At 40.2% G+C, this 119814-nt stretch overlaps 5 protein-coding genes across 9 annotated transcripts; 3 read left to right on the top strand and 2 right to left on the bottom strand.

Moving 5' to 3' along the window:
* Window positions 1-43170: 43170 nt before the first annotated feature.
* On the bottom strand, window positions 43171-52580 carry CLEC12B (C-type lectin domain family 12 member B; the record flags this gene model as incomplete). Of its 2 annotated transcripts, none has more annotated exons than XM_080660299.1 (6): window positions 43171-43321; window positions 46820-46935; window positions 47135-47289; window positions 47802-48020; window positions 50212-50301; window positions 52490-52580. In XM_080660299.1, 6 exons carry the CDS (start codon window positions 52578-52580, stop codon window positions 43171-43173), a joined length of 822 nt encoding a protein of 273 aa, XP_080516425.1. The 2 variants fall into 2 exon arrangements, with proteins under 2 accessions (XP_080516425.1, XP_080516426.1); XM_080660300.1 differs by having other exon boundaries at window positions 43171-43234.
* A 6175-nt stretch (window positions 52581-58755) lies between these two features.
* Window positions 58756-66988, top strand: CLEC1B (C-type lectin domain family 1 member B). 2 transcript variants are annotated; one of them, XM_080663104.1, is made up of 6 exons: window positions 58756-58925; window positions 59542-59640; window positions 60881-61003; window positions 61140-61291; window positions 64226-64332; window positions 65832-66988. In XM_080663104.1, exons 1-6 carry the CDS (start codon window positions 58862-58864, stop codon window positions 65974-65976), a joined length of 690 nt encoding a protein of 229 aa, XP_080519230.1. In that variant the 5' UTR covers window positions 58756-58861; the 3' UTR covers window positions 65977-66988. The 2 variants fall into 2 exon arrangements, with proteins under 2 accessions (XP_080519230.1, XP_080519231.1); XM_080663105.1 differs by lacking the exon at window positions 59542-59640 and having other exon boundaries at window positions 58847-58925.
* A 3595-nt stretch (window positions 66989-70583) lies between these two features.
* CLEC9A (C-type lectin domain containing 9A) lies at window positions 70584-86752 on the top strand (the record flags this gene model as incomplete). Its single annotated transcript, XM_080661163.1, is given in 9 exon segments — window positions 70584-70593; window positions 70596-70634; window positions 70637-70701; window positions 70704-70836; window positions 72714-72794; window positions 79489-79635; window positions 84462-84601; window positions 85809-85930; window positions 86620-86752. Coding segments are annotated over 9 exon segments (870 nt in total).
* Window positions 86753-91969: 5217 nt separating this feature from the next.
* On the bottom strand, window positions 91970-113486 carry CLEC1A (C-type lectin domain family 1 member A). 2 transcript variants are annotated; one of them, XM_080661809.1, is made up of 6 exons: window positions 113179-113486; window positions 100654-100752; window positions 98870-99046; window positions 96938-97089; window positions 94864-94982; window positions 91970-94109 (listed from the first exon to the last, which is right to left on the bottom strand). In XM_080661809.1, the coding sequence occupies exons 1-6, from the start codon at window positions 113291-113293 to the stop codon at window positions 93959-93961; spliced, it is 813 nt and encodes a 270-aa protein (XP_080517935.1). In that variant the 5' UTR covers window positions 113294-113486; the 3' UTR covers window positions 91970-93958. The 2 variants fall into 2 exon arrangements, with proteins under 2 accessions (XP_080517935.1, XP_080517936.1); XM_080661810.1 differs by having other exon boundaries at window positions 92210-94109; window positions 94864-94930.
* A 3461-nt stretch (window positions 113487-116947) lies between these two features.
* LOC308244821 (chromobox protein homolog 3-like) lies at window positions 116948-117983 on the top strand (the record flags this gene model as incomplete). Of its 2 annotated transcripts, none has more annotated exons than XM_080661104.1 (2): window positions 116948-117121; window positions 117606-117983. In XM_080661104.1, 2 exons carry the CDS (start codon window positions 116948-116950, stop codon window positions 117981-117983), a joined length of 552 nt encoding a protein of 183 aa, XP_080517230.1. The 2 variants fall into 2 exon arrangements, with proteins under 2 accessions (XP_080517230.1, XP_080517231.1); XM_080661105.1 differs by having other exon boundaries at window positions 116948-117139; window positions 117679-117810.
* Window positions 117984-119814: the final 1831 nt, after the last annotated feature.

The following is a 119814-nucleotide window of genomic DNA, read 5'->3' as shown; positions in this document are numbered from 1 at the left end:
ACAGCAGTGAGTACAAAGGCATCTGGAGGAAATAGAGGATAATATTACAATAATTGCTAACATTTCTCGAATGCCCATTCTTGCTGATTTTTATCTCATTTAATCTTCATAAAGCTTAAATTTGAAAAATGAAAGATTTTATTAATTTGAAGGACTGCCAGGTAAACTAATATCAGTCTATCAAGAAAAGCCATATTATGTTGTAATGATACACAAAATAGATAAATTACGAAGCTTTCTGAATCTTCTGGAAGATCTTAGAGGCATGATCCCTGTCTTTCTAATTTTTTTCCTTCAATTCCGAGGTTGGGGTTTAAATTATGGTTATATCTATTCAATAACCTGAAATCCATAATACATAGGCTCAGCAATATATTATAATACCTTCTAATCTCAAAAGTGTGGTTTGCATTTTTATAAACTAAATACTGAATTACACTGTTTTTTATTTTGAAATCTCTGCTTCAAATGGATCTTTTTGTTTTGTATTTAAACTTATTTGGGCATTTCCTTTAATAAGGAACTAGTACTCCATTGAGTAACTTAAGTCATTTTTATCTCAATTAATTTTAATATTAAAATTATGAAAGGTTGGTGTTCTACATGTATGTAGCTATTATTCTATTTTTTCCATTAAATTGTTAAATAACTATTGTGATATTAATATAATTTATTGGAAGGCTTTGTGTTAAAATCTAATTAACCTCTTGCTGTGAATTATAGATTACCACGAACTCTTCTCCAGCAACAGAACAACTTGTGACAGGCAACAAAACATAATAGAACAGCTGGAGAGAAATAAAATATTATACATGGATATGTATAAAAAAATCTCAAGTGAGCACTTTGCTTTCAAAAATATGTTTCAAAATACATTAAAATTGTGGAAAAACTTTACCTCAAAATACGATGAAGATGTAAAGAAGAAGGACAATGGTGAGTGAAATCATTTATCTGTTTCATAGTCTCATCAATAGCCTTTTCACTGGGTTCAACATCTTTAAATATTTTTGAAATTAAAAAAGATTATGGAAATTTTATAACTATAAATTCTTCTATAAAAAAGCACTTTCTGTCTTTCTTCACTTTGTTTCTTTAAATGCTGTTTAACTATTACTTTTATCAAACTAATTTCTATCTATCTATCTATCTATCTACCTATCTATCATCATCTATCTCTCTTGGGTTAGATTCAGTTTTCTTGAATCCCTTCTTTCTTCTTTTTCCTTTTTTTACACTCCCATTTATTTATGCTTCCATTTTAATGGACTTTAGCTGGATATATAGGAAATAAATGTTCTGCATATTTGCATGTCTGAGAAGGTCCTCATATGGCTTGATATGAATTTGAAGGTTAAAAGGAGTTTCTTCAAGAATATTGAAAATGTTGCTTCATTGTCTCTAGCAAGCAATGTTGTTAATACAAAGTCTGTTCCCAGTGTGATTTTCATTTTATAAAAATGACCTGAGTTTAGCTTTTAAAATGTTTTCTTCATTTTGGGGAGCTGAAGTTTTAAGATATTCTGGGTATGAGTGTTTTCTAATCATTTATTGGTGTGTACTCGGTGGGCCTTCTCAGTATGAAAGCTTATGTCTTTCAAATGTAGGGAAAATATGTGCTATTACTAGTAAGTTATTTTTTCCACCTCATTTCCTCTATTCTTTTCATTACTTCTTTGCTTCAAATATTAAGATTTTCAGATTGTCTTCTCATTTTTTGTTTTGCATTTTCTGTATTATTTTTTTACTATGGGAGATTGTCTAAACTTTTTTTTTCAATCTTTCTATTGATTATTATTTTGACAATCATATTTTTAACCTGATAAAACCTTGTGTGATTCTTGAGAATTGTTTTGTAGCATTCTGTTCTTACTTTTAAAGTCATGTAAGTATATTAATCAGAGGAGTATTTTAAAATATGATTCTTGTCTTTCCTAAAAAAAATTTTTTTGGGAAGTAGACAGGTTTTTTGCTTTTTTCTTTTCCTTTTTTTTTTTTTTTCTCATGGTAATTCTCTCTCATGTTCTGGTGCTCTAGTATACCTTTTAATTCTTGCTTCTCTCTTCATATGTAAGAAAGAAAGGGATCCTGGTTTGTGTTGACTATACTGCTATTAAAAGAAGGTAGGTTTTCTGTTAGATCTCTCTGGAGATGAAAAATCTATCTGGATATTTTAAGGGTGGAAGACCAGGGTGGAATGTATGAACAGACAGCTTTTCTTTTCAAATGAAACTGGATATAAAGTGTGGCACCAACAGTCATAGCAGAAACATAGGCTTTGCTAGATAGCGTATTCAATTTCTTCATAGAGGAACCATGCACTTTCCTCCGCTAAAAGCCCTTTACCGTCTCACTGATTTATCTCCTTTTCATTCTTCAGTCTTTCCTTTCTTACCTTCTTTTATTAAAAAAAAAATTGCACACCACTTGGGTGAAGACCCTAAGAATATAAAGTTTTCTGTATAACAGTTTAATAATTCTTTGCCTTGAGTAACTAATGATATGATAGAAAAAAACAGATGAGTAAAGAGATAATTACAATCCAGTGTAATAAGTGGACATAAACATAAATATATAATGCAAGAAATAATATAGTTGGAGGGAATAGTCCAGACTGGGTGGGGGTACAATATTCAATGCTGGAAGGGAAGGCGTATTGAAATAAAAGTGATGAGCAATATAGCATGACACTTTCAGGAGAAGTTCAAGGTATTCAAAATAAGATTAATAAGAAATAAAACTGGAATGTCATTTGAGTTCCTGTAGATAATGGAGAGGGTTTGGATTGTAACCTGGAAACAATGGGAAAACATTGTATAATTTAAATTAAAGTCTTATAGAAACATTAGAGGCCCAGTGCACAAATTTGTGCACAGGTGGGGTCCAGCTGGCCTAGCCCCATTCAGGGTGGATCGGGGCCGGGTCTGTTGGGAGAAGACAATGGGAGGTTGGCCAGCCCACCCCGATCAGGTGATAGGCTGGCTGGCCCCGTCCCCTATTGGAGGGGGCATGGGGAGAGGCTGTGGGTGGTTGGCCAGCCAGCCCCACTCTTGACTGGTGTGTGGGGGGGCCGATCAGGGGCAGAGCTGGCTGGGGGAGGTGCTGCAGGCTGATTGGGGTGGTAGGGGCTGATCTGAGGGGGGCCAGCTTTGGGGAGGGACTGTGGGCGGTGGGCCAGCCAGCCCCACCCCTGAATGCAGTCGGGGGGTGGGTAGGAGGCCAGCAGCCTGGGGGAGGGGCTATGGGTGGTTGGCTGGCTGGCTCTGCCCCTGATTGGAGTGGGGGCTGGTCAGGGGTGGAGCTAGCTGGGGGGAAGGGGCCGTGGGCAGATCGGGGTAGTGAGGGCTGATCTGGGCTAGGACTGGGTGGGGGGAGGGGCTGCAGGAGGTTGGCCAGCTGGCCCTGCTCCTATTGGGGTGATGGGGGCAATCAGGGATGGAGCCAGCCAGGGGGAGGGATTGCGGGCCGAATGGGGTAAGGGGAGCCCACCAGGGATGGGGCCAGCTGGGGTGAGGGACTGCAGGAGGTTGGCCGGCTAGCCCTGCCCCCCTATTGGAGTAGGGGGGTGATCAGGGGCAGGGCCAGCTGGGGAGGGGTTTCAGGCCGATTGGGATGGGCGGGCTGATCAGGGGCAGGGCTGGCTGGGGGGAAGGACCACAGGAGGTTGCAGCTGGCTCCACCCCCCAATTAGGCCAGTTCACTGGCCGCAGTGGGCGTCATAGAGACCGGTTGTTCCAGTCATTACGGCATTCTGGTCATTGGCTTTTTATATATATACCAGGTAGATCACTGAAAACAGTGAAGTGATGAGGTTTCTGTAGAATAGAGATGAATTAGGGTCCTATTGCAGCAATTCAAACATATTGAAGTTTTATCTGAGTGTTTTTAATAATCCCTTCATCATTTTTTCCCTATGTATCTATGATTCCTTACATTGTTTCAGATTCAAATCCCATTTCATTTCAGACACATTCTCTTCCTTCTCTCATATTTTAAGCAATCATCTCATTCAATATATAACCTTTGTAACCTTTCAATATATACTAGTAGTGCAGATGTTTGGAATTCCGATATGTATGCTTATTGATTGTATATCTGTGTGTGCCAGCCTCAAAGACTTTCTTATTTGATTTTCAGACCTCAGATTTTGCTCATGTTCAGAGTCATGCATATGGCACGGAGATAGTGGGAAGAATTTCTCCTCCCTGATATGTGACATTGAGAAAAATGGCAATAGAACTCAGGTCTGTGTTTGATTTATGGTATGTCCACAGAAATTTCCTGGTATTGCTAAGGTACAGGTAAGAAGGATTTGAGTGACAATATTAATCCTCGGCTGTTCCTGATAAATGGTCTTTATGCCCTTTCTGTGTGCCCCTTCCCTCTGAGTGGAGTCATTGGAGAATTCCTATACCACAAGGTCAAATAGCAAGGACATACAATTGTTAGAATTACCAATCCATGAAACATATCACAACAGGTAAGGTATCTCTAATTCTTTGGTATTTCTTGTTCCCTGTGATTATTGGTTCTAATAGAACTAGAGAGTAATGACTTAGTTTCAGTTGTGAGGCATATTTTAATGGACTATTGATACAACTTAAATCATGGGATTCTCTTTCTCCTTTGAGCTGTTGTACACTGATGAAAATCTATAGTCTTGAATAACCCATTTGGTATAATCATATAAATCATTTATCTTATTTTCACATGTTACAACCCTACTTAGTGTTATTATAGTTAAAATACAGATAAATCGATAAAGTTACTGCAACACCCATGATTATTTTGCTGTTATTGTTTTTATTAATATTTGAGTGTTGATAAAATGCCAAATTCCTAACTATGGAATGTTAAAACCCTTACTATCCCAGCACACTCACTTGTTTAATTTGCTGTAATATATAGCATGCTCCAACCCAACAGATCTTGTTATCAACATGAACTTGAATTTAGTTCATGTCTCTGTGTGATTTTTGCTCTTTATGATTTTACTAGAGGCCTGGCACACAAAATTCATGCACAGGTATGGTCCCTAGGCCTGGCCTGTGATCAGGGCCATCTTCCCCAGCTTCTCACAGCCAGCCCCACCCTCCGCCACCACCCACCCCCGGTTCCCTGTTCACCTTTGGGTGATTGGAGCTTGACGGAAAGGGTTGGGCCCAAGAGGTCGGTCATTCCTGCCCACTTGCTGGACACACCCCTGCTGTGGGCTGCCCTCTGTGTGTGGGGTGACTAGTGCAATGGGAGCCTTGGACTGATGCCACCTGCATCCTCCGCTAGTGCGCCTCATAGTGACTGGTCAAGCAGTCATCTGGTCATTACACCATTAGGGTCAATTTGTATATTACCCTTTTATTATATAGGATAGAGGCTCAATGCATGGGTGGGAGCCTGCCCTGATGGGGGACCCAGATCAGAGTGGGGGTCCCCCCTGAGGGGTGGGGATAGCCAGGGTGAGGGGCCATGGTGGGTTTGCAGGCTGGCCACACCCCTGATCAGGATGGGGTTCACCTGTAGAGAGTGGGGCCAGCCAGGGTGAGGGACCGTGGGTGGTTTGCAGGCTGGCCATGCCCCCAATTGGAGTGGGGGTCCCCACTGGGGGACAGGGCTAGCTGGGCGAGAGGCCACGGGAGGTTTGCAGGCTGGCCCTGCCTCCAATCAGGGAGGGCATCCCCACTGGGGCACTGGGCTGGCCAGGGCGAGGGACCACAAGTGGTTTGCTGGCTGGTCCCACCCCACGGGGGGGCGGGGCCAACCGAGGCAAGGGGCTGCATTGGTTCTGGTCTCTGGTCGTTCTCGTCATTCTGCCGTTTTGGTTGCTGGGCTTTTATTATATAGGACAGGATTACCTGAACTAGAGGCCTGGTGCATGAAATTTGTGCACAGGTGGGGTCCCTAGGCCTGGCCGGCAATCAGGGCCAATTGGAGCCAGGCCGATCAGGGCCAGGCTGGAGAGGAGGCAATGGTTATGGGGCTGGGCGTGGAAGGAATGGATGCCAGCCGTCGCCGCCACCGTTGTTGGCACCCTGCCACCACATGGTTCCCCACCTCCACCCCTCCTCCTTCCCTCACCACCACACCACCACCGCAGTGGGCAGGAGATGGGCTGATTGGGGCCTGCCAGCTGGGAGGAGGGACAGGGCACAGGAGATTGGCCATCGGCCCCAAGGAGGAAGCCGGCCCTTGGACCCCCTGGGAAAGAGGCTGTGTCCACTGCCACCGCCCCAGTTCCCCGTCCCAGCCCAGGGCCTGCCGGCTGAGGGGGGAGGGACCACGGAAGGTTGGCTGGCCAGGGGAGGTTGGCAGTGGGAGTGCACTGACCACCATGGGGCAGCTCCTGCATTGAACATCTGCTCCTTGGTGGTCAGTGCATGTCATAGCAACCGGTCGTTCTGGTTGTTCAGTTGCTTAGGCTTTTATATATAGACTAGAGACAAATTCATGCATGGCAGGCGGTCCTCTCAGCCTAGCCTGCACCCTCTCCAATCCGGGACCTCTCGGGGGATGTCCAGCTGCCGGTTTAGGAACCAGCAGTTGGACATCCTCACAATATGGGACTGCTGGCTTCTAACTGCTCACCTGCTTGCCTGCCTGATCGCCCCTAAATGCCCCCCCTTGCCGGCCTGATCACCCCTAACTGCACCTGCCACTGGCTTTGTCACCCCACACTGCCCACCCCGCTGGCCTAGTCACCCCCAACTGCCCCCCTCTGCCGGCCTGGTTGCCCCTAACAGCCCCCCCACTGGCCTGTTAATTCCTTACTGCCCCCCTCTGCCATCCTGGTTGCCCCTCACTGCCCCCCCCCCACTGGCCTGGTTGCCCAAACTGACCCCCCCACCAGCCTGGTTTCCCCCAACTGCCTCCCCCCCCCCTACTGGCCTGGTTGCCCCACGCAGCCTGCTGTTTAGTTGTTTGGTCATCCCTCACTAACCCACCTGCAGGCCTGGTCGCCCCACACAGCCTGCTGTTCGGTCTTCCATCTGGTCGTTTAGGTCGTGATGGCCCCTGGCTTTTTATATATTAGGATAGATAGATAATTATTTTTGTTGTTGTTGTTAATCCTTACCCAAGGATATTTTTTCCATTGATATATTTTAAAAGAGAGTGGAAGGAACAGAGAGGAAGGGAGAGAGGGAGACAGAGTGAAAGAGAGAGAGAGAGAAAGAGAAATGTTGATGTGAGAGAGAAACATCAATTGGTTACCTCCTGCATGTACCCTGACCAGGCCTGGGATTCTAACCTTCAACCCAGTTACATGCCCTTGACAGCAATCAAACCAGAGACCCTTTGGTGCATGGCTGACATTCTAACCACTTAGCAACATTGGCCAGGGCATTGACTGAATCATTATTTTGTCCCTTTTGAACTTGATTAATCCAACTCTATTTTCAAATTTTAACTCTGTTGCTTCCTTGGAAATTTACTTCCATTACAGGAGGCTCAATTAGTGGCTTTCTCGTTTATATTCCCACATCACTATATTTTTAGTCAATAGCTATAAATGTGTCTGTTTTGTTAGACTTTTAGCTTCATAAAGATAAAAAAATGTCATTCATTTTGTATATCCATTTGTGATACTGAGAACACTTTAAGCCTGGTTGAAGTACAAGGTTTCTTCAATAGCTTGATTTTAAAAAAAACTGTGCTCTTTTTTTCTATAGGATTGTACTTAGAATATCAAAGGGGAGACATTTCATTGTTTTAACATATTCTTTTTGATAATTTACTTTATTAAAAAGAGAAACATCTCAATCAGAGAAAAATTAATAAACTGTTAAGAAATTAAGAAAAATTAAGAGATAAAATTGTTTTTAGACTAAAATTAATTAGATATGAGGTATGAAGGAAAAGGAGCAGGCTATGATAATTTTAAATTTTTTATCTTCTTTTTTGTTTGTTTTGTTAATCCTTACCTGAGTGTATTTTTTCATTGATTTTTTAGAAGGGTAAAAGGAAGAAAGGGAAGGAGAGAAGGAAGGAGAGAGAGAGAAACATCCATGTGAGAGAAATGCATTAATTGATTGCCTCCTGCACATGCCCACACCTGGGCGGGGATCAACCTGCAACCCAGATATCTGCCTTTGACTGGGAATCTAACCCACAACCCTTCAGAGCATAGGCTGACACTCTAACCACTGGACAATACTGTCTAGGGCTTAAGTTTTTTGTCTTGAATTTATACATATGAAAACAATGATCCAGTGTATGTGTGGCATTTTTATGTTTTGAACTGATATTGAGTGTAAACTTTAATATGTCAAATTTATGTGAGAATCACATGAATAAAATATAATTTTGCTTGGAAGCGAATGGGGATGACTGTAATGGAGATTTTTTAAAAAATTATCCACTCATAATTTTACTAAACATTAATTACTTACCAAACATTTACCAATGATTACCATGTTCTTTTCATTGGGAATGCCAGAGGAATAAAGTACTGATCCCCATTATCAAGGGGTATTTGAGCCTGGTAAGGAAGATTTTGTTTAATTAAAAAATCAATAGGCTGGTGACAGCATCCAAAATGAATTGAGAAAAGGGGAAGCCACAGGATAGAATCCTATATGTCCGTACCACATGTGGGGCAGGAAAATAGGAAAACCAGCACAAGCATTTAAGAACAGATGATTTAAAAAATAGGGAGAAAAAAGAAGGCATGATCCAATGGGAGCTGATGATTAAAGAAAGGGGGGGCAGTTTAAAGAATAATGTAATCAACAATGGAAATACCTCAAAAAAGGCTAAAAAATGCACAAATGATGACAAATACTAGTATTACATGCCTATAATGAGCCACAAAGACTGAAAAAGACCTTTCTATCTAATGTTTTATTTAACCTTAAAACAGTTTAATATGTATCATTATCCCTAAATTTCAGATCAGGAAACTAAAGTTCATAGAGAATAAGTAGATTTCTTAAGGTCACATGAGTAATAAGCACCAGAATGCAGGCTCAGATCCTAGTCTACCTATTTTCCTTCCTATAAATATGTGTATATATATATATATATTTGATTTCAGAAAAGAAGGGAGAGGGAGAGGGAGATTGAAACATTGATGATGAGAGAAAATCATTGATCTGTTATCTCCTACATGCCCCCTGCTGGTGATCAAGCCTGCAACCCCAGTATGTGCCCTGACTGGGAATCAAACCTTGACCTCCTGGTTTATAGGGCAACTCTTAACCACTGAGCCACACAGGCTTCTAGTCTTCCTATTTTCAAAGCCTAAGACATATCTAAAAAATAAAGTGTTAACAATTAATAGATGTCTCTGGCAAGAGTATTATAAATGAAGTCATGCGGGTTAATTATTGGTAACATTTTATTATTTTTCAAATATTTCTTGTGCCTACTAAGGTTGGCAACATATACTAAATTCTGGGGATGTAATAATAACAAGCCCTTCTTTCATACATCGTACAGAAGCTTTGATCTAAGGTGAATCGAAACAATAAATTGAGAATAATGCAAATGGTTATTTTACTGCAATTATGATATTTCATATATAAAAAATGAGAAGTACAGTGCTCAAGGAGAATGTTAGAGATAGCTTAAAATCTGAATGAGGAAGAAGCAGTAAAATAAAGTTTAAGCTCCAGATTTTCTCTTTAGAATCTTTGAGGGTAATGGAAGACGTTACCTTTTATATCACTAAAGAAAATTCATGACATCAGGAGAGTTTTAAAGACATTATTACTTACTTCAGGATAGGGTCAAATGGAGAGGGAAAAATTAAAAGAGTTGGAGAGAGGGAGGTAGTAAGTTGAAAAAGAGTAGAAAGGCTAGTCTTGAGTGAATGGGAATCCATTCCACAGTGGATGCAGAAAACAAAATTAGAACCTCTACAGATGCAGATATGGTGGTGTTTAGGGAACTAGGACTTAGCTCATCTGATACCTTCTGTTTTTGCTTATCGCATGCTGAAGGTTAAGAGAGTGATGGCGTTAAGTAGGAAACCTGAGAATAAAGACGGTTTTAACGTTTCACTGAGGGAAAGGGGACAAGGAACCAAGAGGAAGTAAAATGATTGTTGAGCGGAATTTGGATGACATGAGTCTGGTTCTGTTGTACTTGAATTAGCTCCCAGTGGGACAAAGGAGCAGTAACTGATGTTTTTGTTTGTTTGTTTGTTTGTTTTTTTGTATATAGCTGTTCATTAGGTGTCTTCCATCACCTGTCTCCTGGATGCATCTGAATTGTACATTACCCAAGAAAAATAAGAAGACAGAATATGTTTCAAAATTTTGCATTTTACCTGTGAGTTAGACCCTTCTATTTTGTCAATAATAAAGGAATGTCTGGTATGCTAATTTTGGATATATTTATCTGACAGTCATCCTCCATATATGATCAAAGATGAAAAAGAGAAGGCAAGAAATTATGGGAGCATTTGTCTATACCCGAAGCAATTATTTTTTTTTTTAGCAAAATACCTATTCTATATAAAACGAGACCCTTGGAATTAAGAGCACAGAAGGTAGAAATTCAGAAGTTTTGCTATACTTCCTAGCCCTTCCTATCGCACTAGGAAGTGGAAAGTATAAATACAAAAGCAAATCACGGTCCAAGGTATTACCCTGTGCAATACACAATAATGTGTCCCTTTGTAGCCAAGAAAATTCTGCTGTGTTTCTACTTTGCATATTGTTTAAATAAATAATGTAAGTTTACATACTTTATTAAAGGAAGATTATGCAAGTATTTTTAAGAGACTTACAGTGAGGGCAGCTTTATGATTTATTGCCCAAACCAGAACACTTTTCAGAGTGAAAGGAGGCACTGTAGATAGTTACATCAAGACATTGGGCATAAAATCGGACGTGTCCTGAACAAGCCAAGATTACCCATGACCTCTTGGATGAAATTGGGAACAGAAGGCCAAGAGGTAACTTGAGGGTTTTAGAGAGTTGAGGGCTCTTGTGAATTCTCACAGTGGTATAAGGAATCACCCTAGCTATTGTCACTTTTTTTCTCTTTTAACTTAAATAATCTAACAAGAAAATTAAAAAATAAGTTATGGATGTAACAGATTGGATTCATTAAGTAATTGTCCCTTTTTTAAGATAAAGGACACATACAATCCATTTTTATTCACTCATTTATTTACAGGTTTGGCACCCTTATAAATGTTGCAAGTGCTGAAACAGTGAAGTAGGTAATATTCAATGGAAATGAAATAATTGGAAAATCTGATGACTCCAGTAGTTAATATTTGTGGAAACAAAGTAGATATGCCACATTTTTTATCCTAGGTAAATGCAAACTTATAGCTTATTGTAACACCACAGGATATAAAAAGCATTATATCAGCTGAAGCCATGCACAAACAATCTCAGAATCAAAGGGAAAATTTTGATTGTTTTGTCTCAAAAGATTAAAAACTATATTTCTGTTGATGATATATATGTGTATATATATATATACATGTATATGGGAATAAAAATAGTGAAATTAATATTACTTATTACATTATCGTTTAAAATATTAGAAACATTAAGAATTAAAGTGGTTTATTTCATTTTTAAGAATTGCATGAATAGTGGTACAACTTCTTCTGACTAAACAGGTTGAACATCTTTTCCACACCTTAGCAAACTGTTATACTTCTTTCTAAGTTGGGACCAGCTTTTAACATTTTATCCTTTGTGCTTTCAAAGATATGAAATATTTTCTACATTTCCTTTCACGTGATGTTTTGGCTGGTATCATTTATCACAACTACTTTTCTTACTTATGCTAATAAATTTCTTTAATAAGTTTCTCTGAAATAATAGCAGTGTCAACATTTCTATGGTCAGCTATTCCTCTGTAACTGTTATTTAGATGATTATTTGGAGTATCATTTGTACAGTGTGGTGAAAGTTCCTGTCATACTTTTTTTGCTGTTACTTCCTATCAGGATGCTTGAATATTTTCAGTGGTATGCTTCATATCATTTTTTAACAAAATCTCAACTAAAGAAGTGACATGACTGTAATATCAACAGCCTGTCCAAATGCCTACCAAAGGTAAAAGATTTTAAAAGTTCAAATAATGCTTTGGTTCATTGACTGGATTAATGAAGTTGTGTTTAGTAAAATCATATTATCAGCTCTAGCCAGTTTGGTTCCGTGGGTAGATTGTCAGCCTGTGGACCAAAGGGTCCTGGGTTCAATTCCAGTCAAGGGCATGTACCTTGGTTACAGGCTCCTCCCGGGCCTGGCCCTGGTTGGAATGCATGCAGGAGGCAACCAATCCATGTGTTTCTTTCACATGGATGTTTCTCTCTGTCTTTCTCTCTCTCTCTTCCACTCTCTATAAAAGATCAATGGAAGAATATCCTCAGGTGAGGATGAACATAAATAAATAAATAAATAAATAAATAAATAAATAAATAAATAAATAAGCCACCACTCAAGGCCCTAAGAGAATGAGTGACACTTTTGTTTTGTCCTGTGAAGACAGCAAAATTAGACTCCAGAGATTGATATTGTCTTTGCAAGAAATTTATTTAACACAGGTCAAAGCATATAGGATCATCTCTCTTAATAAGCCAAATAAAGAAATAACATACTCCAAACCAATGTCAGATCAATCTCTCTATTGTTCTAGGCAAGGGGAGATGAAAGGAATAAAGTATAAATTGTGATATGAGATGTGCTTTTTTATTCGAGGTGGAGGCACACTGGATAGAGTAGAGCTGACTTCCAGCTGCCAACACAAAGTAAAAGTCTCCTGTTGCTGGAGCACATTGCCAGGGAACAAAGATGCCTTTGTTAGCAGGTAGGCTGAGCTAGGGTTATCACTCAGGAGACCTTTGCTTGGTGGGAGACCTCTGCTTGGTTTAAACACCACTACAGACCAAGGAGTTGCCTTGGCCACAGTAGGAGCAAATGTCTAAAGGGTCTTCGGAGAGTTTTTAGGTTAGCAAAGAGTCACCGCACTCAAATAGTCCTCACAAACTTTCAGTCTTTATAGTCTAAATGCCCCCTTGTTGGCAACCAGACCCCACCCCTTTCCAGATGTACAAAAGTCACCTTATTAAGTAAACTCAGCCAGGAAGTCCTGATTGAAAGGGGCTTGTGATAAATAACAAGACACTCATTTCACCTGTGGGTCTCAAGTTCTAGTGTTTTTTTGTTTCTCATAATTGGGTGTCATGTTGTTAGGTACACATTCATTAAAATTGTTATATCTTCTTAGAGAATTGACCACTTTATCATCATGTAATACTCCTCTTTACCCCTGAATAATTTTTCTTGTTCTAAGTCTGCTTTGTCTGAAATTAATATAGCTACTCCAGGTTTCACTTGATAGGTGTTAGAATGATGCATCTCTCTCCACTCTTTACATTTAACTTGTGTCTTCACAATTTAAAGTGGTTTCTTTTGGCAACATATAGTTGAATCTTTTTAAAAATGCACTCTGAAAAGCTCTGGCTTTTAATTAGAGTACTTGGACCATTCACATTTAAAGTGTTTGTTGATGTAGTTGGATTAATATCTGCCATATTGTATCTTTTTTCTACTCTTTAACCTAGTTGTTTTTTCCCCTCTCTTTTTTTTTCCTGTCATCTCTGGTTCTATTTGAGCATTTTATATAATTTTATTTTATCTCCTTTCTTAGAATATCTATTATACCTCCTTTTAACATTTTGTAGTGCTTGCTCTAGAGCTTGCAATGTGTGTATATATAGGGCTCTGGGCATCTATTCTGACTCTAAAAAAGCTAGCTTTTCTGCCTTCTGAAAACCATTGTTATTCACCACCAAAATCTCTAAAAAACTAAATACTCACTAAACATTTCCTTTAGCTTCTTGTTTTAATTGAAATCCACTTCTCCTTTTAGGTTCCCCACAGATATCTCAAGTGTTGGTGGCTTTGTTTATCACATTCTTTGTACTAGTGAACCCGAAAGTTCTCTTTCTTCTGTTTTCAATTTCCAGATCATCTTTCCTCGCCACATCTCTAAAAATTTCTAACGCTGACTCTCTTGACATCAGACTGCTACAGCCACTACACAACACTGACTGTTTCAGTCATCTTCCAACTCGTGGTCACTTCCCTGATTCCTTGAAAATTTCAGCTCACTGTTAATCTCTCTAGCACTAACACTCTCCTAATATTTAGTGCATTGTGTACATAGACTATCCTTCCAGCATTCTAGACAATTATTACTTGACCTCCAGTAATCTTGTATTTTTTCTCACTTATTCTACTAACCCCTTTGGTCATAATCTAAAATTTATTATTGTCAATATATGGAACCCCTCCATAATCTTAATTTGAAGCGACCCATACCCTAAATTCAGCCTCCGACATTTCCAAATCATTTCCTCCATTATTCTGACTCCATGATATGTTTGCTTCACCAGATCATATTATCCAAAGGCCCTTTACCCTTTTGTCACTTGCCTAGCTCATATTCTTACTCTCCTCATTACTCACTTAAATTAGTAAAAAGTTTATAATCATCCCCTTAAATATACTCTCAACTCTCTTGCTTCTATTTTACTTCCTTATACTGGAAAAATACCAACAAGAGATACACTGAATCTTAGGCTAGCTTACACCTACACCTATTTAGTTGATAGTGACTAGACAAATCCATAACTTCTAACCTCAAATAGGTCTTAACTCTGCTAAAATCTATATTTAATCTCACTAGTTTATTTACTCATCAGCTTGCCTATCTAATTATTTCATATAGTTTCCCTTCAAAATTTAAATACTTATTCCTTATTCTCACTAGCACTAATAACCTTACTTCTTATATCACTAAAAAAAACACAGAAAAAAATAACTCCACTAATTCCATAACTATCATAGCTATGAAAGTATGTGCATCATTGTCCACATATTCTGCCCTCATTTATGTTACTATGGATAGGATATTCATGATCCTAACAAACATTTCCACTTTTTCACTATATTCTAACCCCACCCTGCTTTACCTACTCAAGGTATCATTATAACAGTTTTCTTTTCTTTCTCCTATATCATCAAATTTTCCTCTCTACTAAATCATAATTTGAATCATAATTCCCCATACATAAAAACATGTGTTAGTACTTCTTTAGCTATTACATAATTTCTTTTCTGCCTTTTATAGGAAAATTCTAGAGTTGGAAATATATGTTGCCTTTAATTCTCTCCCTGTCCTCTCCTGAGCTTACATTAACCAAGCGTTCTGTCACAACACTAAGATTTTTTTTCAACATCTCTGACAACAACATAAATGAGGTTAACACTGGAATGAAGGAGATCTATTAAGAGGCTGTTGGGCTGTGTAAAAAAATATGCAGTAAATTCAGTGACTCAAATAAAACTCTAATTTATGGTGCCTATGAGTGAATGATACAGAACTTCCAAAGTTACTATCAGGAAAGACAAATATGACCTAGTAAACTTCTTGCTTAGAAATCTCTTTTGTCTCTCAATTACTTAAAGAATTTAGCCCAATCTGTTTGCTATAGCAAAAAAAGTGCCTTCACTTTGTTTCAACTATTCTATTCTATTCTATTCTATTCTATTCTATTCTATTCTATTCTATTCTATTCTATCCTGTTCTACTCTATTCTTTTCATCACATCTAATTCCTTTTTCTATTATGTTCTGGAAATAATCTTTTCACCATTCCTGTCATTTTTGTTTTTATTTGCAGACTGGCCCATCATTGTACAATGTGCATCCCTCTCTTCTAAATCCGATATACTCCCATTTTATTAGAGTTGGTAGGAGAAGAAATCCAAATTAGAGTCAACTTTATATTTAAACTAGCGGCCCGATGCACAAATGAAGATTCGTGCAAGAATGGGTCTTCGCTCCCCTGGCTGCCAGCACTGCCTTCGCTCTGCCAGAGAAGCCTTTCAGCTCTGGCCTGGAGCGGCCTTTCTGTCTTCCCACACTTCCCAGAGGCCAGGAGTGGCTGGGTTGGTGTGGAGTGCCTGCATTGTCACCATGGTGATGACGCAAGTGACCCACCCCGTCCCCAGCCACTAATGCCTGTGTATGCAAATTAACCCTCCATCTTTGTTGGGTTAATTTGCATAATCACTCCTGATTGGCTGGTGGGCGTCATGAAGGTACAGTCAATTAGCATATAAAGACAAGAAACATCTGAGAGATGAATTTGTGTTAGAAACTCTATTGAGTTCAATTTTTACCACATGAATGTAAACATTTAAGATTAAAGCAAAAATAGAGAGAATGACCAGAGAGAGAGAGGGAGTGAGGGAGAGAAAGAGAGAGGAGAAAAATCTGGAAATATACATTTTGAGTCATCAATGTGTATGTTTATTAAATATTTAATAAAATGTGTTAAGCAGCAATTTTGTGGAAGCCACTTTGAATACAAAGCTAAATAAGTTATAGCCTCCCTTTAAAATATGTTAGAATTATTATAGAATAATAGGTGCTGGTTGAAATAATAAGAGTGAAGGATTAGGAAAGAAATGGCCAAGAACATAGAGCATACAAGTTATGAAAGGGGAGTAGATAAGGTGTATATATTAGTCAGGGTTCTGCAAAGAAACAGAAACAATAGGATATATTTAGATAAGAGATTAACTATGGGAATTGGCTGAGATTTGCCACAATCTGCCATGTGAAAATTGGAGGTCCAGGAAGCCAGTGGTGTAATACAGTCCAAATCTGAAAACCAGAGAAATCAATAGTGTAAGTCCTAGTCAGAGGACAAAGGCCTGAGAACAAGGGTACAGGCCACTGGTTATCAATCACAGATTCTGAAGGCCCAAGAATCAGTAGCTCTGATGTACAAGGGCAGAAGATGGATTTCCAAGCTCAAGAAGAGAGAAAATGTATCATTCCTCTCTGTCTTTGGTCTATTTGGGGCCTCAATGGATTGGATAATGCCTGCCCCATTGTTGAAGGTGTATTTTCTTTCCTCAGTCTACTGATTCAAGTACTAATTTTCTTTTCTTCTGGAAATACTCTCACAGATATATCCAGAAATATTTTTTTTAAATCCTCAACTGAGAATACATTTTTATTGATTTTAGAGAGAGAGGAAGGGAGAAAGAGAGAAAGAAAGAGGAACATTGATCAGTTGCCTTCTGTACGCACCCTGACCGGGGATGGAACCCCCAGACTAAGTATGTGTCTTGACCGGGAATCGAACCCACAACCTTTTGGTGTATGGGATGTGGCTCCAAATAACTGGTCCACACTGGCCAGGGCCAGAAATAATTTTTCACTAGCTATCTGGTCATTCCTTAGTCCAGGCAAGTTGACACATAAGATTAACCATCACAATCAATCTAATACTGAATAAGTGTTAGGTCTAGAAAGTTGCATTGTCCAAGGGAATGATATAAGTGAAAGTAGAGGAAGAAAAAAAAACTTAGATGATAAGTTAATGCTTTTTTATCATAGCAGTAGATAAAATGACACTGAATAACATATTCTGGGAGTTATAATGTGAAGTACACAAGGAATTATCTATTTTCTTATCACAATATGAAAACTTTTCATTATAAGAGAAGCTTATTAATGGGTAATTTTATTTATTATTTGCACTTTCTCACCTTTAAATTTCTTCTCAATAACACTCTAGAGAACTTTAGTGAGTTAAGATCACTGTTGATCATAAAATTGCTAGCTATAGAGGCCGTTTTCAGTTCTAGAACATTTCACATGATAGATAACTAATGCCTTTGAAATTCTTTCATTCTTAACCCCACTCATGGTGGTCCTCTTGTTTCTTTGACTACTTTTCTACCTCTACGAACTCTCTCTCTCTCCACTGTCTTTTCTTAAAGTTCTATTTTAGATCTTCTTCTCTTTACACATGCCATTTTCTTCAAATGCATAAATATTAACACTTACCCAAATGTAAATAAAGCTCACATTACTATTGCAAATAGTCCTCTCAATCTCCAGAGCAAACTTTTTATCTTCCCAATTGGGCAAGTTTCTTTTTTTCTGATTAATCCAAAACAATAAACAACATCAAACTCAATTAAAACTTCTAATTTTTCAGTGAAGAAATATGGGAAACATTTCCTATTATAATTTTACCCCCTCTCTTAACAAAGCCAAATAATTTCCAATATAGAAACTTTATTCTTCTATATGTCACATTCTCCACTTTAGCTCACTCTATGTTCTAATCACCTCTCACCACTGATGATGCAGTTTTCCAATGTCTCCTCCATCTTTTTTAAAAAAATATTTTTATTGATTTCAGAGAAGAAGGGAGAGGGAGAGAGAGATAGAAGCATCAGTGATGAGAGAGATTTATTGATCAGCTGCCTCCTGCACGACCCCAACCAGGGACCCCAAAACCTGGACATGTGCCCTGACTGAGAATCCAACCATGACCTCCTGGTTCATAGGTTGACACCCAACCACTGAACCACATCAGCCAGGCTATCTCCTCCATCTTAATGTCCACTTATTAGGTTAATCATATTTCTTTTAAAAATCAGAAAATGTCCAATCCCTAATTCATGTATTTCATTGATATAGCCAGATTCTTAGCACATTTTTATAAGGTCTTTAATTATGCACCATGACATTAATATATATAACTTATGCCCAATTATATGTTATGCAAATGTACATGATCTAAACACATGATCTTTTTACTCTTAATCTATTTATGCTATTTAAATAGTAAACCAGTTTAAGATAACCCGCACCTCTGTAACTTTTTTCAGTTATTCCCTACTTTCCATTCCATTTACAACTCTAGTGTAAAATAATTTTGATGTCTTCCATTCCTTTTCCTCTTCTCCCAGAACATTGTGTGTCTATCTGCTATATAAAGCTCTTAATTATATATGGAGAAATATCTCCAATGTTATTTATTGTGAACCACATTGCTTCAGAAAATAACTATAATGCTTACTTTCCCCAAATCCACAATACATACACACACACACACACACACACACGTATGTATATATATACACATATATATACACGTATATATATACACATATATATACACGTATGTATATATATACACATATACCTTGCATCAAAACCTTTGCCTATGTTTCTCCTTGCAACTTTAATATTATATTTTACATTTGTCAGATTAATTCCTAACCATTATTCCACATCTAGTGCAGGTTATTTCATGTTAGTAGAACATATCAAAATCATGTAACCAATTAAAATCAACTTCAGTCAAATTATTAATTGGCCAATAGTTGAGAGAAGATACAAAGTGGTGATCTTTTGAAATAGTAGCAGCAGAAAGAAAAAAAAAGAACCACACAACTTTACTATACTTCATTCTTAATTCCTAAATAAACAAGCTTTTTTATACTTTAATTTACCTATCATCCAACCATTTCAGGCAAGCTTTTTATTGATTGTGAACAAGCATCTGAACATAACTTTGAAGGCTACTATTGAATTCTTAGGAATGGGAAATGTAGAGCATGGGTTTCCGCTCAGCCCAGAAGTATGTCTGCTATAAGCTTGCCTCACTCAGACCTAGTAGAGTCCTTTGGAATGACTTCTGGTTTCTCAAGAAATGATGTTTTGAAGATGGAGGAAACACACTTGCTCAAGTGTTGTAATCTTTTGTGAGATTAGCACAGAGGATGTCTTTGATGACTCAATCTTTTTTTTTTTTTACACCAAATATCTTCCAAGGGAATTTCCCCATTTAGACTATGCATGCAATTTAGAATAACTGGAGAGGAAAATAAGAGAATACTTAGATTAAATTGAAGAGGAACATGCATACAAAATTTTCCCCCAAAAAATGTGCATTGCTTTCCAATATAGTAAGTGGAAAAATTAATTTTCTTTTGGGCATTAAAAATACAAATTTTCATGTAGGAGATTGCAAAAAGTTAGTTCCCCTTTCTTTTTTTTAATGGCTTAGAAAATTGTGCACTTAAGTTTTCTATTGAACATCTTATTGTCAATAGGTCAAATATTTTACAATGGATATGCTTTACAGAAAAAAATGCAGTTTTTTTTCTAAAAACTATATCTGTCATCTTCATTTCTTCCTTTATGACTATAGCAATTCACAACTTTTACTCTAAAATTCTTAAATTGCATTCTCTGCTTTAGACCTTTCAGTTATATGTTGGGGTTTTGGGGCTTCACATGGACATAAATCTAAAGATTCTATTACATTCATGACTGCTCAATTGGAGCTTGGAAGAATTTCTCAGCACAAGTCTTTTTCTAAGGAATTGAGTGATAACAGATTTTTTTAAATGATGCCAAGTTTTAATGAAGTAACAGAATAAAAATGATCTGAGAGAACATAGAAAAAAATATATTTTCCATTGTTAATTTTGATTTTCAAGCCTTGTCTTTTGTCCTTAAATCAAGAGATCCTTCCTACTTTCATAAGGCATAGAATAATAATTAAAAAAAAGGTAGACGAAAACATGTGAAGAATTACTGATGAGAAAGAAGACTACAAGGCCAATCTGAAGTTTAAACCAGAACTAAAGATGGAAGCATAAAAATATTGTTTTTAAACTTTGCTAAGAACCTGCCAAGATAAGAAATAAGACCTGAAAAACTTCTGTAGTACAATAGTGAATTCAATGAACAAGAGTTTTCACTCTCTGTATTGACCATATGTTTTCCCAGTTTATCATGTATTATGTTCGATAGTGTTCTTTGAAATAAAATGCTTAATGTTGCAGCTTTTCTCAAAGTATTACTACTTTTATTTTTACATTTAGATTTGAGTCTGAAGTTTAGCTTCATGTATAATGTGAAACCAGGATCTACCTCTAATTTTACACCTTTATAACTGGAGTTCTACCATGTTGTACCTTTGAGACAATACACCAAAGGATGGAGAAGAAAATGATGCTAAAACCACTTGACATTAAAAACAAATTATCAGATATTTCCTTTTTGTCTGACATGTACCTTGTGATTTGCATAGATTATCATTCTAAGTCTCACAATTAAAAAGAAATGGAACTTTACAATTTAGGTTTGATGTCTAAGGTTGTATTTAACACATTATGAAGCCAAGACATTATCATAATTCAATTATTCTTGTACTCAAAGCTCTGTCTTTTTTCCATTATATAAGTCCATTACTATGGGACTTATATAATGGGAATAAATGGAGGACCGTGACTATATATCATGCCCTGACTCCATTTATTTAATAGAAGTAGGTATGGTTATAACATTTTTAAAAGTGTTAAGAAAATATTTGATTAGAAAGTTCTAGGACTCATTCAGTTGAGTCAGTAAATTAATTAGTCAGTAAATTAATTTATCCCCTGGCTTTTTATTAATTGGTTACAATTGTCTTTATTTAGTGGGAAGATGAGAATTATGACAATAGTGGTTAACATAAGATTAAAGAGCATCAATAGTTTCCAGGTTGGCAAACCCATATTGTTCGTATGGAAAATAATACAATAATTAACAAATAATAATACAAGAATAAACAGTGTTTCAGGTACTCACAACTGTAAACCTACTTTTGCCTCACCCTGTATTTTCTCTTTCTGTTATATATTTACTCTTGAAGGCCTTGTCTTTGAGCATGGCTTTAAATAGGAAATACATACAATACTCAATTTTTTTTATTTCTAGCTAGGAATAAATGGACCTGAGTAACACACAAATGAGAAATATGTTGTCTCCAAAATCCAAAGAGGCCCACTAGTCATTATACCTGGTTTTGGTTTTATGAGAGCCCATATACAATAAATAATCTTCAATTTCTTAATATGCCCTACAGCAATGCACCCCTAGAAATTTCACTGAGAAAAAAATGTCCCTAATTGTACAATTTATTTTCCCCCCTCTGACACACAAATGTGTTACCAATAAATTGAGAGTGGTTGCTATTCTTACTCATTAGGTCCAATTTTCATAAAGTCATCAATGTAATGCACCAGTGTGATATATGGGGAAGGAAAAAATAATGACATGGGCTTTGAAATTCCTGAAGGAAAACAGAGAAGGTCTATTATTGGCCTTGACAGCTGAAAATAACTGCTTCTGATTGGTTTTATTTGCCAGATTGATAGCTTAATACCAGGTATCAGGAAAGATATTAATTTGCTCAAGCAATGCAACTAAGCTGTTAGAGCAACTTCAGTTAACTTACAATAAGCTATTTTCATTCTCCAGGACACATCTTGTCTTCTTCACAAACCAAATAAGCAAGATAAATGAAGATTGGATGGGAATCACCACCCCTGTATTTCTCAAATGATGGCAGATAGCACTTAACTCTAAATGCCCTCTATTCTTAGGGAGTTCATAGGGTTTGAGTGGGACCAAATCCATGACTCATTATAAGGAAAAAAGTATGACATTGTGATGACAGTGTACCTCATCCTGAGAACCAAGAAATGCAAGGTGGAGGTTTGTACCATCATGGTAGGCACTTCCCTTCCCCTCAACCCAGCAGGTTCAGCCAGAGATCTCTGTCCCTCAGTAAAAAGAAGCTCTAGTGGATCTGCTATCCCCACCTGAATGTGCAAGACAGATCAGAAAAATAGCTTCTACTTGGACTTTCCCACCATAGTTGCACTCACTGCACAGATTAAGGAACCTATGTGGGTTGAGTATATCTTTTCCAATTGTGCATTTCAGGTAAGAAAAATAGCAGGATTGGTTTGGAGATCAACTGGACCCACTGTGAGAGTAATCAGAGCTAAAACTCTAGTGAACATTTGGCCTCCATAAGCACCTACTCTGACTGGTCAGCCACAGTGATATTTTTGGTGTCCTGGAATTAGTGTCAGTTTAAAGACGGTAGTCTCAATACAATCAGCTAAGACCTTTCTTGCATCTGCCTTGTATGAATGGGTAACTTCTCACTTTACCCAAAGTTTCTTCCCTAACCTCAAATAAGGACCTTGGAAATTACCGCTCCCACCCAGACAAAAACAAAAATGCGACATAGATTGCTGAGCAGTTAACTGTCGTTTCATGTGGTACTATAGATAGCATGTAGTACCAAATTGGGGTGGGGGGGTTGACAGGGGAGGCCCTGGTTCATCTGCAGGCAACAACAGACTGGAGGATGAAGGAGCAAAGTGAGACATCTGTCTCCTGAAGGAGATGAGTGGAGCTTTAGAAGTTGTTCTATATAAAGTGGTTCTATATTATTCACTGGGGACCTGTTTTTTATGGGAGAGGACTTCTGGGAGCTTTGGCAGTGGACAGTGAGCTAACAATATAACATTTTATTTTCTATATCTTTTAAAAAAAAGAATGAACTGTTGAAAAAAAAATGACCCTAGACCTCCAACAGCAGAAAAACTTTAAACAAATAGTGAGGGGCCCCATGGCTCAACATGGACCAAGAGGAAAGCTGAAGCCCTACAATGAGCAGCTCTGTGACAAATGGATACCCATGTGACAGAGGTCATGATGAACATGGGGTTTGAATGAACTCAGAGCCACAAGTCACTAAGGGGCAAGAGTTATGATGGTTTGATAACCTTGTACCTTATTCTAAGTACCAAGAAACCCAAGATGGAGTTCTATACCATCATGGTAAGGTCCTTCCCTTTCCCTCAACCCAACAGCTATTGTCCTTCCCCAACCAAGGAGGTTCAGCTAGAGGTCTCCACACCTCAATAAACACAAGCTGTACTGAATTTGCTGTTCCCACCTGGATTCTGTTAGTTGCCTAGTATATCTACTCCAATTGTGCATTCCAGATAAGGAAAGGCACAGGATAATTTGGAGACCTACTGGACCAGCTTTGAGAGGGACCAGAGATCAAACTCTATTGATTACCCACCTCCCTAAGCCCCTATTCTTGACTAGTCAGCCACAGTGATGTTTTGGGTCTCTTGGCATTAGTGTCCATTCAGAGCCAGTAGTCCCCATGGAATCAGCTGAGGCCAAAGATGCCCTAGACTTATATGCATAGATAACTTCTCACTTTACCCCATGTTATTTCCCTCATCCTCAATAAGTGATGCCATTGTAATTAGCTATTTATTAATAAAAGGAAAGGAGCAAAGGGAAGGCCAGACATTGTAAGCATGGTCATTTGACTGCTTAACCAAGAAGCTACAATTTCACACTTTATGGGGAACTACTGGCTCATTCCCAGAAAAAACATACATAGACGGGGTCCAACAAAGAGGAGATAGATGCATATACAGTGAGTTGTGGTGACAAGGGAAGGTGCTGGTCAATCAAACCTGGGGAACCATGGATTGGCTAGAATAGGCTGAGCCATTACAGTTCTGTGAAAATTTGGGAATACATAATCCCCTAAACAAAGGAGTTCTTTCTCTTGACTCTCTTGTTGTGATTGGCTCTTGACTATCTTGCATTCGTCCAAATGGTCCATGACCACACAGACCTCACTCCTAATGGACTGATGACCTGTAGTAGGAAACAAACCGAGCTACTCTGATGCTGGGCTGGAGGGTGCAGACATAGAATGGACTCTGGCTCTGATTTTAGCTTTGCTGAAGCCCCAGATACTCTTCTGCTATGACTGGACTAAAGGCAATGGGATATTGGAAACTCAGGGATGTAATTCTGCAGAAATAAAAATCACTCATTCTCTTGTGCAAGTCTTGGGAAAATTCTTTTTCTTGAAATATCACAAGAATTCCAATTCCATAAGCAACAGCTGGGGACTAGTACCTCTCACCACCTATTAACCTAAGGACCTTGGGAACTATCACTCTTATCAACACAAAACCAAAAATAGGTTGTTGGGCAGGTCCTTGCCTCATCTCATTTGCTACTTTCGATAGCATGCGGGGAGTTCAGCACTGCCAGGGTGGCCCAGGTTTATCTGCCTGCAATAACTGTACTAGAGGTTGGAGGAACAAGGGGAGACTCTGTCTCCCAGTTTAAAATAAGAATTCATTACTTTGTTGAAAAAATGTGCATCCTTTCCATTTTAAAATTGTGGCTGATACACATAAAAGATGCATACAAAATACATATGCCTAAGAATCACCCTGATATTATAAAATTATTCAAGGTATTACCACTGAAAACACGTTGTTCCTCATTATGGAGCATGTGAACAGAGAGGACATGCAGATAATTTATAGGACCACTGCATTGCCTGCAGTGAGGCCTGAGGCAAATTCCAGCAGCTGATATTCACTGTGCTGGACTGCCAGCAGAAGGGCTCTGTCCACAGGGACCTGAAGCCAGCGAATGTGCCCTGTCATGAGGCAGTGAATATAGACATGACAGACTTTGGCCTCAGCAATGAGTTTACCAGCTATAAGCTGAGCACTTTCTGTGACAGCCCCTCTTATTTCATTCCAGAATTCTTCCTTGGGTCAAATCAACGCCCTGGAGTAGATGTGTGGAGCTTGGAAATGGTTCTATGTAAGATGTTCACTGGAGACCTGTCTTTTATGGGAGAGGACCTTTGGGAGCTTCTGCAGTGAACACTGTGCTAACAATATGATATCCAGTTTTTATACCTTTCCAATGAGAGTAGCTGTTAAAAATATTGATGACCATTGACCCCCCAACAGCAGAGAAACTTTAAGAAAGTATGAGGGACATATGGCTATACATTGGGCAAGAGGAAGAACTGAAGACTTATAGTGAATGGCTTTGGGACAACCTGGACTCTCCACATGACAGAGGTCATTATGAACATATGGTGTGAATAAGATCAGTCACTAAAAGGCAAACGTTATAACAACATTATGGTCATGTACATGATCCTAAGTACCAAGAAACCCAAGGTAGAGGTTTGTGCCATCATGGTAATGCCCCTCCCTTCCCCTCAACCCAACAGCTATAGTCTTTCCCCAGTTTGTGTGGTGGGGCTAGAGGTCTCTACCCCTTAATAAAAAGAAACTGTAGTGGGACTGCTATTACCACCTGGATCTGTAAGACAGATCAGCAAAGTAGCTTCCACTTGAACTTTCCCACTATTACAGACTCTATGTGGGGATTCTGCCACATAGTTTATCTATTCAGATTGTGCCTCCCAGAAAAGAATAATAGCAGGATGGGTCTGGAGACCCACTGGACCCACTGTGAGAGGGATCTGAGCTAAAACTCTATTGGTCATCTGACCTCCATAAGGCCCTGCTCTTACTGGCTGGCCATAGCGACCTTTTGGGTTTCCTGGAATTAGTGTCAGTTCAGAGCCAGCAGTCCCCCAAAAGTCAGCTGAGATCCCTTATGAATGGATAACATCTCATTTTACCCAATGGTTCTCCCCTTACCCTTAAATAAGGACCTTGGAAATTCAGACATAAACAAAAATGGGTCACAGGTTGTTGAGCAGTAACCTGCCTCTTTTCTCATTTGCTATTCTCCATAGCATGGGGGCTGTTGGGCACTACCAGGGGAGGCTCTGGTTCATCTGCCTGTAACAATAAGGCTTGATGTTGGAGGGGAAAAAATGAGGGGTCTGTCCCTGTATTTAAAATAATAAACCATTACTTTGTTGAACAAATGTGCATCCTTTCCATTTTAAAATTGTGGCTGATACACACAAGATGCATAGGAAATATATATGCCTACCTATAAATCACCCTGATATTACAAAGTTATTCAAGGTGATCGCCACCAAAAAAACAGTGTTCCTCATTATGGAGCATGTGAATGGAGGGGACCTATAATTGACAGGACCACTGCTGCATTACCTGGAGTGAGGCCTGAGGCAAATTCCAGCAGCTGGTATTCACTGTGCCGGACTGCCAGCAGCAGGGCTGTGTCCACAGGCACCTGAAGCCAGTGAATGTGCTGTCATGAGGCAGTGAATATACACATGACAGACTTTGGCCTCAGCAATGAGCTTATCAGATAAAAGCTGAGCGAGTGCTGTGGCAGCCCCTCTGATTGCACCCCCTAACTCTTCCCGGGTCCAAAACTCTGACCGCCCAGGAGTAGATGTGTGGTGCGTGGAAGTGGTTCTAGATAAGATGTTCAATGTGAACATCCAACAGCAGAGAAACTTTAAAGAAATCATGAGGGACCCATGGATAAACATGGGTCAAGAAGAGAAACTGAGACCGTATAGTGAGCGGCTCTGTGACAACATGGACCCCTGTGTGACAGAGGTCATGATGAACCTGGGATTTAAGTGGAACCAGATCCGCAACTCATGAAGAGGCAAGAGTATTGATAGCATGATGGCCATGTACCTTATCCTAAGGACCAAGAAACCCAAGGTGGAGGTCTGTACCATCACGGTAATGCCCTTCCCCTCAACCCAATAGCTATAGTCCTTGCCCAACCAGGGAGTGTCAGCTAAAGGTCTCTGACCCTCAGTAGAAGGAAGCTGTAGTGGGCCTGCTATCCCCATCTGGATCTGCAATACAGATCAACAAAATAGCTTCTACTTGGACTCTCCCACCATAAAAGTAGTCATTGCATATATCAGAGAACCTTTGTGGGTTCCAGAAAAGAATAATAACGTGATGGCTTTGGAGATCCACTGGACCCACTGTGAGAGGGATCTGAGCTAAAGTTCTATGGGTCATCTGATCTCCATAAGCCCCTACTCTTACTGGCTGGCCACAGTGACCATTTAGGACTCCTGGAATTAGTGTCAGTTCAGAGCCAGTAGACCCCAAAGAGTCAGCTGAGGTCTCTGTTCCAACTTTACCCAATGGTTCTTTCCTCACCCTCAAATAAGGACCTTGGAAATGATCACTCCCATCCAGACATAACAATGGGACATAGGTTGTTGGGCAGTTACTTGTCTCTTGTCTCATTTGCTACTGCCCATAGCCTGGGGGATGTTGGGCACTGCCAGGGGAGGTCCTGGTTCATCTGTCTGCAACAACAAGGCTGGAAATTGTAGGAACAAAGTGAGGTCTCTGTATCCCTTTAAAAAGAATTAATTTGTTGAACAAATGTGCATCCTTTCCATTTTAAAATTGTGGCTGATACACATAAGATACATAGAAAATATACATGCCTACCTATAAATCACCCTGATATTACAAAGTTATTCAAGGTGATCGCCACCAAAAAAAAGTGTTCCTCATTATGGAGCATGTGAATGGAGGGGACATATAATTGACAGGACCACTGCTGCATTACCTGGAGTGAGGCCTGAGGCAAATTCCAGCAGCTGGTATTCACTGTGCTGGACTGCCGGCAGCAGGGCTGTGTCCACAGGGACCTGAAGCCAGTGAATGTGCCCTGTCATGAGGCAGTGAATATACACAAGACAGACTTTGGCCTCAGCAATGAGCTTATCAGATAAAAGCTGAGCGAGTGCTGTGGCAGCCCCTCTGATTGCACCCCTTAACTCTTCCCGGGTCCAAAACTCTGACCGCCCAGGAGTAGATTGTGGTGCTTGGAAGTGGATCTAGATAAGATGTTCACTGGGAATTTGTCTTTTGGAGGGAGGACCTCTGGGTGCTTAGGTAGTGGACCCTGTGCTAACAACATGACATCCTAATGTTTATATCTGGCAAATGCGATTAACTGCTGAAAACACTGATATCCAACAGCAGAAAAACGTTAAGGGACCCATGGCTAAACATGGGCTGAGAGGAAGAACTCAAGCCATATAGTGAGCAGCTCTGTGACAACATGAACCCCCATGTAACAGAAGTCATGATGAACATGGGATTTGAATGGAACCAGATGCTCAATTCATTAAGAAACAAGAGTTAGGACAGCATGGTGGCCACGTACCTAGTCCTAAGTACCAAGAAACCCAAAATGAAGCTCTGTACCATCATGGCAAGGCCCTTCCCTTCCCCTCACATCAACGTTCATAGTTTTTAATCCAATCACGGTGGTTCAGCCAGAGTTCTCTGCCACCTTTCCCCCTCAATAAAAGGAAGCTGTAGTAAGTCAGCTAGTCACACTTGAATCTGCACGACAGATTATCAACCTGAGCACCAGGAGTCAGTGCAGAAGGCTGCCACTCTTCCAACCAGTTCAGAGTTTAAGACAGCCACCCTAGGCCAGCTCCCCTGCATGGGTCTAGGGCTCCTCAGAGGGAACCAAGTGCCCCCAGGTTATTTCCTACAAGGAAATCTCCTTCTACGCTGGGTAGCCTAATGGTGTGACTTCAGCTTTTCACCCTGGTCACAGCCAGGTTTAGGCAGACAGGGAGCAGGGAAGGGGTGTTACTGGGAGGTTCTTAAACTTTATGTTTAAAAAGTTCGGCTTTGGGCCATCCAACAAGAAGCAGCATGGAAAAAAACAGGGTAGAGCCCATGTAAACTCTGGACTGCCAAGGCAGGACCACAAAGACTCTGGGAGGTCAAGTTGGCCTCCCTTTGTTTTAGATGCTGAACTTCAAGATGCTGAGCTCCAGGGATGCTGGCCCCAGTCATGAGGTGCGAGAGACTGGTCAGAGCCTGGACCCAGTCAGGGTTGGAAAGGTACAAGGAGTGCACACTGTGTGTGCACAGACCCCGGGCGAGAGGACTTGATTCAGGGGATGATGGAGGTATGCAAACTGCCACAATGTTCTTAGAATGGGATTAAAATCAAGAGGGTATCTGGCATCTTCATGGCCTTCAGAAGCTTTATATCCAAATACCTGGTGAGTTTGGAGGATGGCCTGGAGCCTGTGGACAATAAGAGGAGAGGCCACTTTCACGGCAGGTCTGTCACTCGGCCCCAACCTGGGTGAAACTTCAGAGACTGGATTACTTTTCCTGGGGCCCTTCTTACCTCCCATGCTCTTCCTTTCTTCCATGTTTGTGGGAGCGGGGGATAGTTCTTACTAAAGTACTTGGCTTTTCCAAATCTTGCAATAATCTTGATGCTTCAGAAAGCTGTATGGGATGCTCTGTTTTGCATCCTCCTGGCACAGAATTGGGCCCGTGCAGCCTCCGGTTTGAGAAGCACATAGTGATGTAGTACTTGGACTTAATCACAACAACTAAATGGGAGGAAAAAAGAGAATTATCATGGTAATTCCTAACAGCAAGAAATGTGGGAAAAGGCTGTGAGCCACACTACGGGGCAGAAATGCAAAATTGTTCCCTTCCTAACACTCACATTACCAAATATTTGCAGAAGGACCGTGAAGAAATTTTGGTCCTCTGTCCTGTGTTAATTATGACCAAAAGGTCCAAATAAGATAACACAATCCTATGACCCAGCCTATTTGGGGAGTCAGAGAAGTGGCAGGGTGTGGGTCCCCCAAGCGGCTGAGCAGTCACCTACCTACCTGTGCAGCTGAGTTTCCCACTATAACACAGGAGCCAGGCCTTTCCCTTTCCCCATCAGGAAGGAGCCCTGAAGCATGGGTTTGACCACAGGAAATAGAGAGGAGGCTTGGGGTCAGGAGGAAGCTGGACTGTTACTTACATATAGGACAGAGGTGGGAAGTACGGCTGGGGAGTAGGAAGTTGGACCAGCACCCCTTGCTTCTAGGACCAGCCCCACTGGTGCATTTTGCTCTGTGTCTCCATAGTTGAACACCCCCCACCCCCAGCTCAGAGCCTGGAAAGCAGTCAGCTCCGATGACTGAATGCTCTGCTAAAGAGACTTTCTCCTTCTGTGAGCTCTGACCTTGACCAACTGGGCTCGTGGCTGCACCTCATCACCCTTATTAATCCCAGCTCGGTTCCACGAGAGGGGCTTTGAGTTGTGTTCTAAAGAGCAGTGGATTCATGAGCAGGAGTGACATGATCAACTTCCACCGGACAAGACACCTCTGGCTGCATGTGCACAACGGGCTGGGGTGAGAGAGAGCCTCAGAATCAGGAATATGGAATCCCACCATGATTTGACAGAAAAATCTAATGAAAGGTACCTACCAGCCCATGATTTTCAGCTAGTTCCTGAATTATGAACTACTTAATGCAATTTGTCTGATGCACAATCTTTCATAAAACATGAACCCACGGTAGGGAATGGTCAGTTGGAGGAAGGAAACATTAAAAGAGGGATGGCGGATATGTCCAAGTGTCTCCCAATCGCCTTGTCCACTTCTTTCTCTGAGCAGCCAAACACCTGACTTACGCAGTGGGTTACATGGTCACTTAAGACTACAAAGTTCTGCCCTGACCAGTGTTGCTAAGTGGTTAGAGCGTCGGCCCATGAACCAAAGAGTTGCGGGTTCGATTCCTGGTCAAAGGCATGTACTTGGGTTGCAGATTTGATCCCCAGCCCTGGTCAGGGCGCATATGGGAGGCAACCACATGGATCTCTCTCTCTCTTTCTCTCATTCTCCTTCCCTCCTTTCCTTCCACTCTCTTTAAAAAGAAAAAAAAATCAATGGAAAAATATCTTTGGGTGAGGATTAACAACAACAAAATGACTACAGAGTTCCCAGCCTCCTTTGCAGCTAGGCTGAGTGTGTGACCAAGCTCTCCCTGCAGGGCTGCAGGGTGGGAAAGGAAGCCATTTGCACAACGTCTAGATATTTCCTAGAAGAGAGAAGTGGACCCTTCTCTCTGCTTCTTCTTTTGTCCCGTTGCTGGAAGGTATGCTTTGAGGCTGAAGCTTTGTCCTGGCCTTTGTGGATGAGGGAAAGTCCTCTAGGATGATAAGACTTGCGAGAGAGATAAGACTGAGCAGAAGAGAGTTGCAACCTTCTATTTTCCACTCTCGTGTGGATGAACCTCATCCTAACCAGGACAGCAGTTCTGGGGGGCCAGGCTTCTCAAAGAGCCAAAGGGAACAGCTAAGCGCAGCTCTGTCTCCTCTCCTCTCCGGACTCTTCTCTGGGAACCTAACCTGGGAAGGCCAATGCTGCCGACTAAACCCGTCCGGAGAGAATCTCTTCCAGAGGCATCGCCTTGTTCATTCCTCCCACAGCAGTGTATCACCCACTGTCTTCCAAAGATGCAGCTTGCTGTGAAATGTGCTGTGCTGACTCTTTTCATGCCAATACCTGCAGACTCCAATGCAATAACTCAGGGAACAGGCTATCTCGTGCCTGGTATAACTTAATTATTGCTACAAATTTCCTGCTAAACTGACAAGTTTTAAAAGCTTAATTTCAAAAAACCAACCAAATCCCACTTGCCCTATGAAGGCAGAGGCTGGGACTTAGTCAAGCCTTGGCCTGAGCTCTCTGTTTAGAGAGACAGATATTTTGGAATTGTCTGGTGTCTGGTCTTATCCACGTAATTCCCTATAGTCTCTCCACCCTTATGGTAGCTGAGATTTTATGGAGAAAAAGAATCCTAATATACACGGAGTGGCCAGATTATGATCTCTGGACACAATAATCTGTTTACCTTACCTCATCTGCTCCTTCCTGCAGAAACAACAGTAAAGGCTCCTTCCCACAATTCCTTCGGCTCCCTCTGCCTCCTGACTGACGCTGTGCTTCCCTGCGCAGCCCTGTGTGGCACGGCTTGCTCACTTCTGGAACTGTGGGTAATAAGCTATCTTTTCAGTGGCAGTTACCTCCTGACCTAATATATATATTAGAGGCCTGGTGCATGAATTCGTGCGTGGGTGGGGTCCGGCCAGCCTGGACAGGGCGAGGGGACATGGGCGGTTGGCTGGCCTGCCTGCTGGTCGAACTCCTGGTCAAGGGGACAATTTACATATTAGCCTTTTATTATATATGCGTTCAGAGATCATAATAATCTGGCCACTCAATGTATATTAAATTAGGATATTGTCAAAAAGTATAGAGTGCATTTGTTCTTAATTTGTTTACTCTAAGTGTCTACAAAATGTCTTGTATGGCTGGTTTAAAATAGAATGCATTGACGGATTGGTGTGGCTAAGTGGTTGAGCGTGCACCTATGAACCAGGAGGTCACAGTTCAATTCCTGGTCAGGGCACATGCCCAGGTTGTGGGCTCAGTCCCCAGTAAATGTAGGGTGTGCAGGAGGCAGCTGACTAATTATTCTCCCTCATCATTGATGTTTCTATCTGTCTCTCCCTCTTCCTTCCTCTCTGAAATCAATAAAAATATTTAAAAAATAGAACGCATTAATAGAATATATGAGGTTAATTGAGGTCAACAGATCAGGAGGTAACTGCCACTGAAAAGATAGCTTATTACCCACAGTTCCAGAAGTGAAAGCCAGCCGTGCCACACAGGGCTGCACAGGGAAGCAGAGTAGGTCGGGAGGCAGAGGGAGCCGAAGGAACTGTGGGAAGGAGCCTTTACTGTTGTTTCTGCGGGAAGGAGCAGATGAGGGAGGGTAAACAGGCTCAGGATTTGGCTGGTTTGAATTGATTTCATGGGGTCTGTAGCATGGGGGCTGTCCCCAAGTTGTCTGGTACTTGTCCTTGGGTGGTTAGGGCACAGGGGTAGTGTCAGGAGTATGACAGTCCAAAGAGGAGGTGGTTGGGGGATGGATTCCGCACTGGTTGTTTGTATTTGAAAAGTGGGCCCCTAGAAAGAGGACTCACTGGGGGAAGGAGGAAGGGAGCCAACAAGAGAGGCAGGAGGCCCAGTGGAGGTGACTTAGAATAAGGTATGTCCAGCAGATAGGTGCAGGGTAAAGTCATCTACCCTGAGAAGCTAGAAACACGGTTCATACAAGGGCTCAGCTCAAGTGTCATCCATCCCCTTAGAGGAGCCTTCCCTGCCTACGCAATGTGCTGTGACAGTCTCCCCATCTGGGACCCACTTCCCTCCCTTCATGGCATTCAGGGACCTGCCCCCTGCTCAGCACCCAGCTGCAGCTTCCCCAGCCGGAGTAAAAGTCCGCACAGGGTCCAGCTGGCCCTGCATGATCTGAGCCCCCAACCTCTCACTTCTCCTTCCCCTCTGCCCCCTCTTGGCTCACCCTGGCACCCACCCCGGTGGCCAGATTTCCCTGAGCTCTGCTTTTCTCCGCAGCACTTATCCCTTCTAACAGGCTGTGCTCACTGTCTCCCCTTCACAATGGCAGCTCCACAGGAGCAGCAGGGTTTGTTTGTTTTTCTCATTCTCTTCTGTGCCTACAACCTAAGTGAGTGCCCAGCGTTTAATCGGGCCTCTGTGAATAGTGAGTGGACAACTTATCGCTACCTGAAACGGTCTTGTCTGTGGCCTGCAGTGTTTACTCACCCAGCACCCATTCACTGAAGCCCTACTGCATGCTGGGCCCGCGCCTGACACTGGGACACAGCAGTGGATGAAGAAGGCAGAGGTCTCTATTCTCATGCAGCAGACTGCCTAGCGGAGGAGACAGAGAAAAAAATACGTAAAATACATGCAAACTCGGGCAGGAATATGTACTAAGCAGAAAAATAAAGTCAGGAAGAACATCTGAGGAAATTCCTGAAAGTATTTAGGGAATAAGCAATGTAGAGGGCCTAGTGTTCTGGTCGGTCTGAGAATAACAAGAGCAAAGGCCCTCAGGTTGTGGAGTCTTAGACATTAGTGTGAATTCTTAGTTTTGTCTCAAGTCTGTATTTTGCTTTCATTTGTAATCCTTAGTTTTGTTTTTCTAGCTAATCTACCTGAGCCTGGGTCTTCAATGTATTAATTCAGCAAATTCTATCCCAGTAATTTAATATGAAAAGGGGTGAATTTGGGTCAAGTCAGCACATATTTATTGAGTGTTGGGCACTGCAGGCTGTGAAATGAACATCACAGTCCGTCCACCCTGACAACCCTAGTTAATGAATGTCTAGATGTACTCAAGCCTTTTCCATTGTACCCCTACCCCATCTTGTCTAGGATCTAGCTCAGAACCTGACCCTTTGTCACACATTTTTGCCCCTTATGTCTAACTCCTCATTCCGGGGGATTTGTTCCTGACCCTCCTGTCCAGTGCTCCTTCCCCTACCACGGCACACTCAACCCTCTGTTCTTATCTCACCTGATTGTAATCTCCTGGGCATGTGGGCTGCTGTAAACTAGTTTCCCAGCAGAGCTGGGTCTGTGACCCCTGTCCCCCACCCACCCCTTCACCCTTGAAAGCAAGTCATGAGCTATGGTGCTCCGGCTGGCTGGCTGGTATGTCCATATTTGACCTGTGGACACCCCTAGGGCAGGCCTCTGCCTCTTTTCCTCTGTGCACTGTGAGCCTGCACACAGTAGGCTTTTAGGCCCTCAGAAACCTCACCACCTGGGGATGCCCACCCAAGGCCAGAAGCCTCTAGCCATCAAAGGCCCTGTAGATTCATGTTGGCCCACGCACTGCTTCCGGAACCCTGGGATTTCTACAGCCTCTTCATCTGAAGTGTGAGGTCCTGGCTGCCAGATCTCACCTCAAACACGCCTTCAGGTGCTGAGCTGTTGATTTTTTTGTCAGGTCACTCTCTTGCAGCAGCCATGGGAGGCCACAGTACAGGGAGAGGAGTGCATCAGCTGAGCTTTAAGGGAGACATGGAAAGGCCAGTGATGAATACATCCCATTCCAAACTGAGTGAGGTCCTCTGCATATTCTGGAAAAGACCTCTAGTGTGCAAGAGGGAAGTAGGGTCTCCTAAGGTCCAAAGGAAGGAGATGTCCCCAGGCATAGTGGGATGGTGTGGGGGGTGGCTACTGGCCTACCCTGCAGCAGCTCCAGATTCCAGCCTGTGAGTGGGGAATTGCCCAGGTGGTCACATGAGCATGATTCTGTCACTGCCAAACAAAGCATGAGAAAGGGATGCTGAGTGTTGGGGAGCTAGGAGGGTACACATTGCTTCTGTGAGTATCCTAATGGCCAATGGCATTTGCCAAGTCTCAGGGGCCCACAGTACCCTGGGAGTGGGGCTGGGTGGCTTAGCTCTTATCACACGGACAGCCACACCATGTGGCTTCCCAGAGTGCAAGCAGCAGACTCTGGGTTTGCAGTCAGGCTCCACACTTCCTCACTATGGTCCAGTCACTTCCCTTTTCTGAGCCCCCATTTTGCCCTCTAAAATGAAGACATCAGTTGCTACCTTATCAGGGTTAATACCATGAGGATTAATTTGGGTAACATGAGTGGCCTGGCCTATAGCTGGTCCTCAAACAGATATTGTTTGAATTCATTTGGATCTCTATGAACTAGAGAGCCTTGCGATATTATCTGGAAATTATCCCTTGAAGATAGCCTAAATCCATAGCATTGCAGTTCCAAGGTATTCTATTTACCAAGCTAGAAGGAACAGTCAGAATTTTTTTGATAGCCAGTGACAGAAATCTCACAGTGGCTTAAACAAACCATCAAAGCAGGAGGAAATAGTTTATGTAACCAAGAAGTCTAAAGGTAGATAGCTTTAGGCAAAGCTGTACCTGGATGCCTGGAAACCTCAGCAGGAATCATCTCTCCCGACCTCTTGTCTTTGCCTACTCCCCTCTCTGCTGCTGTCATTCTCACTGGGGCTTTCCTTTTCTGAAAGCAAGATGGCCACCAACAGCCACCAGGATATGATCTCCTATCCCCTCAGCACTCCAACGGAAATAGAGCTTCTCTTCCCCCAGGATTCCAACACTAACTGCTGCCCTGTGGGAGCTGATTGGTCACATGCTCAGCCCTGAGCCAATCACTGTGGTCAGGGATATGGACCATGTTGATTGGCCTGCTCCAGGTCATGTAACCACCCTCTGCGAGGAAATTTGTAAAAGAAAACCTGAGTTGGAAGGAATTTCCAACATCACGATCACCCACAGACAGTAACTTTTCTCAGAAACAAATTCTGTCTAGAGTAAAAGAAAGTTGGGGAACTGAAAATGATGGTCTTTTCATTTGGTAACTATTACAATAAAAATAATGTTTTCTACAATTTTTGTGTTAATGAATCTAAAAGATGAAATGGCCGACCCTCCCATTGCTTACCTCACTTCTGACCCTAACATCACAGAGGGCACAGAAAGCTCAAAAATAGTCCTTATGGTTTGCCCTGTTGTTTCTTGCTCTTTTTACTCCAATGAACTGATGTTTGGTTGCAGGCACCAGCTTACTTTATATCTGTAAGAAAAAAAGGTGGCCTTTCTGTTTACACCAAGATCGATTTCTTAAAAACCTTGAAGGTACCCCTAGCCAGTTTAGCTCAGTGGCTAAAGCATCAGCCTGTGAACTGAAGGGTCCCAGGTTCGATTCCAGTCAAGGCACATGCCCAGATTGCAGGCTCAATCCCAAGTGGCAGGTGGGCAGGAGGAAACCTATCGATAATTCTCATCATTGATTCTTCTGTCTCTCTCTCCTTCTCCCTTCCTCTCTGAAATCAATAAAAACATACTATCTAATAAAAGAGTAATATGCAAATTAACCATCACTCCACTACACCCACTAGCCACGCCCACCAGCCAATCAGGAGTAAGTATGCAAATTCACCCAACCAAGATGGCTGCAGTCATGGAGAGAGCAGGAGGGAGGCTTGGGTTTCCCCAGCGATGGAGGAAGCCAAGCTTTCTGCACACCCTGGCCAGCCCACTCCAGGCTACAAAGTTTCAATTATAGAAGGTAAATAAAATCCCAACAAAAATGGCGGCAGCCACGGAGCTGGAGAGAGCAGGAGGCTAGGGTTGCCCCTGGTGATGGAGGAAGCCAAGCTTCTGAAGCCCTGGCCTGCCTTGGCCTCCACTTCAAAGTTTCAATTATTGAAGATAAATAAATCCAACAGAAATGGCTGCCGCCACGGAGCAAGCAGAAGGCTTGGATCCGCTCCAGGCTACAAAGTTTCAATTATAGAAGATAAATAAATCCCAGATACCAGGGCCTCTGCTTGGGTCGCCAGGGGGCATGGCTGGCCTGCAAACCATCACAGGCCCCTCGCCCAGGCCACCCCATGCACCAAGGGAACCCCACCATGATCCGGGACACCTTCAGGGCAAACCAGCTGGCCCCCACCCATGCACCAGGCCTCTATCCTATCTAATAAAAGAGTAATATGCAAATTGACCACCACTCCAACACACAAGATGGCTGCCCCCATGTGGTCAAAGATCCTGCCCCCATGTGGACACAAGATGGCCACCACAAGATGGCCAGCAGGGGAGGGCAGTTGGGAGGGACCAGGCCTGCAAGGGAGGGCAGTTAGGGGTGACCAAGCCGGCAGGGGAGAGCAGCTGGTGGTCAGTGAGCTCCTGACCAGCCGGGCGGCAGCCACTCACTCCCTCAGTAGTCCTGCAGGTCCAATCTCTGGAGAACGGGCCAGGCACCGACGGACTGGTGCCACCGGCATGATCCCGACAGCACCACTGGCCTCCTGGAAGTTGGCCTCGGGCACTGTGACCACTTCCCCTCCCTAAAAACTCCACAAGGAAGAAATGGTATAAAAGTGGCTGCCAGGTAGCTCCCCACAACTGGCGCGAAAGTCCCAGGATGGATCCGGATCCTGGGCCGGCAAGGGCATCCCACTGCCAGCCTGGATGGCCGATGGCATCCCACCCTCCCACCCCCTTGGGACAAGCGCCAGATGCAGGACTCATGGCTGGTGAGCACCGCTGAGGCGCATGAGCCTCTCCCTATTAGGGCTGACTGGGTGCAAGCCTTGGCAGGTGCGGTGCAATGGGGTGGGATGAGCGGAAACAGCAGGCAGGAGCAGTGGGCAGCATTGGACTGCCGGTTTCAGCCGATCCCCACAGGCCATGCTGAGGGACCCCACCAGTGCAGAAATTCGTGCACCAGGCCTCGTGTGTGTGTGTGTGTGTGTGTGTGTGTGTGTGTGTCTCCTATCTAATAAAGAGGGAATATGCTAATTAACCCTCACGCAGTCGCAAAGATGGTAGCGCCCACAGCCAATAAGGAGGGAATATGCTAATTGACTGCCCTGCCCTCAAGGATGGCGGAGCCCACAACCACAAAATGGTGGGGCCCAGTCCCCTCAGCCCCGTCTGGACAGCAGGTGCGCGGCAAGGCCAGGCCCACACCACGCACCTGCCTCTGGAGTCCCACAATCCCCTCAGCCCCCCAGCCACCCAGGACCAGCCCGAGGCACATGCAAGCCTCAGATGTCAGCTGCCCAGCTGCCCAGGGCTGGCCCGAGGTGCAGGCAAGCCTCGGATCTTGCCCGAGGCTCAGGTAACCAGGGCCGGCCTAGGCTTGCGCTGCAGGCAGTGGCAGCAGCAAAGGTGTGATGGGGGCATCGCCTTCCCCTGATCACAGAGTCACCCCCTGCCCCTGAGGGCTCCCAGACTGTGAGAAGGGGCAGGCCGGCTGAGGGACCCCCCTCCAGTGCATGAAATTCGTGCATGGGGGTGTGTGTCCCTCAGCCCAGCCTGCACCCTCTCCAATCTGGGACCCATCAAGGGATGTCCGACTGCCCGTTTAGGCCCAATCCCAGGATTGGTCCTAAACGGGCAGTCGGACATCTCTCTCACAATCCAGGACTGCTGGCTCCCAACTGCTCACCTGCCTGCCTTCCTGATTGCCTCTAACTGCTTCTGCCTGCCAGCCTGATCACCCCCTAACCACTCCCTTGCCAGCCTGATTGCCCCTAACTGCCCTCCCCTGCAGGCCTGGTCCCCCCCAACTGCTCTCCCCTGCAGACCTGGGTCCCCCCGCCGTAACTGCCCTCCCCTGCTGGCCATCTTGGGGCGGTCATCTTGTGTCCATATGGGGGCAGCCATATTTGACCACATGGGGGCAGCCATCTTGTGTGTTGGAGTGACGGTCAATTTGCATTTTACTCTTTTATTAGATAGGAGATATATATATATATATATATATATATATATATATATAAAGGGGGGGGGGGCCGGAAAAGAGAGAAACCTACATCTGCCTGACTTCAAAAATCTATTGTCTTAAGCACAAAGTGATACAACTCCCCAATAAAGACTAGGATGCATCTGTATCTTGGAAGCTATGGCACAGTTTGAGAAAAACTCAGGGGAGGTGCACTTTATCGTATTTATGTTATTATATATCTTGAAGAAGAGTGAAACACCCATGCTATTACCTGAAGTTAGGCTTATTTAGCAAGACTAACATAGCTAAGAAATGAAGAGTTACATTTGCTTCAGGACCACCTCATTAATTTTGGCCATCTGTTCAAAATCTGACTCTCACTTTCAGACCTCAGCTTCTGAATGAATTCTCAACATACTAAGTTAAAAATTTCCTCTTCCTGTCTTGCTTTGCTACCATCATACCTACCCTGATGGAAACAATGTTAATCATATGTTTGTTACATTTTTCTCTATACATAGTCAAACATATACAAGAGTAATTACACATAAATCAGTCAGTATATAGCCTTGACTATATAGTCAACCTTAGCTTCAAATAATAGTCACTATGTTCCCTGCTCCAACCCCATAGAATCCCCACCAATGGAACTAGCTCACCTGGTTGTTTTTTGTTTTTTTACATATAATGGAGGGTTGGCTATTTTGCCAACATGTTACCCCTGCATTGAACCAACATAAAGGTCAGTGGAATGACCTCATTGAAGTGGTTTTCAACCTTATCAACACATCAGAATCACATAGGAAGCTCTAAATTTTTTCAATACCTTGTCACACCTCTGATCAATCAAATCAGAATCATAAGAGGTGGGATAATCTCAGGCAACAGTGCTTCTTCAAAGCTCCTCATATAGTTTCAGTGTGCAGACACACTGAGAACTACTACAAAACCAGACAGATCAAATTGCATATGGCCAGTCTGTTCTGACCATCCAATCCTTCCCCTCATTAAGAAGTTGTTGATCAAAGTTACAACACTGAAATAGCTGCGATTGGTAGTTACTTCTGTCCCAGTTTTGACCTGCCCTGACCTTCACAAACCAAACTAATTTTGCTAACATTGCAAAAAGGGCCATTCCTGTGAGGTGATGGATGCAGCAACTAAACTTATTGTGGAAATCATCTCACAATATATGCGTATATCAAATTATGATGCTATACATCTCAAACTTATACAGTGTTATATGTCAATTATCTCAATAAACCTGTGGCGGGGGGTGGGGGGGGGTAAATATATAAAATAAAATAAAAAATAGAAAAGAGAGAGAGTGGAAAGAAAGAGCCATCCAATTTAAGGTTGGATCCAGCACCTTTGCCTCTGCGTATTTGCTCAGGAAGTTCAGGTCATTTATCCAAACATTGCACAGGCTAAGTTAATAAGAATCACCTGTGGAGTTTGTGAAATTCACAGGATTTTTAGTCCTGCTCCCCTCCTCCCCTCCTCCCCTAAGTCATTCTGAATCTGTAGATCGTAGGAGTGAACTTTTCAGAGACTATTTGTATAAATATGATGTGAATGCTGGTTTGGAAACCACATAACTACTCAATGATGGAAGAAAAGTTATCCCAAATAAATACAAACACTACCAAGGGAACCGGAAATTTGATTGTGTGTGTGTGTGTGTGTGTGTGTGTGTGTGTGTGTGTGTGTGTGTGTAATATCTTCCAAGAATATATTATCTTCCAGGTATTTTGTGTAGGGGGGAGAGAGAGAGAGAGAGAGAGAGAGAGAGAGAGAGAGAGAAATTGAAATTCCTGGGATATATCATGTTTCATAAGCCAAGTTATCAGTAAGCAATAGGGATAAATTATTATTGTGACATAAGCGGTTCCCCAACAAGAGCTTTGGATTTACCCATTCCCTGTAGAGGGGCTTCCAGGGATAGGATGACAATGGCAGGGCAGCAGAAGAAGTCTATGAGCAATAAGGTCTGATCAAATTCCAGAGCCACTCTAAGGTCAGAAACATAAATGTTCTTTTCTATTGAATGTGAACGTCAGAGTGCACATGAGATAAGAATTAAAAGATACAAGAAATCTGGGGGGCTGGGGAGAGAGGTGGGGAGGGAAGGACCTGTAACTTCTTTTTTATTATTATTGTCTGAAGTTTTACATATGTCTTCTTTTTCCCCAATTGACACCCCCCCCCCAGCCATTTGTAACTTCTTTATAGGAACAAAAATAACCAACACAGGTATTTTAATTATTCACAGCAGATATTTCAATGGTTAGAAGTTGAGGAATAAAAGAAGAAATTATGTTTACTGTGGGAAGCAAGAAAAACCCAAATGTGTGGGAGTCAAGGGCACAGTCTTAGCTTTGAAAATAAAATTATCTTTGTAAGAATGACATTGACAGTAGCTACTAAAGAGTAATGAAACAAAGTTGTTTTTCAATCCATGTACATGTAACTTGTATTGCAGTCCTGTGTGAAAATTGGTAAAGCCTGTTCACTTGAGCAATGATGAAATAATGATCTCTAATAAGTTGTGCTTAAATAGGTTTTATTTGAAATTCTCGCTAAATTTTCACATTAGACTTTAATTCCTTTATTCGACTGTCTGTTGGTACAGATATAAAATGCTGATTAGCTCACAATTTTAAATCTTTAGAGAATAATAGGTTACTAGATGGTATGTATGAAGATATTCTTTCAAAAAAATGGTCAATGTATTCTGAAATGCAACTAGCTTTGAACTTGGATCATATCAGTTTTTCCAGTAAATTCTATATTTTTGTTCTAGCAAAATCAGTATCACAAATTAGTTTACCATTTTTTTTTAGCTTATACATAGCTGTGCAATGATATGAGAACATAAGAACCATATTTTTCATTGATATCCTCAAATCAGCAATTTTGTCCCAGAAAAACTCTTGACCTCTAAATTTCCAATGTTTATCGTGCAAGGAAACTGGCAAACTATGTCAGAGGAAAATTCTGAAAAATAAAGATTAATAATTCTAATAGCTTAGTCTCTTCAATTTCTTAGAACTTTTCTCAATGAAATAAAATCTCAACTATAAGAGAATAAACTTTGAATAATAATTCCCAGATTACCACATGAATAACCTCAACATTACTAATTTAAATAAATGGGGATATAAATGCTAAATGATGTGCTACTTCACCTAGATTACAAATGATCTAAATTTTAAAGATTATTAAGAGTGTATTTTCATAGGGAAATGGAGGAGGGCGAGTTACTTGGTACTTGCAGGCTGATGCGTACCTGTACACAGTGGTACAGGCACTCTGTTTGCTAAGATATTTCCAAATCATTTGATATAGTGCAGCTGCTCAGAAACTAGAATCCCTGCTTGGGGATCCCTCACCTTCTACACGATGCAGCAACTTTCACAGCAAGATCTCCTGGACCTTGCTCCAGGGCGATGGCCTGTGTCAGTTCTAACTGTTCAGTCCTCACATAGCACCCCAGTGCACTTGTGGGTATGTAACAGCAAAGCTAGGAAAGAGGCCTTTATTTGACAGAGGAAAGTCAGTAAAAGGGTTTTGCGACAGAACAATAGGGCCCCAGAACAGCTAATCCCCCTAGGACTCCAGCAATAACCAGAACATCAGATCAGAAGGCATCAGACAATGAGGTGGAGAATGTTCTGTTAAGCAAGTTTATTTGCCTGATAGATTCAATACATAGTCACGTTTTAATATGTTTTTGGTTCTGGTACAGTAGCTGTCTCCTTCCTCACATGAACTTAACCACAAGTCCCTTACTTTGTAGTGAATTTGGAAGAAGCCTATTAATCTAAGTCTTCAATCTTCACTAACGCAGCTGTCTTCTCACAAATCCAAGAAATTTCAGCACTGCAGCGGGAAGTATAAGTATTTCCTTCTTGAAAATAGGCACATCCTTGGGATCCATTGATCTGGGCATATTCTTTAGTATTAAACCTGAAAAATTAATCAATTCAAAATTAATTATATATTTTTAAAAATTAAGTTATACATAAAATATTTTAAATTTGATCACAGTTCAATCTTCTCCATTACTAAATATCATATACCTGAATGTTGAGAGACTTATGCTTCCACAACACAAGATTCCTGAAGCTGGCAGACGTGAGTTCTTCATTTCAAGTTAATTATACTTACATGTGGGATTGTTTAAGAAGGATGCTTAAATTCTGGGTTGAGAATTTGTATTCCCCCCATTAAAATGAAACTACCCAATCTATATATTTAAAGGCTAAGCGAGTGCACTGACCACCAGGGGGCAGACGCTCAACACAAGAGCTGCTGAGCAACAGCAGCTTTGCAGAGTGCCCTCTCGCACTCTAGGACCCCTCAGGGGAAGTTGGACTGCCCATTTCGGCCCAATCCCTGCAGGCCAGGCCGATGGACCCCACCTGCCGGAGGGACCCTGCTCACTCCGCAGACCTCACCCAGTCCCACCCCACCGGCCACCTTCTAATTAATTTCCTTTCAATGTGCACGAATCTGTGCACCAGGCCTCTAGTGCAGATTACATTAGAAGTACTAGATTTTCTTTAGTTTGGAACTTTATGAAGAAAAACAAAGAAATGAAATCACTTTCTGTGTATAAGGTTGTTACATTTTACTATGCACAAGTATAATTTTTATATATTTATATATATATATATGTGGAGGGTGAAGAGAATAAGACAAAGTTAAGAGAGAAATGAATGTGGCCCTAGTATCAGTCCCCAGTTCCTCTGTCAAGGATTTGGTGACAACTTAAATAATGTCATTAGAAAATTATACTCATCTGATTTAAATTTTCTGTGTGCCCCAATTCTGCCCGCTGCCTCCCCCCCTCCCCCCCGCCCCGGCCAAACACCTGCCAAATGATCTGCCTTACGCTGCAATGTTCTTTTCTTGCTTCTTGAACTTACTAAATTTTATTCCTAGTATGTGCGTTTGCTCAGACTGGCCTTTCCTCAGTAGGAAATGGCCGTGTGATCCTGAAGTTCAATCTCACTATGCTGAGTGTGCCGCGCTGGTTTATCGAACAGCTCAATCTCAGGGAACCAGTGTTCCCAGGCTCTGAAACTTGCTGGGGGGGCCCCCTCCTCCATACTTCAATTAGGTGTAAATGGGGGGGGGGCATGAAAGGTTAAAACTCTTTTGGGAAGAGGAGCATATCTTCTTAAATTCCAAAATGGAAACAACTGAACTTGCACGGTGTCATGGTATGCCTGTGAAACCTCAGTCTAGCGTCAGTCTCTCAGATTAATTTGTAATAATTTCATGCCTAATATTGCTCCATTGGCAGAGCAACTGTCATTTTTTTTGTGTGTGTTTATTACTTTGCGTGTGCTTTTCCCCATTATTATCTGTGTGAACCCAGATTAGTCAATTTAATGTAAGTAGTGGTGATTAGAGGGTGGGAAGATTGGTGTTGGTAGAAAAGTCCAGGACAAAACTTGAGGAAATGAATGAAGATAAAGTGTAACCAGGGAGAAAAGTGTAAACATATTGTTTGTTATAAAAGGAAGTCCGTGAGTCACACCTGAAGCACAGTATCTTTGACAGAAAATGGGCAATTATAATTCAATTTAAGGAAACTTTGACAACATGCATTATTAAAGAGTGAAATAGGAGTTAAATAGATTAATAATTTGATAAGGGTAGGGAGGTGAAAAAACCTGCTATGCCCAGAGAGATGCCACTGCTTTTAAATTTCATCTAATATACAAATGCCATGTGTTATATTAAAAATACAAATATGATTGTATCATTTGAATATAGTTGTGATGAGAGGTGTTTCTCAAAATATTTGGTTTTGTAGTCAGTCCGCTAAAAGAATTTTGTAAAACTATGTGCCCCTTGACATATTTTTAAGTTAACCTATTTTTTCATATCTTTTAATAGTTGCCAAAAATCCTTTTTTCAAAATGCTATATAGTCTATAAATACTTTAAATATTTTTATCAAAACCGTAAAGTGGCTCATGTTAATTCATGAAAATATTTGCTATATAATTTAATTGCAAGTCCCCATTGTTAAACTAATCAACCAATGTAGACTTACTTTTTGTTAGGGAATAGCTAACAATTGTTAAATTTAAATGTGTGTTAATGTATGTTCTTATAGAAAATACTAGAGGCCCAGTACATGAAATTCATGCATGGGGGGTGTCCCTCAACCCAGCCTGCACCGTCTCCAATCTGGGACATCCCTCTCACAATCCGGGACTGCTGGCTCCTAACCACTAACCTGCCTGCCTGCCTGATCGCTCCTAAACACCTCTGCCTGCCTGCCTGCCTGATCGCCCCTAACTGCCTCTGCCTGCCGGCCTGATCGCCCCCTAACTGCCCCCCTGCTGGCCTGATCGCATCCCTAACTGCTTGTTCCCCTGCCAGCTGATCACCTCTAACAACCTCTGCCTCGGCCCCCGCCACTGTGGCTTTGTCTGGAAGGAAGTTGGATGTCCAGAAGATGTCCGGTCCACCCTGTCTAATTAGCATATTACCCTTTCATTAGTATAAATTATTCTTCTGAATTTTAAGTACTGGAGAGCCAAGGTAGCTGAGAGGCTGAACTCATGATCACAAGATTTGTCCTGATTTTGCTTCTTACAAGCTGAGTGACCATGGGCAAATTATTTAATCTCTCTATGACAATTTTTTCACCTATAAAATGGGACTATAATAGTGTTTTAATCATCGGGCTAATATTTATAAAGTATTTTGAACATAGTAAGTATGATTTATGTTTGTTAAAGAAATTTAAACTAATAGATGAGATTCAATGTCTTGACAGAGTTTGTCACACACACAAAGGAAGGTACTCCTCCTTTCAGTATTTTTTTTTTAAATCCTCACCAGAGGATATTTTTTCCATTGATTTTTAGAGAGAGTAGAGGGGAAAAGAGAGAGAGAAAGAGAGAGAGAGAGAGACATCTGTGTGAGAGAGACACATTGATTGGTTGCCTCTAGCATGCACCCCAACCTGGGGGCCTAGGATCAAGCCTGAAACTGAGGAAGGTGTCCGTGATCAGGAATTGAACCCAAGACCTTTTGGTCGGTGGGCTGACACTCTAACCACTGAGCAAAACTGGCCAGGGCATCAGTACTTGTTACTGAAACTCTATTTTCTTTGTAGGTTGTACTCTTTCTTGTATCTCGATTTATAATTCTTAAAATTAACTTTTTATTGAGATAGATTAATTAATAACATATGTTTCAGATGTACACTATTGTAATTTGATATCCATATATACTATAGCATGCTCACCACCAAAATTAAAAAATAAGCAGAGAATCTGATTAGCCATTTCTCCAAGAAAGAACTACAGAGAGAGGGCCAACAGGCAAATAAAAAGATGTTCAACATCACTAATTATTATGGAAATGAAAATCAGATAATTTTGTTAATATCCCATTTCTTAGTGTTATTAGCTTGGTTTTTTTCCAAATAGAGACTTACAAGGATGGAGAGGGGCTAGAACCATCTTCCCATAGCCAACTTCTGCCCAATGGATCCCATGATAATCCCAACCAGAAGAAAGAAAACTTGGTTAATGGTTGTGACTTCAGAAAATGCTAAGAAAGAGAAAAGGAAAAATCTTATGTGAGAACCACATTTCCAGTTGCACAAGTAAGATAGATGGGAACATACATTAAAACCATTTGTTAATTCTCCTTCAAAATGTACTGAATTCCTACTGCATGGATCAGAAATTCTATTTATTTGCTTCACATTACATGGACAATTTCTATAACCAGGAAAGGAGATTCTGACCTTTTCTTCTAAGCTGTCTATCTTCACCAAGGTGGAGTTCCTGTCCATGCAGTTTTTTCTACTGTTACTCCAAGTTTTCTCTTCATTTGTTGCAAAATAATAGCAGCTGTTTTGGTGCCATTGCCACATCTTAGGACAAGGATTGCATTTGTGGTCTGAAAAGGAAATTATATCTAAAAGTACAAACTAAACAACTTTGGAGTGACTGGGGAAGGTTTTGGAAACTAAGGTACTTAATTTGATAATAGGGTTTGAGACCAGCACCCTGAAAACATATTGTTGTAGGAGCCTTTGGAAGTGAAATTACCCCAGTTATGGGTTGGGGCAACGGTGATTAAAATGATCTCTGCAGGGCTCAGTCTTCTGGCCTTAGAAAGATCAGTTCTACTTTTAACTTCTTATACCACCCGGATCCCCTAAAAATAGATCATAAAGTGAGGGGCTGAAGTATCCAAATTGACATAAGTCCACCATGCTTCCCCAAATTTGCCTCTGTTTCAAAAATATTAAATACTTTTATATCTTCCCTTGTCTTCTGTAAAATCAGTGTGACATCATTAGTGGTCTTTGGACAGCATGACTCTCTCATATTCCCAGAGGTGATGCACATAATTAACCTAAACTGGGACAACAGATTCGATCTGACAGGTCATCAGACCCTGATTACCTGAAGTGTGAATGACTAGCTCTTGACAGAGTTTGATGGCCATTTGTCCCTGCTTCTTCAATAGATTGGAGATCTGTGATTTGAGCAATTCCTCCTCCGTGGGAAAGTTCCTGTAGTTGCTCAGCTGCTGGGATAAGTTATCTTGCTGGTGGTGGACGGTTTTTTGAAGTTGACTCAAATTCTCTGAATCTGAGTTCATTTCATTAGAGGTCTGCAAAACTCCAAGACATAATAGTAAATAAGTTCATACAGCCTCCCATTCTCACGTTAGCCATGGATAATTCTCTTAACACAGAAATATTTCTTACATTGTTTAAAATTTATTAGTAACTCCTAATAATGGAGGTATCTGGAAGAAGCCTTTCTATTTAAAACTGTTTAAAGCTCATTCTTATAACGTTATGTATATTTAATTATTTTGTGCTTATATTAAAATAGTGAATTGCTGATTATATAACTCTGACATTTCATCTGAGGCAGTGCCATTTTGCCATACACTTGTTGGAAATTTTGTCTTTTTCTGTTTGGAGTTAGTTCACATAATTGTTTTAATAGAAACAGAATCCTTTGGGGAAATGGCTATCTCAAAGTACGGTCTGCAGACAGCTTGTGTCAGAATCACTTGGGGTATTTGTTTGTGTGTGTATTTTTTTTTAAAGGCAGATTTTAATGCCACACTTCTGATCCTACATTCGTAAAAATAATCATTTTTAATAAGCACTTTAGATTACTCACCAGCAGGATAAATTTAAGAACCAATGCACTCAAAGCACTGCACTTTAATTGAGAAAAACTCTTCCTTCTATGGAGAACCAATGAATACATATTACATCTCCTTCTTTTATTTTATTATTTTATTTTTTAAATATATTTTTATTGATTTCAGAAAGGAAGGGAGAGGGAGAGAGAGATAGAAACATCAATGATGAGAGAGAATCATTGACTGGCTGCCTCCTGCATGCCCCCCCACTGGGAATTGAGCCTGAAACCCCAACCCGGGCATGTGTCCTTGACGGAATCAAAACCAAGACCCTTCAGTCCGTAGGCCGATGCTCTATCCACTGAGCCAAACCAGGAAGGGTGCATCTTAATTTTTTTAAAACATACATCATTGTTAGGTGGGCTAAGGGGGGTTAAAGGGAACACCTGCAATAATGTTAATAATTTAAAAATAAAGCATACATCATTGCAGAAGACTGACTACTAAGCTTCATAATGATTGGCTGCTGAATCGTTGTTACTACTGCTAGAACATAATACTTCTTTTCAAAAGAGCAAGTTACATCATTAGCTTCTATTTGTATGTCCAAATAGGTATGTCTGAATCCTAATTATCCATGAGATTTTACATATATAAAAAGAAATGAAAGTATCAAAGGAAATGTTGGTATCACTTAGCAAATAAACTTCCTTGACTGCAAATCCCCTGAAATTGAATACTGTGCTCACTCACTACTCTACTCTGTACATCACATACTTAAAATCCTACAAAGTGTGTATTCTCAGGATGTTTTTGTGCTTGTTAGTTCCGGATTCCCTACCCTGAATAGCCCTGACTGCCCAAATGATGGGTCAGACTAAAAATAATACTCTTTTCACTACTGTGCTTGGAAGTGGAGCTTCCATTGTTGGAGGTGGTTCAACTTTCTTTTTTTCTTTATTTTTAAAATATATTTGTATTGATTTCAGAGAGGAAGGGAGAGCGAGGGAGAGATAGAAACATCAATAATGAGAGAGAACCATTGATCAACAGGCTCCTGCATGCCCCACACTGGGGATCAACCTGGGTATGTGCCCTGACCCGGATTCCAACAGTGACTTCCTAGTTCATAGGTCAACGCTCAATCACTGAGCCACGCCTGCCCGGCTGGTTCAACTTTCTATCTACTGGCTAAGGAATATCAGGCAACTCTTCCTCCTCGTTTGTATCTTTTTTTCATTTATAGTAGTCAGGCTGTTTCTGCTGCTAGAAGTTTCTCTACTCTAGAAAGGTCTTACGTGAGCAGATTAAGCCAGTCTTGTACAAAATCTTAGGGGTAAATAAAATGGTATGCTTTTCTCAAACCCCCCTTCCTTGGCTTTCTGTTTCTCACCATTGGAATAATAAGTGGATGTGTGTCTATGCAGAAAAGAGACTCCTTATTCCAACCAATAACTGGAAAAATAAAAGTTGGCTTCATAGTCCAGTCTAGCTTATCAAGAGAAAGCAATGGACTTAAGGAAAAATCCTCATAATAATATTTTCCTCGTTGGTTTACCTTGGATACAGGGAGATGAGAGAGATAGAAAGTAGCAGAAAGTATTGGATTTTTTTATGATGTAGTACTTATCATATATCAAACCTGAATTCACATAGTTTACAATTGTGTTTCCTAATCATCTTTCTGGGGTTTGATGCAAGTATACTTACACATAATCCCCAAGGTCACAAGCCCAATCAGCAGCAACAGACAAAGGGTCAGCAGACTCAGGGCTGCCCAACGCCATGTGTGGGATAGACCTGGAAACAACGAAGAAAGCCAACAGAGGAATGAACCAGCAGAACTCCCTTGTAGGAGTTGCATGTGGCTGTTTATTTTTCCCACTGAGGAAGCTTCCTAAGCTTCTTTAATGCCCCTATCTAGAAAACACCTAAAACAATGTGCTGTAAGGCCCACCACCAGTGCTCCTCCCTTTCTTTCTTCCTTTTCCCTTCTCCTTTTATTTAAAAAAATATATTTTATTGATTTTTTACAGAGAGGAAGGGAGAGGGATAGAGAGTTAGAAACATCGATCAGCTGCCTCCTGCACACCCCCTACCAGGGATGTGCCCTCACCCAAGGTACATGCCCTTGACCGGAATCGAACCTGGGACCCTTCAGTCCGCAGGCCAATGTTCTATCCACTGAGCCAAACTGGCTAGGGCCCTTCTCCTTTCTTTATGAGTGTCTTCTAAGCATTAGGTTTTTGTTTTCATCATTTCTTAGAGTTTATTGAATTCATGAATAAGATGTTGTAGAAAGTGGTTTTCTGGATTACCCTAACAATAGAAGAGATCCCAAGTTTTTAAAATTACAAACCTCCACAAAACAAGTGTTATTATGGGTTTTATTATCATCTATTACCCATTTTATTTATCACCTGTTAGATAATGAATGGATACTGAATAAAAGAAGGAATGAATGTACAATCTAACGTACAAACCACAGAAAAGACCAGAAAGCCAGTGAATAATTCTATAAAATTTGACATTCCATATACAAGGTGGGGCAAAAATAGGCTTAAAATAGTTTGTATGAAAAATAATACAATAGTAAATAATAATACAGGAATAAACTTTGTGTTTCATGTACTCACAACTGTAAACATGCTTTTGCCCCACCCTGTATATGTCACAAATGGTTCTCTTACTTCACTTTCCTATTCCTCAATTCAGGATCTAATGGCAATCTAGCCCAATATTTGAGAATGATAAATGTAATCTCCAGGTGCACTATTACATAAAATACTAGAGGCCCAATGCATGAAAATTCGTGCAAAGGGCTCAGCCCTCACAGCTTCGACAGCTTGCCTCAACCTTCGCCCTGGCTTTGTCCAGAAGGTCATCCAGAAGGATGTCCGGAAGGTTGTTTGGCTGTCTGGTCTAATTAGCATATTATGTTTTTATTATTATAAATATCCACTACTCCCTCTTTCTCAAGGATTAGAATTAAACTTTCCTAAAAAATAATGTATAACCATCTTTATTAGACAAATGCAAAGTCTATTCCCATCTTCTTTTTTTATATCACCCTCTCTCAAACCACACACACACACACACACAAACACACACACACTTAAATTAAAAAAATAACTCTAAAGAAAAGAACATAGTTTATATATTTTAGATGATGATTCAGGACAACAACCTGAACTGTCAATGGCTTTTTGAAAGTGAGGGATATAGTCTGATACATTAAATTGGATTTTTGACCACAAAGACCACTCTTTCTTTCAGTTGGATGTAAGGGGATGAGTAAAAGGCTAGAACTGAGTCTGGACTTCACCACATGAACTTGGTTAAATCATTTAATTTTTTTCAGCTTCAGTTTTCTCAACACATTGTCAAAAGTACTAATATTACTTCATTTACTTCACAACTATATTTTAATAAAGATGTGATGCACAACAAGTAATATACTTTTAAAAATACTGTTGTCATATATTCAACACTACTAATTATTCTGGGAATTCCAATTTCTTAATTTCTTAAAATACTATAAAACTGAAACTATCATGTATTTCTGACTCACCCATTCTCCAATTACCCTGTTCAGTTTTTTATACATTTGAAAAGAAAAATTTCCTCTACCTCCTATGTTTTAGAAGCTTCCAATCTGCCTTCTGAAAGATTCCTCTGGCATCTCTCACAGGGACTATATTTATAAAAGGACTACATTTATAAAAAATAACCTTTTAGTCCTCAATCTCTGGCATGTCTAATCAACATTTTTACTATAAAGCATGGCTTCATGAAGCATAGTGATAACACACCATTTTTTCCTCAATATCGGAAACACTTATTCTACTAATATATTCCACAACTTTGTCTCTGTTTCGAAGCTTTCACAGCACCCTTCTCTTTAGCTTAGGTATCAAAGTCAGTACCTCAAAGCATTGAACACCTGTCCATCCCCCAAGGTCAAGTCTCACTTTCCCTGAATCCTTACCTTTTTTCCTTAGGTTATTTCTATTCTGGTTATTTCCTGCTCCAATGGAATCCTGAAATGAAAGTGTCGCATAGGTCACTTCTTCAGACATTGTAGAAGAAAGCACTACTGTAAATTGTGTAATTAATGTTTCAGTGTCTTCAGGCCTGAAACAAGATGTTCTTTCCAAGGCTTGGAGCTTTTATACAGACACTCAACTGGCCTAAGACACATCCCACTGCAATCTATGTAAGGACAGAATGATACTCTGTTTTTCTGCAGAGAATGTGAGTGAAGTCAAATAGTCTCCTTAGAAATCAGTATATTGTAGAATCCAAACTGCTCTTTCATTATTGTTCATACTAGGAAGCAAAGAAGTGGTGCTTGGAATCAGTGCAGGAGTGGTGGTTTTATGCAGGAAATGCTATGATTCTCAAGGTTTCAAGAAAGGGTCAGGTTGTCCTCTTTGCATGTGTTAAAGGTAAGGTAAGCTAATTCTGCATGGACACATTGGATGTGGTTTATATTCACCTATATTAGATATCAAGCAGATACACATACTAAAACAGGATGGAGTGTGTGGTCACATGTACTGAGAGCTGTATAGTTAAATACCCCCCACACCTGGCTGATGTTTTAAGAAATTCAAGTGTGTGTGTGTGTGTGTGTGTGTGTGTGTGTGTGTGTGTGTGTGTGTGTAGGAAAGGGAGAGAGAGAGAGAGAGAGAGAGAGAGAGAGAGAGAGAGAGAGAGAGAGAGGGAGTTGGCAATGGGCATGGAGAAGAAATGGATAGCTATTAAAACTGATGTGAATGGAGTTCCTTTCTGGCATGGCTAACTTCTTATGGGATAATCTTCCTGCAAAAAGCAACTAATATTCAGAAGAAGATTATCTTGAAAAATAAAAACAATCAGAAGAGCATTTTCTCTGTTTCACCGACTAAATATACAAAAACATTTACATCTGTATGCATGGTAATGTCATTTTCAACCATTTTTCATGGTTAAATTGTACAAACTCTTATCTATGTTCAACTCCATCTATATATTGAAGTCCATTCCATCTACCTACTCAAAGGTTTTTAACTTATAATTTTCTGTCTCTGGGATCATTATGTTTTTCTGCTGGTTGACTCATCTTAACTTACAAATATCTGATATCTTTTATTTTAAAAATAAGCTGAAAATCTCTTGTTCATCCCCCTCACACACTCTACACACTATCACCTCATTTCTCTAATTTTCTTAACAATAAAAGTGTCCAAAAGCTGTCTATTCCTGCTACTTCTTCCTACCTTTCCTGAATTCACACTAATCAGTCTTTACCCCTCACTTTCTATAAAAATGCTTTTTTTCCAAGTCACCATTAACCTCCACAATAACACATCCAAAGGCTATTTCTGAGGATTCTTCTTAGCCCACAAGCAGCATTCAACATAACTGATTTTTAAAATTCATCTTCAAAAAATATTTACAAGAAGGGATGAAGAAAAGCAAAAATTCAATTTGGAGGCATCGAAGACATAAAGAAAGCAAAGATAAAAGCAAAAAGCAAAAAAAACTGGCCACAAGGAGGAGCCAGAGGATGAGTATAGGATGGAATTTATTTTGAAATGTATATTCATCCAATAAGGATAATACAATATCCTGATTAAAATAAAGGACTATGAAGACAGACTGATTGATTCAAATCCTAGATCAACAGGATTTCATAACAGGAAATCTTAGCTTTTTCAAAATTAAAAAATAAACAGTATTTAATTTGTGTAGGAGGTTAATAAGTAAAAGTTGAACCAACAATTTTAATGCAGAAAACTGAAAGGGAATAGAATATTACCAATAAAAGCACTGAAGGATTAGCTTAAAGGTTATACACATTTAAAAGACCATAAAAATATATCAACAACTGTAAAATGCTCAGTTTCTTTATATTTTTCAGTTTAGAGACACTGTTATAACATTCATAGTAGTCAAATTATTTTCATTTTGTCTTTTTCTTTTACATATCTACTAACCATCATTATATATTGATCAGTCTTATCCACAATGTTATGCATTCCACTAATTTCCTTTCTTATTGCATCTACAACTTGTCATTGTGATCCTAGTGTCTTGTACTCATTCTTCTCCTATCAGCATAGATAATGGAGTCTGGACTAAATTTAAAATACATCATACTGTAGTGGAAAGAATGTGGAGGTAGCTGGCACTACTTTTTATAAGAAGTGTAAAAATAGAAAAGTCCCAATATTCCTTAAATTTCTCTTTTTACATGTACAATGAAAATGTCCATTGTACATGTATGTATGTATGTATTCATTCTTTCATTCACCATTTCTATTGGATGATTGCTGTATGTCAGTCACTATTTTAGAGTAATGGAATACACTCTTGAGGGGATAATTACAAAAATTTAAATATCTAGGGAGACTCTGTATGTCAGATAGTTATAAGTACTACAGAAAGGAGTGAAGCTTTTCTGTAGGGACAAGAATGTGGGCTGGTGTGTGGTGTGATGAGGGAAGTTGTTCTAAATTCTGAAAAATAAAGTTTAGGTAGCAAAAATCTAAGATTTTATGCTCCATAAGGACTATTACCATGACTTTCTCCATGAATATTCACCAATGTCAGTGTTTGAAACAAAATGAACATCACTTAAATATTTGCTTTAAACTAAAAGAGATAATTTATGTATAAGTGCCTCTTAATCTCTAAAATATTAAACAAATAAAGGTTTTTATTCCAAATTCAAACTCATAAGGCTGTTTGGACTAAAGAACTATTTTTTCAGGGTGGTGTTTTTTTTTCCAGTTTCCCAAGCTATGAAAAGAGGGAATAATAAAATATGCAAAAAAATAAAATATGGCAATAACATGCCTTGTAGTGTGATTAAGAGATATCTAGCAAAGCCTCTGGATTTTGGAAAAGGGGAGGGGAAGTTATTATATCTACTTGTTTTTCCTGCAGTTCTCTGATTAACTGTTGCTGAGTAACTCAGCTTGTATTTATAGGATATGTATAGCAAGAAAGCAGAATTAAGACTAAATATTATCAGGAGTTCCTTTGACCCTGAGAGTCTCTATACTCAACTAGCATATACTTAACACCGCAAAGCCATACTTGGGGAATAAAAATAAAGGCAAATATATTTTAATGAAACATAAATCTAAATATAAGACCCTTAGTCTGTGGCTAGAGTAATTGAAGTTCTAAAAAACAATATGAATTACAACCCAGAAGCTAAGATATAGCAAATAAATATTCTCTGAGGCTTACTGTTACCCTAGTTCAGCTTTACCTACTTATGGTGTTAAATGTACAGTTTTAAGGACTCATGGATCAAACTCAAGACCAACATATTCCTGGTGGTTTACAAAAGGAATAAAAAGAATATTTTTATAATTAAGCCAATTAGCCAAGACCTAGAGGATATAGTAACCCTGACAAAGCAAGCTAACTGTTATGTTTCATACCTTATTAAAGTGTCTATTAATTGAACAAGAAAATGTTTACAAGAATTATAAGTGCTTCCAAATGTCCATCCATCATCATTTACATATTTGATTTAATTTAACTGTAAATTTTCAGAAGTTACCTACATGGTGATTAAGGGAGCGGAGTCATGCTTTATTGAAAAGATGTCATTTGAACCATAACTCCACACTCTTCTTTCTGTCACTTGGGCACAATTTATTTTTTAGTGTTTTTGTATATTTTAGGGGAAAAAAACAACACTAAAGTAAGGCAGTGTCAGAAAAAAAACTGAAAAAGAGAGGAGATAGATGAGAAGAAAACCCCATGACTTGGTAAGTGAGTAGATGTGGGCAATAGAAGAGAGGGAAAGTTAAATATTCTCAGACTGTGGTGGCAGATTGGGGAGATCAATGCTAGGAAGAGTGAAGAGTCCACTCTGGCTGAAATAAGTTACTCAAACAGAAACAGAAGTAGATAAATGGTAGAATAATGATGCGAAGTTACCCTGCTTATGATTGGGAATCACTGAATATTATAGCTGAGATAAGAAACTCAGTGACAAATATGGGTCTGGGAATTCTAAAAATTTGATTACTTAATTTTTAGAACATTATTGAATTTGACTTTTATTTAAAGTGGGATATTTTATTAAGGATTGTTTTTTGGTGAAAATACTCAAATCATGCTAAGTTTTAGTTTTTTAAATCAGTAATGCCTTTCATGCTTGTTTTATTTATTCTTTACACCCTTTCTCAAAATAGTTTGAGGTGTGTATGGAAAAAAATTTTAAAATAAAAGATTATTTTATGTGAATCAACAAAGAATTCAGAGTGAAGGAGATAACAGGAAGAAAAATATATGTATATAAGATGTGCTAATCAGAAAATGAATAAACAAAATATCTGCCATGAGATCCTATGTAATTACTATATTGAATAGTAAAGTCTAACACTATTAACTGAAGAAAGGGTAGAAATAAGGTAATTAAGAAGACAAATGCCTAATAGTTTCAGAAGAAGAGTAGCTTATCTGGCCCCGAAGTTTTAACAAAAATATATAAGAACTACCTGAGTGACAAGTAGATAGCACTCTCACCAATACTTTTCTAGTAAGCACAGCAGCTAGCTTTCTATGGTTGTTCTTATAAACACTTTCAATTAAGCTGAAAGGACAATTAAAAATCCATTTCATAAAGTTAAATGTGTGGGATATCTGGATGTCACATGAAGGCAGCAGCAGCCTCACTTATCTGTATCATCAGTGCGAGCAGACAGGCAATTTTGTACTTTTTTATTTATTAACTAGAGGCCCCTCGCATGGAATTCGTGCACGGGTACAGTCCCTAGGCCTAGCCTGCAATCAGGGCCATCTTCCCCGGCTACATGTAGCCGGCCCCCCCACCACCACCCACCCTGGTTTCCCATTCGCCATCAGGCGATTGGAGCCTGCCAGCTGGGGAAAAGGATCAAGAGGTGGTCAGTGTGCATCATAGTGACTGGTTGAGTGGTTGTTCTGGTCAATCCGCCGTTAGGGTCAATTTGTATATTACCCTTTTTATTATATAAGATAGAGGCTCGATGCATGGGTGGGGGCTGGCCGGCCTGCCCTGATGGGGGCCCCAGATAGGAGTGGGGGTCCCTGCTGGGGGGCAGGGCCAGCAGGGGTGAGGGGCCACCCATGCCCCTGATCAGGGTGGGGGTCCCCGCTGGGGGGTGAGGAACCGGGGGTGGTTTGCAGGCTGGCCCTGCTCCTGATTGGGGCGGGGTCCCTGCTGGGGAGCTGGGGCAGCCGGGGCAAGGGCCCAAGGTCATTCTGGTCTCTGTTCGTTCTGGTCTTTCCGCCATTTTTGTCCCTGGGCTTTTATTATTTAGGATTCTACTTCTTGTTCCAAAAATGACTAAAGAATGGGACAGATTAAGTAAACTGCTCATATACTAGACATTATAAGACTTCAATATATTTAAATCAAACTAAGTGTTGTTGTTTTTTGAGAAATAATTAACATTAAAATTTTGTTATGACAAAGATTAAATGTGTGGAATAAATAATATATTATGGTATAAAGGACTAGAAAAACATTTCTTCTCCAAAAAAAAATCTCTTCAAGTATAGCATCACTATGCTTACTATTACATTATTTCATTGAATTAGGATTTTTCCATTCCTGGAAATTCACTTGAAAGTGCAAACATTATTGAAAGGTAATAACACATCAAGTCACTAACTCTGCGCTATTCACTTCATTTGATGTTGTCCTTTGATGCCTAAACCTAAGAAATATGGTGCCTGCCTCATGTGGAGTCCATGAATTTCTGAAGAATTTCATTTGAGAAAGATGCAAGTATTTGGTTGAATTCAAAGTCATCATTAGAAATGGCTCCTTCTAACATAAGACCATGAAATATCTAACTAAGCCTATATTTGATCAAGTGATAATAGCTTTTTCTCCTCACAATAGAATAGACTATTTACTGGTGTTTTGCCCCTGAATTCTCATCAGAAAGTAGTTTATTTTAACAATATGATCCAGACTCTGTTAGGGTTAAGATCAAGCATGAGCTTTTGTTCTTTGAAAGGATACACATGATGGGATATCCCTCCATTTAGAGTTGAAGATAAGGAAATGAGAAACAAATGCTGTTATCTACTCCTTTCAACAAGTTATTATTATTTTTGTGTTTTTATGTTCAAGGTTCATGTATCTCTAAGCAGCTATGAAAGGGCTTCCTGGAAAGAAAAAACAAAAACAAAACAAAAAATGGAAAGAAAAAAACCCAAAAACCCACACATCCCCAACTCATGGCTCCACCTTATGAGAGAGAGGAGGATCACAGACTGACAGACACTGAAATAATAAAAGTGGACACTACATTTTGCAAAGTCATTGGACCCTGAGCTCACTTGCAGTGCAAAGGAAGCCATGCAGGATGAAGATGGATACATCACCTTAAATATTAAAACTCGCAAGCCAGCTCTCACCTCAGGTAAGAATGCCCAGAGCAAGCCATTTGAAAATTAATTACATAAACGGGTCAACTCTAGTTTTCTTTTTTTTTTTTAAACTAGTATAGCATGTATAGTTTTATTTTCCTAAATGGCCTTATTTTCCTATAGCATTTGAATACTATCCACATAGATTCAGATAGACTTATGTAGGCAGCAAACAAGAAAAGATACAAGCAAGGAACACTTCTTTACGCTTATAGAGTTTAATGCCAGAGGGACTAGAAACCATGAGGGTAAAGGGGGAGAATGTTTGAAAACCCCATTATTTAACATGTCAGCAAATGGGTTTGATTCTCTAGGTCTTGCTCATTAAAGCAGTTACTTATGGGGATGACCACAAAACAAAACAAAGACAAACACACACAGTGTAAGTTATATTTGGACTCAGAGAGACGTGCTCTGAGAATGGGAATGGATGTGAGGAGTGGGGGTGGTTTGTGCTTACTGTTAATGATCACCAAGGGAGCATGGCAAGATCTGCCCGTGATGCTGTTTACATCACTGAAAAAAATCCGGAGAGGGCAGGGCCGGGAGTGTCGCTGCCCATAACCATGCCCACACCTGTTCCCTGACATCTTTATTGTATGTCCACAGTTGACCCTGCTTCCTCGTCATTGTGGCGGGTAATGGCTTTGATTCTGCTGGTCTTGTGCATTGGGCTGGTTGTTGGACTCGTGGCTCTGGGGATTATGTGTAAGTGTCGACTCATCCAATGATTGCATGTGAGAAAGGCAATACCTGAGGGTCCTGGTGTATGCCACTGACTGAGCTTAACTGTCCGTACTTGTCTCTTTGTCACTACTCCAGTCATTCTATCCATAGCTGCCATGATATTCTCATTAAAGGGGAACTCTGAACTTTCCCTCCTGATTGAAATCATCTTTTAGATTTCTTATTAGTTAAAAATTATTTTCAAGAATTTTAGACTGGAAAAAAAAAAGAATTTTAGACTGGTTCTTAAGTTTCTCCTCAGTATATTTTTCCACACTCTTTTGAAACTTTTTTCCACTCTCCTGCCTATCTTAAGATCCTGCCAACAAGGAATTTTCTCCACTTCACAAATAAATCCTGTCCCTCGTCTGAGATTTTGTTCATTCTATTCCCTCTATTTTTCCTATAAATCTAAAAGACCTCCAACGCCATATTATCAGGTGTAGTTATTGTTTGTGTTCCTGTTTATTTTTTCATAAGTTATTTTAGACTCTTCCATTCAACATTTTTTATTTACCTGAATATCCCAGTACTTTTAGCATACAATAAATTAATATGCATTTTTAAATAAATGGATATTTTGGTAATACATGGAAAACAAAACAACAGAGTTTATTCGCCTACATGAAATCTGCTTAGAAATCTGTATTTAAGGAAACTTTCAAAACAACTGCTGTGGGAATGCGATTTGATCATGGCATTTTCTTCTTTGTTATTATTTCCTTCAAATAGTTCGCTTATTATTTGGGAGAACCCTTTAATTTTTTCTTAGTTCTCAATTTGTTCTTTATGCCCCCTCCCCTTTGCCTTGATCCCTTTTCAGCACTCATTTATTCAGGTGTCTCTAAAACAGTGATTTTCAACTGGTGTGCTACAAAAATGTTTAAAACATGCAACACCTGACTACTTAGTCAGGGGCACCGACTTCTTTTCCCTTAGATTGTCAAATTGAAAAAAATGACAACATCACACAGCAATAGCCATCCAGTGTGAATGAATCAAAATTATGCCTTTTTTATTTGTCAGATTAGCAAAAAAATATTTTGTGTGCCTCAGTTTTAGTAATTAGTTTATGTGTGCCATGAGATGAAAAAGCTTGAAGATCACTGAGCTAGTAAACACTTCCTAGATTGATAACCCTAGTGAAATTAGTTTGTTGAAAGATCCCTGCATTATCCCTTATCATCCTTACTACAAATTATTAACTAACTTTCACATCTAGCTGTCACGCAGCAAAGCTATCTACAAATTGAGAATAAAAATCTCTCAGGAATTCTGCAACAGTTATTAGCAAGCCAGTTCTGCCAAGATTTAATGAAACCATCAGAACAAAAAGACAGTCTCAGTAAGTATGATTTGGTAACCGTATCTCTCCTACCCTAGAATATTTCTGTAATGCTATCTGGAGGAAGCATTGAATTTAGAGGGAAAGTAAGTCCTACTTAAAATAAAAGGATTCCTATGCTTGATTTCTCCTTAAGGCCATAAGGACGGCCCATGTGACAAAAACTGGAGACATTATGAAGGTAATTGCTATGGATTCTTCAGGCACAACCTGACTTGGGAAGAGAGTAAGCAGTACTGTACCAACATGAATGCCACTCTACTGAAGATTGCCAGCCAGAACATTCTGGTAAGGAGATTCCCATGCCAAATATTTTGAAATCATAAGGAGAAAAATCTGAAGTGAAAAACTTGACTTTAAAAACACACACACACACACACACACACACATAATTTTTTTTTTCCGCATGCCTTCTGGTTTGTGAAAATCTGAGAACTTTATCAAGCTCAGTAAATATCAACATGTTTTCTTTTTTTACTTTACATTCTCTAACAAGTGAACTTGGTACAATTCTAAACATCAAATATAATTAATTGATATTAACATAGACATATACTCTAACTTTTGTGCAGTCCAGGGCGTTATAATGAAGCTTTGTCTTTGTGCCTTTAAAGAACTGTGGAGTTAGTTGCCTCCTGTAGGCACCGAGACCCGGCATAGAACCTGCAACCTGGGCATGTGCCCTGACTGGGAATCGAACCCATGACCCTTCCGTGCACGGGACAAAGTCCCAACCAACGGAGCCCACGCTGGCCAGGGCCGCGCACGGAAGTTTCAAAGGCCCATTGCTTAGAAGAGGGCCTGGCCCATGAGAATGGTCCGGCACTTGCTGCCTCCTGGGGATGTTGGCCTTCCTGGTAAAACCCCCTCCCAAGGTCTAAGGGACCCTGACGACCACCTCACAGGCAGAAGAATCCCACGGGGTCAGGAGTCTCGAACCTTTGAGTCAGTTGTAAGGGCTCTGAGTTCATAAAAAGGGAAACTGAGGCCCCCAAGAGTGAGACTCCCCCAGCACCCTCTGAACCATGGTGGGCAGCACGAGCAGCAGACCCCGCACCAGAACCCCAGGAAGCGGGCAGGAGCAGCAGAGGCAGGTGAGGCTCTGGCCCTGTCCCCTGCCCCGCTGTGTGACCTGGGACAAGCCAGAGCACCTCTCTGAGTCTGCTGCCCCAGCAAGGAAGCTGCGTGCTCTCAGAGGCTCCGGCCCACGAGGGCTCTGGACTCCCCCTTCGGAGTCCCCCACGGGGGAGCCGCCTGGCCTTCCTGTTTACTCCAGGCCCCTCTGGAGGCTGGGAGGCGACAGCCTTGGCCTCTTCTGCTCCCCGCTTCCTTCCTCTCCCACTTCAGCGCCTCCGGCCAGGCCCTCAGGGCCCCGAGGCCAAGACTTAGGAGCACAGTCCCGTGGGGGCAGCTGAGGCCACCACCCCAGAGGGCCTACCGAGGAGCACCCTCTCTCTCCGGGACCCTGAGGTTTCAGAGGCGCTGGCCCTCCCTCTGGCACCTTGGGACAAGCCATTTCCTGGAGTGTCTCTGGAGACATGAAGACTGTCCTGGATCTGACACCACGCCCACCTCTCAGCCAACCAGTAGGGGATGAGCGCACGTGGTCCTTAGAGGGGTCCCCTCCTCCCCATCCTTCCTCTCCCTTCCCGGGCTCCCACCTCCCTGAGCTCCCCAGTGTGGGCCTCAGGCCAGCAGCCCAGCCAGGCCTCACTCCCCAGACAGACCTGCTGAATCAGAAGCAGCTTTTCAGTGAGAGCCTGGGGAGATTCGTGTGCCCTTAAAGCCAGATGCTGCCCATCTGCCCATCTGCCCATCCTGCCTAGTTTTAACACCCTTGGGAGCCTCACCTATTGGGCATCCTTGTCCGAAAGGCTTTCCCTGAACCTCTGAAGCCGGTACGCTCACTTCAGGGTACAGGAAATTCGGGGAATAGAGGAACAAGTCCAGCAACACCACAAGGAAGCAACAGACGCATCTGGAAGGAGGAATTTTCTGTAGGACAACCGGTCCCGTCAGAGGTCAATGTCATAAAAAGAAGGGGCGAGTCAGAGGTTAAAGTTAGATGGACAGCACACATGCAACTTGTGGTCCTGGATTGCCTCCCGGTTTTAACAAAGACGCGTTTGGGGGAAATTACATATGGACTGATTATTACCTATGATATTAGTGTTAACTTAGTGTCCTCAAAACTCTGAGTTGTAGCTATATAACAAAATGTCCTTGTTTATTAGAGTCACACTGAAGTCACACTGTGGAGTGAACTTTGTTCATATCTGTAATTTACTTTAACATAGTGGGACAGCAATAAAACAGAAGTGAAGGAGTTATGGAAAAATGTTAACGATTACTAAATGTTGGTGATGGCAGATGAGTGTTCATTATATTATTTCCTCTAATTTTGTTTGTTTGAAACTTTTTATTAAAAATGAAACTTTCTGGGCCTCCCATTGCCCTTTCGGGAAAGACTAGATACTTGGGCTGGCATTCAAGGCCTGGCGAGCGTGGCTTCTATCACCGACCAAGCTTGTCTCTAGCTAGGACACCCCCTCTAGCCTGCCTTCCAGCCCCCACTAATGCCTCAGCCCTCCCTTCACTCAGTGGGTCCTCTCCACTTCTGCAGCTCTGCAGAGCTGTTCCCTCTGCCCTTCCATGCCCTCTGCTTCGTGGTGAAGTGAACTCCTAGGTGTCTTTAGGGCCCCACTCCAGAGCCCTAGGAACGTTCTGCCACCAGGGGCCCCTCTGAGCTCTGTGCACTGAGCTGCTTAGAACTGGTCTCAGGTGAGCAGGTTTGATGGAGTTTTGCGAGCCTGGGTCCTCTCCTGGTGCCGGGACTCACAGCACAGTGGGCCAGGGCTTATAAGCCTCCATGGCAGGTGCTGGAGTGCTGCTGAAGGAACAAACGTGCATGAAGGAAACCCTCAAAGGAAGGTTAACAGGGGCAAAGTTTGGCTAGTGGTTACTAGAACTTTTAAATTTTTTGTTTGTTTTCTTTAAATTTTCAAGCATTTTTCTTTCTTTCTTTTTTTTTTTTTTTTTTTTTTTTTTTTTAGTGAACAAAGTGATTCTATGGTGAAGAATTTGGGTCAGCTTAGATTTTCAAAAATTGGCACACACCTGAATTCAGGAAACTGTAATAAGAAAATAAAGATAATGATGATGAGAAAAAAAAAAAAACTGTGTAAGTTTTCTGACCATTATTTTTATCTGTGTTTGCAATAGGATTATATCAAATCCAGGACTGGATTAATTCGTTGGGTAGGACTGTCCCGCCAGAACTCCAATAAAGTCTGGAAGTGGGAAGATGGCTCAGTTCCCTCCAAAAATATGTGAGTCACTGGGCACTCAGAATATAGTAATTTTTACTCCTGAGAAGCTCTATCCACTTGGGTACAAGTTACTTATAAGTTGGGAGGTAGTTCTGTACCCTACTGTGGGTTATATAAGCAGAAGCTGAGTAACTTACACCCTAATCCTAACAAGAGGACACTGATAGTAAGACAATTCTACTTGTTGTATTATCCCATTCCTCTGTTCTTTATCTAAGTCGCAATCCACCTCTATTCCCAATAATTTTTTTCATTCATTTCTACTGACCACTTTACTATTGGAACAGTTTATGTCTTTTTTAGCTTAATCTAATTTTCTTCATGTATTTTTACAAGAAAATTATCTTTATTGTTTTGTGGTTGAAAGTTATTCACGGATTCTTTTGACTTTTTTGTAGCATGTACCTATTCTTCCCCCCTAGGGGTGTCCAGGAATCAGACTCATCATCATTCACAAGGTGGTTCTGATGTCCTTGTCATAAGGCTCCATCTCTCTGCAAATAATCCAGTCAAAGGAGCCAATTGCATTGAGTTACTTAATGTAGCTTTCCAATCTTCAGTCTCAACACCTTTTGTTTATCTTATATATCAAAACTGCAATGTTTCTCCCACTGAAAGTTAAACTCATTAACCAAAATTTATACAATCGGATTATTACATTTTAATTAGTTTATTTACAAATATTTATTATTTACTATGAGTAGGAGCCAAGGATACTTCAGTTACAAGCAAGTCTTTTCATAGACCTTGATCTCCGATAACTTGCTGTCTCATTCACAATATTGCAAGCAAACTGGTGTTCCCTCCGTTCTTTCAGCAAATCAGTATCTCCCAACTATTATGCAAGTTCCCCAGTAGAAAGGACCTTGTCTTTCTTAACCACTCTATCATTGACACAGAAAAAAACTTTGGCACATAGTAGGCATCCCATAGATATGTAGCAAATGAATTAATAACTTACATTTTTGTCCTCATAAGCAGTGTGGCAGAGAATATAAACAAGTTAACAGGCAATACAATATAGTGTGCTGTTTTTTGTATCTGCTATTTTATAACATAAACCTTTATTTCGAAGATATTTTATCTACTTACTTTTCCATGAGCTCATTTCCATCCTGTGCAACTACTTTCCATCTGAAGCTCATCTAAATCCTACCCTTCCTTCAAGACAAAACTAAGGTATTATCTTCTATAAAAGATAAAAAGATAAAGCCTTTCCAATTACTTCAAATTCCCACCCATCTCTTCCTCTGGGCTACTATTGTACCTACTGTTCACTTGTTCTTTAATCTTATTCTATTTTAAGTTATTATTGACCTATTCAAATGGACATACTTTATACTCCCAAGCAGATTGGCGGTCTCTCAATGATCTGAATGTTGTTTGTAACTTTCTTTTCCCATAATTTCATCTCCACTGTATGTAACAAAATTGTACACAGTTTTATTGCTGATTGTTTGGCTTTCAAAGGAACTCATGTCTACCTTTTTCATTCACAGGTTTGAGCTTTCTGAAAATGCAAGAGAAAATATGAATTGTGCTTATTTTCATAATGGGAAAATTCACCCTAGCTTCTGCAAGAACAAACATTATTTAATGTGTGAGAGAAAGGCAGGCATGGTAAAGGTGGACAAACTACTTTAATGCAAAGAGATGGGCAGGTTGTCACAGACAAATGCTTGATTGTATAATAAAAGATCTGGATGAAAGAATCACTAGCCATAAAATTACTTATTTCTTCCTTTATTCCCCTTGGAGTCACCTTAACATTACGTTTCCTACCAGCACTACGTAGTCCCCTCTTTATATATCTCGTTATACGAAGGGATAACTGGGTCCCTTCTTTGTACATCCAGAAGCTGGTCTGTGAGTTGATCTTTTGTTTTTAATTGTGCTTTTCCTATTAATTTTCCTTCTTCTTGTCTTCCATTCCTAATTATCTCAACATTGTATTATTCACGGTATCTTCAGACCTAAACACACATATATTTTCAATTGGAACAAGAAAGGTTTGGACTTAGTTGACTTAAGCTGTGCAAAATATTTAAGTTTGAAAACCATATAAAATACCCAAGTTTGAAAGACAGCATGAAGTAGTGGAAAAAATATGAATCTTGGAATCAGAAGAATAATTTAGATGGTGTGGTTATCTAAAGTACAACCATGGGCCAATTATGCAGTCTCTAACTTCCATTTTCTCATACATAAAGCTAGAGGCCCGGTGCACGAAATTTTGTGCACTGGAGGGGTTCTCACAGTCCAGGACCCCTCGCTCCTTACCGCCCACCTGCAGTGGAGGCGGAAAGGGCTCCTCCCACCGCCGCTGCGCTCACCAGCTGTAAGCCCGGATTCTAGCTGAGTGGCGCTCCCCCTGTGGGAGTGCACTGACAACCAGGGGGCAGCTCCTGCTTTGAACGTCTGCCCCCTGGTGGTCAGTGCACATCATAGTGACCAATTGATCCACTATTCGGCCGATTTGCATATCAGGGTTTTATTATATAGGATAGAATAAAACCTAGCTTATATACCTCACAGTTCTACAACATAGCATAAAACTTCAGAGTATTAACTATATCAGAAACTCCATGAAGACAGACACCTGGATTTCCTGTTTGCTATTCTATGCCCAGCACCATGCATAGTTTCTGCCTTACAGAAAAAACAAAACAAAACAAAACAAAAACAAAAAACAGAAAAACAATAGTGACTTCTCATTGTGTATAGTTCATTACAAAGCATCAATTTAGTAAAACACTATGCAAATATAATTTCTGTTCTAAATATATCTCTTGTAAAACTCAACATCAGTAATTTTCTGTGCAAAGAAGGGAAATAAAGTTTGCAAGAAACCTGATAGAGTTTAAAAATGCGTAAATGCTTCTTATCAAGGCCATAGGCTAGGAGACAGGTCAGCAAGTAAAAAAAAATACTTTATCTAGTTCTTTTCCTGACAGTTCTGTGCTTGTTTTTTTGCTGAGTAACTCGTGACATATTTATAGACATGTGGAGAGGCACTCTTTAACAGGATAACAGGCAAAAATTGCATTTCCTTGCCACAGCTTCCCTGAAGGTACACTTTCTCCTTAAATTAGTGCTAATGAAATTTATAAACATGATTCTCAAACTTCTCAACTGAGGTGTTTGTGAAAACACTAGAAGTTCAAATACAAATAGTTATGTTAAAAGGCTAAGGAGACAATCCTATGTTTTTAATAAGCTTCCTTAATTGATTCTGATATGTCAACTTCAATAGATTTCAACTAATATTACTTTAGAACTCAATCCCTATGTGGCTTTTTAAAGTTATTTAGTCTCTTTCAAACCCAGCTTTTTTGTGTCTATAAAATTAGTTTATTATTATTACCTTACTCATAAGGTAATTGTGAGGATTATTAATGTGATTATATAAAGCATCAAGCAGAGTACCAAGCATGTAATGAACATTCAATAAATGTGTATTACTTTTACAGCTTTGTATACTAACATTGAAAGATATTTAAGTCTTTATCTTGTATTATACTGTCCATAAATGAACAGGAGGCAGGAATAACAGAAATACCTCAGATTCTGCCTCCACTTAAAATGTCTCCAGATCTTGGCATTTTCCAGTTAGTATCATTATTTTTCTATTTTAACTTTTTATTTAGAGAAACCAAATAGAAACTAATAATTCCAAAAACTATCTAAAAATCAATCATATCTCTGGACTTTAATTTTTTATGTCCCCTAAATGAAAATATATATCCTAAATAATAAAGAGGTGATATGCAAATTGACCGTCACTCCAACACACAAGATGGTTGCCCCCATGTGGACACAAGATGGCCGGCAGGGGAAGGCAGTTAGGGGTGACCAGGCTGGCAGAGGAAGGCAGTTGGGGGTGAGCAGGCCAGCAGGGGAGGGCAGTTAGGGGCAACCAGGCTGGCAAGGGAAGGAAATTAAGGGTGACTGAGCCAGCAGGGGAGGGCAGTTGGGGGCAACCAGGCCTGCAGGGGAGGGCAATTGGGCTTGACCAGGCCTGCATGGGAGGCAGTTGGGGGCGACCAGGCTGACAAGGGAGGGCAGTTAGGGGTGACCAGGCTGGCAAGGGAGGACAGTTGGGGGGGACCAGGCCAGCAGGGGAGGGCAGTTAGGGGCAATCGGGCTGGCAGGGGAGCAGTTAGGCATCAATAAGGCTGGCAGGGGAGTGGTTAGGGGGGGTGATCAGGCTGGCAGACAGGAGAACAGTTGGGAGCCAGCAGTCCTGGATTGTGAGAGGAATGTCCGACTGCCCCCTGGGATTGGGCCTAAATGGGCAGTCGGACATCCCTCAAAGGGTCCCAGATTGGAAGTGTAGGCTGGGCTGAGGAACACACAAAACCCCTCCCATGCACGAATTTCATGCACCGGGCCTCTAGTATATCTATATATTTATACATCACTATGGCACAACAACATTTCAAAGACTAATATCTCAGTGCATAGCAAAAATGTAATTAATTACAAATGTGACCAATAAAACTGTACTTATGGAGATTCTTATTTTTTATTTTTGTTTTGTTTTGTGTGTCTGTGTATTTTGTTTTTTGTTGTTTTTTTTTTTGGGGGGGGGGTACTCATATCAAAAGCATTTTGCACATGAACTCAGAATACCACAGATTTTAATAGCACAAGTACTGTGCTCAGACCACTTGGTTTCAGATACTAACTCTTCTACTTACTACATAAGTAAACCAGTAAATAGCTTGACTTCTCTGTGCCTCAATTTACAAATAAGTTAATAGTAGCACCTATATCATAGAGTTGTGACAATTACAATAATTCATATCAAAGCCCTTTGAAACAGTACTTGGAAAATAATGAATAGTAAGTATGATTAAAACCATCAAATATAAAACAAGTAACATATTAATCTTCTATTAGGAGAGCCCAATGGTATTAGAGAATGCAAAGTGCTAATAAAATTTAAGAGAATCTAGAGATTAATGGCAACACTTTGAACTATGTTCCTGATGTTAGTCTTAATGTACATTTGGTATGTTTATGGTTTCTACCTTTTTTTTTTTCTCCTGAAGATAGAAATATTTTCATTGATTAAGTCACATTATTTTTCACATCAGAATCTCAGGTCACATGAAAATCATATAAAATACTTGGAGAATTTTCTGGATATTCTTCATTTGCCTTTGAGTTCTTCTTATCCCTGCTCTGTGCCTTGGGAGGCAGAACTCAAATGAACAGCATAATCAGAGTAGACTTGGCCTGTGGCTTCCTTATCAAAACTTCATAAACAGCATCTTTATGAATTAGAATACCCTTGAGAGCCATTTGTTTCCTTCTGTAGCAGAGATCAATGATTGATCCAGTGAAACACTGAAACAAAAGAGAACATTGCAATTTTGCAGACTGTTGGAGTTTGCAGACAGTAAATTACTGAGAGATGACCTTTAGCCATAAGGACAAATGACCAGTGATAATTAAAGTATCAAATTTCTCAATACCAGTGCAATAGGCACAGGATGTAGCAGAAACAGCCATCTATCTACTAAATAATTCATGCTTCCCCTCTAGAGGGAAGTTGTCATAGAAAGTTTGCCAGCCAGGCAAAAGCTACATTTATCAGGCCCAGCCTTAGATACAAACAGAGGTGTTACGTTAGTGCATGTGGAGGTGATATGTTATTTCTAGGTGAAGGCTTTCAAGATGTGGATTTGCCACCTTCTTTTCTCCTTTCCAATGGGTAGAAGTAGAAGACTTAATGTTTCACAAGACAGAAGGCATCTGGGTTCCATTTGAATGAAAACTACCCAGTAACCAGGATTACTGGAGCTCGAATGTTATGTGAGCAAGAAATAAACTTTCATTGTGTTAAACTGGTATTTTAAGTTTTACTTCTCACAGCAACTGCATTAGCCTAACACAGTGTGCAAATTTATCTTAGGGATGCAATCCCTTCCTAGCTTTCTTATTTAAGGATACACAGTGACAGACAACAACTCCTTACATCCTGGATTGCCCAAAATGAGCTACCTTTGTATCCTTGCTGTCTAGGTCACTCCCATGCTTTGCGTCCTATAACAAATATAAGTACATTTTTTGCACTTCTTTTCTTTTAGCAGTAATTCAGTGCTATCACCTTCAACATCTGCTGCATCTCACAAACCAGACCCATCGCAGGTTCTATCATTGGCCATTTGAGTTCAGTTCCTTTCTCATTTCCTTCTTTAGCAAGTTGTGCCTTGGCTTAAACTTCATAAACTTCTACTTTCTGGATGAAGATGCATTATTCTATTCCTTAAACCCCAACATATTTTCCCACTGGTGTGTAAAAATAGCCAATTTCAGTTCTTTGACCAATCTGCTCCTGACTACAAAAGGAGTTATTTGTCTTAGCTTCTCGTGTGGACTGCCTCACCTATCAAAGCCCCTCAGACATGCAGGATGAAGAACTCTATACCTCCCTTCAGTGGGACACTCCAACACCAAACCGGTCCCAGAAACATCAGTCTTCCACCAAATGTTCAGGTAACCTGTTCTAATTATTTGGTCCAAGACTTTGCAGTGTATGTTTTGTTTCCCATTACATATTGAGCCCAGGTGAATTTTCTAATGAGGTAACCCATTTTAGAATATGATAATGTGCAGGCTACGGCTAACATTAAAAAATGAAATAGCCTGGTCGGAGTGGCTCAGTGGTTGAGCATTGACCTATGATCCAGGAGCTCATGGTTAGATTCCTGGTCAGGGCATATGCCTGGGTTGCCACTCTATCCCCAGTGTAGGGTGTGCAGGAGCCAGTCGATCAGTGATTCTCTCTCATCATGGATGTTTCTATCTCTCCTCCCTCTCCCTTCCTCTCTGAGATCAATAAAATTTTTAAAAATGAAATAAAGAATAGGAGTAGTAAGTAAAGATGAAATGAAAAGAGCAATGGACTTGACAAATGTGTAGTTCTATCTCTCTCTTTCCCCCCAAAAGAATTCCTGAATTTGGAAAATAAGTGAAAAAAATCATGTTTTTTATTATTTCAGTTTCTGCATAAATACTCCTTTGCAAATTGTCTCACAAATATTAAGAAATAAAGGGAAAATGGACATTGAAAAACTAGTCAACTCTCATCAGCCTGGAGCTGTCTGCTCTAGTAATCAGTTCTGTCTTTATTAAGTTTAATATTTATATTAGTTTCCTATCATTGAGATCACAAATTACCACAGACCCAGGGGCTTAGTACAACACAAACTTGTTAACTTACAGGACTAGAGACCAGAAGTCTGAACTGGGCTTACTGGGCTGCATTCCCTCCGGAGGTTCCAGGGGACAATCCATTCCCTTGTTCTTTCCCAGTTCGAGAGCTGCATTTCCATGGCTCATGGCTTCTGCCTCACTCTTCAAAGCCAGCAGCATCATGTCTGCTTCCATCATCGTACTGCACTCTGTCCCTTTGATCTCCTACCTCTCACTTTCAAGAGCCAGGTGGAAGAACAGAATAAGCTCTCTATCCTAAATTTGTTCACTTAATTACATCTTCAGTCTCTTTTGCCACTTTAGGTAACATTTACAGGTTCCAGGGATTAGAACACAGGAATCTTGGGCTGGTATATTATTCAGCTTACCCCACTATACAAAGATAAATTTTATCTATTTTTCTCTGATTAGTGTTGAGAATACCACCAGTTACAAAATCTTTATTTTTTTCTTCCTTAATAGTTGCAAAATTACCTCTGGGAAAAATGTTCCTCATCCAAAACTATATGTTTAAAAAGAAATGTCTTTAGCCCCGGCTGGTTTTGGCTCATGGATAGAGTCCTGCTGACTGAAGGGTCCTGAGGTCAATTCCCACCAAGGGCACATGCCCAGGTTGCTGGCCCGATCCCCAGTGGGCAGGTGATCAATGATCCTCTCTCATCATTGATGTTTCTATCTCTCCCTCTCCCTTACTCTCTGAAATCAATAAAAAAATATTTCTTAAAGAAAGAAATGTCTTTGAACCAATCATGTTCAAATGACACTAAAAAGAGATGAGGAGATGCACCATACCAGTAGTATTTTTGCTTTCAAAAATAAAAGGTTGCTGCCTGATTTGCGACAATCTCAAAAATATTTTGGAAAAGAATACATATAACTAGTTAGTGAGTTTGTGGCTAATATAAATGTAGAAGAAGTATGTTATTAAAAATGCCAGTTTAATTTGACATTTTTGCAATCAAATGTATTCCAAGTTATAACTTGCATTTCAAAGAGTTTGAGTTCTCTTTTTACTGTTACAGCTACATGGTGTCAACAATTCTGTGGTTGAAATGCTTAAGGTTAATTCCTTCTTTCACTCAGTCTAGTCTTATCCTGGCCCATCCCTTTCACCTTCTTTTTCTAACTCAATTTTATTGTCCCTACTCCTTGTTTAGGAACATGGTGTCTTATGATGGTGATAGCCTGTATTTTCTGCGTGGGCTCATTAACTGCCTCCATTTTCTTGGGTATTAAGTGTAAGTACAAAAGGATATCTTTAAAAAAATCTGTATGTATTATATATGACATGTCGTTTAACATGCAAGTACATCTGTATATTATAATGAATAAAACTTCATAGTTTACAAATGGATAAATGAATCAATTACAAACATATAAATGACAAAAATAACTTCCTAAGGTAATTTACAGAACATTGATTTAATATAACACTCTAAGTCCTTGGATGCTGTTATAACTTTTAATGTTTAATGGCATGGTGTTTAACTCAAATCTAAAGCTATGAGTCTCTTTGGGGAAAATAATGTAAATAATTACTTATGTGAATCGTGTTAGCATGTGAAAAATTTAAGTAAATGCTCTATATATTCTAATATGCATTTATTCTAAACTTGTGCAGATTACTTTAATAAGAGTTTTCACTTTATTTTAGACAAGGAGCAATTTAATGTTTAACGCAAGCCTGAGAACTTTATTTGGGCCATATTTAATCACATTTATTTATTCCAAATTTGAGATGTTTCCACCTCTAGAAAGTGAATTTTTTATGAAATATAATAATTACAAAGCTGCAAGTTCCACAAAAATGACTAAGAAAATTTATTATCACTCATGCTACCTCCAAGAAATATGCCGAGACAGAGATGAAGGTTATTGTCGAGATAATTTTTCTCTTTGCATGCTTTGGCAAATCATTTCTCTCCCTAGGAGGCACTAGCTGGTGACTGAGAATTATGAGTTCTGAAATGAGGAAAAGAAAGGCTCAGATTTGCTTCTTCAAAAGTACAGGAAACTTGACCTGAATCATGTTAGCTATGATTTCATTTTCCTGGTGGTTCTGAGAAGAATGCTTTAATAATTACTAGGAGCTCAAAAAGTAATTGTTACTATCTATCTTCTCAAATAAAATTTCACAGCCTAGCAAAAATATTAGAACTTCCAGAAAGCTTTTATCTCATCCCATTCTCTCTCTGTGCTTTATTAAATATATATATATATATATATGTGTATATATATATATATATATATATATATATATATATACTTAAGTATATATATTTAAATAAATATATTTAAATCAAATGCCAGTCTTTTTTTTAAAGAAACGCACATTTAAATATTTGTTTATCTAGAAGATATACTGGAAGCAGATTTGCAGAGTTGAAAGAGAACTAACAGTTAAGTTAATTAACATACTAATCTAGTTTCTTCTGTAAAAACTGGGAACTTTGGAATATGGCCAACTTTTATTCTAACTATAAGAATCCATATTTTTAAAAAATAGGCCATATTTAACTGACATTGCAAATATCAACAGCTATGGTTTAAGTATCAATTCTATATAATAAACGTCAATGATGTGTTATAAACTACTTGGGGTGAGAAAATGAAAGAAACTACGAAGAACACTTTCAATTAAAAAAAGATTAAATGAAGATTCAACATTTTTAAGCAACATTTTGAAGTGAACAGGTTATAGAATTTGTTTTTCATATAACAACTAGAGGCCTGGTGCATGAATTCATGCACCAGTGGGGTCCCTCCGGGTGGCCTGCAGAATTGGGCCCTAGCTCACACCCCCAGCCTAACAGCCCTGCAGCCCCGCCTGGCACCCAGCCATGGCTTGGCGCAGCCCCCACCTCCTCCACCATCTTGCCTGCAGGGTGATCAATTGGGGCCGGGCCCCCCACCCAGCTCCCTCAGTGCCTGGGAGCCAAGCAGCAGCTTCACCCCCTGCCACTGCTGCTGGTTGCCATCTGCAGGGAGACCAGCGGGGCGATTGGGCCTCCCACTCACACCTGCCTTGGCCCAGCGCTGCTCGCTCACCTGCTCTACCATCCCACCATGGTCCCACTCTCTTCAGGGCCCATCGGGGCCAGCAGCGCCTCCACTGCCGTCTGCTGCCAGCACTGCATCGCCAACGCCCGCCATGTTCCGAGCCACCCCCTTGTGGTCAGTGCACGTCATAGCGAGCAGTCGAACATCTGGTCAAACTCCCGAGGGGACAATCTGCATATTAGACTTTTATTAGATAGGATAGTTTATCAAAAAAATTAGGAGATGGAGAGTATTATGTTAAATGAAATAAGCCAGGCAGAGAAAGATAAATATCACATGATCTCACTCATTTATGGAATATAATGAACGGCATAGACTGATGAACAAGAGCAGATCCAGAGATTGAGAAACATCAAATAGCATGTCATACCTCAGGGAAGGTAGGGGAGGGTGGGGGTAAGGGGGAGAGATCAACCAAGGGACTTGTATGCATGCATATGAGCCTAATCAATGGACACAGACAACAAGGGGGTGGGCCATAAGTGGGGGGTGGGGAGTTATGGGGGAATAAGAACACATATGTAAAAAATAACAATTAAAATTTTTTTAAAAAATTATAAAAAAATAAAATTAAAATTAAATATTAAAAAAATTAATAAAATAATTTATCACCTGCAATCAGCAATTCTTATATCACTGAAAAGCATGTAGTACATACTAAATATGTTAATGAAAGCATACTGTACATTTCCTCAGAAACTTGTTGTCCAATGGATACTTAACTTTTTCTTCTCGCATAGTTCATGAAATCTGTTTAGATAACAAAGACAATCATGTTCCTAACAAACTCTGTATTGGTTGGTTTTGACACATAAATCTCACTTTTGAAAAATTTTCCTGTAGATAAACCTGCATGTGTAGCAATAGGGAGTACAGTATATTAGACAAAACTCAAATGCCTATGATTAAGGGACCATTTAAGTTAATGAAATTTAATTAATTCCACACTATGGAATACCGTAAAGCAAGGCGGAGAAGGAGGAAGAATTAAAGGAGTGGTAAATTTAAAGATAAGTAGAAGTAATTTCTTGCTTCCATGTTACTATTTTGTATTTTTCTGGTTTTCTCTACCATATTGCTTATATTAATTGACTCACTATTTTAAAAACTCCATAGTGCAAAACATTTTCTAAGAAATCAGATTTTTTCATTTGTTTTTACTATTCTTTTTCATTTTCCTGATTCATCAGTTAGGTAAAACATATAACATCTTATAACAAATACTTTTTTTTACCCTCACCACTAAGCAACACTGGCCAGGCCTATAACAAATATTTTTATTTCCTTCTAAAAATATGTTGTTCCATATTTCCCCAGGTAATTATTTTGTTTAAATCTTTTATTCCTTACTGGTTCCAAATTGATTATAACCCCAGCACTAATAAAGGTGCAGTACATTCCTTCCCACTTGGGGGGAAACTAAAGAAAAGTCTCATTTCCTTTTCTCAGTTTTATTACAATTTTATGTGGAACAAGCTATGCTCTTCAAGTAGTAATAAAGCAAAGCAACAATAACCTCAAAAACATATTTAATCTAAGATAGTCATCAAGATTAAACACTTTAGATTAATACTTCAAAGTCCTGAAAGGAAGTTTATTATTTTTCATTGTTTAAATGTGCCAGGTTATTAATAGGATAAAGTAAATAACACCACTATCCTACTCCGCACTCATGAGATCCAGCCTTTTGTGGAGAAGGAAAATAAATAAGCCACTGACAGCTGGGTTACTTGTACTATGCGGAGATGGATAGGGCATAAGCATCTGCTTTCTCTAGTCCAAGGCTCTTGGTTTTAGCATTTCCTTCTCAATAGCAATGTTGATGACTAAGACAGGTCAGGATATGCAGATATGCAATTAAATATTTTATTATGAATGTTGACCAGTTAACTGGGAGACAAACAGCATGAAAATGCAAATTGCTTTTTTTTATACACAAACTTCCCCTTCATGACAACATTCACTATTAGGAACACAGCAAAATTAAAGCTAAGCCTCCCTTTGAGGCAGAGCTAATTAGCGCATGTGCAATAATAAACCCAAAAGTAGAAGAAAGAGAGTTGGGCAAAAGTAGTATAATTATAAGATCTATTGGATAGGTATTTTCCATAATTGATTAAAAACATTAAGCCACCGGTTCAAAAAATTCTATAAAAATCAAACAGGATTAAGAAAATCAATATTCACGTTTAGATAAATATTTAATTAAATAGGGATATATAGGTACTTTATAACATGATTTTGAAAAGGAACTGGCTTAATGAGCTAGCCAGAGTTATAAGAAGAGAATAAGCAAACATTAATATAAAAGTAGTCTGAAAATAAGAGAAGGGTTGGCCCTATGAGATATTAAAATAAAGTAAAAATCTAAAGTAACTGAAATCATGTGGTGCTGATATATGAAAAGATAAGTAGATAACTTGAATATCCTCAAAACAATAGAAATTCTGCATAATCAGGTACTTCGATGAAAATTTGCAGTAAGTGAAGGATGGCAAATAGAGAGTATGGAGAGGAAAGAGTCAACAAATGATAGCAGACAACTATGAGCCATCTGGGGTTGCTACAGAAGACTTGTAGGACAGTGATCCCCAAAGTCAAAGCATTTACAGATGGACAGTTTATTACAAGAAGAGGATATAATTTAACAACGGTATTACCATAAGGATACCTGTTACAATAAGAGGTCTGGGGAGGCCAGGTGCAGACAGGCACCCTTTTCTTCCCTTCCAAGGTCTTTTCGGGACACAATTTCTCTCTTGAATCAGGAGCCACTGGTGTGTACATAGAACACCTTGGTACCAGGGACCCCCAAATCTTGCTGGAAATTTTGATATTTTGCTGACCACCCAGGCACATTCCTTTGCGGTAACCAGACTCAACAGCAGGGACTTTTCAGGGTCTCTTTGTAACCAGGGGTGAATCATCAATCATTTGTCTTAAGAAACAAGACTGCCCTAACCGGTTTGGCTCAGTGGATAGAGCATCGGCCTGTGGACTGAAGGGTCTCAGGTTCCATTCCGGTCAAGGGCATGTACCTTGGTTGCAGGCACATCCCCAGTAGGGGGCGTGCAGGAGGCAGCTGATTGATGTTTCTCTCTCATCAATGTTTCTAACTCTCCTTTCTTCTCTGTAAAAAAAAAATCAATAAAATATATTTAAAAGAAAAAAAGAAACAAGACTGACTAGCTAGTATATTCTCTCCAAAGAAAATTCTCAGACCGATGGCTACAAAGCTACACTCTTTAATTAGTGTTTGATGCCTTGTGCAGGGATCAGCTCCATGCAGGAACTTTAGAAGCGCTGCTTAGACTGATTCTAGGCCTTCTCAATTAGCCCTCCTAGCACAATGAGAAACTCATAGAAACAAAAAGGCAAAAACTAGAAACCCAATGAAAAAATTCACAAAGGATATAATTATACACTTCATTAAAAAAAAAGAAATACAACTGACTTTTATTTATATGTATGCAAAAAAAGTTTCAAACATAAAAAGAGAAGTGTAAATTCAAATGATATTAAGATGCCATTTGCACATGTGGAGGGTAATTTGGAAGTATCTAATATGGTTTAAATAAATACACATAAACTGACCTAACAACTTATCTTAAAAATATACTTGCACATGCATGAAATTACACATGACTAAGGTTCTTTGTTACAGTAGTCATTTCCGTAATACCAAAAGATAATAGTCCAAAAGTCAATAGAAAATTTCTAAAATCATGATACAGCCATACAATGGACTCCTACATAGTTATCCTATCTAATAAAAGAGTAATATGCAAATTTACCATCACTCCAACACACAAGATGGCTGCCCCTATGTGGTCAAAGATCTTGCCCCAATGTGGACACAAGATGGCTGCCACAAGATGGCCAGCAGGGGAGGGCAGTTGGGGGCGATCAAGCCTGCAGAAGAGGGCAGTTAGGGGTGACCAGGCCTGCAGGGGAGGGCAGTTAGGTGTAACCAGGTCTGCAGGGGAGGGCAGTTAGGGGCAATGGGGCCTGCAGGGGAGAAGTTAGGCATTGATCAGACTGGCAGGGGAGTGGTTAGGGGGTGATCAGGCTGGCAGGCAGAAGCGGTTAGGGGCAATCAGGCAGGCAGGTGAGCAGTTGGGAGCCAGCAGTCCTGGATTGTGAGAGGGATGTCCAACTGTCCATTTAGGCCCGATCCCGGTAGGGGTCCCATATTGGAGAGGGTGCAGGCTGGGCTGAGGGACACCCCCCCCCCTTGTGCACGAATTTTGTGCACCGGGCCTCTAGTAATGAAATAATGAAAAATTCTTTATGTACTGACATAAAATTTTGTCCAAAATATATTTTAAGTACTCAAAGGTGCAAAACCATGTAAACAGGTTGTTACGATTTGTATAAAGGTAAGAAAGGGCAGTTTATGTTCATTTGCTTGTAAGATTCAAATTACCTCTAGAAGAATAAAAAGGAAATTGGTAAGCCTGACTGCTTTAGAGGAATAGAATTGGGGGAATAAAAAGACAAGAGTAGCAAAGGAGCTTTTTGCTGCATATCCTTTTTAGTTTGTATTCTTGAACAATATAAATTGTTTTTGTTTTCAATAAGTATTAATTTTATTAATAAAGTTTTTCTCCACATTTTCTTTAGATACATATTATTTCATTTTATTTTTCAATTACAGTTTAAATTCAATATTATTTTTTTGTTGGTTTTAGGTGTACAGCATAGAATAGTAGATAATTCTTGAACAATGTAATTTTTTAAACATAAACAAAATAATGCAAACTAACTTCACAAATATCATTAGTAATTGGAAGTTGTTTTTAGTCCTTGTTGAAGGATGACTTTGTTATAAGTTGTCAGGAATTTAGTAGAAACAATTGTTATTGTTTGAAGTGTTCCAGGTGTCAGCTATTGCAAAGAAGCAGCAAGAAAAACTCATGCAACAAGACAGAGCACTGTTGAACTTCACACAGTGGAAGACAAGCCATGACCTCCAAATAAGATATTGCCAAACCTTGATGCAAAACTCTTTCAGATCAGGTAACTGATATAAAAATAAGTTTTCACTTTGCAGATATGAATGTATGCACCAACCATGCACCCCAAATCAGTGACATTCATTTTATTCTCTGCAAAACTGTAGTTAGCATTTTATAATAGAAGAGAGATCATTTGATTGACTCACCAGTTCAATCTTATTTCTGTACTAGGGGCCCGGTGCATGAAATTTGTGCACTGGGGAGGGGTCCCTCAGCCCAACCTGCCCCCTCTCACATACTGGGAGCCCTCAGGGGATGTCCTACTGATGGCTTAGGCCTGCTCCCAGCAGGAGGCAACCAGGCTGATCAGGGGAAGGCGCCAGCCCCATCACCCTGCTGCTGCAGCCACTGCCAGTCACCACAGCCACCAAGGTATTTTCATCAACACAGACTCCAGTCCCTTCACCATGAAAAAATGACAACATTCTTTAGGCATTTTCAAGATGTGTCTTTCATAGGATATGACATTTCTTTCTTTCTTTTTTTATCCTCACCTGAGGATATGTTCCATTGATTTTTCCCCTTCCCTCCGATCGCTGGCTCAGCCTCTACCCTGCCCCTCCAATTGCCAGCTCAGCCCCTGCCCCTCCGATGGCTGGCTCAGCCCCTGCCCAAGCCTAAAGCCTCAACCCGAGGCTTTGGGCTTGGGCCGGTCCCCCCCCCGCCCCTCCCATCGCCAGCTTGGGCTGCCCAGGCTTTAGGCATAGGCAGGGCCCCCTCCCCCACCCCTCTGATTGCCGGCAAGGAGTGACCTGGGTGCCAAGGATGTTCCTGGGACCCAGGTACGTATGCAAATTAACCACCATCTTTGTTGGGTTAATTTGCATACTCACTGATTGGCTGTGGGCGTAGCAGAGGTACGGTCAATTTACATGTTTGTCTATTATTAGGTAAGATTTCAATAGTATGTAGAAAATACAGAGATTCCAAAAAATGCAGATAAAGAAAACAAGCACTCAAATTTTAGTGAAATGTGTGAGATTAGTAGGTCAGATGTTTTATCCAATAAAATTTATAAGTACATCTTTAATTGTACTCTAAATTCCTCAATATATTTAGTTCAGATATCGCTTTATACTCAAATTGAGATGATTCTTTCAGCAAATATCATTTTGAAAATTAGACTATTTACCTTGCAGAATTCAGCTCTTCTAAAAAATTATATGAAATTATTTCAGTTACATTTTTTATATCACTTACAAGCATTTCAAACCTAAAACAGTCTATTTCTACTTGTTATATAGTTTCTAAAGTAGTCTATGATTACTTAATTTACATTTAATAATGCTTATAATTCAGAGAATTGACTTCCCTGCAGTGGATACCACTTAAGTAATCACCAATGAGAGAGGTCAAAAACCTACCATAGCTCCTCCTGATTAAATTTTAATCATTGTGTGCTCAACAATGTTTTTAAATATAATGAGCTACTGCAATCATGTGGTAGGACCACCACTGACCATCAACCTTAAGTTGATGACAATATCCATTTGGAGACCAACATATCCAGGATGTTCTTCAACCTTTCAGTTGCCATTGTTAACACTATGTTATAACTATAACAATATTCAGGATCTTGATTAGCATGGATTCCAAACAAAGGATATTGATGAACCTTAAAAAATTAGGCATGTGGGCCATGGAAACTGATAAAAACTATTTGTGACTTTGTCTAAAAACTTGAGTGCTGCAAATTTCAGTATCTTTTCCTATAAAAAACTGTGCCAGAAATACTTGGTCAAAATCTTGCTGTTTGATTCTCCTTTTATACATTTGAGCATCCTTCTTTTGTGAATATATTCTTTCTTAAGGCAGATTCCATAAAACTGATTACACATTATGGCTTATTTCTTAGTCATATCAAAGTCTTAAATTAAGCATATTGGTTACATGTTATTTTAAGTTTCCTCACCTACATGTTTTCAAGTTATTCTTGAAGGTACATTGCTTGTGCTCTCCATTATACATAAAACATCCTATATAATAAAAGTCTAATATGCTAAATGTCTGGTCATCTGGTCATCCATTCAACCAATCAAAGTATAATATGCTAATGATATGCTAAGGCCACTCAACCACTAGCTATGATGTGCGCTGACCACCAGGGGGCAGACACTCCAGGGGCAGCAAGCAAGATTAGCTTGCTGCTGGGGTCCAACCAATCGGGACTGAGAGAGATGGGCCGGACATGCCCTGAAGCCCTCCCACAATCCCTTCCCAGCTGGCCAACCTCCCATATCCCTCCCCAGCCCTAATCATGCACCAGATGGGGGTCCCTTGGCCTGGCCTAAGCCCTCTTGCAATCCAGGATCCCTCAGGGGATGTTGAAGAGCCAGTTTTGGCCTAATCCCACAGGGCAGGCTGAGAGACCCCACTGGTGCACAAATTTGTGCACTGGGCCTCTAGTTATATATATATAACTATATATATATATATATATATATATATATATATATATATATATATATGTAATGAGAGGCCTGGTGCATGAAATTCGTGCACGGGAAGAGGGTCCCCTCAGCTGAGCCTGCACTCTTTCTAATCTGGGACCATTCAGGACCTCTGGCTCTTAAACGCTCATCTGCCTGCTGGCCTGATCCCCCTAACTGCTCTCCCCTGCTGGCCTGATCCCCCTAACTGCTCTCCCCTGCCTGCCTGATCACCTCTAACCACCTCTGCCTTGGCCCTGCCAACATGGCTTTGTCCAGAAGGATGTCCAGAAGGTTGTCTGGAAGATGTTCAGTCTAATTAGCATATTACCCTTTTATTAGTATAGATGCCACCTTGTCCTAAAAATGCAGGTTGTTCCCAGGTTTTCCTATGGTGGAAGGGGAGCCCGCAGTAGCATCCTGGGTTCTGACCAGGGCTTATGCGCTTGTGCTTTATCTCAGCAGATGAGATTCCTAGAAGAAGGCTCTTGGATGTACCTTGAACATTTCTATCGATTTTGCCAAATCATCCTCCAAAAATGTTGAACCACTTTAAACTCCCACCAGCAACCATGCATATGCCCTCCATCCCACTTTGATGCATATATCATTGATTTCTCCCTAGAAGCTTCCCTCCCATCAGCCAGGACTGCTTGGTACTTGAGCCAACCTCATTGTTCAGCTGGGGACTTGATTTCCCGAGATAGAATTATGGAGGAGGAAAAATAGTTTTCCTCTACCCTTCTGAGTTCTTAGTGGAGGCCGTTGTAATGAAAGACAGATCACCAAGAGAAAAACAAAAGTGCATTAACATGTGTACCTCGTGTATATGTGGGAGATCCCAGGGAAAAATGAGTAACTCCCCAAGGTGGCTTGGAATGCAGATTTAAATACTTTCTTCCTAGGGAAAGGGGACGGGAGATGTAGGCCTCTTAGAGGAGAGTAAATGATTTTTAGGAAAGATGAATGGGGGTGGGGAGAAATAGTTTGTAACAAAGTTTGGGTGTGATGTCAACTTCTGGTCTCCTGTCCTGTGACAGGAGTCATTCTTCTCTGCCTGATGACACTTCTCCGGTCAAGGGAAACTATGACATTTAAGCTCCTTTAGGGGGGTCCGATTTTAGGCAGATTAGTAGACTTCAGTGAAAGCCTCTGCATGCATTTGCTATTTTTCAAGCATCTGCAGCTCAAGATCATCAATATAACAACACAGCATATGTTGGGGTGGCATGTTCTCTGACCTTCAGAATAAACCCAACAAAAGCTTGTTTCCTCTCTTAGATGATTTGCCACAGTAGAGTTATTCCCTGGAGACAGTATTCTGACCAGACCTTCCTGGGAGTGGTCATAACATACCCTGTGCTTTAGAAAGGTGTGGGCCACATCACTAAATAATCCAGGGTCAGTTTTCTCATCTTGTGGAAAGGGAGATAAAGTTATGATAGGTTATCTCCCTTTCCACAGGTTTCTTGCGGGTTTGTGTCTCGACCATGGGGCTTGGGGCTTGGGGATACTGGGTGCGGGTTTGTGTCTCCAATCCGGCCCCCAGCAGCCCCAGAGCTGCCATGGCAGGGCTTGGGGCTGCTGGGTGCCAGCCTCCCTGCGTGTTTTTGTCTCCGATCCGGCCTCCAGCAGCCGCAGCATTGCCTGGCCGCTATGGGCGTTGCTAACTTTGTTGGGTTAATTTGCATACTCACTCTTGATTGGCTGGTAGTATAGCAGAGTGATGGTCATTTGCATGTTTCTCTTTTATTAGTATAGATTGATTTCAGAGAGGAAGGAAGAGAGAGAGATAGAAACATCAATGATGAGATGGTATCATTGACCGGCTGCCTCTTGCATGCCCCCTACTGGAGAATAAGCCCAAAACCCAGGCATGTGCCCTGACTGGGAATCAAACCATCACCTCCTCCTGGTTCATAGGTCCACTCTCAACCACTGAGCAACACTAGCAGGGCAAAATTTTCATGTTTAACTCTCATAATTTAAGCTTTAACTTGAGGCTTATTACTCAACTTGCCTAATTGTCCAGTACATTTCCAACTAGACTGGGCCAGTAGGATTAACAGATAGAAAATGATAAGCAAACAAATGAGGTCTATAAATGAGGTAAACTTAAGGAAAGGAGATATTTATAAAAATAGAATAATCATATCAATTATTATAGAAGAGGAACAATTTGCAAAAGGATATTCCAGAGTTAATTTTATTTGAAAATTATTGTATAAATCTTACTGTAGTCAGCCTCAGAGAAGCTGAAATTGGTAAGTACTGCAACATATGACCTATTCAATTAGAGTGTTCAGCTTCCCTGGGGGTATTTCAAGGGGTTCTTTTGAGAGATGTTTTTCTAATATTTTTATAATAACTTTAATAAAGTAAAATGTTTTATTCAAAGCTCCTTGTCCAGACAACTGGATTCAGAATGGAAATAGTTGTTACCGTGTCTTTGAAAATTGGAATATTTGGAAAACCAGTAAAGAGGATTGTTTGAAGGAGGGCTCTAATCTTCTACAAATAGACAGCAAAGAAGAAATGGTAAACACTGTTTTATGGCTTCTTATCATTCTGAAAATACCAAGTTACCCATTAAAAGAAAGGACTAATTGTAAATAAGATAGAATTCCTTAATATTTTATGACAGTAATATATTTGTTGTAGTAAAGGTTTAAAAGGGATAAAGTAGGAATTAGTATGATTTGAGTTCCTTTTAACTGGAGAAGCAAAACAAAAAACAGAACGGTTATCCTGAAGTCATTTAGCAGATGATAGTTCTATGTCCTTTGTTAATCAAAGATGAGAACCAGTAAAAGAAATACCATTTTGTGACATGCTAATCAACTCTAAAATACACATACATTATAGTTGTATATATGTTTTATTATTTTCAATGCTGTAGGGAAGAATAATAAACTATAAAATTTTTTCAATTATCAAAGAAAATCAGAGATATAAAAATTGAGGTGTTGTCATGAAATGGAAAGGTATATGAAAATAAGCATTTGCTAAATAAATTGTTTTATTAACATTAAACCCAGTTTACTAGCATCTTAAGCAAACAATGAAGTTTTCCTGAAATCATTCCATCCATATATATGCATGAAGTAGAATTCATGGTTACACATTTCTGACTTTATTAAGTATATGCAGCTATGTTCAGTAATTAATCAAAGTCCATTTTTACAAGAATAATGGGGGAACATGTGTTAACTATATGCAGTAAAGCAAGGCAACTTGAACTAATTTGCTACAAGTATGGGTTTTCACTATGTTTTCTGTGCAAATTTGATGACAACATTAGTAATATTTCCTCTAACAAAAAATATACCTACAGTTAAGTTGCTTCTGGGATCTTCCAAACTATTTTTCATTTTGAAGTATACTGTGAAAGAATGATCTACATGGTCTGTGATGTCGAGGATACTTTACTTCTTCTGATAATGGGGGTTCAGTATAACACTTACCTTGTTTGACATATAGCTCTGCCAGACTCTAAATCTGTTAAAACAATTTTAATACCAGATGCCTATATTTCCCATGGTCTTCAACACTACATTGATCATAAGGCAATAGAAAATAAAATCTATGAAATGTATTTCTTCTTTTAAATACACCCCCTCCTTCCTCCAGCTTTGAAGTTCCATTCATTTCTGTCTAGGAAAGATGGCACACTTTATATTTCATGGTATTTTGTTGTTGTTTTCCCCACACCCTCAGTTCACCGGCCAGGTCTTGTTTCTTATAGGACTTCATCGCTGGCAGCCTGAGGAAGATCAAAAGTGGCTATGATTACTGGGTGGGACTTTCTCAGGATGGACCCAGCCAACCTTGGTTTTGGCAAGATGGCTCCACTCCGTCCCCTGACCTGTAAGTGACTAAGGGAAAAATCACAACGTTTCAAGAAGAAAATACATAAAGAAATTCAAATGTTCATTTTATTTTATACCTTAGATGTCCTCCAGAAAACACAACCAGCATTATCATTTCATAGACTTCTGATTGGAATCAAAGCTGAGTAATTTAAGAGTAGCTTCATGGCTTCTAAATCTTCCTCCTTCCTTCTTCTGAGCCTTCTTCTCAGCTTCACCGCCTCACTTGAGAACATTTATATCAACATCGGAGGGGCTGAACAATATTATTTACTTATCAAACATATTTTTCCTTTTATAATTTAATAACTAGAGAGTGCTAAGGGAAAGAGATTATAGTAATTATTAAGGAATTTCCATATTAAGCTTTACAGATAGACCATAGGGAAACTGGTGAACAGAATTGGGTGCCTTAGTATTTTGAGAATTAAGAGTTAGGGAAGATATTCTACTCTAGAGCCTATCTGTGTGCTTACATATGCAGTTTGTTCACATTATGCTAACATACTTTTATTGAGAGAACACAGCTCTGTTCTTGAAGAAGGAGGACAAAACTACTATAGGAGGCTGTCATATTAAAACAAAAATAGAACAAAATAAAAAGCTACACACCTCTTATCAGTTACCCACAAGAATACCTCCGTAAGCCTCATACCTAACCTCAGGTATACTGACTCATCTCTCCAGGTTACCAATAAAGAGACCCCAATCAACTCACCAGCTCTGTGGATACTTCAGAGACAAGGTCCTTTTTTCCACTAACTGCACTGTTTGGAAATACTTTGTCTGTGAGAAGTACACGTTAAGATCCCCTACCTGAAAGAAGTTGAGTTCGAAGAAATGCCAACGAGCAAGTGCAGAAGTGAACTTCTGTGTGGGCTAAACTAGCTACTTGGGACTCGAAACTTATTTTTGCATTTACCGTGGGTAATATTCTTTGGTACTTCATCGACATCCTTTTGACAGTGTTCAAATTGCCAAGAATAAAATTGATTTAAGACTACAGAAGATAAAACCCTGAAAGGTTGAAAACAAACTGGAGAAAATCACTTTCATTTGTCGTTTTTGTTTTGTTTTTAGTCTAGATTGACTATAAACTCTACACAGAAATCTATGTCACTGGGGAGATGATGCAGTTCTAGCTGACTAATTTTTTAAATAAATAATTGCTGCCTTTAAAACTTACTGTCTGCCAGATATTTTTTTAAAAATATATTTTATATATATATTTTTTTTTTTTTTTTTTTTTTTTTTTTTTTTTTTTTTACAGAGAGGAAGGGAGAGGAATAGAGCGTTAGAAACATCGATGAGAGAGAAACATCGCTCAGCTGCCTCCTGCACACCCCCCACTGGGGATGTGCCTGCAACCAAGGTACATGCCCTTGACCAGAATCAAACCTGGGTCCCTTTAGTCCACAGGCCGACGCTCTATCCACTGAGCCAAACCGGTTAGGGCTGCCAGATCTTTCATGCATTTGCTAGGTTTCCAAGGCATCTTTGTCAGACTGGTAGGATAGGAGTCCCGGGATATGGATTATCAAATTGGAAGGAAGAGATGCTGATATCTGCTGCCTGTAAGACAACACCCTGTTTAGAACTGTGGGTTTCTACTAGAGAGATGAACTACGGGCACTCACGTAAGTGGGAGGGATAGTCAGGCTGCCAATATCAGCCTGTCTCTGGTGAAGGAGAGCTGTGTGCTTGCCTTCTCCCTCTCACTGACCATCCCCACCACTCACAAATCAAAGGACTCTCAAAGGTTAGCTCTCCAGCATTTCTAACTGTATCCCTCTGTGCCTTAATTTCTCTACTGTAAAATAATAAGAGAACTTATTTCAAAATACTTTTGAGGTTTAGATCATTAATATATGTAAATTGCTAAGAATAGTGCCTTGGGTAGAGTTTGACACTGTATTGGTGCTTGCTGTTATTATTATTTGTAGTAAATTGCCAGTCATCTCTAGGCATCTACCTTATGTTGTATTCGAGGTAAATATTATCCCTTTTCCTGCTCATGTCCCAGGAATATTGAAAGGATAAAGTTTATATGTAAAATGCTAGCAACTGTCTGAAGAGAATTTCTCTTTTAAAGTGAATAAATTTCATCAAGTACATTTGTAAACAATTTGTGTCCTAGCTCTGTAGGCTCCTTGAACATGGATTAGCTTGTTCTCAAGAGACAGTGGATATGAAAGTATCTTATGATCTATGGGAAGGAAAAATTCACTAGTTATTATTACACTAGAGGCCCGGTGCATGAAATTCATGCACTGACGGGGGGAGGGGTTGTCCCTCAGCCCAGCCTGCACCCTCTCCAATCTGGGACCCCTCAGGGGATGTCCAAACTGGCAGTCGGACATCCCTCTCACAATCCAGGACTGCTGGCTCCCAACTGCTCACCTGCCTGCCTGCCTGATTGCCCCTAACCGCTTCTGCCTGCCAGCCTGATCACCCCCTAACCACTCCCCTGCCAGCCTGATCGCTGCCTAACTTCTCCCTTGCAGGCCCCATTGCCCCTAACTGCCCTCCCCTGGAGCCTGGTCAACCCTAACTGCCCTCCCCTGCTGGCCGGGTCACCCCTAACTGCCCTCCCCTGCCAGCTATCTTGTGATGATGTGGGGGTGGCCATCTTGTGGCAGCCATCTTTGACGACATGGGGTGACCATCTTGTGATGACAGGGGGGCGGCCATCTTGTGACACGAGGGCATGAAGGTCAGTTTGCATATTACATCTTTATTATATAGGATTCCTCTGCTACCCCTTACCATCACTACAATAACTTACTGCACAGTAGATTCTCATAAATATTTGCTAAAAGCAATATAATTTTATTACTCATTTTTCACAAGGAATAGCTGAGCTACACTAGATTCTCATCTTTCTTTATAGTAAAGACAGCACTTAAATAAATAAAGTAAAATAAAACGTAATTCACTGAAATGGTGCAAATCATATAAGCAAACCTGTAAGTCTATTGTAACAGGTGACCTCTGAAGAGTAAGGTCCTTTAAGGAAGAGAATTGCATGTTGTTATGGGTTTTTCTTTATTCACCCTTACTTTTCAGTTTAACTGGTGGGGATTTCAATATGAGGGATTTCTCTGGTTTTCTGCTGAGAAAAGGAGACAAGCCAAGAAGACAGCATGTGCTTGGTTTTCACAGCTGGCGACTGGCAGCTGGATGTAATGACCTGGAATAAAGGAGGAACAATAGCAATTTTCGGTAGTGAAGACTGTTTGTCTTCAAGGTTTTTCAAAGTATTGTCGTGAGCTATGTTTAGAGAAAGCATAGGAAGTGTTTAATAATTCTTCTAGGTAAAAGTACAATGAAGCAAAAGGCAAACATCCTCCAGCTGAGGTCATCCCGCTGGTATGTGATGCAGTATTTACAAGTCAGGATTTTATCTCCAGTGCAGCTGGCAGAGCTCCTTTCAATCCCCTCAGTGGAGATACTGCTTTCCACTCAGGTACTACAGGTGGAAGCTGTTTTCCTGCGGGTTGATTTTGGCCCAGAATGTCAAAGCCTTTTTCAAGGCAGTGGTAAGAAACTGGGCCTTAGCACTGGGATAATCAGTTTTATACCCTACCTACCCCCACCAGTAACAAATTGAGTATCTTGATTCATCTCAATGAATTCCAAGTTAGCTTTTAAAAATGGGAAAGAAACTGGCCAGCGTGGCTCAGTGGCTGAGACATCGACCTATGAACCAGGAGGTCGATATTCAACTCCCGATCAGAGCACATGCCCAGGTTTCAGGCTCAATCCCCAGTGTGGAGCATGCAGGAGGCAGCCGATCAATGATTCTCTCTCATCACTGATGTTTCTATCTCTCTCTCTTCTCCCTTCCCTCTGAAATCAATAAAAATATATTTTTTAAAATGGGAAAGAAAAGAAAACATAAAAATCTGTCCTGCAAAAGTAAAGAGGCTTTGTAATGTGGCAAGGTTAAAGTACATTAACTGAGTAAAAAGAAAAAACAAACATTAGAGTAATAAGATTGAAAGACTAATAACTGTTAGTCTATTAGTCTACTCATACAATGAACCTTGTAAAAAAATTATGTACAATTTAACTTGAATTATGCTACTTTTCCTATTCTTCAAAATTGATAAGAATCCCTTCACCAAGTATTTGACTCCCAAATATTTAGGCCAGCCCTGAGGCAACCTAATAGACTATTTATTTAATAATTTGTTTATATCCCCAAAGAAAAAGCTCCCATTACCCTGCTCACACTTCCTGCTGTTATAGGGCTCAAGACCTGTTTCCTGTTGATAAGTTTTAAGAGCTGGTTCAATATCCTCAGGAAAAGAAATAGCTCATTTTGTACCCTGGGGAACTGGGTCTACCAGGAAAGGCCATGTTCCTCATTTGACTTTTCCTGCAATTGGTTCAGAATTACCTAAACACACAAGAGCCTAGACAAGGTCTTTTCTTGCAGAAAAACCAATTCGGGGGGTGCTACCCTCTCTGATTCTCAATGGAAAATTGATCTAAGTAAATCATATTTTCCAATTAATGTTATAATTATTTTCTATTCTTAATTTTTTATTTCTTTTTTTAATTTATTGATTTTTTTTTTGAGAGAGAAAAACATCGATTTGCTGTTCCATTTTATTTATGCATTCACTGGTTGCTTCTTGTATGTGCCCTTATCAGATATTGAACTCAACCTTGGTATATCAGGATGATGCTGTAACCAATTAAGCTACCTGGCCAGGACTATTTTTAAAATTGTTTTAAATTGTGGAGAGAATGTTGCACCATACTCCTTTTCTGTTTTTTAAAATATTTGCTCATATTGTGATCAGTATTGTGGGCTTTATTGTATAGATGAGGGAGTTATTGAGGGCAAAGACAGAAAGAAATAGCTCAAGAACAGCCAAAAATGTCAAACAAATGCTTTTTTTTTTTCTTTTCCTCCTTCACTGTCTAAAGTGATACTTTCCCTTAGGTTGCAGATTTGGAAATAGAATACTATTCAACACCCACCTTCCAGGCAGGTAAACTTTTTAAAGCAGTGTCATCTAAAGAAACTTTTGTCATCCAACCCTGAACACGGGTCAAAATTTGTGTGCCCTGTCTATATTTTACAACTTAGTCCACAAAGTCATTTGATTTCCTCATATTAACTGTATTTTCTTGCTATAGAAGCAAGATTTAAATAACACTTAACTGCCTAACTAAAGGTCTAATCCACATTTCATATTATGTGCTTACTACATTAACTGCATGCATTGAATATCTGCACTCACCACGGAAAATACTTGGTAATATCCACAGCTCCCCAATGTAGGTGCCTTTCTACAATTAGTTCATTAATGCAGGTCTCCAGAGAAGGTTGCTTATGCTTGTTTGTGCTCCTCTTTATTTTAAAACTAGTGTCCTGGTGCACAAAATTCATGCATGGGGTGTGGGGGGGTGTCCCTCAGCCCAACCTGGGCCCTCTCCAGCTGCCGTTTTAGGGCTTAAACTGACGGTTGGACATCCCTCTTGCAATCCGGGACTGATGGCTCCTAACTGCTCACCTGCCTGCCTGCCTGATCGCCCCTAACCACTCTGCCTGCTAGCCTGATCACCCCTAACTGCCCGCCCCTGCTGGACTGATTGCCCCCAACTTCTCCCCCACCCCCCGCTGGCCTAATCACCCCCAACTGCCCCCCCCCGCCAGCCTGCTCACCCACAACTGACCCCTCCACCAGCCTGATCACCCCCACCTGCCCCCCTGCCAGCCTGCACACCCCCAAATAACCCCTGCCAGCCTGCTTGCCCCCAACTTTCCCCCCCCGCTGGCCTGCTCACCCCCAACTGCCCACCCCACCAGCCTGCTCACCCCCAATTGTCCCCACTGCTGGCCTGCTCGCTCCCAACTGCCACCCCCCCTTCCCCACCGGCCTGCTCGCCCCCAACTGCCCTCCCTTGCAGGCCTGATCGCCCCCAACTGTCCTCCCCTGCAGGCCTGATCACCCCTAACCATCTCTGCCTCTGCCCCACCACCATGGCTTTGTCTGGAAGGACGTCCAGAAGGTCTCCCAGTCTAATTAGCATATTACCCTTTTATTAGTATAGATAACCACTAAATCCCTTTCCCCTCTTTTTGCATATTTTTAATATCCCTTAAATTTTATATTACAATTTAGATTATGGAAGTGACTTCACATTTACCTCATTTCAGCTAATAATAATACTGTAAAGGAATGATAAATATTTTCATTTTATACTTAATGAAATAAACTTCTTGAAATAAAGTGATTTTGCAATAATAAAACAAAGGGATCTAAAATTCTCATTTTATGATCACAAGTGCAGTTCTTACACAATATAATAAATCAACACAAAATTTGTTTAACACTGAAGAATTTTCCTACCCAATGGACTTAAAATTGAAAGGAAAAATCTTAAAGGAGAAATCTGTAATTAGTAATTGATAGGTGACATAGTCTTATGAAAATTAACACAAAAATGTTCTCTTTATCATATGTTTGCATGTCATTTCACCATAAGATAGATGTTTACTGAAAATAAAACTGAAGAATTCCAGTTTCCACTGTTGAAAAATAAAGATTTATAATAAATTATCCTTTCTAGTGTTAATGCCCTAAAATGGATTTATCTATAAAAAATGAAGTCAGTGTTCATGATGGTGTTCTTTGCACTGACCCCTGTATGGCTGTGCATATTGTCATCCGGAGAAAGGGACACCTCCATAACAAGCCAGCTATGTATGTCACAGTCTCTCACTTTCCATGACCTGATTAGATAACTTGCCCTACTACAATTCGGTTTACTTATCTTGAGCCACGTGTTGATGACAAATTTGCTTCAAAGGATTTCATTTTTAAAAAGTCTTAAAACCATCCTTTTGAAGACAGAATGCATCTCAAAGACTTCTTATTTTCCTCAAATGATCAAAGAATCAGTACTCTTGTAGAGCCCATACAGTGTCTCATAAGGCACAATTAAAACACTTCTATCATGTTTTGAAGAGCATTTTCACACTGACTTTTCCCCCAAATCACAAATTCATTCTAAAATCACACACACTTCACATTGTTTATTATTATTAAATCTCCAGTACCTGAAAGGTATAAACATGGATCAAATGGAAGAAAACAGGAACTGAAACTAAACTATTGCAGATGCACACAAACAGACTGATTTTTGTTTGGTTGTCAATCACTCTGAAAGGAGTATCAGGGACAGTAATTCTGATATGGAACCAAGTTGAGACTATTTCTATCCTAGAAGAATTTCCTAGGAGACAATCATTGGAATCTTAAATAGACATGGAGAGATATGTTTATAATAAGTTAAGATTCTCATAAAGAGAATTAGCCAGAGCAGATGGGGGCTCTATCGAGAAACTGAGAAGAAAAAAAATATGAATTTAAGCAAACCAAATGAATTAGCTTTGTATTTGTTAGCTCAGTGTAAGAAATTATTGCTAATTTCTCATGGACTAATTGACTGTTGGAGCAAAGGATCTTACAGACATTTAGTTCCTCTGTTTAAGTTTCTCACTCCAAGTATTAAGGAAGACATAGAAACAAAAAAATGATATTAGATGATGAGAGAGAAGAAACACTAGAAAGTTATCTCAAAATCAAGAAGGTGGATTACAACAACCTTATGGATTTCAGGGGCCGGTTGGTGATACGTAATCAGGACTTCTTTGTGACTGGTGAATATGTGCATGGACTTCTAAGCTCAGAAGTACTGGTGATCTTGAGCAGGAAACATAAAAATCCTTCTTGTGCCAGTCAGAGCAATTGCCTTTCCAGATTTTTTTCCATTTCCCTATGTCTCAAATATCCTTTGGATTGACGTTGCGTGGCTCAAGCTTTTTGTTGAACTGTTGCATAAACATGGATCAAATGAAAGAGAATAGTTTAAACCAAACTATTACAGGTGCACATAAAGAGAATGACTTTTGTTCTGATCTTCATTTTCTCTGAAGGGAGGGAGCACACAGTTGTAGTCATAGCTGGAGAGTCAATCACCTCATGTAATGAATGATTCACAGCCGCTAAGGGAGTCTCTCTAACTTGACTGGGGTCGCCACTGTTTCACATGCACACCGCCTCAACTCTTGGCAGTTCTTTGAGAAAAACATTCCACTGAGAATGGTCACACAGTCCCCGTCTCCTGGACTGGTGAAATCTGTTTTAATCTTAAACCTTAAAAAAGAAAAAAAAGTTAACTTAATTATATTTTATTTATAGAAAGAAATACTGAGCACTGAAAGTACATAGGAAATATTCCTAGCTTGATACAATTATAGAATAGATGCCCAGAATGAGTTTACTGGAAAGATGAAGTCAACAACCGCTTTCTCTTCAGCCCCTCAATTTCCATGGTCATTCTTGGAAGCATCAAATCAAACAAAACAACAAAAACTATTTCTATCTAAAACTATGGTACATGTTATCATTCAACTTTAACATGTACTTTTACAGCCATCTGATAAATTGCCTCCTCTGTGACTCAGTTTATTTAACTGTAAGATAAAAATGATTGCCCTAACCAGTTTGGCTCAGTGGATAGAATGTTGCCCTGCGGACTGAAAGGTCCCAGGTTCGATTCCGGTCAGGGGCATGTACCTTGGTTGCGGGCACATCCCCAGTAGGAGGTGTGCAGGAGGCAGCTGATCGATGTTTCTCTGTCATCGATCTTTCTAACTCTCTATCCCTGTCCCTTCCTCTCTGTAAAAAATCAATAAAATATATTTAAAAAATAAATAAAAATGATTAAGTTGTATATTTCCTATTTCCTACAATTTTATTAACACTTTTATCTGTCTGCCTCAGGACATCCTCCTACAAACATAGTATCCAATACAAAGCAGATGTTCAGTTAGTGCTTATTGAACCAATTTATTGGTCTGTCACTCTCTATTACATGCCTTTCCCACAAAATATTCTGAAGGCTTACAGTTCAGAAGTGTAAGGAGCTCCATCCACCCACAGCCAGGCCTTGTCACTGTCGTTGCGGGATAGCCCTATCCAGTAAGAGTAGAAAAACTCAGAGTAGCTCTGAGGCATGGCAAACTGCTGCAAAGGCACACAAGAAAACGTTTAGCTTTTAGAGATATTATAATACACACACATATATACACAGAGATGTGCAGTGCCAGCCAACACTTTTAATATGAGAACAAGACATGACTCCTACCTCACACAGATAATAATTCATTTAAGTGAAAGCATCTATGCTAAGGTCAGTTCCTTTGTTCATGCATGGGAGACATATTGATATTTTGAAACAAAGAAGCACATCAACCAAGATTTAAAAGTGACCTATTATTTTCAAGTCACAGAGTAAACACTAAGACACATATAAAAAAAATACAGGAGGCAGATTTACAAAGAGATGTGAAGTGATTCTGGGAAATGGAAGAAAAAATGCAGGAATGGGGAAGTAACTTTTAGAAATACATGCAGAAGGAACTAACCAAAAGGAGAAAGAATAATGAAAAGATTTAATGTTAAAAGACATAAAAGAAGAATTTGGAAGGATGACTTATGTCTCAGACTAGGAAGGGTAGAAAGAGAAATTTTCATACACACACACACACCTATATATACTGTGCATGGAGGGGGGTTTCCCTCAGCCCAGCCTGCACTCACTCCAATCAGGGACCCCTCAGGGGATGTCCGACCGCCGGTTTAGGCCCGATCCATGTGATCGGGCCTAAACTGGTGGTTAGACACACCTCTCATAATCTGGGACCTCTGGCTCCTAACCACTCACCTGCCTGCCTGCCTGATTGCCCCTAACCCCTCTGTCTGCCTGCCTGATCACCCTTAACTGCCTCTGCCTGCCTGCCTGATCACCCCTAACTGCCCTCCCCTGCCAGCCTGATCTCGCCCCCAACTGCCCTCCTCTGCCAGCCAATTTGGTTCTGATTGGTCAGTTTCTATGCCAGTCAGTGTCAAAAACTCCACCTCCTAGGCAGCCATTGGCTCCTTACATTCACCCACTTTTGGTTCTGATTGGTCAGTTTCTACGCCAGTCAGCATCTCTGGGCCTATCAATGGGGCCTGATCAGAAAGGCAGGGCTGATCAGCAGCCCCGGTGGAGGCCTGGAGAGAAATGGAGGCCTGGCTGTTGGCCAGGCAGGAGAGAAAGAGGCAAGTTCTGATCAATGGATGACACAGAGGCTACAGATCAGACCTGGCCTCTCTCTCTGCAGGCCTCTCTTTGGGCCTGATCCACAGCCCCCTAGGCAGTCAGAGCTGGGTTGGGGCGCTGGCAGCGGCCCCAGTCAGTGCTGGGTCACCACAGCAACCCAGCACTGACTTCTGGTCTGGTCGAGCCTTTGGTCGTAATGGTCATTACAGCCCTGGCTCTTTATTATATAGATATCCTACATAATAAGAGAGGAAATATGCTAATTATCCATTATGCCATGAGGTGTAACAACCTACCGCGTAACGACCAGATCACGGATCAGCAGGGTGGGGCAGCAAGCTACAAGTGGGTGGTGGAGAGCTACAGGAGGGGGCAGGGCAGCAAGCTACTGGGGGGGCAGAAGGATCTACAGGAGGGTGGAGCAGTGGGCAGAGAGCTACAGGAGGGCAGCAGCGACCTACTGGCACATGATTCATGTGCAGGGCTACTAGTTTGACTCCCTGTCAGGGCCACATGAGGATTTTTTTACTGATTTTAGAGAAAGAGAAAGGTTGATGTAAGAGGGGAACATTGATCTGTTGCTTCCCATATGCTCCCTGAATAGGGATCCAACCTGCAAGCTAGGAATGTGCCCTGACTGGGAATCAAACCCAAAACCTTTAGGTGTAGGGGGTGATGTTCTAACCACCCGAGCCACCCAGCCAGGGGTCATACATACACTTTTAAATACACTCACATATATACATATAAATTGATATAAATCCCTGACTGAAATAAGTGGGAGAGTCTGTGGACCTTGACTCCTTAGATTATTTTCCATTAAAGACATCTTTTTGAGAATACTTCAAACATTGACCAAAACTCAGGACCTTACCAGCACTTCCTGTGTGTTTATCTTCAGCATGGTTGAGTTTTCAGCAGTGCAGAAAGAGTCACAGTCCTGCCAACTCTTGCTCTTTTTATAGAACTGGTAGCATTTGTCCCCATGCCATTTCCAATTTTCTGGGCAAGGGCTACATCTATGCTCTTGGAAAGAAACCAATTTTAATAAGTTATTTTCTACATAGATCTGTTTTCTTGTCTCTTTTGAAATTATAGTATTTGATGACCCAAGAAAGAATGAACTCCCTTTCTCTTAGATATTATTTGCCGACGCAATGATAACTACAAATGTTTACCTAGCACCCACTATATGCCAAGAATTATAATTGGTCCTGAGTATACAGTGGAAATTAAAACAGACACTACCTGCTTTCATGGATATAGAATCTAACAGTGAATGATTGGGACGTCCTTGCTCCTTGCCCTGTGCAATTCAGCACACAGAGAGGATGTCTAATACATACAGAACTTTGTATATGTTCAGAAACTCAACATACATTGTACTTAAGAAACAATTGAAGTTTTAATAATTTTCTTCTTCAAAATCCTCTTATATAATAGCAAATGGGGTTTTTTAATGCAATATATACCAATAGGGTATGAACTCTTTTCTCATTCTAAACACAAATAAATAAACTTTTAGAAAAAAAATACTTAAATACTTAGCCAAGTATGAATTATAATGGTAAATATCCATGTATCAGAAATTAAGATGGGCATCCAAGTTAGAGAATTAAGTTCAGAGGTCAAGGGTGAGATGGACTACTGTGGGTAGTGGTTGTAAATATAGGAACTAAGCCCTGACTGACAGACATATCTCTGTGGGAACATGGCCTTGGCCTTAGAGGGTTGGGGACCTGTAACCAAGTCCCTTGTTGGTATATGGTAGGATGGAAACTCAATAATTCCATAAAAATGTCTTTATTTCAAGACAATCCAGTGTCAAAATGTAAACGTTGAAATCTGAGTGGTCAATACAAATAGATATTATATTATTGTTTGTATTTTTCTGTATATTAGAAATATTTCATAAAGCAAAACAAAGCTTTAAACAAATAAATAATTTATATTTCTTTGTAAGTCAGTTTGTATTTCTGGCCTAGACCTTATCTCTTGTATACCAGACTGGCTATCCATATCTCCACTTGGATATCTAGATTATATTTCAAATTCAACCTGCCCAAAACGTCATTCCTGGTTTCTAACCTTCCCTTTTATAACCACAGAATTCTTCTCCATTTCACTTGATCACATCTCTATGCTTCTAGTTGCTTTGCTCAAAAACTCTGGAGATATCTTTGACTCCTTTATTTCTCTCACAACCCATTTATTACATCATGCATTCATCTCCACTGATCATATCCTAGTGTGAGCCACCATTATCCTCTTACCTGGATTACTGCAATAGCCATCTCTTACATGATTTCTCTGTTTCTATCCTTCCTCTTCCAGCGTGTATTCAACAGAGTTGCAGAATGAGCCTTTTAAAATTCACGTCAGACATGTATGTCCTATGCTCAAGATCCTGTAATGAATTCTCCTTTTGCTCCAAATGGAAGCCAAATCCCTTACAATGTTCCCTAAGCCATAAGTAATCTCGACTCCATCTTTTATTAGTCTTCTACTCACTCACTCTGGTCCAGGTACACAGGCTCCTTATTATTCCTTAAATACGCAGTTATATTCACATCTTAGGCCTCTTGCATTGTCTAAAATGTCTGAATTTCAAGAATCCCTTCATGTGTTGCAACACAGATGTATTTGAGCTAAATGATTCCAATAATTGGACATGATCTGGATGCCCAAACTATTAAGTTTGCCAGACAACTAGTTAAATAATTCAACCAATTAATATATTGGTTCCCAGATACACTATATTGACGGATATCCTGAGGGTAGGAGGAGCTTAGTGATCAGCACTCACCTCCAGTTTTGTTATAAAGCTCACGACAGTACTTTTCAACCACCTGCTGCAGAGTTTCTACAAGCTTCCTGTTCTGGGCTTGGAGAGATTGCAGTTGTTGGGAGAGATTCCCCGATCTTTCTTCCAGTTTATTGATGCTGTCTTTCTGAGTGTTGGAGAGCTGGTAGAACTGGAAAACTAAGCCAATTTATCAAGTTAGACTAGAGCCAGCCGTGGGCAAACTGCGGCCCGCGGGCCGCATTCGGCCCATTCGGCTGTTCTATCAGGCCCGCGGAGGGTTCTCTTGCTCTCCCCTCCGCTCCTTTACTTTGAATTTATATTAGTTCACACAAACACTCCATCCATGCTTTTGTTCCGGCCCTCCGGTCCAGTTTAAGAACCCATTGTGGCCCTCGAGTCAAAAAGTTTGCCCACCCCTGTCACTAGACAGTTTATTTCCATGTCTATTTTCTACATATGGGGAAGATAAAACAGTCTCTTGTTCATGAGCATAGGCTCTGAGATCTCTTATTACCTATATTCAATTTTGGACTGTGGTACATAATAAATTGTATTTCTGTGGGCAAGTTAATTTCTCCAAGTCTGTTTCCTTATCTGAAAATATGGAGTCATAGTAACAATTTCTAACTTCAGGAATAAATTCCTTAACCATATTTACTGTTTAATAAAAATTTTTGTATATTCTAAAATCATTATTCAACCTAAACCCACAAATCTATTTATCCTTTGTCTATTATATTGAGCATTGACAATGTACCATAGATTATCTCATTCAGTCATTAAAATGGTCATATTATCATTTCTATGTTTTTATACATTTGTGGTTTGACTCAGTAAGAATAAGTTACTACCATTTGATTAAAAATGTTCAACACTCAGGTTTAAACTCCAGGTTTCTACTAAATCTAAATGCAAAAATCCTTTATGAAAACAAAATCCTTTATGAATCATGAAAGTTGCTTTATATCCTTAAAAAGAATGGTAGTTGCAAAACAATAGTTAGTTATATCAAAATAAAGTAGGAATTTTGGGATCAGAATAGAAACTACTTTTTTTTTATTTTAAAATTTAAGATGGTAAAAGTTTGCAGATTTCCTATAAATTTTTTTTTTACATTAAAACTTGCTCATCAATGTAACCTTTTATTTTGAACCACCTTCTTCAACTGTTTCAGGGAACATTGCTGTAATGATCAGATGAAGCAAATGTGTCCACTTCCTTTTGTAAGTTTTTGAACTTGTCCTTACTAATTTGAAATTTAAAGAATTTTATGCATGCATTTTTCCTTTTTTGATTTTCATAGATTTTCACAAAATGATAGTATAACTTCCTGGACCTTTTGAAAAATATCATAGTGATTAAAGACCTGATCTTTCTCCTTATATTGTGGGGGTGGGATACAAATGGGGGTAGTCTTCCCTCTGTATTAGCTCACTGAGCAAGGCATCCTAACTGTGACAATAACTGCGTCAAATCTTTTGTGAAATGGAAGAAGCTGAAGCACGCATTTATTAATAATAGTTGATTTTAAATATTGGCATATTTAAACAAAAACTTCTTATCTCAAACAGAACTTAAAAATCTAGCTAGCAATTGATTTCTGTATTTTAATGTTTCTTCCACTACTCACTATTTAAGTGATACTTTAGAACAAGGTACATTGAATTTATCCACAGACTCTAGAAGTAAAAAAAAAAAAAAAAAAAAAAATTCCTAACAAATATTTCTCATCCAAGACAAACCTTGGAGCCAGGATCCTCCCCCAAGTCAGAGTGCAGACTTACACACAAACCCCAGTACTGCCAGGCCAATCAGCAGCACCAGGCACAAAATGATCAGGATCAAGGCCACTGGACGCCATGCTGAAGAGGGAGGTGGCTGCTCTGCAGGGAACAAAAGAAAAGACAGAGTTTTTTTTTTGTGTGTGTTTTTTCTCTTGGATGTATGTCAGCTGCAAGCAAGTGAGAGGAGTTGGTTCTGGGAAAGAACAAATCCTGCAGAACAACAGTAGTCAGGGACTAGATAACATTCTTTCTGCCCTCAGAAACATTATCATAATGCTCCAGGCCAAGCTATTTTTATCAAAATTTGAGTTACAAAAGAATCTCATGTAAATGCCTTAAGGAGGAACAATTTTATAGACCATGAAAGAAGAGATATAATTAATTTTTTGTCACTTTTGCAAAATATCATCCCTCCCAAGTTTCATATGCTTCTTCCAAAAAGCAAATTGCATATCAGTAATGAGAAATTATTTTACTGTTTCTTTTAAAGATTTCTTTGTTGAAAGTCCCTCTTTTGTAAAGATTTTGTTTGTTCTTTCAATTTATAGCTTTCCAAAAATAGGTTATAGAGAAACAAATCATTGCCAATGCCAGTGTGGTTCAGTTAGTTGAGCATCATACAGTGCATCAGAAAGTTGCCAGTTGGGTTGCCAGTTAGATTTCTGGACAGGGCACATGCCCAGATTGTGGTCAATTCCCAGTAGGGTGTGTGCGGGAGTCAGCCAATCATGCTTTTCTCTCATTGATGTTTTTCTCTCTCTCTCCCTCTACCTTCTTTCTCTGAAAAAATCAAAAACATATTAAAAAAGAAAAAAGAAAAATGATCATCAATTTCTCAAGGATAGATCCAAGCTATCTCAATTTTGAGCCAATCCTATATAATAAAGAGCTAATATGCTAATTAGACCGAACAGCAAAATGACCGTCCGGACTACCTTCTGGATGACCTTCCAGACGAAGCCGGGACTGCGAGGGCCAGCTGAGGCTGTGAGGGGCTGCAAGGGCTGGCTGGGGCTGCGAGGGCTGAGCCCCTTGCACAAATTTTGTGCATCAGGCCTCTAGTCTATATATATAAAAGTCTAAGCTACTGGAACGACCAGAATGACCGCACTGCTATGATGCGCACTGACCACCAGGGAGCAGATGTTCAATGCAGGAGCTGCCCCCTGGTGGTCAGTGTGCTCCCATAGCCAACTTCCCCTGGCCAGCCAACCTCCTGCAGTCCCTCCCTCCGGCCCCTGGGCTGTGACGGGAACCGGGGGTGGGAGGGCTAGCTCCTTCCTCGGGGCTGGTGGCCAACCTCCTGTGCTCCATCTCTCCCCCTGGCCGGCAGGCCCTGATCGGCCTACTGCCCACCAGCCGCGGTGATGGCGTGACGTTGAGGGAAGGAGGAGGGAGAGGCGGGGAACCACACAGTGGCAGGGCGCTGATGATGGCAGCATCAGAGTCTGGCGTCTGTTTCTTCCATGCCCAGCCTGGCGATTGTCGCCTCCTCTCCGGCCTGGCCCTGATTGGCCTGGTCCCCAATCAGCAGGCCCTGATCACCGGCCAGGTCTAGGGACCCCACCGTGCATGAATTCTGTGCACTAGGCCTCTAGTTAAGTAAAAAAAAAGCTTATAGGACAACATCCCTTGTCTATACCCCCACAAGTTTACCATGGGGTAATTTTCTTTTTTTTTACAGAGAGGAAGGGAGAGGGATTAGAGAGCCAGAAACATTGATCAGCTGCCTCCTGCACACCCCCTACTGGGGATGTGCCTGAAACCAAGGTACAGGCCCTTGACTGGAATTGAACCCGGGACCCTTCAGTCCGCAGGCCAACACTCTATCCACTGAGCCAAACCGGCATGTGGTAATTTTAGGGGCTCTGCTTAGGGGAAGCAAACCTGTCACCTAATGAGATCAGCTATCAATCTGAATGAACCTATGAATCTGACAAGGAAGACTCCCTGATAAAGTGCAGGTAGCATTGAGATTAAAATGAAACAAAGGGAGAGAGAAACCCTAAACCAAACTGATCTCTTTATGACTTGTGAGTTTCACTTCATTAGGAATTCAAGTCAGGTTCTAAAACAAAAAGATTAAAGAAACATAATTTCAATTCCTCTTTAGAAGAGTCCTCTACAGAATTTATTCTATGTACAGAGATTTGTACCAAACATTATTTCCAAATAGGGAATGATAAGTGGTAAAGATGTATAGAAATAGAAAATATTATTACTATCCTTTGGAACTTACAATCTAGGAGGGAAATTAAGTAAAAGTAAAGGAGCAGACATTGATATATTTTAAAATGTGAATCTTAATTTCTCTTAGTAATCATCTCCTTCATAAAAAACTTTCAATAGTTTGCATTACAATTTGAATAAAATCCAAATCACTTTTCATAAAGACTCAGATTGCTCTTTTGAAAAAAAAAATGGAAATTTGATTATAGTACTTCCAGACTTAAAACACTTCCAATATCTTTATTGCACTTAGAATAAAATTCTCTGAGAGCCTTTTTCATCACCCTACATGACTCATCATTTCTGCACTACTCAGCTCTCAGGCAAATGCTCTACTCCAGTGGCCTCTGTTTAACCTTGAAACAAACAAGCTTGTCACAGTGCCTTTGTGTTAGTGCTGCCTCTATCCCAGCAGTAATTAATCCTCAGATGGGTTTATTGGTAGGCTACTTCCTGGTATTCAGCTTTCAGTTTAAATGGCACTTCCTTAGCAGATGTCCATACATCCATCTCTAGCACATTAACCCATTGTGTCTGATTTTTAAAACCAAGATTGTTGGGTGTTATTTTCATGGATTTGTTTGTTTTTCTCTATCTCCTCCCCCTTAAATGTATACCCCATCTAAAAAGTGATCTTGTCTATTTTGTTCACCGGTGTATTTCTAGTACTGAAAATAGTGCCTGGCACATTAGGGCTGGATACATATTAAATGAGTAAATGAATGAAGAGTGAATTTACAAAAAAAATTACTATTTCTTAAACTACATAATTTTTACAAAGCCAAGGAAGATTATCTAAAGTTAAACCTTACAGGTTGACTTTTTAAAATCAACTGACTTTTCAGCAACCTTTCTGTCAGCAGAGGGCATACTTAGCTAAATTCATTTCCTAGCTGTACTGGCTTCTATCCATTGACATGTGAGATTCTGAATCATGAACAGATCTGAGAGATCTGGCCTGTGTGCTTTGATCTAAGTTTTCCTGGAAATTGCTGATTTCTCAAGGCACTGTCATTAAGAGTATCTCAGAGCAGCAGAGCATAAAAGAACAAGTCTAAACAAGTTCTCCAAAACCTTGTCTTTTTAAAGTTCTATATTGCCAAAGAATATCAACCAGGTAGGTGTTTCTAGATTCCAGAGATACATGTGCATATGTGGACCAACAACCATGTTGGCTTTATTTTTCTCCACATTTCTTATTACCATCAGATGTATTACATATCTTATTTCCTTTGCTTTATATCTGTCAAACCCCAGTAGAAAGTAAACTCCTTTTTGGAAAAGATTATTGCTCTTTTAGCACATAGACATCAGTTGAAATAAGCTCAATTACTGTCATATATGTATATACACTGAGTGGCCAGATTATTATGATCTCTGAACGCATAATAATCTGGCCACTCAGTGTGTGTGTGTGTGTGTGTGTGTGTGTGTGTGTGTGTGTGTGTATATATATATATATATATATATATATATATATATACACACACACATATATACATATATATATATGTGTGTGTGTATATATATATATATATGTATATATATATATATATATATATATATATATATATATATATATATATATTAGAGGACTGGTGCATGAATTCGTGCATGGGTGGGGTCCAGCCAGCCTGGCCAGGCAGAGGGGACATGGGCAGTTGGCCGGCCTACCTGCTGGTCGAACTCCTGGTCAAGGGAACAATTTGCATATTAGCCTTTTATTATATAGGATATACACTGAGTAGCCAGATTATTATGCGTTCAGAGATCATAATAATCTGGCCACTCAGTCTATATACTAGAGGCCTGGTGCATGAAATTTGTGCAAAAGGGGGGGGGTTCCCCTCAGCCCAGCCTGCACCCTCTCCAATCTGGGACCCCTCAGGGGATGTCTGACTGCCCCTCTAGACAGACATCCCTCTCACAATCCTGGACCACTGGCTCCTAATCACTCACCTGCCTGCCTGCCTGGTCGCCCCTAACTGTCCCCCCTTGCTGGCCTGATCACCACTCACTTTCTCTGCATCCGGCCATGTCACCCCCAACTGCCCCCTCCCTGCCAGCCTGGTCGCTCCTAACTGCCCACCCGCTGGTCTGGTCACCCCTAACTGCCCACCCGCTGGTCTGGTCACCCCTAACTGCCCCCCCTGCCGGCTTGGACTCCCCCAACTGCCCGTCCCCACTGGCCAAGTCACCCCTCACTGTTCCCTTTGCCAGCCTGGTTGTCCCCAACTGCCCCCCCCCCCGCTGGCCTGGTTGCCTCTTACTGCCCCCCTGCCAGCCTGGTCACCCCTCACAGCCCCCCTGCTGGCCTGGTCGCCCCACGCAGCCTGCTTGTTCAGTCGTTTGGTCGTCCCTCACTAACCCCCCTGCTGGCCTGGTCACCCCATGCAGCCTGCTTGTTCAGTCATTTGGTTGTCCCTCAGGCTGGCCCTAGGCAGCTGGGCAGCTGACATCTGAGGCTTGCCTGCACCTTGGGCCTGCCCTGGGCAGCTGTGGGGCTGAGGGGACTGGGGGACTCTGGAAGCAGGTGCACAGAGCGGCCAGACCTGCCTGAGGGTGGGCCTGGCAGTGCTGTGCACCTGCTGCCCTGGCGGGGCTGAGGGGACTGGGCACCGCCATCTTTGAGGGCATGGCAGTCAGTTAGCATATTCCCTCTTTATTAGATAGGATATTAAATTTCATTTCAAAGGAATCATATTTCCCTGATCATTTGGAAATTTTTCTACTCTGACTCTTCTCTCTTTCTCTCTCTCCCTCACCCATTCTCTCCCTTCCTCTCTCTTCTTTCCTTCTTCACTTCCACTTTTTCTCCCTCAGTATTTAAAATATCTTCCTGTTCTGTCTAAAGACCCAGAGAAACAAAACCCTAGGGGGTTTCTATTCTAGGTATGGTCACGTCTAAGAAACCAGACCTTCATGATGGAGAGACTATGAAGTTGCAAGTTTCACTTTTTCTTTTTCCCCCCCTGTAGGTATTTTTTCCTAACTCTGGTTTTAATATTCCTGAATTTTAATCCAAGTGTGCTGCTTATAATGTGATCTCTCTCTAGGGACCACTCCCACCCTAAAATAAGAAAAATAAGCTGCTTGGGAGTTGCTTCGGTTTGGCTTGGCTTCATTGTATCTCTGTTTTTTGGAAGAGAACTCTGATGCTGTCTCCTGAGGCATGTTTAGAAAAAGGTGTGGACAGGCCAAGGAATGATATAAACAACCCTAGGAATAATAAGATATATATAGAAAAAAAACAGCCTTTCCTGTATCCTCTTACTATAACTATACTATAAAAGGCTACAGTGCTAAGGTCAAATTTTGAACACAAATTCCTTTGTAGTTATAAGAAACTTTGTGGATGAAGAGAGTTGTCACACCAAGCAAGTTACTCTTCATCAGGCAACAGAGAGGGGAAATTTTATACCTCCATTCCTTGAGCCTATAAAAAAATGAAACAGACATTACTAAGTTAATCTATTAGTATGCTTCCAAAATGAAAGGGATCATAAAAGCTGCAAGAGACAAAGAGAATTCAAAAATGTGTGCAAAGCCACATTGCAAACTAATGGCAGAGCCAAGATTATATTGTCATGCCTAACACCACACTGTATACGTCCCTGTGAACCAGGACTCACAGAGAAACGGGCTAAACTGGTGACACTGAATATTTCAGGAAATACATGTCTCATCCTTTAGGTCACTGTTCTTTTTAAAATTTTTCAGTTATTGCTAGCTCACACCTGATCTTTGATTATAGTCTTAAAATTTTTAAATTTTAAATGGGTTTTTTTAGCAACTTCTTGTTTCCTTAATCTTCACATGTGGCACATAGTAAGCCCCTCCTGGGAGAGCGCTCGAGGCTCTGTGGGCTGAGAGCACTTTTCAGGGTTCATAAGAATGCATGTTTCCTTTATTTGGATACGAAACCTGAGGTGCTGGGGAGTTACCTCATTGCTTGTAGTTGAACAGCTAGTAAGTGATAGAGCCAGAAGTACACTCTTAAGTACTCTTGTTCTAGAGCTGAATGTTCTTTTGTTGCTGTTGTTTTGCTTTGTTTTTTGTTGTTTTTTAGTGAATCCTCACCTAGGATATTTTTCCATTGATTATTTTAGAGAGAGTGGAAGGGAGGGGGAGAGACAGTGAGAGAGAAACATCAACGTGAGAGACACATCAATTGGTTGCCTCTTGCACCCAGGGCCAGGGTTTGAGCCTGCAACTGAGGTACATGCCCTTGAGCTGAATTGAACCCTTGACCCTTCAGTCCGTGGGCTGAGGCTCTATCCACTGAGCCAAACTGGCTAGGGCCAGAGCTGAATGTTTTAAATCATTTTCTTATCCTCCCACCAAACCTCACATTAGTATTTGCCTTATATGGCAGTTCCATATGGAATCATAGAAAGACTCTAGAGCAGGGGTCCTCAGACTTTTTAAACAGGGGGCCAGTTCACTGTTCCTCAGACCATTGGAGGGCCGGACTATAGTTAAAAAAAAAAAAACTATGAACAAATTCCTATGTGTACTGCGGGCCGGGGACGAGTCGGCTGCTAAGCAGGACAGGCAGCAGCACCCGGCGGGCCGGATAAATGTCCTCGGCGGGCTGCGTGTGGCCCGCGGGCCGTGGTTTGAGGACGCCTGCTCTAGAGTTTTATCACTTGTAAATTTCCACTTCTATATTGTGAAATATCTCAATAAAAGGCACTTTAAATAAGACATTTTTCACTCTATCACCAAAGTGAACTTTATAAAGTATAAATCTTCCTTAAGAAACAACGTTTCTTAGCATGCTCTATAAACCCCTGCATAGTAGGATCTCATCCTACATTTTGCCTTATCTGCCCAGATCTCCCTCATACACCCCTCCCTTCAAGGACTAACATTCCCTGTAGTCTACCTTGTCATCATGTTTCACACTGTTGATAATTTCCAAAATTATCTTTTCCTGATCTAAATTCCAATCCAAAACTAACACTTCAACTTTTCCCTCTGAACTCTTGTCATTCTTAATTTTAACCATTAACACACTGCACCAAGCTAGTTCCTTACCTCTCTGTTGTTATCTTCGCACATGTGGTATTCACAATGGAAAAGCCACCCAGTGCCTCATCTTGCTCTACCTGCAAAACTTGTATTCAACCTTACAGACCAGATCAAATGTCATCTCCTTCAAAAATATGCTCATGAATAAACACAGTAAGTTATTCATGCCTTTTTGCTTTCGTGGCCTCCTACGTATATGCCATAGTACTACATAACATCTATATATATAAAAGCCTAAGTGACTGGCCAACTGCCAGACCACCTGACCGCCCGGTAGCTATGACTCATACTGACTACACAAGAGCTGCCAAGTGACAGCAACTTTGCAGAGTGCCCTCTCGCACTCTGGGACCCCTCGGGGGGTGTCGGATTGCTGGTTTCAGCCTGGTCCCGCAGGCCAGGCCCAAGGACCCCATGAATAAGGCTTCATACTGAGCAGGTATGCATTAAGGATTTATTGAATTGATTAGATGTGATTTATGCCGTGACTCTTCAAGGAAGGGGTTATGTTGGAGATGAGAAAATAAAGCTAAAAATCTAAGGAAAATTGGAGAATATTGTCATTAATATGAGTAAGGAAAAGTGAAACTTGAATTTATCAATAATATTTTTCCTTAAATCCAAATAGGTTTTCAGAGCCTTTTGTTGGATTATATTTAATCTTCAACAGGAATTTTGGATTATCAGTTATTTCATTTGCTCTCTCTCCAGTATATTATTACTGTGAAGTGTTCCAACTGTATTTCTTTCAAGCTACAATTGAGTTATAATCTCCTACACCCTAAGAATAATTTTTTAAAAGTATTCATGCAGCCCCATAATACTCAGCTCTAACACTATTTTTTCTCTTTACACCTAACTTCTTCATAAAAGAAGAGAAAAAAATTAAAAATAAGAAAATGACAAATATTTCTTTTCCTACTTAACTATTAGTTGCTTTCATACCCATCTTATTAAAAATTAGCAATAATCTAGTTTCCTTCTTTTGTTAAAACAATATATTGTTTTTAGCATTCCTCTTATTTGAACTCTCGGCAGCATTTATTATTATTTTTAAAATTTACTATTCACTACTGTTGACTTTTCCATTTCTTTTGAAGGTACTGTCTCTTGGCTTCCTTGATGACTCTCTCTCCTGGTACGCTTCTACCACTGTCCACCATTCATTCTTAGTAGGTCTTATTGAAATCTCTTGCTCATCCTTCCCCTCAATATTGTGTTCCCTAAAATTCTCTTGTTGGCATTCTTCTTCTCACTTTCTTTTTGTCTTTTCATTTATCATTCTTTTCCTCTGTGGTATCACTCATTTTCAGAAAGTTTACTAGTAATTCCTACCTAAATGTTGACAATTTTCACATAAATATATAGCTCAGAATCCTTACTTCCAATCTACATACTGTATACTAGTGGCCCAGTGCATGGGGGGTGGGGGGAGAGAAGGCCTGCACCTTCTCCAATCTGGGACCCCTCAGGATCCCCTCCGACTGGCAGTCGGACATCCCTCTCGCAATCCAAGACATCTGGCTCCTAACAGCTCACCTGCCTGCCTGCCTGATCTCCCCTAACCACTCTGCCTGTCAGCCTGCTTGCCCCAACTACTGCCCCCCACTGCCGGCCTACTCACCCCCAACTCCCTCCCCGCCCCCCGCCGGCCTGATCACCCCCAACTACCCTCCCCTCCTGGCCTGATTGCCCCGAACCACCTCTGCCTCGGCCCCGCCACCATGGCTTTGTCCAGAAGGACGTCTGGAAGGTCTCCTGGTCTAATTAGCATATTACCCTTTTATTAGTATAAATACTAGTACAAGTGTCTTTGGGCAACACCAACTGCATGTCCCTTCTAATATAGGCATCTCAAACTCAAAATGAATTCATTATCTTTCCTATTCTTTCTGTAGTTTCCATCTCAGTTAATGGCAGCATCATCAACATACTATCAGATGGAACCTAGTCAACCTATGCTCTCCCTTTGTCTTCCCACTTGTAACCTGTCACCAATTATTTAAATTCTACCTCCTTAACATCTTTCATATCTGATTCTGCCTCCTCATTCCCATACTACCTCAGTTCAGGTTCTCAAATCCCATGCTCATACAGTGCAAACTCTGTGTCAGCTCATCCAGTTTCATACTCCTTCAATCTATCCTCCTCAGTGTAGCTTAGATGGTCTTCTAAAAACACACAATTGATGATGTTACTACCTGTTTAGATCCTTTAGTTAACTCATTTTACCTACTGAATAGAACCAAAATACCTCCGTATGACACAATAGGTCCTCTTTACCTTTCCAGACCTAACCTCTGATTAGGCTTCCCTCCTCCAACTTTACATCTGAGCCATAATATATTGCTTATAGTTCTCTGAAAAACAAAGTTATTGAAGACCTCCTTGTCTTTTCTCTCACGTGTCTATCTGCCTGTAAGGTCCCCAGCCTCTTAAACCTTTTCATTTCTGCTTCCACATCATGAGGAACATCTTAAAGCCAACTCAACTCAATGGTCACTCCCTCTCTCAAAACTTTCCTGATTCTTTTGACCCTTACCAGATAGAAGTAACCAAGGTCTCCATTGTACTATGTGCATGCTTTCATCATGGCACTTACCACACTTATTGCTGAGTTGAGAACTGTATTAGACTTTAAGTTTCCTCATAAACAGAGATCATATCATATGTGGTATTATATCCTGTACTTTGCAACAGGCCTAGGGTAGCATAAACCCCAATATAATTTGTGGGAAGAAGGCATGAGGGTATTACCTTATATCTTTGCTTTCTATCTTTCTAATTGTTTAGGGAAAAAAACATATATAACTTTATATTGAAAAGATGAACATTTAGAAAATAAATGTATATCGTTTATTTTTGTTAATTCTAAAATATTCCAGTTATAATTCTGCCATAAATTATGTGGAATCTGAATCATCTGCATTGTTAAAAAAAATAAAAATAAAAAATCCCAGAGTGATTTTTTTACTCTGCTTTTTTTTTAAGAGCAAAAGTATTTCAGACCTATTTTCCTAAGAAATAATTAGACTTCTTTTGGGCCATTGCTCTAAATATCTGCATTATCACAAGGTGAAAACAAGACATCATACATGTAGGGTAAAATAACTATTTTCAGATGTTTTCCTGAAATTTTAGCCTCTACTCCTAGTGTTTTAATTTGCACTTCTTACAAAAAAGTTGCCAGATGTTTCAGTAGTGTTTTATCCCTTACACTTCCCTCTCCACCCTCCAAGCTCAACAAGGTATTTGTACACCCTGTTCCTGATAATGCTGATCACTAATCCTGTGAGAGTTCCTGGCTCTTGTCAAAGGTGAAAAATTAAGTTATACACAAGCCACTTAAAAACCACAGCCCTAAAGGCCATCTCTTCTCAGGATTTGTTGGAGGAAAACATATCATATCCTATTGCACATATCTAGTGGCTACAGAAACTCACATCCCAAAGTAGTCACTTTGTTTTTCATCAAGGAGGCTGGAAATCCCCCAGTCTCCCCTCACAGGTTACGGGAAGCCACATCAGTGAGTCTCAGGAGGCAGATCATTCAATAAATAGAAAGTGAATGGAAAATGTTAGAAGGGAAAGGAATAAAACCTAGATAAAGAGAAATGGAAGAGAACTGGGGAAAGGTGTGTGTCCAGATTCACCAAAAGGAAGAAAACCTGGATATGGTCAAGAGAGGAAGGACATGTTCAGATCCAGACTTTGAGTGAGGATCTCTCTGATACAGACAGACTGACACAAAAATGTTACACAAAACACTTTAGGAATTCTCCAGGAATGGAATAGTGGGGAAAAAAAAAAAAACCCTCACATTTTTGGTATGCCTGCAGTGTACCAAGGACTTTGCATAGCTCATCAACCTTAGTACTAATAGCCACCTTATAAGAGAGGTTTTGCTACTTCTATGTAACATGGTTATAAGTTCATATGAAATACCAGTAATATGTATAAAGCACTTAAAACAATGCCAGGCACATAATAACCAAGGTATACAGATTTATCATCACTGGCATTTTATAAATGAAGAAACCGCGGCCTAGAATACTTAAGTAACATGTCCAATATCACACAGTTAGTAAGTGACTTTCCAGGTATTAGAATTTAGTCCTGTCTACATGACAGTATGAGGCTTTTTCACTAGACCTCAAGACACATATCTGCCTTAGATTGGCTGAGTTGCCTGGGAAATAAGATCCTTCTCTAGCCCTAGCCTTCCTGAATGTGGGAGGCAACCAATTGATGTGTCTCTCTCACATTGATGTTTCTCTCCCTCTGTCTCTCCCTCTCCCTTCCACTCTCTCTAAAAATAAATGGAAAAATAACTCAGGTGAGGATTAACAACAATGACAAAAAATATCCTTCTCTACATATATGAATTATCTCTTCTTTGGACTGAAAAATATATATTAACATTAAAAGTATATATAATAATAAATATTTTATTAACATGTCACAGGGTAAATTATTGGAAATAAAAGCATAAGATGGAAGTTAAACGTAACTGAAATTAAATATTTTCATAATTCAATTCAATCATCTTGATAATATTCTGGAACTCAACAGAACACAGGGGAAGGAAGAAATAGGATGAAATTGCCCCTGAGGGCACCATTTAAACCCCTGAAACACAGAATGTCAGAGCTGAAGGGGCCTTAAGAGGCATTTGCTTTAACCCCCGCCTCATTCCACAGATGATAAAGCCAAACAGTTGGTGTTGATATGACTCTCCAAAGGCCTCACACTTCACGATGAAGAACAATTATAGCAAACTACCAGGTTTGATGTATCTGCTTGGAAAACTCCCTCCAAAGCCATGAGTTCAAGACTAACCAAAAGGTAGCCTTTAAAAATCTAACTTTCCAGAGCAGATCACAGATGGTAAATAAAACAGCATTGGATTTGACCCTCATGGGATGGCGGGAAGGAGAAGGGACAGTGCTTTACTCATACACACAATCTCAACTTTGTATGACATACCTAACTGGTCAAAACAACACACCCTCAACTGCAAAGCCCTCTGCTAGCAAGAGAATCTTAGAAAAACAAACGTCTGCATATAAATGGAGTTTAATTTTTTTTCAGATATTCTTAAAGGTAGTGGAACACAAGTGGTGGAAAGTGAACAGTTCACATGATTGTAAATCATGAAAACATTCACCTGTCTTTCCCTTATTTTGTACAATCCTCAGAGAGATAGCTTATCTCATGCATTTCTCAAGGGTCTGGCCCATTTGGACTCCAGAGGACAGAGTACCTGTGTGCCCATGCTTTGGGCGCTGGGATGGAGTAGAGGTTTGAGAATGCAGGCTCAAGGTGGTGCCCCATTCATCATCCAGCATGTTGTTCGTGCTGAAGTATTTGGCCTGCATCAGGATTCCTGCAAGGTTGAGGGTGAGCTGTGGCTGGATTTCTCCGAGCTGCCTGGCTTCTATGGGACAGTTCAGGAACGCAGGCACTGAAAGGCATTCCTAATGTTCTTCTCTCCCAGCAAGTAGCAGGGAAGCGACTGACTCCAGTTCCTGCCTGGAGAGGCCCAACCCCTAGCCTGTAAACTTGTACTCTGAATGCCAAATTGGTCAGGCAAAGGGGAAATAGCATGTGTTTTCTGTTTGGGCGGGCTCTATCTGAACAATTACCGAAGCGGTGGTGCTTCTCAGATCTCTTTTGTTCATCTGTTTGTATTTCCTGTTTAATTCTGTAAAGAAGGCAAGACCTTACAATTGCAGAGCGTCAATTACAATTTTCAGACTCTGCAAAACAATAATAAGTCAGAGGGATATATTACCTACTTTCTTACCCATCATACACTCGCTGAGGCACTTATAGTAAATTTAACCTCTCTGTGCCTTTGAGAAAACATAAGAGACTACAGGACCAGTCTCTTCCTTTCTCCAAGGCTGTAGTGTAAAGCATCATGTACAAGGAATGTCAGCACAAAACAGTCCTTTTGAGGATATCTAATTGATTCCATTCTTTTATTTTTTAAAAGGGAGATTGAAGCCTACTAGGTGAGAAATTTCTCTAAAGTCACATAGCTGCTTAGTGACAGAACTAGTTTTAAAAGCACTTTCTGGCCGTGGCTGGGTGGCACAGTTGGTTGGAGTGTTGTCCCATACACTAAAAGGTCGTGGGTTCAATCCCCAGTCAGGGCACATAAGAGAAGCAACAGATTAAGGTTTCATTCTCTCTCTCTTTTTCTCTCTCTCTCTCTCTACCTCTCTTTCTCTTCCTTTGTTCTAAACATATCCTTGGGTGAGGATGAATAAAATAAAAAAAGGAAAGAAAAAAAGGAAGAAAGAAAAGAAAGGAAGAAAGAAAAGAAAGAAAGAAAGAAAGAAAGAAAGAAAGAAAGAAAGAAAGAAAGAAAGAAAGAAAGAAAGAAAGAAAGGAGGGAGGGAGGGAGGGAGGGAGGGAGGGAGGGAGGGAGGGAGGGAGGGAGGGAGGAAGGAAGGAAGGAAGAAAGAAAGAAAGAAAGAAAGAAAGAAAGAAAGAAAGAAAGAAAGGAAGAAAGGAAGAAAGGAAGAAAGGAAGAAAGGAAGAAAGGAAGAAAGGAAGAAAGGAAGAAAGAAAGAAAGAAAGAAAGAAAGAAAGAAAGAAAGAAAGAAAGAAAGAAAGAAAGAAAGAGGAGGTCATGGTTCAATTCCAGATCAAGGCACATGCCCAGGTTGTGTTTGATCCCCAGTGTGGGACATGCAGGAGGCAGCCGATCAATGAGTCTCTCTCATCATTGATGTTTCTAGCTCTCTCTCCCTCTCCCTTCTTCTCTGAAATCAATAAACATATATTTTTTAAAAAATACACACACACAAAACGCTCCAGGAGTTCCAGTCAAGCTCAGAGGGTACCAGAGACATACAGGGAGAAAACTGAGCTGCGTGCCTTTAGGGTGAAGGCCACCATTGTCATTGTGTTGAGCTCTCCCCCCACGTGAATCTTAATCTGGTGAACTCCACTTGCTCCAACGCGATGACTCCCTGGGTCTCCAACCCACCACAAAGGTCTGTAGGCCCCAGGCAATGGGTGACTGGCCTTAGTGTACACTGTGACGTTTGATGAGTGGCCTCAGGCTCAGCACTAGCACCAAATCTGAATCTAGATGAACCTGATAATCATGATTCATCCTACCCTCATGACTCCCAGAGACCCTGCTTCATCCAACTTCCATAGCACTCCAGGCCTTTTCAAAGGTGAGCCTTACAGGCAACAGGCAGGCAGCAGCATATCTCAAGGTACCTTGTGACCTATGCTGACCTGCCCTAAGCCCAGTACTGGTGGAAGCTGGCCTCACAGTGTGCATTTTCCCATGCACACCCAGGTCCAGCAGAGGCAGCTACCAAGACATATCACTTAGTGGCTCCAAACAAGTATACCCAGGCCAGTCATAGGCAGCATCTGGCATTGGCCTGCACCAGAGACTCCCCCAAGAAGCCTCAGAAACAACACTCCCATTGGCCAATTTCAGACCACAGCAGAGAACTACCTGATTAGCACCACAAATGGCACAACCAAAGGGTGGTCTAAGCAAGCACCAGACTCTACAGGGGCAAATCCTGCTCTGTGGGTAAATACCTACACAGCAGCTCGTATGCCGTGGTAATGGCCAACATTCACAGTGAGTCAGCCTGAAGATCAACCCACCCACTGATGTGCCACCAGCAATCAAGGCTTAACTACAACAGGACACACACAACCCACACAAGGGACTTTCCTGAAACACCCAGCTCAGATGATCAGAAAGTCGGCATCACTGGGCAAAACAGGACACCTACTACATAAAACCACCCTTCCAAGGTGGGAAGACTTAGCAGATCTAAATAATATAGAAAAAGTAAATACAGAGAGGAAGCCAAAATGAAGAGACAATGAAACAACAAAAGAAATATACAGGAAAATAACAAAATAATATGGAGGGTGTCAATCTATCAGATACAGAATTTAAGACAATGGTTACAAGAATGTTCAAGGAACTTAGTGATAACTTCAACAAAGAAATAGTAAGCATAAAAAAAGGACATAGAAAGAACCAGTCAGAAATGAAGACTACAATAACTAAAATAAAAATACATTGAAGTGCCCAGCTGGCATGGCTCAGTGACTGAGGGTCAACCTATGAACTAGGTCATGGTTCATTTCCCAGTCAGGACACATCCCCGGGTTGTGGGCTCAGTCCCCAGTGTGGTGCATGCAGGAAGCAGCTGATCAATGATTCTCTCTCATAACTGATGTTTGTATCTCTCTCTCTCCCTTCCTCCCTGAAATTAATAAAAAAAATAAAAAAAATACACTGGAAAAAATCAATAGATTAGATGAAACAGAAGATCAATTCAGTGATTTGGAAGACAAGTTACCAGAAAATATTCAATCAGAGCAGCAAAAAGAAAAAAGAATTTTTAAAATGAGAATACTTTAAGGGACCTCTGAGACAACATCAAGCAGAACAACATTTACATCATGGGTAATACCAGAAGAGAAGAGAGAGCACAAGGGACTGAGAAACTATTTGAAGAAATAATAACTGAAAACTTCCCTATCCCGACATTAAAAAGATTATCTACCATTTCCAAGTAGGACTTATTCCTGAGATATAAAGTTGGTTCAATATCCACAAATCAATTAATATAACATATTACATAAAAAAATGAAGAAAAGATGTCATACAATCACATCCACAGATCTAAATAATGCATTTGACAACATCAGCAATCATTTATGATAAAAATTCTCAACAAAGATATAGAGAACATACCTCAACATAATGAGGCCTATATATGACAAAGCTGCAGTAACATCACATTCAACAGGGAAAAGCTAAAAGCGATTTCTTAAGATCAGGGACAAGGGATTGAGCAAAAAAAAGAAAAGAAAAAAAAACCTCATGGACATGGATAACCATGTGATGATTGCAGGGTGGAGAGAGGTGGGTGGAGGTAGGAGAAGGTACAGTGGTGAAGCCTGAGAAGTGAGACTGGACACGGAGCTGCATGGAGGCAGTGAATAATAGCTCTTCCAGTCTGCAATAAAAAATGGCCTCCAATAAAACTACATTGCAAAAAATAAGAAAGAAACAGAATGGAAAAAGTAAAAAAGTTGAAGAGGCAGAGCCTGAAGAATTTGTAGTGGAAAAAGTATTGGACCGATGTGTAGTGAATGGGAAGGTGGAGTATTTCCTGAAGTGGAAAGGATTCACAGATGCTGATGAGAAGGCTAATTCCAATGTAACCCTGATATTTGGGAGGGTGTGGGGGGAGCCTAGCAATCTGAATCTGTGCCAGCAAGCCCAGTGTACATTCTTGATAACCTATAATTAAGTCATTGCCCCTTTCTCCACAAACTGGTCTTGCAAGACCTGTTAACCTAAATGCTCACATTTTTACAGAGGCCATAAATCATGACACAGCCCCTGGAGGAGGGTTATCAGCCTGGCGCCAAGCCAGGTCCTTAGGTATGGTCTCAAGACCCCCAACATCTGGGACTTTTTGCAAAGCCCGCAAAATATCTGAAAGTAAATCCATATTTGGAGGACAAAAGAAACCAAAAGGAGATAAAAGAGGGGCTTCCACCATATTAGTTTGCTCAGAATTTGAGAGGTAACCTCCTCTGAGTCCGCTGGCATAATAAAGCTGTGTAACTCCATTTCTCTAAGTGTTGCTTGGTTTGTCTCCTGTCTTCTATAACATCGACAATACTTGGGAACCTGAAGAAAATTTAGATTGTCCAGAGTTAATTGAAGCATTTCTTAATTCTCAAAAAGCAGGTAAAGAAAAAGATGGTACAAAAAGAAAGTCTTTATCTGACAGTGAATCTGATGATAGCAAATCAAAGAAGAAAAGAGATGCTGCTGATAAACCAAGAGGCTTTACCAGAGGTCTTGATCCTGAACGAATAATTGGTGCCACAGACAGCAGTGGAGAGTTAATGTTTTTCATGAAATGGAAAGATTCAGATGAGGCTGATTTAGTGCTGGCAAAAGAGGCAAATATGAAGTGTCCTCAAATTGTAATTGCTTTCTATGAAGAAACACTAACTTGGCATTCTTGTCCAGAAGACAAAACCCAATAATTGTTTGCATTGCTTTTTATATATATTTATACATATATATAAAATCTGGGTCTTTTTTATTTTATTTTATTTTATTTTATTTTATTAGCCCTAACCGGTTTGGCTATTAGTGTGAAGAAAGAACTACATTATAATGAAAATCAAGTTTGATATGTTTGTTTTGAAGTAGTGCTGGGGAGTTGTTTGGGGGTTGCATCTATGGCACTGGTTACTTTGCACAAAAGCTTTTTCTGTAGTTGCTTCCTTTATCAGAAAAGAACATTTGATACCATGTTGTTGTATTTTTTCCTCTGTATTAGAGAAGCTTTTCTAAATGTTGGGGGAAATCTCCATAGTCGTTACTCAGTCAGAATTTGTATGTGCCTAAGGATCATTGTGGGTTTTGTTTATTGGGGGGCTTAAGGGGGGGGTAGGTGTGTATACATATGTAAATGGATTTCTTTTCTTTCTTTCTTTCTTTCTTTCTTTCTTTCTTTCTTTCTTTCTTTCTTTCTTTCTTTCTTTCTTTCTTTCTTTCTTTCTTTCTTTCTTCTTTACCAAAACAAAACCATTTCACAGCCATAGATAAGCTCATGTTTCTGAGCTGCCATCATTTTCAGCAACCTAAGAAAAAAAATCATTTGAAGTTAAATTGAAATTTTTCCTGAAGCTTTTAACCTTTGAAATTAGATCATTTGTAATTAATTGGGCAGCTTAAATATAGTGTAAGCAGTTTAAACTGGACAATTTAAAGTAGGCATATCAGAATCCATATCTACAATCATAAATGCAAGTTTATTTGCAAAACCCCTGAAAGGAAAATTTTATCACTGCCAATAACCTCCTCACTCAAATGAGAAAACAAGGCAAACCCTGATGTGTTTTAATTAGGTAAGCAATACTTATTTAAAGGTTTCACTTCGTAAAATGTTCCTTTACAAGAAGTTGAAATCCCTGTGCTATATTGACTAAAAAATTAGGGTCATGGAATGTGTAAGACTTTATTCATGGATACCTAATCAGATTGTTAGAGACCCTGGCAATGTAGGAGCTGCTGGAATAAATGGGTGAACAAACTTTTTGTAATCTAAACTCTTGATCTGCATGTTTTCTCTTTACTCCAACTCAGTCCTTACATGTAGGTTCAGTCTCAGTATTTGGGGTACTGGTTCAACAAAAGCCAGGAAAAACAATAGCTTTGTATTAAACAGAAAGTTACCCAACTGTATATTGTTTACTTTATTGTAAGTACTGGTGGACAGTGGTTAATAAATAGTTTTATATTCCTTAAAAAAATACCAAAGACATTTTTCATGGATCTAGAAGAAATAATTCTAAAATTTATATGAAACCACAAAAAAATCCTGAATAGCCAAAGCAATCTTGAGAAAGAACAACAGAAGTTGTAGATATCATGCTACTTCATAGCAAACTATACTACAAGGCTATAGTAATCAAAGCAGCATGATGCTGGCATAAAAACAGACTGAGATTGATGGAACAGACTAGAGAGCCTGGAAATAAACTCATGTCTATGTGGTCAATTAATCTATGACAACAGATCAAAATATACAATGGACTAAAGACAGTTTTTTCAATAGTGTTGAGAAAATTGGACACATACATGCAAAATATAAAATGAAATTAGGCCACGTTCTTACAACATATAAAAGACAAAACTCAAAATGGATTAAAGACTTAAATGTAAACCCCCAAATCATAAGACTCCTAGAAAAAATATAGGCAGTAAACTGTATAGCATTGCTCTTAGTAATATATTTTCTGGTATATCTCCACAGACAAGGGAAACAAACAAAAAAGAATAAGCAAATGGGACTATATCAAACTAAAA

Source organism: Plecotus auritus, assembly GCF_963455305.1.
Source record: "Plecotus auritus genome assembly, chromosome: 3".
Lineage (NCBI taxonomy): Eukaryota > Metazoa > Chordata > Mammalia > Chiroptera > Vespertilionidae > Plecotus > Plecotus auritus.
The sequence above is the reverse complement of the archived record's forward strand: the minus strand, read 5'-3'. Positions and strand labels throughout refer to the sequence as shown.

What these genes read in the sequence shown, in the direction of transcription:
- CLEC1B (XM_080663104.1), top strand. Translation starts at nt 58,862, where the DNA reads ATGCAGGATGAAGATGGATACATCACCTTAAATATTAAAACTCGCAAG. An exon ending in TTGCCAGCCAGAACATTCTG is followed by an intron (nt 61,292 to 64,225) that starts GTAAGGAGATTC and finishes TGTTTGCAATAG; the next exon opens with GATTATATCAAATCCAGGAC. An exon ending in TCAGTTCCCTCCAAAAATAT is followed by an intron (nt 64,333 to 65,831) that starts GTGAGTCACTGG and finishes TTTCATTCACAG; the next exon opens with GTTTGAGCTTTCTGAAAATG.
- CLEC1A (XM_080661809.1), bottom strand. Translation starts at nt 113,293, where the DNA reads ATGCAGGCCAAATACTTCAGCACGAACAACATGCTGGATGATGAATGG. An exon ending in TAAACACACAGGAAGTGCTG is followed by an intron (nt 94,983 to 96,937) that starts GTAAGGTCCTGA and finishes GTGCCTTTGCAG; the next exon opens with CAGTTTGCCATGCCTCAGAG. An exon ending in GCTCCTTACACTTCTGAACT is followed by an intron (nt 94,110 to 94,863) that starts GTAAGCCTTCAG and finishes TTCTTTTTTAAG; the next exon opens with GTTTAAGATTAAAACAGATT.